Source organism: Tachypleus tridentatus, chromosome 1 (genome assembly GCF_004210375.1).
Source record: "Tachypleus tridentatus isolate NWPU-2018 chromosome 1, ASM421037v1, whole genome shotgun sequence".
Lineage (NCBI taxonomy): Eukaryota > Metazoa > Arthropoda > Merostomata > Xiphosura > Limulidae > Tachypleus > Tachypleus tridentatus.
The window spans coordinates 65,386,382-65,509,912 of NC_134825.1; the positions used below are offsets into that span (position 1 = coordinate 65,386,382).

A 123,531-nucleotide genomic window follows, 5' to 3' on the forward strand; every position below is an offset into this window, starting at 1 on the left:
GCACAAAATTAAACATAGTTAATAGTAATAAGTTCATAGTGTCACAACACTGATAAATGTGTAAATGTTACAATAACAGTTTCCTGCATTAGAAACAGAAATGTTCTTTGACATCAAGAGTTGTAAGTAAAATTCAACAACTCTGATTTTTTGTTTTTGCTCAGGTCTAAAGTAAGAAATTATTTGAAAGAGAATATAACACTAACACAATTATTTTATTGTGTATATATTTTTTATTATTTTTCAATACAGTATAAGATAAGAAAACAAAGGACAAAAGGATACTTGTTTTATATAACAAAGACATTCATTTATATGTTGTTCATATTTAAAAGGAACAATTAGTATTCAACATAGGGTTTATGCACTTTGGTTACCAGAAATGTCCAGGACTAAACCACTTTTCAAGAGTATTTAATCCAAATATCCAAAACACTTTCACATCAAAATTCATGCTACTATGATACAAAGCTAAAAGCTTTCTTATACAGTCACACACTCTCCAGAATATTCAGACAAGCTTTCTAAGAACTTGATGAATAACACTGATAGATTTATCAAGTAAGTGAAGAATATACAAGCTTTTGTTTAACAAGTTATTGACAAGGCAGATAAACTTTTTTTTACCATTTCCAAATTGTTTCTGAGCTTAGCTTACTAATACACTTGTGTTCATCTTTGGCTGTTCTTTTATATCTATTTGATTTTGTCAGTAATATCACTTCAACACTTTTCTCAAATTTCTCAGCCATTCCACGCTGATAGTTGTTCTTGTTTATTTGTTTAGGATACTTGCATAAACTACAAGGGTTATCTCTGCTAGCCTTACATAATTATGAACTGATAAACTACAAGGAAGGCAGCTAGCACCCACAATCACCTCTTTGGCAGTTCTTGTCTCATTGAACAGTGGGACTGACTGGTATCCTCACAATATAGTTGGATGTAAAGGATGAACTCAGAGATTCACAGTCTCGCACACTAACTATTGGGCCATGTTCAACCATCATTAACTGATGGAAGCAAGCCACTGGTGTCTTCTTCAGTTTGTTTCTCCTTTAACTTAATGTTTCATCTAGCAACTTCCTCATTTTGAAAAATTCATCTGCCACAATAATTTTTCTTCTCTAAGTGATAAATATATATATTTCTAGCAAGAAATCCTATGCACAAGTTAGCATACCTTTTATGAGAGCAGCATTTATCATACAACAAGCATGTGATATATGTTCATTCATACAAAACTCTGTGCATCATAAGCCCATCATTTACAAAGAAGCTTTGCTCTATAGAAGCCTAACCATGAAACAGTATCAAGACAAAAGTTGTGACTTCTCAAATTCTTTTTATTCTATTTTATGGCTCATATTTTACAATGATTTAAGTTCAAGTAACTATCTTTCATTAGCACTAAGTATTTATACTACAAATATCTTTTATCCACAGTAAAAGATATTACCATTTCTGAAGATTTTGTGTGAGCCTTCATTGATGGCATCAGTGTATAGCATAATGATAAAATGTGTGCAGCCTTGGCAAGGTCATTTTCCAGTATTGATTCATTAAGCCTATGCACCTCTAAATCAGTGGAGGGAAATAATAAAGCAGTTTCATATTCCATAAGAAATTACTTAAATACTTCATAACAGAAATGTAGAAGAGTCTTAGTAAAGTTGTTGCATTACTGCATTTTTCTTTGTTATTTTTAAATCATTTTGCCTTCAGCAACATACAGTTTATGTCCTTTTGAATCATTTCAACAAACTGTTTCATTTTGGGAAGCATTTCTAAAGCACATTTCAGCAATTGAAATATTTTCTAGTAATCTAAAAGAACAAACTGTTTTGAAAAATCTGTTATCCAGACAAGCTGGGACACCTTACACTAACTAGCACACCTACAGAATTCCACTTACAACCAAGTCAACAGTTTCTGAACCTTTCCTGAAAATTCCATGCATCAGAAGAAGATTGCAAACACCTACAAAGAAAAAAAAAGCAAGTTTTATCAACATAATTACAAGTTCAGTATCTTCAATATTTATATACCAAATTGTACAGAATTTGATAAATGAATATTAGGTAATTAAAGATGTTATTAGGCCTAAATACAATCAACCAGAAAAATAATTTAAAATATATATACATAAACTAAAATAAGTTACACACTTACCACAATACACTTTAGTTTCAACGAGATTATACAATACCCAATTAACACTGCACCCATCCATGGATACTTGTGTCAAGTTCATAAGACTCAGTTTGCCTAGCAGTTCAGAAAAAAATAAAATGCTTCAATACATCTTACGTTGTGGTATACTCAGTAAATGTAGAGTCAAGATGGTGTAATACTACATGGATGTGTGTGTTGTGTCCTCATCAAACATTCAGACAAACATGTAAAACTGTATTCTGAAATTCAGCTTCTCTTTAAACCAAGCATAGTTTCCTTAAGTGTTGATATTGCTGATCGATTTACTCTTTACATATGATGCTAGAGATTCCTATCCCAAAGAAAACAAGCATGGTAACACCCCTGTATCCCATTCCTTTGCACACAATAATCATGCTGTATGGAAATATTCACTTGAACAATTCCTTGACGTTCTTGTAGCTTTTATATGAATTTCTTATCACAGTAAGTTTCATGACACAATCATTCAACCATACATACATAGCCATATGGTGAAAAGCTAATATTGGTTAACACTTAAATTTGTGGGAAGTAGGCCTAGGTTTATTCATATTCACTCACTTCAACAATTCAGTTTGTGTCAGTTTACTAATATTTTTATTAGTGCAAAAGGAATATCCCAATGTTCATTCTACACTTTTTAGCATTCTCATCAATCTTAAATTAAGCATTTTTTTTCCCAGCTAACTCTTCCTAGTCAATATAATTAATTATTTCACTCATCTTTCAGTTTTACTTTCATTTACACCACTGCAAGATTATAATCAACACAGATTTAAATTATATTTCTGCAAAATACAAATCAGTTAATTTCTTTAGGATAAAATAAATACATACAGAAAGAAATAACAAGAAGATTTACTCAGATGTGCCACCATGGCCAGTTTCTATCCTTCAATGATCTATGCAAGTACTTTATAAAGCTCAATGAAAGTCTTATAGTTCAAACTCATGTTGCCATATTTTTCTCATTTTCAACCATTTAAGAAATAGTCAAAGTAAAATTTCAGTGTTTGTTAAAAACGTTTACTCAATGAGATGAAACATTGTAAAACTAAGTTGGCAATATTGCAGGAAATGAAATATTAGGTTTGTTTTGTTTATACTTTTGCACAAAGCTATATATGAGCAATCTGCTAGTCATCCCTAATTTAGCAATAATACACTAGAGGGAAGACAGCTAGTCAACACTACCCACTGCTAACTCTTAGACTACCCTTCTACCAATGAATAGTGGGATTGACCATCACATAATAACATTCACAACAGCTGAAAGAACAAACACATTTGGCAACAAGAATTTGAAGCTGCAAATTGGTACTTTCAGATCCAACTGTGGCAAAGTATGTTGGTCATATTTGTGCTGGTTATGTGTGTGTATATTTGTAGCATAAATAAATGTAGCATGTTCTTCAGAAGGTTTTATAGTTTAAAAGATTTTATTGAATTATATAAGATAATCACGTAAAATGATTTTCTTCCTTTTTCTTTTTTACAAAAGCAAGAGATTCCCCCCAAAACCAACAAGACCTTCCATATTCTATTTACTTGAATAAAATCTCTAATACTATCAGTAGTTGTTTTTTTAAATATATATATTTCATACACTTAAACTGCAGTTAGTACATATTTATAGTTTGTACACAACTTTTATATTTGTGTAATATATATGTGAATCTGGCTTAATAATTATTTTATACTTGTGATTAACCTTATAGAACACTATTACAAATAGTATTCCATTTAGTATTAAACTAGGTGTCTCTAAAGTTTATGTATTTGTCTGCTTTATTATCTACAGTAATAACATAGAAAACAAAATAAATTCTTTTTCTACAAGAGCACTAAAATTAGTTGACTTAGTTTTGTTACTAAAAATTAACTGGTTTATGCTTTATTATTATTTTAAAATAAACATTCTACTACACCCTTTGATCATATTGCAGCTCTCAAAAATGATCTTTCCTTAAATGGAATGAAATAGAATAAAACATTTTTTGTCACTGTACAACATATATTACAAAAAAATATTTATATTATTGGCACTTTTCACTTAGAACAAATAATTATCAAATTCAATCCCAGTATATGAATGCAGACTTAAAACATTTAAGCACAAGCACATTTTCATTGTGATCAAATAAAAAAAAAAGAAAGAGGAATGTCAATTTCATGTGTCACACACATTTGGTATTGATTATATTTTTAAAAATACAAACAGTTGCTCTGTAATACATATACAGTCATAAAATATTACAATACAGGGAAATAATCAGTCACATTACATACATAGGACTATCATCATTCATGGGTTATAATACAATAATTTTTTTGTTTAAATTATTAATGTAGTGAAATACTTTATTGAATGTATACATGCAAAATGAAATCATGAATAATCAAAATTACTGTAAATTAATCAGTAACATCTGGCAAGTTGTCAAGAAAAATTATCTTTTCAAATTCCTCACAAACAGCTTCTGAGGTTAGAAAAGATAGTGTCTAGTGCTCTAGAGTATAAGATGTTAAACTCCTGGTAACATATTAAATACCAGGGTTGTGCTCAGTAAGAAAACTGAGATAAGAAAGTAGTTATTACAATAAGAACTGTAGCCTTGTCAGTATATAAGAAAATTTAGCTACTTTGTTAAAAATTGCTCATTTGCTTCTTGAGAAGAATGTAAAAGATATTTTTACAAATAATAAAGTATAGCAGTAGTTCACAAATACTGTTAAATCATTAATATCTGTAATTCAAGTTGATTACATGTTTACATTATTTAAAAAACTGGCTTGTTAAATATTGAACTCATACATATCTGGTTGAGGTAAAGTTCGATGCAACTCTATCCCTTTCCCAAGACACAGACATTATGATAGATCAGGGAATTCTTTTTAATCTTCTTTGTGCAGCTCCTGAAAAAGTTCTAAGAGATTTTTCAATCCAACCAGAAACCCATCTTCATGATTACCCATTTGCCAAGGATCACGATGCGAGATGTGAACATTTAACGGTAACTGACGTGTTTTAGCAAAATCAATCAACCAGACGTTGGCATTCTTCATGTCATGAACAAAGAGTAAGGAACTTCCAATAAGCTGTTAGTTACAAAAAAAAAAAAAAAGTTTATATACTGCTTAAGTTGTGTAGCTTTAATAACATATATGACAACTAGCTATTCAGAAATTTCTTTTGTATTTCATTTTATTCTACTTTACCAAGTTAAAACTAAGATAACTGGGTGTATTGATTTGATTCACCTATTCTATAGTTTGTTTGATTCCATAGCCACAAAAGAAAAACTAATGGATAAAATAATTTAAAAATTGAAAGAAGCCTTCAACAGGTTATGTAACTTCTGCAAAAATATCTTATTTGTGCATGTGATATTTCCATGAATTTGTAGCTTTTATCATTCACAAAGATTTTATAGTTAGATATTTAGATATTGTCATTTTTAATAAGCAATTAAATTGGCTTATCTTTCTTGTTGATTTCAATTACTGATTTTTATGTATTTCTGTATTCTTGTGAAATATTTCAAGTAAGTTTTATTTATAAATTTGTAATTTTCATATATGTTTTGATTTGAGAAACAAACAGTGCATGCATTTTTTCTGCTTATGATCACTATGCACAATAAAAATAACAGTTTTGACAAAACTATAACCAAGCCACCTTTCTTAACATGTCAATCAGATTTTATTTTGCATATATAAGATATATGAAGGCTTAAAACATTTAAGCACAAGTACACTTTCACTGTGATCAAATAAAAAAAAAGGGATAGCAAACCAATATATTTGTCAAAGGTGACAAAATTTCTGTCTGTCTATATGTGCACGTGTTTGAATATTTCCCTGTAACTAATAAAACACTGAACCAATTGTCAACAAGTGTAACATCTGTCATTAAGGCTCCCTGGTAAGTGGAGACAGGAGGTCATTGTTTGGATCCAACCTTTTTATCACTTCCAGAAAACCTCATGGGTCTTCCCTGGAGATTGAACAGGTATGTCGTCTAGCACTAATCAAACTGATTTTATTTTCTTTCACACTCAAGCAGTTATTTAAGGCAATAACACCTAACAAATAGTGACATTGTCAAAGAAATATAGCCTGATAATTCACCTGATAGTGAAATTACTTTGCAGTTAACTGTATCTCTTGTTCTACAAAACATTTCATATCACATTACAACATCACAACTCAAATATAGAAGTAAAGTTAATGTAAAAAATTATACAAATAAAAATTTTCACTGAATACATTTAAACACTAAAGTATTTACAAAAATAAGTAAAAAGAGAGAGTAGTAGGTTTTTTGTTTTTTTATAATTTCTTTAATTCAATGCGTGGTGAAAGTTTGTCTTTGTGGCAGGATGAACCAAACCAAGCACCACAAAGTTGAAGTTCAAAGAAACTGAAAATTAAATCCAATTCTACATACAAATGTGTGAGGATACCTGAAAGAAATTCTTTATTGTGAACTTAGTTGATATAACAAGAACAGGCATGTTAAAACTACAGATCTTAGCTAGTCACTTATGGCATGAGTTTTATTGCATAATGCAGCCTCTAATCAAGACACATAGTAGTATGTCATGCAGCCAAAACAACCTGTATGATACGCTGTTATTAACAACAGTGATAATTTAGGAACTTTCTACTTTCTATAGCTCAGACTGTCATTCTGATTTAGGACAACAAAACTATATAGTAAAAACAAATGCAGGTACATAAGGTTGGTTAGGCCAAGCAAAGTAGATTAGCAGTTTCTAGCTCACAATTCTAAAAAAATTCATATGGAGGATGATTATTATTCATTGTCAACTTTTAAGCACAAATTTGCTCAATTGTTTGAAATTCTCCAAATTAAAAGGTATTAGGCATCACATAATATTACCTTATAAATAATGATACAGATGTACAAAGTGCATGCGGGTGATGTCAAGAAACTGTTAATCTAGTTTCTATAGCATTATTATGAAAGAAGCCATTAACACTATTTTAGAGATGAAGAATTACCACCATTATTTTAAAGTAAAGGTCTGTTCTAAATGATGTGGTTGCAATCCTAAAGCTAATATAGGTTATTACTATTACTGAGTGTCACTTTCTTATTTGCTGTGGTTTATTGGTGTGTATATTGACAAAAAGTAACAAAATCTAATCAAAAACACCTTAGGTGACAGAAAATAGGTGCTAAAAAAAAGTGTGAGCATGCAACTTAAAGAAATGGAATCGAAATTGGTGCCCAACTGGTGGTTACACTTATAGCATTGACAACATTTTTACCACAAATATTAATTTTGTAACTAAACAGGTCGTATCATTCCCCAGGTTGAATTAAAAATATGTGGCCTGTCTAATATTTGTGGTAAAATTCTCATCAATTCTGTTAGTGTAGCTACCAGTTTAACTATTAATTTTTAATTTATTCCTTTAAGTTGCATGAACAATCTGTTTTTAGCTGCACCTTTTTTTTCACACATAAGACATTTTTTGCAAGATACTCTTTTACAATGGTGTGTAAACAAAAAAATACACCAATTATTATGTTACCAAGAAACATTTTCATTATCAAAGCTGCACAACTTACATCACAATTCTGTATGTTTTATTGCTGCAACATAATATTGAACCTAATTAGTGGACAAGCCTCATAAAAGTTTAAAGAACAAACTATAAAGTATTTAATATATTATTATCAATTTAGCTTTATATTATTCCATACTTCAAAGGTTTAGGTCTCCCATACAGCATGTATTGCATATATAAACCCAGTATAAACACACAGTATACAAAAAATTAACAGTCCTTCAAATAAAATGTGATCTCAAACAACTAAATGCTCTTGTTGGTCTCTCATATGTTTTTATATTATTAATATTTTCCTGGGTTTCCTGTAGCATTTATATTTGCTGGTGAAAATGTTAGTATTAGGGTATACAAATATAAATTTTGGTAAAGTATGAGTTATCTTCAGCATTATTTCATTCAACAGAATGAGCTGCCTTCAGCTTTACAGTGTGCATATAATTTAAAGGAATTTAATGGAAGGTTTGATAAATTTATTTGAACAATAAGGGTTGGCTTTGAATGTTTCATTTTTGTTTTGAAGCTTCATTTAGTAAATGAGATAGCCTAGATAGACAAACAGGTCCCTTGTTCCAAAAGTGTATGTAAAAAACTTTCACACAAGAAAAAACTAATTATAATATGACTAGCTGTGCCTGTTTAACTTGCCTTATAACTAATCATTAGCTAATTTAAAATTTAGCTTTTTAAGCATCATGTTAATGATTACAGCATACACAATTCAAAATACACACACATACAAGAATTCATTCCACAAAATACGAACCTCATGGCTTGCAAAGAATTCAGAAGTTTCCAAAACACTGTTAAAGTCCATTAAACGGTACAAATAAGTCTTCTAAGGAATAGAAAAAAAAAATATATATATATACACACACACACACATATTAAATTTGGTTTAGAAAAAAAAAGGAAAACATACAACCAAATGAAGTAACAACACAAAACTCTAGAATATTTATTTTTTACAATGACATAAATATCTGCTAATTTATAAACTGACCAAAAACAAAACATTATTCTTACATCCAAGTCTTACATTTTGATATCAAAATATAAATTTTTGTTATCCAAGTGCCCATTATCAGTCAGGTTCATCTGTATATTATAAAATAACTAACCACAGCATTAGGATAACCATATGTGAAGGATCTCAAGGCTGCTAGAACTTGATCTTTACTTCTGGTTTTCTTAAAATCCTTGGTGGAAGAGCCATCAGCTCTCTATGGGAAAAAAACAACAACAATGTACTTCTATTACATAGGTTCAAAAGCATCGCATTTCAAAAACAAATACAACATGTTTATTACATTCTCTGTCAAGTTAATAAAGTCTGTAAAACTGACCTACATGTTCTACAATAAACAATTATAATTATAACAAAAATACAACAATGGAAAAACTGCCTCAATTATCATGTATCTCATAAGAAATGCATGACAAATTCTAATCAAAGATCAGTATTTTTCTAAATACTCTTTAGCAAAAGTTTGATCAATTACACAAATTAATTGTGCTTAATAATATCAATACTTAAATAAAAAATAATTCATTTCTAATCAGTCACGTGCAGTTTAAATTGAGATTAAAAATAAACTAATAGCATAATTTATAAAATAATCTACAAATTAACCACTAACAATGTAATTAAAAAAAGTTATGACATCTATAATACATCAAAAAAAGGAAAAACTTTAAAAATAATTCATTTAATTAGAAAAAAAACACCATTACAAAAACCTTTGCAATCCTTGCCTTAATATATAATCAAGAATTAAAACAAGTCTAGTACAAAGTAATTACAATTACGACAGAAAGTGTTCGTACCCTTGCATCATGAGTAGTATTTTCCTCATAACTTAAAAAGTATCAAGATCAGGATAATGAAAGTAGAGTATATTATAGATATTATACTAACACACATCTACATAATTTTTTATGTAAATTAAACGACAAATAAACTGTTTATAAACAAATTACCCAACATAGGAGGGGCATAAAGTATTCGTGCTTCTACTTTAATGGTCAGTTGTGCAGCCTTTAAGGTGAATTACTTGGCGCAATCTCTCCTCATAGCCCTCCATGATCGTTTGACAGTACTCGACTGGTATTTCTTCCATTCTTCTTTACAGAAAGCCTGCAACTCTTGCAAATTTTTCAGATGACGCTAATGAACCCTGGTCTTCAACTCATGCCAAACGTTTTCAATTGGGTTGAGATCAGGTGACTGTGATGGCCACTCCAGAATGCTTATATGGTTCCTCTGCAACCAGGATTGCACATATTCCAGTGATGCCCAAGCCACAAGTTCTGAGCATTATTCTTGATATAAGTGCCTAATATATCAACACTTCTTTTTTCATGATTTCGTTGACGCGTTGAAGGCTGCCTGCACCAAAAGAGCTGAAGGAACCCCACAGCATGATCAAGCCACCTCCATGTTTAACTGTAGGGCTGGTGTTCTTTGGAAGGTTTTGTTCATTGTGGCCCTTCTTACGGAAAATATTGCGAACATCATTGTGGCTGAAAAGCTCGATTTTAGTCTTGTCTGACCAAAGAATACTCTTCCAATAGGTAAATGGTTTATCTACATGCTTTCTTGCATACCTCAATCGTGCTTCTAAATGAACAGGCTTTAAATATGGAGTTCTACGAGGACGGCATGCTTTGAACCCAGAAGAGAGTAACATGTTCGTAACTGTAGAGGTGCTTACTTCCACCTCAGTTTCTCTTACCAGTTTCTGTATGTCATTCAGTGTTAAACGAGGGTTCCTACTAACTTCTCTAAGAACCTTCCTCTTGGTTCTCTCTAGAAGTTTTTTTGGGCGTCCGAAACGAAGGAGGTTAGCAGTTGATCTTGTAAGCTTAAACTTGGCAATTATGCTTGGAACAGTAGATTTCGACACATTAAGTTGTGTGGTACTACCGGAAAGAGGCACATGAGGCTTGTATTTTACAATAATTCAGTTTTTTAAATCACTGGACAGTTGTTTCCTGTTCTCCATGATGACCAAGCAGATAATGACTGAGATGGCACTAAATTTCCAGAAGTACATTTTTTGCTGGCTAAATTCCAATAATTATGAACCCAGTGTCTAGTTATAGAATTGTATAATGTAGTTTATTCGCCAAACTAAACAAATTTTTTACGGGAATATCAGTTTTTTCACATGTTCTGAACTGTACAAACACTTTCTGCTCCTCCTATTTTTGGTTATTTGTTTATAAACAGTTTATTTGTCCTTTAATTTACATAAAAATTTATGTAGATGTGTGTTAGTATAATATTTATAATATATTATACTTCCATTAGTCTAATCATGAAACTTTTTAAGTTATGAGCAAAAAACCACTCAGAACAAAGGGGTATGAACACTTTCTGTTGTAATTGTAGATAGGCTAATATAACCTCCATAATGTTTACTAATAATTACTAATTTTAACAGGTAATTTAATAAAAGAACAAAATATACTGGGAAATATAGTTGCAAGTTAACTGACATGGGCTTTTTATCTTAATTTATTAGAAATATTTATATATTAGAAAATATTAGAAAAATTAATATTATAAAAGTATTAAAAACTTATTTTGTGGATTTTTTAAATTTTTACAAATTTCATGTATAAACAGAAGGGTAATCAGATGATGCTACAAAATATATATTTCACTTTCAATTAAAATTCAGTAATTAAGTTCTTAAAGAAATATATATTGAAGAATAAAATGCACAATCAGCATGCAAGATACTATAAAAAATGTAATTTCATCAAAACTATAGAAAGAACCATGTTATTACACTGCTTTACGTTGATAGTAAACTAACAAACAATGATTCATAAACATAATAAAACCACCTATAGAAACCACACAACATGTTTTAAAGAATACCATTTCTTTTTCTTCAGATATACATGGCTAAGCCTGCAGGGTTTATATACTAATTCTATATGATACACAGAAATGTTGTCACATGAAAGCAGTAAAATTTACAACAATTTTATGACTTAAAAAAAATGTCAAGACTCTTCAAGTGCTGATGTTACTTGGGCCACTCTCATGGTTTAGTGATAAACTGCCTGCTCTAACACTTTGTCATTCCTGAACAATTGCTTTCTTATTTTTGGGTTGGTATAGGTGTATATTATTACCTGATTCAAATTGACGACATGCCAAAATTGATTTCTCAAATTCACCTCTACACATGACTTTGGTGTTCTTTGAGTCTGATTTTCAAAAAAATGAGATTTGTCATATTTTTTCATACCTCATTCAAGTTCACATTATACTATGAATGCACTAAATATATACACAACCATCATAAAAGTTTCAATTGTGAAGTTGTATATTATGTACAAAAACGTTTATTAATTATCAATGTAACACAAAGTATTTCCATGAATTTTTGAGTATTTTCTAACTTACAGTTGAAAAACAGTATAGAAAAGTTTCATATTGTGTTTTTACAGATGAAAGCCTAAGATCTTCTACATGCATATAATAAACCACATGGTTTCTAGGTACATGTAGAATGCATTCATGTTGTTGTTTGTTTGTTTTTTACACAAATGCCATGATATCTTTCTCATGCCATTTTCAATCAATCAAACTATGCAGCATTTATAGTATATCTCCTTTTCAAAATCATTCTGATGATAAAAAGTACATAATCACTATAATATTATAGAAACAATTAACATGTAAGATGAAAGAATATAGAAAAAAAAAGAAAAAGATTAACTGTATAACCTTTGACCATATTTTTAGAAAGTGCTATAGTTACAGTAGTATTTTAAGTAGACCATCATAATATCACAGAAACATGGTCAAAATGATTAGACACCAAACAGTTGAAGTCCAGAAAGAAATCACTATAATGGTAATTTGAGTCAATGTGAAACTTTGGTCTGCACCTCATCAACTTAGCATTGTGGAATGTGAAGGAACAAAATGTGATAAAAAAACAAAATGACCTTAATGCCCTCCACTCTGAAACCAAGAGTTGCAGTTGAACTGATAGATTCTCGCCACACCATGTAACGAGGCTTTGTTATTGCCCTTAAACTCCTTTCTTCTTCTGTTGGTTCAGAAGGATCAATCTGAACCATTTTATCATACATATCCTGAAAAAATAAAAAAAGATAATTAAATAAATTAACATTTCTAACAGAAGTTTTACATAATTATGCAATTTCAGCTTTAAAAGCTTAGGTCTGAATATATGTTTTTAAAAAAATTTATTTATATCCATTAGTTACAGAATGCTATACTTGAATAAATATAACAAATATCTGTAAGAAAAATTATTTACGCAAAAAGACTTTTCAAAACAAACTCAAGTTTAATCAAGTCAGAAGTAAACCAGAAACTGAAAAACAAAACGAGTTAGAAAAGAGTATTAATATCTTTTCAGTTGTAATTAACGTACTTATATTTTTTTTTTTATTTAAGAAAATGTTTTATAGTAATCCTTAAATTACAGTACTGTGCAAAACCATTTGCACAAAGTCAAAAATTACATTTCAGGTTACTTTCAAAAACAATAGAAGGTAAATCACAGGTGAACCATCAACATGTTATTAATCTTCATATCTAGTACAAAAGAAACTCAGTGGAAGTGGTTGAGTTCAGCAAACAGTTAATATTTTGAATTTCCTCCTTTTGCTTTAATAACTACAGACTGTCTTTCAAGCATTGTTGCAAAATAGTTAATCAAACTGTCCTTTTGGAATTTACTCCAAATGTCTCTATAAAGTTTTTCTTGTAAGTAATGTTTGATCTGTCAAATTATTGATTTATCAAATCCCAGATCTGCTCAATTGGGTGTAGATTGGGGCTTTGTAGGAGTTATTCCATCATTTGAATTACTCCAGCAGCTTTTTCCTTAGTCATGTAAATTCTGCATAGGTTGGATGAGTGTTTGGGGTCATTATTTTCTTGGTAGTAGGATCCTTTACCAATAATATGCAAAACCACTGCATCAATATCTGGTGGTATTTGCAATGTTCCATTATTCCATCTATTTTGTAAACATCTCCTGTCACACCCACCAGCAGAAAAACATCCTCAAACCATCACAATGCCTTCCCCATGCTTCACAGTAGGAGCTATACACTGAGGTAAATATCTTTCACTTTTCTTCTACCAGACAACTTATGCTCTGAGCCAAATATTTTAAACTTGGACTCATCTGTCTATAACACCCTTTTCCAACCATCAACTGTTTTTGTATTGTTCTTTTTAGTAAACTTTAATCTTCTGACAATATTTGGAGATTGAAGTAAATAGTTTTAACTGCTACATAACAAAATATATTTCATTCTTGTTGCATCTTCTTAATACTGTAGATCTGGACACTTTTCTGTTATTTGGCACATGGTTGTTTATCTCGTGCTTATGATCAGTGGCACTCTTCCTTCTGTCCCAAAGGCTGCGTAAATGAAGATATTCAACATCAGTATCATTGAGTTTAAGCATTATAATTCTTTTTTCCCTATTTTCAAGCTTACCTGTCTTGGTCTTATGATCTAGAGTGTACTTGACAGTGTTTGGGAAGCATTTCAAACCTGCAGAAATTTGTTGGAGAGTCTAATCAGCATCATGTAAAGCTTGCAAACTCTCTAACCTACTGATAATTTATCTGCATTTTTTGGGCTGTGGCATGACAACAGAACTTAATATACAATGTTAAATACTGTTTTTATCAAGGTTTATTTGTAGAATACTATTAAATTGATTTTTCTAGCATGTACTAGTACCATTTGCTAGCTCCTTCTTAGCTTCCCTCAATATAGTTAAGACACTGTATGGAATACCATGTTAGTTATCTAAACCCTTAAATTTGATCAATATGTTCATTAAAGCTGAACCCTTATGACATTTGGTCCAAGTATATGGAAATTCTAGAGAAACTAAGTATTCTTGCCCTAACTCATGTTGACAGGGATCAGTAAAGCATTACCATAATGTTGAAATTTACATTGTGTAATGGCAAAGAAAAATTAGCATCATAAAATGAAAAGAATTGACTGACTGATTTAGTGTTTTATGGCACAAAGCAGCTAGACTATCTGCGCCAAACGTCTGGTAAAAAGGTAAAAATAAATTAAATGTAGTAAAATACAGAAAAGGAAATGAAGGTAAAACAAAACATCATTGAAAAACAGAAAAAGCATAAAACCAACGTTGACACCTAGTTTACAATGTTAAGAGAGAAAGCAGAGTAAAAGAAGTTGTAAAGTACTTACTCTAGCAAAATGGTAATGATCATAACCCACCAGGAAGACTAACAGGTAAGTTCAAGAACTACCGTCAGTCACCTGAAGTTGGCCTTTCCAGTCCTGGTTCCGGGTTATGTGCCATAGCAGCTATTATCAAAATGTAAAATAATAGAAGTTTTAAAAGACATATAGCAAAATCATAATAATGAGTAGCCAAATGTCCAGCAAAAAGGTAAAAGTAAAGTAAATGTAGTAAAATTTGTAAAAGTAATTGAAGATAAAAGCAAAACGGCAATTAAAACAGAAAATGGCGTAAAAACCAATGTTGACATCCAGTCAACAAAGTTGTAAAGAACTTCTGTAGCAGAATGGTAATGATCATAACCTGTCAGGAAGACTAACAGGCAAGTTCCAGAACCACCGTCAGTCACCTGAAGGTGGTCTTTCCAGTCCTGGTTCCGGGTTATGTGTCATTATGGCCAGTACCAAAGGGTAAAGTAATAAAAGTTTAAAGACATGCAGCAAAATTGGAATAACAACTCGCCAGGATGACTAACGGGTAGTTAAAACAGCAGCATTAGTCACCTGAAGTTGGCCTTTCCAGTTTTGGTGTCGAGTTATTTAATGTTCTGGCCATTTTTCAATGTCAAATTGAACTAGAGAGAATGAAACTGTGAAAAGGGAACCACAATTAAAAAGGTATAATGAATAAATAACCAACACTTAAATGAGATTAAAAAGATTAATGGCCATTAAAAAACTAAAAACTTTATCAAGGTGGACAGTGTCACCATTACCAATAACACTGTCCAATGTTACAGATAAACCCTGGGAAAAAACATGTTTATAATATTGCCATCATTGAGAATCGTAATGATGGCAAGAAAGTAAAATGTGGCTGATAGTGATTTGAGTGTTACATAAACTACACATTGGTGCATAAGTTCCAGATAAAATAAAACGATGAGTTAAAAAACTGTGACCAATGTGTAGTCTAGTTAGAACAACTTCCTCCTTCCAAACCTTAAGAAAGCTAGATGGCCAAAGCCCAATATAGGGTTTTATTTGAAAAAGCTTGTTGTTGCGTTGCTCACTCCAAGTGGACTGCCAGCTGGCACGGAGCCGAGCCTTGAATACAAGACCATAGTCCATGTACAGAATAGGCACAGTGGTGATAGTGCTGGAGCAAATAGATTTAGCTGCCATGTCTGCAAGCTCGTTCCCGCGAATACCAACATGGCCTGGTATCCAGAAAATCTGAATAGAAGTAGCAGTTAATGAGAAATGGGCCAGTCGGTTTTGAATATCAGTGAGAACATGGTGTGAGCCAACATGTAGCAATTCCAGGGCCAGTATAGAACTAAGCGAGTCAGTATAAATAGTGCAGTTGCAGTACTGCTCAGCTTCAATATGATCCAGGGCAAGAGATATGGCATACAGTTCAGCAGTGAACATAGAAGCTGTAGAGGGGATTCTGCGTGCAACCACCAAACCGCAGCAGAGCCCACTGAATTACCTGATTTGGAACCATCTGTATAAATGGGAACGGAATGATTGTTTAAAAGATGTTCATTAAATAAATGACAGTACTTCCAATCTGGAGTATCTGCCTTTTTCAGATGACTGAAAGAAAGGTCACATTTGGGGGCTGTAATAAGCCATGGTGAGATGGGCTGACCTGTGGAATCTGCAATGTTATCCAAGGACAGACCCAAGCCATCCAATTGCACCTGGATGCGAAGGCCAAACGGAGCAATGGCAGATCATCTCTTCTGAAAAAGTACGGCCCATTGAGGAAGGAAAACACATCCCCAGGTCGGATGCTTTGGTAAGAAATGAAGTTTCGAAGAATATAGCAAAGATAGTTGCAAACAGCGAAGGTGCAGAGAAGGTTCATGAGATTCAACGTATAAGCTTTGAACTGGAGAGGTGCGGAAAGCCCCAGTACAGAGTCGAAGTCCTTGGTGATGAATGGGGTCTAGCATCTTTAAGGCTGAGGGTCTGGCAGAGCTATAGACCATTGATCCATGGTAGAGTTTTGATCGAATAAGAGCACGATATACCTTTAACATAGAACATGGATCTGCTACCCAACTGGTAGTAGAGAGGACACGGAGGATGTTCAGTGCTTTTGTGCATTTGACCTGTAGCTGCTTTAAGTGTGGTATAAAGATCAGCTTACGGTCAAAGATAAGCTCCAAGAACTTGGTCTCAGGGACCACTGGCAGTGAAACTTCACAGATATGAAGTTCAGGATCAGGGTGAATACCCTGTTGGTGGCAAAAGTGCATGCAAACAGTTTTAAAGAGAGAGAAATTAAAGCTGTTTGCCATAGTCCACTTCAGAATGCGATTGAGGGCAGTTTGTAGTTGCCGCTCAATATATCTCATGTTCGACGACTGACATGAGATGTGAAAGTCTTCGACATACAGCCCATTCACAATAGTGAGAGGGAGTTGTTCAGTGATGGCATTTATCTTTATACTGAAAAGTGTGACACTCAAAACACAGCCCTGAGGGACTCCAAGTTCCTGTACAAAAGAACGGGAAAGTGTTGAACCCACACAAACTTGGAATCTCCTGTCCATTAAAAATTTTTTAATAAACATGGGTAAATGGCCACGTAACCCATATGTATGGAGGTCTCTCAAAATGCCATACCTCCATGTTGTGTTATAAGCCTTCTCAATGTCAAAGAATATTGACAAGATGTTGGCATTTGAGAAAAGCTTCTCTGATTGATGTTTCAAGTCAAATTAGGTGGTCTGTGGTGGAATGCTGTCGTCGGAACCCACACTGGGTGGGCGAGAGGAGGTTGTGTGATTCGAGGAACCAAACAAGATGAGCATTAACCATCCTTTCTAAGGTCTTACAGAGACAGCTCGTCAAAGCAATTGGGCGGTAGTTTGAAGGAATCTTGGGATCTTTCCCTGGCTTAGAGTAAGGTAAACAAGGAAAAACATTCTCCTGCCAGATTCAGTTAAAGACTATTAGAAGGACATCAAGAGAAGCAGGAGATAGATGGTGCATAGTGTACATCATCAGGTCCAACAGATGTACTGCCAGACCAATGAAGGGCCATTTTCAGTTCCACCAGTGTAAAGAGACAATTATAGTCAAAGAGACAGTCAGTTCAAAAGGAAAGAGGTGAACGCTATGACCGAGTATTGATGGCCAAGAAAGTGGAGGAACAAGCAGAAGTGCTAGATGCCCGGGCAAAAGCTTTCACCCAGAGTATCAGTGATGCTCCTGACATCAGCCACCTCCTGACCATCAGAGAGTAAGATCAAGAGGGGGACAGAATTGTAGTGCCCACTGACCTTTTGAACCCTGTCCCATATGACTTTGGAACTGGTGGTAGAAGATATGCTTGTTGTGAACTTAATCCAAGATTCCTTCTGGCTTTGACATCTTACCCACCTAGCATGTGCACGGGCCCGTTGAAAAGTGACGCGGTTCGAAAGTGTGGGATATCTACGAAAAGTATCTCAGGCCCGTTTTTGAGCCTTCCGTGCCAAGTGGCAAGCAGGATTCCACCACGGATGAGAATATTGTGGAAAACGTGTCGAGGTTTTAGGAATACACTGAACAGCTGCTTGTATAATACAGCCAGTTACGGCTGCCACACAGTCGTCTGTTGATGGCTGATTCACGATGGCAGGATCACATTCTGCAAGAGCAGTGAAAGTGGACCAGTCTGCCTGATCCACTTCCACTGGGGCACGCGGGTAGGGTGGCATCGACCACGGCCAGTCTCTCTCAAAAGTTTAGGAAAATGATCACTGCTTCGTGGATAATTGTCAACCCTCCATGAAAAATGGGAGAATAATGAAGGGGAGCAAACTGAGAGATCAATAGCGGTAAAGGACTGACTAGGTGCATGAAAATAAGTGGAAGAACCATTATTGAAAAGAGAAAGATTGTGATCAGAGAGCATACGCTCTACAGAGCGACCCCTCCCATCAATAACAGCACATCCCCAGAGGGGATGATGTCCATTTAAGTCCCCCAGGAGTAGAAAGGGAGATGGCAACTGTTCAACGAGAGCATCAAGGTCTGATTGATCATGTCTCTCCAGGGAACAGGTAGAGAAAACAAACAGTGATGGTATGACCCAAGGAAACACAGATGGCTATGGCCTCCAAGGGTGTGTTGAGTGACAAAGACAGGGTGGGCACATGCTGATCAACCAATAGTGCCACACCTCCATGTACTCGTCCATCACACAGCCTGTCATTTCTGTACAGAAAAAACTGCCAAATGGTGACTGTATCAGCAGATTTTAGAAATGTTTCTTGTAAGGAAAGACATACAGGATGGTAGGAAGCAATCAGTGTTTTGACATCATCCAGATTAGAACGTAAACCTCGACAGTTCCATTGTATCAAGGCAGCCATTTTTAATGACGGGTTGGCTGAAGAACCCTTCTGTTTACGACCACATCTTTTTTCCTTACTGTCCTCAGTCGGAGGAGGTCTATCAACCTCCATGGATCCTGTCCTGGGTCAATTGGACAGGTCTTTGTTATTGGAAGGGGATTCCAGTGACTGAGGACACAAACGAATGATTGTTTTGCATCTTGGGGTGGGAGAAAAAGATGTATCAGAAGAAATGCCTGTATTTGAAACTGAAGGATGTGAATCTTGAGGTTTGTTGGAATGTATGGGAGGAACAGAGATGGGTGTGGAAGTCGATTCATCAACCTTTTTAACCATGGAGGTCAAAAGGCTTTTCATTTGTTTTGAAAACGATTCTCTTGAAGGCACAGAGAGATCTGTCTGCAGTCCCACTGTAGTTGTGAAACGAAGTGCAGCAGCATATGTCCGAGATGGAGTGGCAGGCAGCAATTTCCGAGCCTCAGGATAACTAATGTTATGAGTCGTTTTCAAATGCTGCACCTCTCTTTCCTCCAACCATTTTGGGCAAGAATGAAAGTAGGAATGGTGAGAACCATTGCAGTTGACGCAATATGGGTCCATGTCACATTCACAGGCATCATGGTCCTTACCACTGCAAAGTGCACATGTCAGGGAACCACGACATGATGTCTTTGAGTGGCCGAACCTTTGACATTGGAAACATTGAAGAGGGTTTGGAATGTATGGCCGTACCCTGCAAATTAGATAACTTGCCTTGATGATGGTAGGTGCACATGATGATGTAAATGTCAAAACGAGGGTATTTGTTAGCAGTGTACTCCATCTTTGCGAGTGGAGATGCACCTCACTGCAGAAACTCCTTGAGTGGAGAGACCAGCGAGAATCTCTGACTCTGGGACATTCTTCAAATCCCTCTCAACAATAACTCCTCGTGATGAATTCAAGGTAGCATGATGGGTAACCTCAATAGGTATATCTCCAATTGCCGCTGAATTCAAGAGGAGTTCACTGTGGTGGGTTGTGGATGTTTCAACTAATATGTCTCCAGATCGAAGCTTCTTTACTGACTTTGGAGAGCCAGCAAGACCCTCTACTCCCTTCTGAATAAAAAAGGGGGACAATTGCCCTAAAGGTTTTTTTGAAAGAGAATGTAATATACGAAAATGAGGTACATGTGTAGGATTTTTTGAAGGAGGATCCATAGGAAAAAAGAAAAATTTCGGTACCCACTGACCCCACCCACCATGGAGCCCTAGGAGGGGATGCACTACAATGTCATGCAAGGACAATGCAGCAACGCCAGGGTTTCGTGAGCACTATACCCAAACACCAGCATCAGGCACTATGTCCACAACACCCATTGAGAACTTCCAACACTGGTACTTGGTTGACTCTAGCCCAAGTGGACCAGCCGATTGACCCAAGGGGGGCCACCCAAAAGCCACCCGTCTACAGGAATTCAAGGCCAAAATGGTGTGTTAGGGTTGGACCCCTCAACCACCAGGATCCTCTCCTCCCCTTCACGGGTCACCATGCACGGCAAACACGTGGGTGGATGTTTAGATGCCAGAGAAGGTAATCAGACAGAACAGAACCTTCCCTGGGAGGTCCCCTCACCACGTACAGGAATCCACACTGAGGTGAAATGAAAAGAAAGAGAGAAAATATTCTATTATCCTGATACTGTTACAAAATAATGTTAATTTCAAAATTAATGTGTTCAGAATTGTGACTGACTGGCATAAAATAAACAAAAACAAAACATTTTTAAACTGTTTTGTGTGTGATAATAATATACATGTTATTGTTTGAGACAGATGCACCTGTAAATGAGTTATTGTGAGGAACTGACTAAACCTATCTTGGTGAAATTTAGCAAAGGAACTTAAGTAAACCTCTAAAGATTAAGTTAATGTAGTTACAAAATCAGACAAACAGGTCATGTTTGGCAGCTACTTTCATTTTTATTGCATAAAGCTAACACCAAAATAAAGTAACGTTCAATGCTGCATGCAGCAATATACAGGTATTTGTTAGCAGCATACAATTAATTTGTCTAAGTGCAAAGAACATAAGTGGCTTAAAGCAGTCAAATACTGATCATCAGCAAATGATCTGAGCTTGATGTATCAAACATACTTGTTGCTCAAAAACATTTAGCATCAAACAAAATATTTAAATTTTGTTGTTTTTTTTATTTACTTACTTTTCTTAATTTTGGCTCCTCCTTTGCTTTAGCAAGTTCCTCCTCTAAATATGTACGAATTCCAATTTTAACATCCATAACACAAGCTCTATCAAATCCAGCCAATAGATCTTGGAGTTCTAAGTAAACTGAACAAAATCCAGAGGTTATTATAAGACTATTTTTCTCAACTAATTCATTCATTTTTACTATAAATATACAAGGACACTTCAGCATGCTAGATCTTAGTAGTTGGAAAAAACAGACAATACATACAATATTTGAAATTTTAAAAAATTCATTTCAGTGTAAGTCTATAATAAAAACAAACAATAATGATTTATGAATAAATTACAATTTTTTAAAATTAAATTTGTATTGAATTGTTGAATTAATTAACTGATAAATTATGTCAAAAGATGCTACTGTTTTTACTACAGTACTCGTTTTCAATCACCATGTTATAGGTTGGAGGGCTCAAACGTTTTTATTCAAGTGAAGGAAGCCTCGGACTGAAAGAGGTTGAGAACCACTGCTCTACAGAATTATTTTTCTTTGAACATTTAACACCTGAATGTCTGACTGCATCAATGAATTTATAAAAATAGCATAACTACATGTAATTTCTAAAAGTTGTGTCATTTTTCAATAAACTACATATAAAATATTATTTTCAAATGATTTCAATTTATATAATTTCTTGCGAGTGTATTAAACACCAATTTACTACTCACTCAAGACTAAACCTCAGGTTTATGAACATCCAAAATAAAGGAGTACAAATTCTGAAAAAAATTTTGATGCTGACTTGAACTCAGTCAGCATAATATTAAAAACAATTTTGATGCTCAACTTAAACAATGAGTATTATTGATTCTTATTCAGTTACATTTTGTACTTTATAAATCTGCACTCAATTAACTACATTAGCTAAATGAGCAGACAGAATTGTAGATAGACAGATGAATATATGTACAGAAAAACAACAATAAAAATAACTTATCTGAGTATCATTAAAACAAACAGTGACAACATTCTTTTCTGTTACATACTTAAAATCACAGCTTATGAAAACTCGCATATAGTAATAATGATGCTATTGTTGCCTAGTTCATATGCAAAAAATAGCACAAGGCCACAAGTGTATTAGTATTCTCTCTATGATCAAGTGCTAAAATTAGTTCAAATTTCCTTAAGTGTTGAGAAAATGTTCACCAGGGATATTGATAGCACACAATGTGTAAAGATAACTTTGGTTTTGAAATACAAAGTTACGGTGGACTGCAACAAAAGTACTGAAGATATTAATTGCTGCTTCTATACTATCAACACGCAAATTTTTTCCAATGAAAATGTTATCATAATGGCTTGTATTCCAATAATTGCACATAATAAAATGTATTTGTTATTAATAAGAAACATAGTAAACTATAAAAGGATGTAAATTAAACAATATGATTTATATTTTTCTATCATTAGTGTACATCAAGTTTATTTTGCTCTACAATATATTTCACACAATTTTCAAAAATAATTTATGATACTGGTACAAGATACATTAATCTTTTGGTGACTGTAGTAAGGTAAACTGAAGGCTAACAGACATTTAAACTGTTTATATGACTAATAAACAGTTTAGGTTAATTCAATGAGATACATTTAAAAACCTCAATAAAACTAATACAGCAAAACATTGTTAAAAACATATCACGTGATTAGTTCTTATTACAATTTGAAAACTAGCTAAAACATGTTAGAATTAATATATTAATAAACAATTAAAGAAATAAAAACAATGATCAAACTGATCATATAGATTATTACAGTTTTGAAAAAATGGAATTAAAAGAATTTCTACTTCACTATAGATATACATGCAATACCATGTAAACAGAATATTGGAAAAATAATAAAAAAACTGTCTCTCATTTTTAATATAATTCTTTGCATACTCTGATTTAGTAAATTTTAAAAAAATCCCCAGTTTAGTTGTTGGTTAAAGTTAAGTATAAATGACTAGAATAAATCTTAGAGAAACATAATAATGCTAAAAAAGAATGTTTAATTTTTCCATTACAAAGAAATAGAAAGAAGTAGGGTAAAACAATTTCATTGGAATAAAACAAAAATAAGACAATCTGTTTCTTATTCAAATTCCTTCAAACATCTGATCTTTATAAAAACTCCAGGTTAATGGCATTTGAAATATTACATCTGTTTTGTTCAAGTTTAAGCACAAAGCTACACAATGGGCTATCTATGGTCCATCCACCTTGTTTCTAGCATTAAGTTCACAGACATTCTGCTGTACCACTAGGGGACAATGTTAAATCTATTAAATTAAAGTTTATTTTCATTAATTCATTTCTATTTTCATCTACAATTAAAATTTTTCCTATTAACATTTTGTTATATATAATTGTAAGACTGTAAAAATGAAAGACATTAAAACAACTTGCTCTCTCCTTCTTCAGTTTCAACTCTTCCTTTGAATTCAGGTACGAAAGGCTTTAGAACATCACTCATCAACTTCTTCAAACAAATCTCTTCTCTTCCACATAATTTCTTTAATATAGTCCCTTGCTCTCCAACTCTAAAATTACCTAATAAAATATATTTTACTGTAATAATATTAAATAAGTATGCATTCTTAAACTCAAATTTACAATATACAGCAAACCAATTTCCTATTATAATCACAACCCACAGTTTGAAATGCAAACTAGCAAATTGCTGGTTGGTAGCACAGGTTTATTAATGAAACTTAGAAGGTATTAGAAAGATTACTACTACACCTTTCAAACAATTTGCAGATTCTTACTGTTGAGTACCAATACTCCCATGATACATGCATTTTAGACATTTATAGTGGAGGATTCTAAGTACAAAATTTTACCATAGCTGCTATTAATAAAACAATATGTTTGCCTCAAAGACTATTCAAAGGAAACAACTGGCACAATAAGTTGACAACCATGACAAAGTTTTCCACTAGCCACTTTTGTGGTTTCTCCTTTAGCATATCCAGGCTAAGTATGATTAAATTAGGAGTGGTGAGACAGTACTAACTAGACTGCTTGGTTGCCAAGGCAAGTAGCATGTGGGCCAGTCAGCAAAAGCTACACAATCTGGCCTCTGTAATGCATGTTTATTAGCAGCATGATTAAAACTTGAGCAACCACAATAAAACAAAAATCACATAAACAACAAATATTTTATTTTCTACGTTCTCCATGAAAACACAAATATTAGGCCTATTATGCCTAATGCTTCCCCAGTGAGATACTTTAAGACTTCCTTAATGTGGGAACTTGTTGCCTAGATATAGCAGATTCTACCCAAATAACAGGCATCATTTTAACTTTCGTGAAATCATTAAAATAAAAAAACTGTTACATGTAATTAAAATGATTTTGGTATTAAAATATATTTTACTTGAAGATACAACACAGAACATTTATACAAATTATAAATCATTAAATACATAAAATACTAAATTATGACAGAGTTAAAATTAATTTTAGAGAACAATAATGCTTTTGTTAGTGCGAGTCTTAAGTTTACAACAGGGAAACAAAAACAAACTAGTAACCATTTCCTTGTACCTTCAAAAGTTAACACTAAGAGCTGACATCAGCTGACTTCTCTGCAAACATAATTTCAAAAGAGCAAAATACACAAGTATTTTTTTCTTGTTCCACCTTCTGAATTAAAAACTAAACTCACAAATCAAAAATATTGTTAACAGTGAAAACAGCTTTACCATATATAAAATTTCTGATTTCCCCCTTTAGCTGTATATAACAAAATGGTTAAAACCAGGAGCACTTGTTTTCTGAACATCTCAAAACATGAAGGATCAAACTCAAACTTTAAACACAGTTTAACAAGCAGCTTGATGAAACTATAGGTGCTTTGGCAAATATTTTTTATATAGTTTGATAACCTATCAGTTGAAACCAAAGGTATCTGTTTCATGACTATCTAATATCATGAACTGAAACTCAACCATTTTCCTATGTACCTTGAAAAACCTGTCACTTGAAACTAAAGGTATTCGCTTTCTGAACATCTGAAAACATGGTTTTGAACTTGACGATTCTATAACATACCTTGATGACCAGCCAACTGAACCCAAGGATACTTTTGTTTTCTGTAAGTCTGTAGAAATGGACACCAATGTACAGCATTTCGAACTTTCTTCCATCCTGACTGTTTATCATCACAAACAACATCTGATCAGTGTGTGTAGAAAAATAATAATACTCAAAATTTCTCTAAATTTCTACTACTTTTCATAACCACAATACTTTTAAAAATGTATTAAAAGACTTCACTAATAAATGGGGTACAACTTTAAAAAGCATGTTGTTAACAAGAAACTTTATGGACTTTCAGTCTTTTAAAGAAAGATCTTGTAATAAAATAAGATTAAATATAATTTTACCACAATTTTTTTGCTTGCTGTTTTCCAGAATTTTAGACAAAAAATGTAACACTTATTTTATATAAAACTTTTACTTTCTTACCCTTAAAAACCCTCACTTCTACACACTCTATACATTAGTTTTGACCTTAAGCTTACACCAAGTGCTATTCAGGATACTATTACCAATAATAGTTGTAGACTGTCACTTATAGTAATAAATGGCAAATGCAATACTACAAAACCATATAGTTTCTGTGTTGTTCTTGTTTAGAATTATGTTTTATGGTACACCATTTTTTTTATCTCTTTTAATTTTAACAAACTATCATTAATGTTTATTGTATTTTTGTAATTTTGCATTCTTTAAATAATGTGTAAACTGTGGATTTACAGATACAATACTCATACTACACTTAGTCCTATTCTTTTTTGGAATAGACATCTCAATGAGAGAACATTTCATTTACATGAAAAACTAAGAAAAGTTTTTGTACAGTTTGGTGGTTTTCAATCATTTTTAACATATGAAAATAGAACATTGGAATAAAAGAGCAATACCTTGAAGTTTACACATAAAGACTTATCAATATAAAACTTCTGAGAGACAGACCAACATCCCCTCCTTTTCTCAAACATGCAATAGAACCTACAAGTTTTATACAAGGGCTTTAGTTTTCACCATACCATTCATTTTCAGAAATTATAATGGAATACTTATTATAAAGCTTAAATCATAATTTGTAATAAATGAATGTGGTGGATACAGATAACATTTTATAGCATACTTCTTACCATCCCTGCAAATGCTTAAAAGATACTTCTGCAGATCTATTGTAAGTAATATAACATATTATTTTTATGGTTTTGCTAAATCCTCAAACAACCGTATCAATTACAGAACACCTGTAATCAACCCAACTGTATTTTGTCCCATCAGTCAACCTATTCACATTCACCAAACTACTACTATTACTGGCACCACCACTGCTCCTCCTCTTTTACTGCTATCCTTTAACAGGGATAACATGATAACCTTTTAAAACTCTACTTCAGGCCTTGGGTCACCTTTATCACCATTCTCTCACCACCACAGCTATGATAATTTACTCACATAAATTATATAATAAATATGATAAACAGAAGACTATATGACAGTACACTTCTGTTCAAAATTTATCAATAACAAAAGTATATTATACTGGTATCCTGAATACATAAGATGACAATTACAAAGGGTTAAAACAAAGTGTATCCAAATACCTCAAGTATTCTATTGGAGCTAAAGAAAACAATTTTTATTAAGTGATTAAATACATACAAGTTAAATTTTTAGTCCAGCTCAATATATAAAAAAGTTTTTTCTCCTCTAGCATTGCCCAATCTCAAGAAATCATGCATGTGCATTCAATAAGACTCAGTAAATGACTTACTATAAATCTCAATTAGATCTGGTCAATTACCTCAATTAACTTATAAAACCTGAGGACCATCAATTAATGTCCCATAAAATTATAAACCAATCTTCACTATTTTTGATTAATTCAAGGGTTATTCAGCTTAATCAATTAATCTCATAATACATGGACATAATCAATAAATCAAACTTGACATTTCAGATTATTACAACTATTCAAGTTTCGTGTGAGAATAATTAATGAGTTAGATGTTACCAATTATCAAGTTCCACTAATCAACATTATCAACCATCTATAGTCTCAACTTCTGAATGTAAATTAAGTGTTAGTTTCTACTAAAAAAAAAAGAAGATAAATTTTAGAAACTTAAGAGAGAAATACAGGATTTCTTGAAAAAAAGAGCATGTTTAAATATTTACTCTTCTTAAGGTGGGTGTATAATGCAGTCTTTAAGAATAAAAAGAATCCTTTTATAAGTATTTTTTGTTTATACCTTTAGCATTTTAAATCTATTAAATATGAAACTGCTATGTAAAAGTGATTTAAATTCATTGTGGTCTATTGACAATAGCAGCTTCACACATACAGTGAAATGTTTACAACAATGAAAAATATACAATGAAATTTTTTTTTTCAATTTCACATCTGTACCTGAATACATAAAATATCACTACCAAATAGGATTATAAAATAAGGTAACTCAAAAGAAAGACCTATAATTTGTGAACTCCTGGAATACATATGTTCATTAACAAGCTAACAAAGTTGTGTAGAACTAATAATGATATAACCAGTCAAAATTTGCATCATTTGGTAAGCCCTGACCAGTTTTGAGATCCATGGGTTGACTAGAATTAAGCTTTTTTTCTTATTTCACCTTGTCATTAAATGTGCATTTCTATACCCTTTTTTTTTTACTTTAAAACCCTAGCTGTGTTTTTGTTTCATGAAAGTATCTTTTTTTCATTTCTATCTCTGTAATGTAGCCTCCAGCAATCATAGAATTCCTGACTTATTATAAAACAGTAAGAGGTACCCCATGATATCTGAAATTGTAAAGATGTTTCTGGAAGATGTGAATAGCAAAATTAATCCAAACAGAGTGTAGCATATATCAACATATCAATTACAAAAAAATATTACATTTTGTTCAGTATTAGAATAATAAACATATTACCATTTTCTTTAGTTATGTGGATTGATAATATTTAAAATAAAAATATTCAATTTTCAGTTCAAAAATTGTGTTTAATACTACACATACACATTTACAATTGTGTATTTCTTTAAAACAATTACACCTGTAACTGATAAAATGGAATTACCCCAATAATAGCCACTTAGGAATATTATAAAGGGCCAATTAGAAATGTTAATTTTTCTTACCTAGAAATGTATTTTCAACATATACTCACCTCAACACACTGTTAAGCTACCTTCTTGCATTTGCCTTAAAAGATTTGCATCCAACTCATCATTAGTGAGCTTCCATCTAATCTCAAGAGATTTCTTGTGAATTGCACTACAGCATAACGATACCACATCAAAAGTCCTCCATAATCAGAATAGTGACACACCTCCATGTGTACAAACTCCCTCTACAGATATGAACATAGAACGTTTCACTCTTTGACAAGGTAAAGAATAACAAGGTATACACATACAAATACACCAGAAATGGGAAGAAAGGGTGGGAATATGTATGAATAAGTAGCTATTGAAAATAGATTTTCAGTTAAGGAAAATGTTAACTTCCAAGACAACACTAGACTTCTGCACGTAGTTAAGCTATAATCCCACAATGAAGTGTGGGGGAAGCTGGTGCAAATATTTGCCTAGATGAGCTCCCTTCAGAAAATGTGTGAAGGAACCCAATGGAGTGTAACACTAAATAGCAAGGGCTCCAAAGAGGTACACTTATGAGAGATTACATATAATATTTTCCAAGATATAACCTTTGCTTGGGAATAAGGAAGAAATAGACAATGGAGCCCCATGTGTCACAAGAATAGGGGGGATAATAACATGGCAACCTGAGTTCTTGCATAAGAGAGGTTGGACAGCCAATATGTGTTGCATGGTTGGAGCATGTTTAGATCATACCCTGTACTCACTTCACCTCTACCATCAGCCTTCATTCAACTAACATCAGTTATAGTGAGAGGGCACTGTAGCCATGCCATAAAAAGTAGTATGGTGTGTGCACACTTTGACTTAAGAGAACAGACATTAGCTGTAGAAGGAAGGTATGGGATAGCTTGGTGAGAAGACATAGAGAAGTGTCTGGATTCCCATTAACCTCTCAGCCAGAAAGATCTTTTGCTGGATGCAATGCAATGGGTGACAACATGGCAAAGGAAGGAGTGGAACAAGGTAAAAAGAACTGAGAAGTAAAACATTCTGTGGCATCAAGAAAGGCAAAATACAAATGAAAAGGTTAAACAATAACCAACAATGATGGAGACAGGCAAAGAAAGAAGAGAGATTCCTGATGATAGGATGGTCAGAAGAAATTAACAACAGATAGATAAATGGTAAAAAAAAAAATACACCATTTATGCTGGCAGATGAACAAAGCAAAAAAGTGACAGGAATGAGAAAGGAAAAAGAATACATGATCTATAGAGAAGAGACCAAATAAATCTCAAACATGAAATAGGAGGGATAAGATCCCTTGATGGAACAGTGAAATGTGAAATTGAAAAAAAAAAAAAAAAATACAGTAACAGGGGAAGAGGAGATTCAGGTTTTCAGGTAGCTTAGAAGAAGGAATTAAACATGACCAGTCAGAGGAGTGCTACCAATAGGGTATGATAATTATATGCACATCAAGGCCATTAACTAAAAGGTGGGTATGTGTAAAGGAAATGTGAGACCAGCCTTGGATGAAAGCAAAAAATGACAAAAATGGGAAACAGGAGATGAAAAGAGAGGAAACTTGGAACAGAGAGAGATAGCAAGGCATCCATGGATAGTCCTCAAGAGAGAAATTAAGGTACTGGCTATGTAAGGGTACCTCAACCCTATGAACAATGACTGTTATGTCATTTTCCATCAACTTGTTTCCATTAGCCATAGTTGATACACAACCTATGTTTAGAAATTGTTTACTCACACAAATAGTAAGAAGCACCTTCACAATTTGAAAAACATTGTAGAAAAAAAAAGAAAATTAAGTTCCTTATACCTCATAAATCACATTAAATTGATAAAGAACTCCAGCTGATATGTTCAGTGCCAAGCAATGAAATGAAGATTCATGAGCAAAATGCGTAGAGGAGGTTATTGAAGGAGGTGTACGACACATCTTCCCGTTAGTGAAGGATGTTTGCTACATAACGATATCATTATCTAGTAGCACACTTCATGAGATTAGGTTCACTATAGGTATTGGAATGCAAATCTAAGGCAACTGCATGGAAGAGATGGCTTACCTGTGAGAAGAAGTTGTCGAATTGTCTCAAAAAATGCAAATTTTGGATCCTTTATAATTTGTAGTTTTGTGTTCGGTTCACCCTTATGACAGGAAAATACCTGACAAAATCTCTGTCAAAGATGAATGAAACATGAGAAGAAAAGTAGGCATGAAAAAAACCCAGTAATTATTATATTGGTGAGACAATACTAAGTACTGTTATCTTCTATTTTAAAAAATCATAAGAACATTTAAAAAGTGATATATTAAAAAATATAACTATATGTAGAACTGATGCTAAAATAAAATAAATCCAGTAACGAGAATGTATCAATTTCCTGTACCTAACAAATGTTTGATTTACGGTGGTTAGGTATGCAGGCATACTAATGCTCCTACTCCTTTATTTAATAGGTATTTTTCAAAGTTTCCCTACACATCGACGATGTAGCCTTAATACAAAATATCAGTCAAGGAAGCCCCCAAGTCCCTCTCAGCACAGTTAGTCACAGAACTAGGTTATTCAGTTTGGGTGTCACACAAGTTTTCTTGTGGAAAAGATTTCTGTAACATGGAGCACACTATATTGAATATGAAATTTAATTTTTTTTTACTAGCAAGAGGAGTACAACAATTTATTTGTAGTGAGAGTTACCATCAATCATGTGGGTTGCACTAACCACCCAGAGAAGAAGGTTTGTTGGTTTGATATAATGCTATGTTTTCTCAGCCTATAACAGATTAGATTGAGATTTAACAAGATTCATGAAATTGATACAAGATATTTTAAGACTATAATGTTAATTTGCTTTAGAAATACAGAGGTCTCTCTCCAATAACACCACCATACAATACATGTGTTTTTCTTTTATAACTTGCACACTGTTAGTCTCTTTCTTTTGCTTTAAACTCAGCCAAGGTTGAGAAATTCACATTTTTACTCTGAAATATATTTGTGTGATTCTCTCATTATTCCTATCAAATTACTTGAAAGAAAATTACTATACCTGAGAATCCAATAATGAATAATCAAAATCACTAAACCAGGTCTACTGACATGCAACACATGAAATATCTGCTTTGTTCCCCACGTAGTAACACAAGCTTCATTTATTTTGTGCAAAATTGCCACATACGAGGGCTGTTCAAAAAATACGCGGACTGATGTCATAAAACAAAATGTACTTTATTTAGAAGTTACAGGTCTGGGACTCCTTCAAAGTACTCTCCTCCCCAATGCACACACTTATCCCAACAATGTTTCCACTTGTTGAAACAGTCCTGGTACGCTTCTTTTGTAATGTCCTTCAGCTCCTTCGTTGCATTTGCCTTAATCTCGGGAATCGTCTCAAATCTTCTTCCTTTCAAGGGTCTTTTGAGTTTGGGGAACAAGAAAAAATCGTAAGGAGCAAGGTCAAGTGAGTAGGGGGGGTGGGGAAGAACAGTGATCGAGTGTTTGGCCAAAAACTCACGAGTTCTGAGGCACAAATTTCGCAGCAATGCGGTGCATCTTCAAGTTTTCGGTCAAAATCTCGTAACAAGATCCAACTGATATCCCACACTCTTCAGCAAGCTCCCTGACAGTCAGACGTCAATTTGCCCACACCAGGGTGTTGATTTTGTCGACGTGTGGGTCATCAGTTGACGTGGAAGGACGTCCAGGACGCTCATCATCTTCAATGGACTGTCAACCATCCTTAAAACGTTCATGTTACTTGAAACATGCCGTATGCTTCATAGCAACATCACCGTAAGCCGTGTTAAGCATAGCAAAAGTTTCAGTCGCAGATTTTCCAAGTTTAACACAAAATTTCACAGCAAGTCGTTGCTCCTTCAGGTCATTCATTCTAAAATCCGCCAAACAAAAAAATCGCCCTTCACTTAAAACCGCGTAGCTAATACACAAATGAAGGTTCCTGCAATCGGGAAATGGCATCGTAATCAGCTGATCTGTGCAAACCTAGCGACACCAAGCGGATTCCCCTGGATCCTACTGGAGCCGCGCAATTCAAACAGTCCGCATATTTTTTGAACAGCCCTCGTATCACAGACATCAAATTTCTGGCAGAAGGGTGGTAACTTCAGATTGGTTGTTTGGCATTTATTGACATAAAACAAAGCTATCTGTGCCAAACAACCAGTGAAAAATATAAAAGTAAAATTAATTATCTGAATTTTGGACATTGCTTTAACTTGTTTGTTTTCTATTTTTACCTTTTATATATGGCTCATAAAAAGTTAAAAAACACAAGAGAGTTAGGCAGTCCCTCCCACCACCAATGACCCTGTCTAATGTCAGGGGTAAACTCACAAAATAAAAGACATGGCTAAAATGGTGCTGTAACAATGGCACAACAGTAAAATGTCAACTATTGTGAGTTAAGTGTCACAAATGCCACATATTGGTGGATCAGTCCCAGATAAACAAAAAAAAACAATGAGTTAAAAACTGTAACCACTGCAAAACCTAACTAGGACTACTTCCTCTTTCTGATCTTTGAAAAAACAAAACAGCCAAAGAACAACAGAAAATTTGTATCTGGAAAAGCTTCATACAATGTTACTCACTCCAAGTTGACTGTCAACTAGCATGAAGCCAATCCTTCAATACAGGGCCACAAGTCCATATATGAGATAGGCATGGCTGAGATGGCACCAGAACAGACTTAGATGCATAGCAGCAAACTCATTCCCAAGAAAACAGGTGAAGTGAGATATTCAAAAAAAATAGATACACATACAAGATAGAAAAAACTGAGTCCACCATCATTGAATATCAATGAGAATATGGTCAGAACTAATGCTAAAACATCCCAAGGCTGGTAGAGAGCTAAGACAGTTGGTGTAAATAGTACAGTCTGTATATTACTTAGTTTCTACATGATCCAGGGCAAGGAAAATAGCATAGAACTCAGAAGTGAACACAGAAACTGTAGATGGGATCCTGTGAGCAACCACTAAATTACAACAAACCATAGCAGATCCCACAGAGTCACCTGACTATGAACTATTCATATAAAGAGGAATGGAAGAATGGTTTGAAAGATGTTTAGCAAAGAGAAGATGGTACTTCCAATTAAGAGTATCCACCTTCCTCAGATGACTCAATGAAAGATCAGAGATGGTGATGGTAATAAGCCATGGAAGGGTGGGATGATCAATGGACACAGCAGTGTCATCCAATTTCACATCCAATTCACCCAACTTTGTCTGGATATCAAATTACTCCTCAAGAAATGGAAAAGAGGACATGAAGGATGTTCAGTGCCCTTGTACACTTGACATGTTGCTGCTTGATGTGAGTATAGAAAGCTTATGATCAAAGAAAAGCCCCAAGAACTTTGTTTCAGGGACCATGGGGAGAGCATCACCAAGACAGAATTCAGGATCAGGATGTACACCCTGCTGGTGACAAAATGTATGCAAATAGTTTAGCAAAAATAAAAGGTAAAATCAATTTGCTGTGATCCACTTTGACAAGTAATTGTGGGCAGTTTGAAGTTGCATCTCAATAAACCACACATTCAATGACTGACACAAAATGTGAAAGTCGCCGGCATATAGCCTCTTTATAACAGTAGGGGGAAGTTGTGTTGTGATAGCATTAATCTTAATACTGAAAAGTGTGACACTTAAGATACAGCCCTTAGGAGCTCCAAGTTCCTGTAGAAAAGAATGGGAAAGTGTGAAACCCACAGGGGGTTTGAATCACTTATCCAGTAAAAAATTTCAGATAAAAATTGATATATGGTCATGCAAACTACAGGACTGTAGGTCCCACAAAATGCCATACCCTCATGTAGTATTGTGTGCTTTCTGAAGGTCAAAAAACACAGGATCAAGATGTTCCCTCTTGAGGAAAGTTTTTCTGATCGACATTGCTAGAGTCAAGCAAATTAATGGGGAAAACATCATACAGATGTTACTTCAACTGAGCCCCTAATGGGAAAAAAATCTTAGATCCTTTGTGCATACTTTTAAAAATACATTAACATCACCTTTGCTCTGCAAACTAAAGAAAACAAACTATGTAGATAATACAATATATGTATGCATCCCTACCTATATCACACTGACATAAAAGTAATACATTTTCTGATATGCAGTATGAACCCACGACTTACACAATACAGCACTATAATCAAACATTGTACAATGTTTGTTTACTAGTCTACACAATGAAAATATTTAGAGTATGTTATACATGTATCTTATACAGTTCTATAACTACCACAGAATATAACAGTACCCATCCATACAGTGAGAGTATATTATGCACATTATTTATTTGCAATACTATATAATCAACCAAGAATGTGAAAAACATGTCTCATGAATATAAAAATCACTAAAAAATTAAATTCAAGTCCTTCTTTCTAGGAGTAACAAGTTTCAAGTGATTCATACACAACAGGTCAGTGAGCCAAAACAAGATACCCCTATAACCTCTTACTTCTTACATTACCAAATAATCTAAGTTGTATCATACAAAAAGATAAATAATAAAGTTATAAGAATGGCAGGCAAAAAATGTGTAGCTCAACCAGACACTGGCTAGAATACATTGCTATCTTGGCCTATTATTATTATTGTATTGCAGTTTTCAGCCCATACCATAAGAAAAGTGACATACACACACACACACACACACACACATATATATACATATATTACAACATAGTACTACTACAGACAGTTTGAAATACACAGTTGCAGATCAAATTATCTAGTCAGTTAAAATTAAAAAAAAAATCTGCAAAGAATATAATTTCTATTATTTCTGATTGTTCTATTGAATAACAAACTAAAAACAGATTGAGTTTTAAAATAGAGTAACAAATTATTACATAACATGCATAGAATGAGTCCCCTGCTGGTGCAGCAGTAAGTCTATGGGCTTACAATGCTAAAATCAGTGGTTCAATTTCCCTTGGTAGACAGTAGATAACTTGATGTGGCTTTGCTAATAATAATATACACATGTACAGAATGAAAAATCACATACAAAACTAATTGGACAATCAACATATTTAATATGAAACCCCTTCTTGTAATTTCTCCATTTTTGTTTAGTTGTATCACTGCTGTTTGAGGTTTTTGCTGTATTCTTCAGTTTTAAACATTTTTGTTACTTTTTTTTTATGTCATAATTACAAGAAAAATGTCAGAAAATGAACATTTACTGAAATTAATTGTGAGGGGTTTTACTAACAAGTATAGGAGAAGAGAAATTACTACAACTAGTTCAAGTTATGGGAAACCAAGACAGCCTGGAAAAATCCTTGGATTACTGCAAAACATTTGCAAAATACTTGAATAAGCCTAACCTAATTTATTCAATCACATTTAATGGTCTGATGAATCCAAAACATTTTTTTCCCCACTAAAGGGGAAAAGAATTTAAAGAAAAGTTCATAATGCCAAATGTTAAACATAGTAGAGGCTGTCTTCTTCAGCTACTAGCAAATTTTGTATTTTAGAAGAATCAATAAATGTTGCAAAATAAAGAAAATTTTCACTCGCATTTACTTATTGAATGGAAGTTTGTATTCCAGTAACATAATGGCCCTAAAAATTCTAAGTCTAAAAAGGAATTCCTGAACAAAAAAGGTTACAGTTGTGAACTGACCAGACTTGAATTCCATCAAATTATGTTTTGACTTGAAGATTGCTGTATCAAAGAGAAAACCAAAGCAAATACAGAACTAAAGGCTGAAATTGTTGAAATAGAGACAAAAATATTGCCATAAATGAAATGGTTTCAAAAAAGAATGAATAAGGGAGGTTTAAATGGTGTAAAAAGCTGAGGATGGTCAAAGTAAGAGAACACAATTACATTATCATACTCGTTCGTTTTTGCATGCTATTTTTCATTTTATGTCATAAAACAGAATAATTAAAATAAATTACTTTATGGATTTCTTCTCATGTTTCTTAAATGCTCAAATACTTTTGTCTGCGACTGTAACTCATTTCAACTGCTATAAAATATCGTTTTTATTGACAATTATATAAGACATGCCAATAATCAAGGACTGGCACATTTAACCAAACTATGTGAACGCTAATGCGTCACACTGTCGCTATACTTCTACATACCTATAAAGACAACTTTTGTTGTGCTAATGGATATACTAACATATAATACATGCGAACAACACAACCACTAAATCCTGTAAGATGTGATAATAAACTCGTTTTTTTATATTATGTTTGACGTCATTGTTGACGTCAGATTTTTACTGTTCACATAACTTGAAGGTCACTTCTTGCGGGAAGGGAAGTTAAGAGAAACGGACCAAGAGCAAAACCCACGACTGGCCTCCTCTAAATTGGCTATGACTGACAAACTGATGCTTTGCAATACACACTTCTATACAAGATGATGTCATAGATAAATTACTGTGCTATGTTATACATAACTGGGTGTGCGCGCGGATACAGGCAGTATTTAAAGAAAAAAAAGTCTGTAACCGTTAAAGTAATAGCTACACATCTATATCTCATTTTCGGAATTATCGCAATGCTAAGTTTATTTCTCCTGTAGTTGCATTATTCGTGTATCGTTTTTTTTAACCTATGGAATCTTCGCAAATTTCCACCAGTAGACGAATTACTGGTAACTACTGACAATGTTTAAATCTCATATCTTTAATTTGATTATACTTCAAATTCAAAGTAAGAAGAATTGTTTACTTGGTCTTTTCTCTGAAGTCAAAGTCTTAGCCTACACGTTTTAAGGTTGTTAAAACCTATACGACATCCGGAAATGATACTACGACTGTGCAATGTCACAATGTGTTTGTGTTTTTCTTATAGCAAAGCCACATCGGGCTATCTGCTCAGCCCACCGAGGGGAATCGAACCCCTGATTTTAGCGTTGTAAATCCGGAGACATACCGCTGTACTAGCGGGGGGCACAATGTCACAATACATTGATAATTTACACGTGGCTGATTGTGTATCAAATCCATTCATTTTTCTGTTCTTTTTATAACTGTACACTTTTCTGCAGAGTTTATAATTCCAACGACGAATTTATAAACACTTATATACAAGTCAAATCCACAAGCTATAGCGTCTATATTAAAGGACCATTAACAGTATTACTTTGAAAATTGTTAATACACGCAAAGCTGCACAATGAGCTACCTGTCCACCAGGGACCCAACTCTATTCGTTAGAAAATATTGAAAGCGTTACAAAAGGCGGCATTACACATTCCTTCATACAGAACATAATGCTGTAGAACATAAAACATGTTTCTCCTTAGAGGAACGAATTCGGTTGCCGTTCACTTGATGAAACTATTTGCAATAATTAAAATGATTAGAATCATATAACCAACGTCTTACTTTAAAATAACCATATCATACATATAGACAGAGAGAAGAGTCTAGTGAGCGAATATATGATTACAATGACGTATTAGTCATTGTACTATTAGATGGTACTTGCCAATACATTCCACCTTTTGATGATAAATATTCCTTTGCATCCGCAGCTTACAAGTGATAATTCGGTTTTAAAAAACATTTGCTTTCAAGGTACAGTGGCGTAAATATAAGTGGAGCAGGCGCTCAGGGGATCAGAACCCCGATTCACCCAACTCATAAGAGATGTATTAGTAATGTATGTAAAATTAATACTATTTTGTTCTCAAGAAGCTAATGAATGATGCTCGTTACTAATTAACATTTTTCATTATTGCGGGAGGCAATTTTTGAGTGGTCAAGCCATTATTATTTATAAGGAAGGGGTATGCTTTCCGAAATTTCTTGAAAATTAAATGCTATAATATTGAATCTTGATTCATTTAAACTACAAATACTATATACACACAATGCAATGTATTGAATTACAAGAAGCAAGTTTTAATACACAAGTTCTAGCTATGCACGAACCAACCCAATACAAAGTGATACACACGAAAGACCCACCTGTGAACTGGGTTAGCGCGGCAATCTTTGAGGCCACCCATCCGTCCTAATATAAACTGAATTTTAAACAGTATAACATATGGTGTGTCTGGAGCAAGGTTGTACAACTAGCAGCCGCGTTTTCAGTGCTTGAGGACTGAAAATCTCCCTTAATAAAATATATCGAAAAAATAAAGATAGTGTAAGGATGGTAAGACCCCCAAAAATTGACAAGTTTATTTGGCTCTCAAATGGATTGCCTTGCAATATGGCATCCAATGGCTTGAAGTTGACAACGGTAAAGGCTAAGAGAAACTCACAGACTGAAATATAAAACATAAGACTTGACCTGAAAATATGAATACAATTTGTTGGTTTTGGATTTCGTGCAAAGCTACCCAAGGGCTATCTGCGATAGCCGTCCCTAATTTAGCAGTGTAGTTTAAAAGGAAAAAAGCTATTTATTACCATCCACCGCCAACTCTCGGGCTGCTCTTTTACCAACGAATAGTGGGACTGGTTGTTGCACTAAAACGCCCCCACTGTGATTCGATCTCGCGACCTTGAGAATACGAGTCGAGTGCACTAAACACCTGGCCTAAATAGAATACTATATTATAAGTTACACAGAAGGTTTATCCCTCTAAACATCGGAGTAGGGTTTGTCCCTGTGCTCACTCATCTTGAAATAATTATTTCGTCATAATAGTGCACGATTGACTACCAATTTATACAATGTGATGGTTCAGTTTTTACGCGATGTTCTTTTCGTCAAAAGGCATGAATAAAAACCATTACTCAGAAGCTTAAAACAAACCTTCAATCTTGATATTTCAATTGAAAACAGCTGTATTTTAATTTTTGGTATTTCAATTTATTGCACTTCGTAATGACCACATCTAAATCAATCTGATGGACACAAACACCTATCGAAAGCTTTTGTTTCCAAGGTTTAACCTTTTTGCGTTTCTTATTTTGAGCTAGTAGACGAAAGGGAATGTTAATATTCAACAGCACCTAACGCCAACTCCTTGGCTTCTTTTGTCTGATCGAATAGTTCAGTTTGACTGTCACTTTTATAGCGTACCCTTGGTTATAAAGGGCATAATTTATTTTTCGGTAACGAGCCGCGAACCGTGAATCCTGGGTGTACAGTCTTGGAAATGTTCGGCTCTACTACGAAAGAAGTCGGCGGATAAATACCGCTTGAGTTTTTAAAGTACAAAGCTGAACAATGGGCTATCTGTACTGTGTGCACCGCAGAGATCCAAATCCAACTTTTACAGTTATAAGCTCTCAAGCATACTGTTAAAACACCGATATACAATTACTTTTATACGCTACTAATATACCAAGTCCGAATATTATGACTGCGAATTAAAACGGAAATTTTTCAGTAACAGTAATTTTAACTTGATTAAACATACTTTAAATACAGAAAATAATAATAACGTATTAAACTTGCAAAGGAAATGGAAAAAATAACGGCTGAAATTTACATTTCAACTGGTCTTATGGTACTTGTTTAATAACATCGTTACAAATGTACATAAAACTCATGGTACTTACTTCTTATTTTGGCCCGGCATGGCTAAGCGTGTTAAGGCATGTGACTCGTAATCCGACGGTCGCGGGTTCTCATCCCCACAAACATGCTCGCCCTTTCAGCCGTGAGGGCGTTATAATGTGACGGTCAATCCCACTATTCGTTGGTAAAAGAGTAGCCCAAGAGTTGGCGGTGGGTGGTGATGGCTAGCTGCCTTCCCTCTAGTCTTACACTGCTAAATTAGGGACGGCTAGCACAGATAGCCTTCGAGTAGCTTTGTGCGAAATTAAAAAAAACAAAACTTTTCATTTTTTGTTCATATATTCGAATAAAGCTAGTAAAGGGTTATCTGCGTTTGCTATTCTATTTTTTAATGATTGGCTACAGTAGCAGTTCTCAAACGTTTCAGGATCGCGTACCACTTTTTTTTTTTGTAATTGCAAACCCATGCCTGGTGTAAATAATAATAATAATAAAACATAGCAACAAAAATTCATATTTTTAACACTTACTTAGTAATGCGTGGGATGCGAATGTTTTCTCTGGCACGATTGAAGAATATATGGTAGCATTTTTGTCAATTTAAAGAGAAGAAAATACTGGTGAACCTATGCAAGTGGAGAGCGGGTCTGTAAATGTACAAATTTTATTATTTTTGTATGTTAACTCTGTCGTGTACCACCACCACCAACAGTTTCACATACCACAGTTTGAGAATCCCTGGGCCATAGGAAACAAACAATCAAACTATAGTTGTTAGACTACAACTGTCTGACTAACTTGGGGGGGGGGGTAGTCACTCTTATAACGCAGGCACGGTGCTAGAAAACAGGAAGTTTTTGTGAGGGGGTAGCATGAGGCGAACATTAGGGCTCGCAGGTTCTTAGTTTGGTATGCCAACCACATTCAGCTAATTCGTAGTCCCTTAGGTTGATATTAACTGTACATAGAAGGGTGTGTTTATGTGAGTATTATCTAACACCTACGAATAAAACCTTAACACAATATTTAGCTATAAATATGAAGATGAAATGTGTGTTCGGTTGCACAATAACTCCTCCGAACTTATTGGACCAATCCCATTCAAAATTTGTATGCAAATACTATGAACATCAGCACTAACAAGACGTTTACAGCAATTATTCATAAATTAATTAATCAGCGTTTGTTGAAAACCTTGGGGCATGATGGTGGGTAAAACAAAATACGCGTCCTAGCTAATTAATGAATGAATATTTGCTGTAAAATTATTATCAATGCTGCTCACTCAATCCTTTCTTGGCTTCACCTTTTGTTGCAGAGAGTATATCATGACTTTTTTTATCAATATACAGCAAACCACAACAAGTAGGAAAATGACACTCAATAACAACCAACATTAGCATTAGCATCGCAACAGACCTTTACTTTACATAATCAACGAGATTCTTTAAAATATATGGTGGTAGTTTTCCTCTCTAAAACAGTGCTAACAGCTTCCATTATAGTAACGCCATGGAATATATATTAACAGTTTCTTGTCATCACCTCCATGCAATAGGTTGAACTATATCAAACATCATTATTTATACTTCTTGCTTAACTTAATATCATGTGACTCTAAATGCTCTAATTAGAATGATTTTTTAAATTCAATAAATTTGTGCCGAAAAGGTAGCAATGAATAACACAGGTCAACAAATTTTTTCGAAATCTCAGTTGCATAAGATTTTTTTACTTATTCTTATTACCCTTTGTGACCTGCTAAATTCAAATATGAAAACGGTTCAGCTCTACATGCTCTAGTTTTAATGCAATTTTAAGTTTTTCATTCTAGCCGTTTGTGGTCAAATTAACACGTTTCCTGCGATGCCTATATTGGCAAACCGGCAACTGCTGCGATGCTCTTGTACATCTGTCAGCTTCAGTGCTGCATGAGCTATGATAACGTGAGGTTGTCGTTACACTTGTCTCTTGCCTGCAACTTAGTTAAAGGTAAGACAATAGTGGGACACCGGTGGGTCCCATCGCAGGAAACGTGTTAATTACTTACACGTTTATGTTATCAACAGAGATATTAAAATTGTTTAGATTTTGTTTCAGATCTGATCATGGCTACAAGGAGACGTCAATGTGAGAACAAGCCGGACGCTTTCTGTTATATTTGTGGATGCTTCACGCTTATTCATCAAAGGCGTAATATAACATCATTTCTGAGGCGTGCTTATAAAGCGTACTTTGGACTTGCTCTTGGTGACCAAGACAAGAAATGGGCCCCACATATTGTGTGTCATAACTGCGAGGAAATGCTGCGTGACTGGACAAAAGGGAAACGTAAGGGTTTACCTTTCGGAATTCCCATGACCTGGCGAGAACCGATGGACCACACAACTGACTGCTATTTTGTCTGGTCAATACAAAGGGCATTGGCAAGAAAAACAGACACAAAATCTCATATCCTAGTATCCCCTCAGCAATCCGACCTACTCTGCACTCTGATGAGCTCCCAATCCCAGTTTTAAAGGATTTCTTCCATCTGAAGATGTGGGTAGTGACCAAGAGCAAGAGACTGCTGATGAAACTCAAGAAATACTTTCAGAATCTGGCGATCCTTCTTATGAGACCCCACAGTCATTAACTCCTCAACAGTTTAGCCAGCCAGAGTTGAATGACCTTGTGCGTGATTTGGGTCTCTCCAAAAATGCAGCTGAAGTGTTAGCTTCCAGGATGCAAGAAAAGAATCAGCTGAGCCATACAACTAAAGTGTCATACTTCCAAAATCGGGAGCAGGCTTTTGTGCCATATTTTACAGAGGAGAATATGTTTGTTTATTGTCATAATATCTCAGGTCTTCTCCAGGAATTAGGGATGCCAGTATACCATCCAAATGACTGGCGATTATTTCTAGATTGTTCTAAGCAAAGTTTGAAGTGCGTTCTACTTCATAATGACAATGTCTATGCAGCTGTTCCAATTGGACACTCTGTGTATTTACGAGAGGAATATAATGTCATTAAGACTGTGACTGACCTACTAAAATACCACGAGCACAACTGGACAATTTGTGTGGACCTCAAAATGGTTACTTTCCTCCTTGGTCAACAAAGAGGATTTACAAAGTACCCCTGCTATCTTTGCATGTGGGACAGCCGAGCTCGAGAAAAGCACTGGAACCAGAAGGAGTGGCCCATACGTGAGACTCTGAAGGCAGGTATGCCAAATATTGTCAACGATCCAATTGTCTGTCATTTGAGGAAAAGATCATATTTCCTCCTCTCCATATCATGCTGGGCTTGATGAAACAGTTTGTGTAAAATATTTTCTCAACCCAAACGAGCCGTTTTGCATATAAAGTTTATGAAGGCGTTGAATACTGACGGTGAATGCTTCCAACACATATTTTCTGTGCTCCCTGGTTTGTCCTTCGAGAAGATCAAGACAGGTGTTTTGATGGACCACAGATTCGTGCACTTGTGCGTGATCAAGAATTTGCCAGAAAGATGAACGACAAGGAAAGGACTGCATGGCTTTCATTTGTGGCGGTGATGGCAAACTTTCTCGGTAATAAAAAAAGCTGACAACTATGAAACCCTTGTAACGAATATGTTGTCAGCTTTTCGCGACCTTGGATGTAACATGAGTGTCAAACTCCATTACCTGTACAGTCATCTTGATAGATTCCTGAGAACCCAGGAGCTATAAGTGACGAGCAAGGCGAGCGGTTCCATCAGGACCTCAAGACCATGGAAGAGCGTTACCAAGGGAGATGGGACAAACATATGATGGCAGATTACTGCTGGAGCATTAAACGAGAATGCCCTGAGACAGTCCACAAACGCAAGAGCTACAAGCGGAAATTCATGCCTGAGTAGACTGCAATTGAGCTTTTCCCTCCTCATAGTAGCAAATGTCTTATCTACTAATCAGTTTTATATAAATAAATTGAATTAATATAAATAACTTGAATACATTTATACTATCTTGCATTTTCTTTTTTTATTGCCCAGCTATATTAAAGAGTTTTTAACATATTTTATCACATATTTTTCATGATAGACTACGACGTCAATGTGATGATGACGAAATTTTGAGATTTTCAAATACCTTGATTGCAAAAAAAAGTAGAGCACTGAGGAAAAAACTAACGTCAGATCTGAAATCAGGGCAAGAAATTATGTAATACCAATTGTTTGATATAAATGCAACAAAAATTTTGTTGACCAGTGTAATCACTAATAACCGTTCAACCGTATGATTCTTTTGAAAACTTGAGCTAGAAATTATTAATCTAATTTGCTTGGTCTAACCAATGCTTATGTGTGCACATCCTTTCACTTTGTAGTTTTACTTTTCTGAATCAGTCGTCTTTAATCCGCATAACAAAAACTAAAGACGATAAACTTTTACTCTTAGGTGAAGCTATAGCAAAAAATGTTAGACCGATAGCTCACACGACTTTTTGCATAGGCATGCGCAGAAATTTTCATAAAATCTGAAAAATATTTGTTGAATAAATTTGCACACGTAGCTTATAAATACATCAAACGAAACTACTCATTGTAGGTAGAAAAGATATATCAGTTTACCAAATTTGAAGTAAATGCATAAGAGTTAAGTATGTTTTTCTATTAAATAAAATGTCCCTACTTCAGGTGCAAAGAAAAAAATTGAAGAAAACCAAAAGTGGAGGTGTTATGGATTGCTTTGAAATTTGGTATGTGAAGTAAGAGTCCAGTAGAGTACATCCACAGTTTAGATTACTGCAGTCCGAAATACAGAAGGTAGAAACTGCTAAATTAGAACTCCTGTTAATAACACACACAGTGTGTCCTGCAACAGTTTCTTTTGACTGCACGACACACTAGCACGTATCTTGATTCTTTTATATGTTTTTGAAAATTATTTGAAATGCTAGCGGCCTATAGTTCAAGTAAAATCATCGAGCGAAAAAAAAAACACCCAAACAGTTTGTGCTATATTTATGGAAAATATATTACAGTTTCAGGAATGTTTGTTTTGAATTTCGCACAAAGCTACACGAGGGTCATCTTTGCTAGCCGTCCCTAATTTAACAATGTACGACTAGAGGAAAAGCAGCAAGACATCACAACCCACCGTCAACTCTTGGGCTACTCTTTTACCAACGAATAGTGGGATTAACTATTCCATTATATAGCCCTCACGGCTGAAATGGCGAGCATGTTTGGTGTGGCGAGATTCGAACCCCAACCTGGCTGTGTTGGGCCTGTTTCACGAAGGAGACACATTACATAGATGGTAAAGGTACTTTAGTACCACTACTATGTAAAATTAGTGGCCACCAAAAACATTAAGCTCCACAAGTGTGTTGTACAGTTCTCACATTTGGCTTGACACAGTGGTTTAATAAGAGATGAAGTATACCGTTTACAGGTCCTATGATACAGCATAAGCCTAAAGATCATATAACCGACTGTTATTTTTGCATGACTAACGTTTCTTGATATTCAGACAAAACTAAACCATACACAAGTTTCCAAATACTGTATCTGCAATTAATCTAGAATCTCATGAGATGGTCTTCCAATACAATATCTACCAGCAAATTGGGAAACAGAAGATTTATCCTTCAAAGAAGAAAATGAATCATCATCTAGTTATTATATTCCTGTAGCACCTCATCATCTTCATCTGATCACACAAGAATAGCCAAATGATCTGATTTGTGGCTTATCTCTATCAAAGCAAGTTGAGGAATTTCTTGGTTCTCGTCTGCATCAATGAAATTTATTAAATCCAGTAACAAGAGTTTCAGTTTACTGAAGTCGACATGAAAGTGTTGCTTCTCACTACATGCAATATACTTTCTACTGTTTGTGCAAATGTTGATGCACTAACGGAAGAACTGGGTTCTAAACACTGTCAATATACAAGAATATTTTAAATAAATCTATCACAATTCGAAAACTACATGAGACCGGTAAGTTAACATGATTTTAGAATCAGTATCGTCAAATTACCCAGGAACAGTTGCATTTTATCTAGTAGCAGAGAGGAAATATTTTGTTGTCTGGTGTATAGTCACCACACGAACTCATTCTTTCAGTAAAACGACCAGTCCTACTATTCGTTGCTAAAGAGTAGCCTAACAGTTGGTAGTGGATGATGTTGATTAGCTGCCTTCTCTCTACTCTATTAATTCAAAATTAGGGACAGCTAACGCACACTCATTTTGAAGCTTTGCGCTAAATTCAACAGACAAAGAAACCAAATATTTTGTGAAACACAACGTTCACGCCTTTGACAATGAGAAAAGCTTTACCTAATACTGTAACGATATAGATTGCTTCTTACTGTTAGAAAGGAACGTTTGACGTCCAATATGGCAGCGTAGAATGAAATGGTATTTTTTCTGACGTCACAAGCAAAATATTCTATAATTATTTGATAATCTGTTAAACACCTGTAACACCATAAAATACAGAAAAAAAAAGACGTCCTGCCTATAAATTCAACGCACCTCACAGAGAAAAATGATTTTATTCCTTACAAGCAAGTTGCAAAACGAAATATCTAAAACTTTTGTTTTGTAAATCACGTGGGTTTTTTTTTATTTCACGATCCAGTTTTTAATAACCACTGACTAATAATAATGGCTTTTGGAAGCCTCTTAAATTATAGTTTATTTCCCTACATGCTTGTAGATATGATCTTTTGTTAACGAAATATCCTAACACGGTTTATTTCTATTCTCGGATACATTGATGGTTTAATTTTCGTATAAAGTATGGTTCTAAATCTGGAATAGCAACTGATTCATATTTTGTTCCTGTTATAGGAATGTCATGATTGTGTAACCCGTAACCTATTAAAATAAGAGCAACAATAATGGAAAGTTATTTAGATATTAAAATGTCAAACCTCCAAGGTAATATAAACCAAAACTTTGAAGGAAGAATAGCAGATATTATTTATATATTTACGTTACTTGTACGGAAATATAAATCTTATAATTCAATGAAATTATCTTAACAAATAATGTGGCCAATTTATTTTACCCAGCATCGTTTCTTATACTTATTCCTATTCTAAATTCACTCACTTCCAATGAGTTTACAGATAAAGATTTATTTTCCTTTGGACAAGAAATTTATAAAATTAATTCTACTGATCAATTAAATAATTTACTTGCTAGTTTCGACATTGAAGTTTAATTCACAAACATTCCACTCGAGGAAGCAATACAAAGAACTAAGAACTGTGCATAGAACTTGATTTGTTACACTGTATGTCTAAGTTTATTACAAAGAATCGGGAAAAAGGTTTGCCGCTTTTCTAGTTACCTAATATTTGTCCACTTTCCTTTCTCAACTAATCTGAAGGTCGTGGGTTCAAATCCCTGTCACACCAAACACGCCCTTTCAGCCGTGGGGGCGTTATAATGTGATGGTCAATCCCACTCTTCGTTGGCAAAAGAGTAGCCCAAGAGTTGGCGGTAGGTGGTGGTGACTAGTTGCCTTCCCTCTGGTCTTACACTACTAAATTAGGGACGGCTAGCGCAGATAGCCGTAGTGTAGCTTTGCGCGAAATTAAAAACAAACCTTTACCAACATCAAATTTAATGACATAAAACAGACGTAAACTACTGAAACTAATCTCATATAGTTAATCCATTGAACCTGCTCCAGGTACATGTTTCGTGACGTCAGATGAAGACCGCACAAACTATAATAATACAATGAGAATTATAGATAAAGGGGGAAGAGTAGAGGATAAGAGCGTTAAATGCTCCAGAAATACAGAGTACAATAACAAAATGAACGGATAAGTAGTTTTGAGTGCGGAGGTAATGACGTGGTACAGAGGCTGGCTTTCTTTATCCCCAATAACGAAATAGTGGCAAAACAAATGCATAAAGAAGTAACATAAGAGCTGATCTCCAATTTCTCCGCCACTTGAAATGTTCATGTGCGATTGCTACACTTACTAGTGTGCTTTCACAACCACAGTAACGAGAAAACACATAAAACCCCCTTTAAATCTCATCACAGATTAGAAAAAACGCATACAAAGATGTGTATTCAATACGCTCTTATTAACTTTACATAAACAACTTTTACATTTCAGTCGTAGTATGGTATACTACATAATGTAAGCAAATGGTCTGACGGAAACCTTATTAAACACTAAATAAACACCTTTTCCACTGCAGCCTGAATAAGGTGAATTTGATAAGCGAAATGTCTGACAACAATTTTATACAGTCCTTGCAAAAGTATAAACTGAAGCAAATAACACATTTTCATCTTATAATAGTGCACGGGTTTAATTATGCTTTTAATTTGTTATATAATTTCAGTCAATACTGATACAAACTAAATTTCTGAAATTTATATATTATTGTGTGTGCGCTAAAATTCTTGAAATATAGAATAATTTGTTGTCATAGTTACCAGTCTTGTTTGAAAGGCAGTGTCCTATCCACTCTTTCGGGGGATTCAGGATCGAATCCATTGATTGTTTTGGAATTAAGCACAAAGCTACGTAAAGGACTATATATGCTCTGCCTACCACGGGTATCAAAACCTGGTTTCTAGCGGTGTGAATCCGAAGACATGCCGCTGTACCATTGAGGGTCATTCTTCTCTAGACTTTCATGAGGACGACGGTATATAAATAACCGAAACATACGATATAAACTAATTAGCAATTAGTGTCTAGTAAAAATCAAATAATGAATAATTTGGTATATAATCGAATAGGCGCGATACCAGGACATCATGTGACATCTAATCGCTGCAACCTTATCGTTAACACAGAGAATGTTCGAAGTTCAATTATTAAAACTCAGTTACAAAGACAAACCTTGTGCATAAGCTAAACAAATCTAGAAAGTAACGCCATTACATTAATTACGCACATGAAGATTATAATGATTCATTTTTAATACTTTCACAAGGAACTTAAATGTAAATTCTTTATTGACATTTGACATTTTAGATGGTTTTATTTGGTTTGACACAGGAGCTAACCATACTTGAAACCAAGTAAGAATTAAAACTGTTCATCTGTCCCGAAAGTATGGCATATTCTTAAGGTATATCTAATTGGAAATGAATGGATTTCACAAGCATGTCCATTATTCAACCCAAATGTTTACAAACGGTATTCTTATCTTACATTTAAAAGAACAGTCCAACTTTTCCTGCTATTCTTGTTTTATTTAACACACAAAGAGATCTTGAGAGACAATTAAACCCATAGATATACAAATGTCTCAAAACTGTTTTGGCGCTATAACACCATTAGTGGTCATTTCTTAATAGAATAAAAAATGGTTAATCCTAACTTCAAAATCCAAAGTATAAATCCAAGGACAATTTCAAGAACCAAACTTAAAAGCACATACACTTATGTTTTATTTAATATTCAACGTGATACAGTAGAAGTATTATCATTTCTTTCTCTCTTTTTTTTCCTATCCTAATGTATTTGTAACGATTTTGAGATTTCAGTACAAATGGAAATAAAAACAACATTTACATTTTTCGTAATATCAACTATCAATATTTCTTACTTTGGAGTTACTGGCTACCGAAGATTCACTGACGTCACTTTGACAAGCATCATCGTCCCATGACACGGAAGAAAGACTAGACATAAACGAACACGAGCTGGAAGTAGACAACCGTCGACTCAAAGGTATATGTCCAGCTATGTCGTCTAGCGTGACCTGAAGACAATCCTGAGAAGGTTTCACGAACTCACCCACTTGAATATTTTGGTCAGTGAAATTACTATGGTCACTTATTATGACCGAGGGCATTGCAAGCACTGGACAAGAAACAGACTGAATAATTGTCAACGATCGTTTTCTGGGTATTGTCTCTTGAATCTTTTCCTCGTCCTCCGAAGTACTCTGGGTTTCAAAAGATGGAGTCAAACACGTTACATCTACGTTGCTCTGTACAATGGCTGAGTCAGCGCTACACGACCTGTGAGTACGCGATGTCATACCTGGGGAGAAGTTCTTAGAGGAAGAATAAAGTTGCATGCATTGCCTTAACTGTTCTGAAGCTCCATTTTCATCAAGTGGATAAGTGATGTTTCTAAGAACATCAGGAGACACCTCACTGTCCAAACTGGCATGCCCACTGTCAACACTACATCTCTGGTGGTAATGTTCAGCTATTTCAAAAGATCTGCTAAACACTGTGGTAACATCTTCAAGATCTGAGCCTCTTTTCTTTCCCGTAGCATGTTTCAGTGTTTCGCAAGCTTCTGGTAAAAAGCAACCACTATCTTCCCAGTCTTGGTCAGTTGATGTTTTCAGCAACTGATTCTGTGGTATAGATTCCCCATGTAAGTATTCGGTAGACGAGGAACGACCCCACGATGACAAACGACAAGGCAGTGAGTGATGGTTTAAGTTTTGAATTTGCAATCTCGACTCCGTATTTTCTTCCATTGATGAAGGTCTATCTGAATAAACGATAAATAATAAATGATCATTTCAATTTTGCAGTAACAGACTATTGTTGCTCTGTCCACCGCGGGGAATCGAAACCTGGATCTCAGCGTTGCAAGTCCATACACTTACCGCTGACCCACTGGGAGACTTCACATTATCATGTTTATAGGCGGATTTGTTTGCTGAAGCTTTACCATGATAAGCTTATAGTACTAGAGGCCATTCCACCATGTTTCTTTAACATCACAAACTGATTAATATTAACATGTGAACGTTCACACAAGTGTTTCGCCACCTGCTAGCGGTAAGTCTACGCTAAAATCAGGAGTTCGATTCCCCTTGGTGGGCTCAGCAGATAGCCCGTTGTAACTGTGCTATAAGAAAGAATAAAAACACACACACTAGGATTTCACACATTTAAATGCAAGCATAATCTATTCAATTTTTCTTCATCATACATCATTGAAAGTACTTTATTGAATAAATAATTATTTTATCTTAGCTTAAACAAATGTTTTGATTTCTATTCACCTCACACACGAAATGTATGATTTTTAGGCAAAATTAAAGACTGACTTTCAGCCAGTCATTATCAACTGTCAGATTCAATATAAAAATCTGGGTGAATAATCTTATTACACTTAGAAGAGTAAATATCAATACACACACAAAGCTACTAATAGTCACACCTTCATCATTATCGTATCAAGAGAAGTTGATAAAGTGTCCTATACCACAAACAATTTACCCTTAGAGATTTTTGTAAGAGAAAAACCTCGTTTCTCTCAACTCTTAAGATCGTTAGTACGAAAATGAAAGTATTGTATCGTAATTGGTGCTATATACGGCAGATATGATACATTCTATTTTCTACCCTTTTTAACTTAAAGAGCTGTAATGTTAATTAAGACAATATAAGACGTACCTATGTAGTTCTCAAACAGCTCGTGTACCACTATTCGGTTTGATGTACAAATACAGGCCCGCTTCTAAACAAATTAATAAACCTAATAGCAAATATTTACATTTATAAACCCATACCCATTCATGAGAAGGGTGTCTTTTGTGTGTATTTGTTGTTTTTATTATTATTTTTGTTCTTTTTTGGTACACGTAATGAACGCGTAGTATAATTTTTATCAATTTCAAGAAAACACAACACTAATGAGTTTTGTTTGTGTTTTGAATTTCGCGCAAAGTCACACGAGGGCTATCTGCGCTAGCTGTTCATAATTTAGCAGCGTAAAACTAGATGGAAGGCAGCTAGTCATCACCACCCACCGCCAACTCTTGGGCTACTCTTTTACCGACAAATATTGAGATTGACCGTCACATATTAACCCCCCCCCAACGGCTGAAAGGGTGAGTATGTTTGGTGTGACGGGGATTCGAACCTGCAACCCTCAGAGTAGGAGTGGAGCGCCTTAACCTTAACCATCTGGCCATGCCGGGCCACACCAGTAAAAGTCTATGGAGTCTAAGGGCTATTCTAAATGTATGCATCTACGCGTGAAACTCAAAATATATTTTTTACGTTAATTTTTCGGGTGCCACTGACATTAGGTGGACGTGCCACCATTAGTACTAGTATATATCATTGTACAGCATCTAACATCGTATTAATATATTTTATCAGTCAGATTGTTCGGTGTGCGATTTCAAAATATTATAACGATTTTGTGTTATCACCGCAATTTAATTCTTTAACGGTTTCTGAAGGATTGTAAAAACCAAACTAATTTGAAAAATCATAAAAGAAATCTCTCCGCGCATGCGTATCACTACGCTGTATTTTCAAACACAAATATAACGAAACTTTCACAAAATTTAAATTTTAAATTCCATACATTTCCTACGCTACGAGCAAGTAACCAGGAAAGAAACGACCCGGCACGGCTAAGCAGTTGGGCGCTCGACTCGTGATTTGAGGGTCGCGGTTTCGTATCCCCTTCACACCAAACGTGCTCGCCCTTTCAGCCGTGGGTGCGTTATAATATGACGGTCAATTCAACTACTCGCTGGTAAAACAGTAGACCAAGTGTTGGCGATGGGTAGTGATGACTAGCTGCCTTCCTTCTAGTCTTGCACTGCTAAATTAGGGACGGTTAGCGCAAATAGCTCTCGTGTGGCTTTGCGCGAAATTCAAAAACAAACAAACCATAAATAACGCATTTTCTGATGGATATACATTTTTTCATTAGATATTTCAATACAGATGGGACAAACCAAAATTAATGTTAAAGTAATAATTAGATATATTTGCGCCATTCTTTATCTGCGTCTTATATTGACGCCAGAGCTGCTAAGCTCTCTCTCTCTATGGCTATTTGGGTATTAATGTTTGTCTACTCAGGAAGGTCAGGTTTCTTTAACCTCTTCCTCATTCCTTCAGATTTATTATTATTATTTGTGGTTTTTTTGTTTTTTTTTCAACTGTCAAGCGTATTTACATATGTTACACGAGGGCCTGAGTAACCCGCACTTACTCAGGCCCCTTTCAGGGCAATGTCCATGCACGATCTATACATACACCCGGTGCAAGTAAATCATTTCTCTTATAGTTCCATAAATTATTTGCACTTTCATTAGTTAGATATTAACTAGAAAACGTTCACATAAAAAAAAACCCTTTCAATGTTTTGTAATTAATCTCTAAACTGATGTTAAGTTTAATTAATAGGTGGCCTTTTATTATTATTATTTATTTATTTTTATTTAGAAAATATATATTTACTGTGAACAGGTGCTCAGGTCTATCATCATCATATAAGCAACACCTGTCAAGTTCGCTCACAAGTTCATTTTTTCTCCAATTTTTGTCAAAATAATTTATTGTGCTATGTAGGAGTCTATCTGCTATTGTTTTGATATGTGCGTACTTGTGCATAAATTCGGAAGATGTTGTTCTAGGTACTTTATAAGTTGTTGTGAGCTGCTTAGCTATTTATTACCGTCCCTAATTTTGAACTACTTGGCTAGAGGTGAGTCACCCAATCAGAGCACTCTACCATCTACCACCCACGTTTATGAACTGTTAAACACTCATAATTCACCAACACCTTAAAATGCGGGAAATGTTTTGTGGTATAGCACGGAGTCGAACCCGTTTTGATAGCTACAAAATTCAGGTCTATACCACTATAGAATCAAACTGCGCCCAACCGACATTTTAATAATAATGTTTGTAAAGAACAAATTTTTTTCTAGCGCCACGATGAAATAATTTATAAAGAATCGTAAAAAAAGGCACTTGCGAATAGCTAACTATTCTTCAAAAGTTTATTTGTTTGTTTAATCTCACGCAAAACTACTCGAAGACAACCAGTACTAGCTGTCTTTTATTTTAATGTGACAAACCAAGAGGAAGGTAATTAATCAACAACATCCCTCACCAGCTGTTGGGCTACTCTTTGCTAACGAACAGTGCGATTGAGCGTGATATTATAATGTCACCATGATTGGAATGGCGAACATGTTGAGCGACAGGTTTCGATCTCGAGACAAGCAGTCTGCGAGTCAAGCGCCTTAATTACCACGCCCACAGAAATAGTCTACTCTTCGGAATCACTCGAGTTTCTGAGTCGTTTGATATTTACTTTTGTAGAGAATAAGGAAACTGCACATATTACCTGATACAAATTCAAAGTTGTCAAAATAATCTAACAATCATCACTTACATTATTATTAGTGTAACATCATACAAAATACATCTTATTTTCAACTAAAATCTCATAACCTATAAACATGCTCTTAGATTCCTCTATACTACCGTTACTATACCAACAGTAACTTACGTTGATCCAGTTCTTTCTATACAGACTTTACGGTGGCGCATGGACGTAACTATGTTTTCACTCTGTAAAAATTAAACAATATATTATAATTGGTGTTTTGGCACGCATTTTAAAGTGGATGCCTGTATTACAAATGTAATAATAATAAAAAAAGTGAGTTATAAAAATGTTACATGTGATGATCCCACGTTAATATATCATTATGGGCGTAACTTCCGGAGTTGTTTCAAACTACACACTTGTAAAGTAAACAACAGGATCTACGATTTACGTAGCAGATACACGAGTCTTAAAACTATCCGCCGAGGTCGTTTCGATCGATACACATGAACACTATAAATAGTTTAATGGCACGCATCTTACATTTTAACTTAATGGTATGTTGTAATGTCTATTAAAAATTAAGGCAGGTTTTGAATCACTAACACATACGAGTATATTAAGTAATTAACAGACTAAAATTCCAAATGTATAGGATTCTCTGTTCTTTACAATCTGAGATCTATCAATGATACGGATCTCTCTATTCTTTACAATCTGAGGCCTAACAATGTGTAGAATTCTCACTGTCCTTTATAATCTGAGGCCTAACAGTGCTAAATAGTTACAGGGTTAAGAAAGAAACACTCGTTATTATAGTATTCCATATGAGACAAGTTGACTAGTTGTTTTCTACTAGTGTTCTCACCAAACGGATTTAAAATAATGGGAGGACAGATTATTCCGATCCACTATCTCAAGCAGTGGAAGAGGGAAAACAACCTATTAAACACACATCTACAGGGTGTCTCGTAAGTCCATACCCATCCATATATCTTATGTATCCAGTGTATCTGTGTGCTGTCCCTCATTCTCGCTGCATAATATTATGCGACGTACTTGTCACAATACGCTCTTCAAGTGTAAATGGGCTTATATCGGCCATATTTCTCTGAAAAAAAAAAAAGAAACAAATTTATAATACACGTGTGACTGAAAATAACATAAGGATAGGTAGGGACTTACGGGCCACCCTGTGGATTAACTTCAAAAAATTCTCTGATTATAATTACCGTACTTTAGACTAGCAATGAGAATTATGAGGAAAAAACTAACCTAAGTAAACAAGCTTCTCTTTATAAAGAACTGTTAAAATTTATATTTCATTTAATATTTCTTTCATTTTCTTAATGTTTAGAAATTGACAAAAATAACAAAAAATAACTTACATTTGAGGATTAGTGAAATGAAGCATTTCTTCTGCATATGTCATACCACGAATAGTACACATATCTGCAAGTAATAAGGAGCTTTAAAAACTCGCATTATACGATAATACTGTCCATGTTCTAGAACAGTATTTTTCGCTGTTTTCTATTCATATACACAGAAATATCGATCTGTTCACAACCGCTAGTTTATTGCACATAAAATTTACTAGCTAGCGCCCTACAGCGGCATTCTTCAAGCAAACAACGTAATAATATCAGGGGTGGGGTCAAGTCATGGTGGGTAGACTGGTCACCTACTTACCGCCTGTGCCTTCACCTGAATGTATTTCGTAAATTTTCGTTACCGAAACAGTTGTGCTATATATTAAAAACTGACCTTATTTTATCATGTAAGGTAGAACAGATTAATGGTGTTAGTATAATGATAGCTCCCAAAAGAGCTGTTAGAATGGTGCTTGTTATATCAATACATGTCGACGATAGGTACAGTGGCTTTATGAGAAGGATGGAATTTCTTTAGCTGGGGAATCAGAATTATACTATGTAAAATTAAAACAATTCAAGACAACTGTATTGACTGATGTTTATGTGAGAATTTTGTGAGAAGCTGCAACTGGCGGTTTCGTCGCTGAAATATCAGGGGGAACGAGCCCCTCACATACTCCTTTATATCACGTCTTTGAATAGGTATTAAAAGAAACTTTTATAGTTCAACGATTCTGTGGCACGTTTAAACTTAAAAGAGAGGCATCAATGGAAGTCATTTGGTCACAGTTAATTACCAGTATGAAAAACAGCAGTATAAAAAACGTTTTTTATTAAAGAGTTTAAAATGTAGAAGTTTAAAAAAATTGCAAACAACTTGAGAGCTTATTCTTTTATTGCAATTAATCTACAAGGGCAAAATTTAAAAGTTCAGATGTATGGTCTTGTTTGTAAGATTCTCTAACTCCAAATGGCAGTGGTGGAATAATAGTTACAACTCTTTCTACCAAGTAAATGTGATCATTTTATCTTTTCCACAATCCAGTTTGATGTGTTATGTGGTATATGAAAAACCATAAACAGCTGAATAAATGTTTATGAAAAATATGTTTTTGGTACCCAACTTACAAATCTAAAAACTTTGTAGGGATTGTACTTCTAATTTGCTCCTTTAGCCTATTAAAAAAACCAAAACAGCCAAGAAAACTGAAAAGTTATTGAATTATAACTCCCATTTTCCAGTCCCTCATGATAAACTGATTTCTATGCTGTTACTTAAATGTATTTGCATGTACAATAAAGCTGAAAGCATAACTGTTACTAGTAATATATTATTACAACAAATAATATTGTATAGTTGTAACCTAAATCTCAAGCATATGAAATAACTCCTCTGCCCTTCCCCCACAAAAGGTTATACCCCTACAACATACAGTTTTGCTAATACACACTAATATTGAAGGATCAATTTAAAAGTAGGTTTTATTTTTACAGAAACTATGAATATTAAAAGTCAATAAAAAGTTTACATTAATTTAGACATTCATTTCTGTGCAATGAAGTTTGTTTCTAAAATCTTTATAAAAGACAAGATCCTTCAATAGTGTTTAATATATTCAATACAACAAGTACAACTAACTTTTCATCTTAAGTATTTCTTGAATATGTAAAACGTGTTTTTTTTTTCATTTATACATGAACTTATATGTAAGCTATACTCATCTTGAAGCATCAATCTTCAGGAAAATATAGTTAAAAATAGCATAAGGTGACAAGTACTTTTAAACAGCTGTAATGGTTTATAAATATCAGTACAGAATTTAAAATAAGCACAGCAAATCATTTCATATCTAACATACTGGCAACACAGACACAAAAAGGAAAAGACATATAAAGTGTAAACCAAAAGGAAATGCTACCATGAAAATATGACATATTACCAAATTTAATGACAGAATCTTAATACCAGTAATTGTAGGAAAAAAAATATTGTCAAGGCTTATTGTACTGATGAATATCCTGCATGTAATACTATATTTACAGGAAGTTTCAAAAATAGATATTAAAAAAGTAAATAGATAAAAACAAAATATGCACTCAAATAAGAACAAGGCATTCCTATCCACACTCCCATATGTCCTGCTAAGTAGTTACATGTTATATCATTGCTGTATTCGTTGTACCTTCATAGTATGTGCTCACACTGGATCTAGAACATTGCTGCAAGTGTAGATGTGAAAGTCTTTTCACTGAAAAGCACTGCAATATAACTTATAACTACCTCTTATTTTGTTTCAATATTCAAAGCGAGATTCATACTGTCACTGAAATGACAATTACAAAGAATGGCCTGAGCCTCATCATCAGGGTTTGGGTGTTATCCAGTGTCACAAATAAGTGTATAAAAACTATGCTACAGAATTAAAACTTATGTTAATTATTTAAATAGGAGAATATATACATTCTGATATCAAACAATGTTGTACACAATGTTCCCACACTGTAGAGTGAAAGAAATTGTGTTCAGTGTCTTAATACCCACAATTATAACAGTATTTTTGCTCCAAAGCATCTTGGTTACAAAATATTTTAGTACACATAAACTTATACCCAAAATTATTCACAATGCCAACTAACAGCTATTTAAAAATAAAGCTATAGGGTTGTTGATGCAATTATCTAGTTAAGTTTCCTTGAAGTTGCAAATGTGTTAATCCTACAGAAAATGAATATATATATATATATAAATCATGAATATCAATAATGTAAATTTTCTTATGATTTTTTTCACACCTTAATTTTTTTTAATTTATAGTTTTAATCTAAATTTTATCAATTTCAATCACAAGAAGTAAAATATATCTTAAGTCAAGGTCATTTAACTCTTTTCACTATGTTTATTTTGCCTGTACATTCCCAAGACTACTTGTTTCATATTTCAAGTACTTTCATTTTGTTTCTTACAGATTAATAAATGTTTTAAGGTTCATGTATATCCACGTTAAAGTGTATATAAAACATTGTCGATTAAATAATTATGAATATTCAATTTTCAGAAAACAGGTCATAGGATATGAACAATATTACACTGACAATGTACAAAATTCTGGTGATTTATTTACTTCTGAACGTCACGTTAACAAAAATTAAACTTTTAAGGATTTGTGTAGATCCTAACTACTTTGTAGCGTATTTGATCATTTTCGTAAAAGAATTCATTAAAAATTTAGTAAAACATAAGATTTATTTGAAACTTAAGTTTACTATGTTATTAACGCCATAAAATAAAACCTTATTTATTATGAATGTTTTCATTAACAAAATAACAAAGGTTCAAAATGTGTATTATTAATTAAACTAAACCTACTGGCTGCTCTAGTAGTATTATTAGAACATTATACCCAAGTCTTCTTTTATCAATAACCTGTTTCTAAACATAACACATTAAGACTTGTAAAATACGTAATAGTACGTTAAGAAAGTTTTCTGTGTAGTTAATATTACACGAAAATTGAAAACTGCATTACAAACATGTGGGAAACAATTTCACAAAGTCAACATGATAGTAATGATACTTACTCAATTATATAAGCTACTGCTTGTAGTAACCTACTGGCCCATTGCCTAAGATAATATTCGGAAAAGGTTTAGGTCACAATATCACCAGAACTCATTTTAAAGGACTTAGTGAGAAAATAAAGCATGTCGTTGGTAATTTTGATACAGCAAAATACTTTAACTATGTCTGTAATATAATACAAAACTTTAGAAAAAAAATCTTTTCCTAACAATACATTCGTTCACCGCATTTTCCACTATACACCCATTGCATGTCACTGACACAGATGATATTGTCATCAACACTACTACTTTATTTATGTACATGTAGTATAGTTTATAGTGCTGCCATCTTGTAACAATTGGATAAACAACTGTTTGCCATTTGTAACCTCTCTACAAATAATATATATATATATTTGTTTTACTTAATAACTGAATAAATTGTCACTGAAAGTAGCATTTTAAACTTTGTAAATTCATCTATGTAGAATTTTAATTTCATAGAAAAATGGTATTTTTACAACAATCTTTCAAATGAACAGCGCAGAATATTTTGTAGTTAAATCATTTATAAATTTCTGATTGTTAACACTTTTCAAATTTTCCGTTGGCATAACAATAACACTGAATATCTAAGACTCTATTTATATAACTGTAAAATTCAATTTCTGTAATCATAGCACAGTGTATGTTAGGGTTTTTAAATATTTTAGACAATTATTATTTCTTTTTAGATATCGATACACATCATAAGTCATTAATCAGAGATTGATGATATATTTTAATGCAAATCATATAAAGTGTTTTTCACTCCATGTTCTACTTAATTTATTTATTCTCGATTCATACTCAAAAGTGTATAAAAATAGCAAGTCAGCGTCCTCTAGTTTTCTTACGTTAAGTAAATCCACACACATTAGTTATGATGAATGCAACAAAATAGCAATTCAGAAAAAATAATTCTGCGCGTATGTAAATAAATATCTCTCACCTTTCACGTTTAAGTTTTCATACGAAAGAGAAAAAAAAACAGGCGTAAGGTGGGGAGGTGTTTATTACATTGTAATAAAATGCCATTTTTACTTGCCTTTGATTTTCAAACTTGGGTAAAGAAAAAGGAACGTGAAAAAATAGCAGTTTATGGTATTTTTTATCAGAAATCTTAGGCCTATTGATTTCTAAAGCGTCCCTTGCTTTTGGCTTTAAAACTGTAGATTTTATGTACTTTGTTGATTTGCTCGTTGTTTTCAAGAAGAGCTCATGGCATAATTTAGGTAGTTATTATGGATATATTTATCAAGTACGATACCCTACCTTCAAGTACCCAGGTGCCTTAGTGGTAAGTCTTACAATATTAAAATTCGAGTTTGGGTGCATGTAGTGAGAAATGGGAAAAATAGCTCAATGTGTGCCTTTACAAACAAAAAACCCTGCATTTAAAACTTAATTATTATTTCTACTCACGCAGTAGTTTCTGTTATTTCAAAATAACTTCTTTACTACTTCTGTTTAAAGCCTTGGTAATTTCAGTGCTTTTATAGCTATTATAAATTACAGAAAATGGAAAATTAAATAGTGTATTGATTTCGATTCTTATAACCAATGACCATCAAAGTTGTTTCGTTGTAACCTAGATGGCAGTGTTTTGTAATGGATTGTTGTTTTGTCAGCTTATACATTGACAATTTTGTATGTTATATAATAGGTAATTATTATTAAAACAAAAATCCTGAAAGTGTTAATTAGAAAAGGTTATAGAGTGAAAATAGATATAAATATTTTAATATCTGCATATTGTAAAAGTTCATTTTAATATTTTACTACTTTAAAACTTATTGAATATATTTATGCATTGTCATATCAGTAGACAAATCAAAGAACTCAAATTGTGTCCTCTTTCGATAATATAACGTATTTCACGATAATTCCTAATTTTACTGAAGTACGTTTATGGATACACAGGCCGACGTATATTCTAAAAGTTGCTAAGGGTTGAACTAGAAAGTGATATTTTACGCATTCGGTATGTTGGGTAAATTGAAGTTAAAAGGACAAGACCTGTAGTAAAACATTTATATAAATAAATTACCTGTTACAGAAAAGTAGGCTATATATATATATACACACTAGAGGACTCTTCATGTTATAGGGATCAGTATAGTAGTAAGAGAGAAAGGCGACAAACCCAGGCGTTGACAGGCGAATCGATTTCTCAAAAGAGCAGGCGAGTAACAAACATTGTAACTGATATGTTACCTAATCTAGAAGTTTCATGTGAGCAGAAAAACAGTTGTTTATTTGTAATTATGTGCTGTTTATTTATTTTTTTAATATGATGGACACGACCTTAGGATCATTACAAATTACACTTGGTGACGAAAAATTAGCTGTATTTGTGGACTATAAGTATATATCATATAATGTACGCGAAACATATCGTATAACTTATAAACATAGGCGGTTTTAATTCTGTATAGATAGCTAATGTTTTGAATAATAGTTAACCACAACAAATCGTTGCTTGAGAAATTCCGAAACATTTTCAAGGTCAAGATTCGTACAGTGAGGGATATATGGATAAAGAAAAATAACTATTGTATATTCGTACAAAATCTCAAACTAATGTTTAATATACCTGGTTTTCTTTCGAAGGTGAATGTACGTTTATCTGTCCAAAATGGTTATCTTTTTACTAGACAAATATTGACATTGCAAATATATGTTGATTATGGATTACATGATGAATATTATATTCAACACGGATGTTTGGCAGGAAGCTTTTTTTATGATGGGAAAACATCATTTTAAATGTTAATTTCTTCACACGTTTATTTTTAGCATGTAGTATATACGTTTATGAATCTCTAAAAGTGACCTAATATGTCGGAAGAATTAAAAGTATTTAACATAAAATAAAATATTTTTAAAATATATATTAAGTGTAATGTACTAGCTTTTCAATGAAGTAGGTATAATGTTTTATAAAAACCTTAACATCAGCATTGATTTAATAAATGAGTTTATTTAAACGACACAAACTTGCTCACTTTTGTTTCAATGTCAGCTCAGATTTGTTTATAAATAAACAATAATAATTATTTTTCTTCAGTTTAAAACAGTTCGAATAAAATATATATTTAAATATTTGATTACCAAAGAGTTTATTATGAACACTGGAATTTAATGCATATGCATGGCATGTCTCAAATCTAATAACAGCTGAACTTATAAATTCATATCTGTCTTTGCTTATGATTTATCGGTCTTAGCTTACTGAATTCATGTAACAATAATAGTTGCCTACTAAAGACGCCAAGGTCATAAAATATACTTAACAATTAATGCATAAATCCGTTTGTATAAAGTTGAAAAATATTAGTTGAAGCTAAAAGTTTATACATTTTTTATAAATAATATTAGGTGTTTATTGTTTATTTTTATACCTATAAAGTGGTGCATCATTGTAGGTATGTTAAGCATTATTTATTCCTAGCATATGTTGAATATTAAATAATCTCTATTTTAGTACGTAAGTTCTTAGTGCCACAGCGTTACGTCTGTTAACTTAAAACACTAGCTATCAGTTTCGACAGCTATAGTAAGTACAGTACAAATAATCCCTTGTACAGCGTTTTGTTTAATTACGAAAAAAAAATATATTATACACATTTATTATGTTTAATTTTTTAATTTACTCTAAACCAGTTACAGATATTTACTAAACGACATTTTACATATATTATGAGAAGAAATATTTCTTCTTAATTTAACTATAAAATATAATTTACTTAAATCAGGGATTTAACACTCATACGAAAAAAATACTTACATCCACTAAAGTGATTTTGGGGCCTATCAGGCCCCATATATTTTTCCAATAGAAACACAGTGATTTAGCAACATTCATTACAAACAACTTTAGAATGGCTCTGACAAACATTTTTTTTACAATTTGAGCAAACAATTTTCGACTGTATCTTTTGATCTGCCGCACAAATGGCATCGTCCTCTTTTTGCCCTCTTTGCAGGCGGTTCACATGAGGTTATTTTGTCATTATCTTTGCAGTAAATTTCTTTGATTTCAAGCACCAATTGCCGTATAAATTCTCTTCTGGCTCTTGATTTATGTTGACGAAGAAATTCTGGATGTTTTGTCGAGTATAGAACGAAAGCATTGTACGCAGCAAGATCTAGAATGTTATAGAATATGCAGACTGACCAGCGCTTTGATCGCCTCTTTGTTGTATAATATCTCACCAGTTGATCGAGAGTGTCGACATCTGCCTTTGTTGCATTGTAAAGATTGACGATTTTGGGCTTTCCATTCTCTTCTACTTCACCAGACTGATGCTGAGAACTCAGTAGTAGCACATATTTTCCTGGTTTGTCTGAGTGCCTGAGAAGAGTGATGTCGTCATGGTAGAAAAACTTTGGTGATAACTCTCTAGATTTTGCATTTATTTCAGGAGGCAGGAAGGTTCTTGATTTCCGTATGGTTCCAACAAGTCCTGTTCTTTTTGTTCGTAGGTACTTGGCAAGTGTCATTGTTGTGAAGAAATTATCTGTCGTTATTGTCCTTCCTTTTCCAAGAAATGGCTGACTCAGTTCTCTGACTATTCTTTCTCATTGATTTGTTTCTGTCGTATTTCCAACCTTTCCAGTATAACTTTGAGCGTTGAGGAGGTAACTTGTCTTTGCATCTGTTAGGCACCAAATCTTTATTCCGTATTTGTCTGGCTTTGTCGGAATGTATGTTCTGAAGCCAACTCTTCCTTTGAAGTTACATAGTTGTTCATCCACTGTCAGGTATTCGCTTGGGTTGTAACTGTTTTTGCAATTTTCAATGAAAAAATTCCAGACTCCAGAGATGGCGGCATCTTTGATTTCTTTATTTCTTTGAGAGTGGATGTCAAATCTGATTTTTGAGCACATTTTTTTGAATTTGTCTTGTGTAATCAGTTTTTGCAAAAATGGCAAACCGAATTCGGTTGAAAACATTTCGTCTATCGATGCATTTTTGGATTTGCTTATTTCAGGGAAAAGATCAGCTGCGATCCAATTCCAGAGGTCTTCTTCAAAAATTGGTTCTTTCATGACGGTGTTTGTTGAGTGAATGATCTGTTCCATCATATTATCAGAAATGAAAATTTTGAATGTTTCGAATGGTGTAGAGACTCTTGGAGCAGCTTGCCTTGTAATGCCTGGGTTCCCATTGAATATATTGAGAGCTGCGGTTCTCCTGTTGATCCTATAAGGTGTTGTTGAATAACTAAAATTCTTATCTTTGGACAAAAGTTCGTTCACTGGCATCGTAGTAAGATCTTCTTTATTACTTTCTTTACTTTCAGAAGGGTACGGCGCGATTTGTTCATCATTTTCGGCTTCAGAAGGATCATCATCACAACTTTCAGAGTAGTCTTCGACATTATCATGTTCACTTTCATCATCGGATGGTTTTGTCAGTAAATGTACAGCTTCATCAAGAGATATCATTTTTGACACGGTTTGAATATTTCAGCTCCTATATATATAGGATTTGTGGATTCTTGTAGAATATTCTAGAAGCTTCAAGAATATTCTAGATTATTCTAAATACTTCTGTAAAGTTTCTAGAATGTTCTAGAACAGGCGTGAGCAAACTAGGCAATAATCAGGACCGTTTAAAATTATTGTTGGAGTAGAGTTATTATCCTAAATATCCATCTTTTGAAAAGAAGTTATAAAATTAATATATTTTTACTATAATTTGCTTTTTTCGGTTGCCCAGGCCTGTTCTAGAATTATTCAGGTAATAAATAAAGTCATTTTTATGTTTTTTGATCTGGGGCCTAATAGGCCCCAAAATACTTTTAGTGGATGTTTAAAAAAATTTTTTAAATATTATTTCGCAAATGTCTGAAAAGTCAAAATATTATTGCTCCTTAAAATATAAAGGGATAGGGTCAGTTAATAACAATTTCATTTAAATACAAAATTATTAGCCTAATATTAATAACCTTTCAAGTTGCTCTGGGGCCTATTAGGCCCCAATTTTCGTAGGAGTGTTAATGTATGCGTTTTTTAGTTAGCCAATTTATATTTTAAGGCTTAGCGGCGATGGTTACCATGTTTTAACGGTACATAAAATGAACCGAAATTTCAAGTCCTGATTTTCTTTTTGATTTATTTATGTTGGTAATGGTTTATTAGAGACGGCACTAAAATAAAACTATGAGACAAAAAAAAATCCGAGGAGAAGAAGCATAGAAACACCAGCAAGAAGAAACTTAGGCTTAGCATGACCAGGTGGTTAAGGCACTCGACTCGTAATCCGTGGGTCACGGGTTAGAATCCCTATCACACAACACATGCTCTCCCTTTCAGCCGTGGGTGCGCTATAATGTTACGGTTAATCCCACTATTCGTTGGTATAAGAGCAGCCCAAGTTCCCTCTGGTCTTACACTGTTAGATTAGGAACGGCTAACGCAGATAGCCCCAGTGTAGCTTTACGCGAAATTCAAAGCAAAACAAACTAATTCTTCCAAACGGAGAAATAGTTAAGAGAAAATGGCTTCTATATAGCAAAACTAAAAAAGTCCTCTTCTGTTTCTTTTGCACAGTTTTTATTAAACGGACTCTACTAATCCCAGCAATAGCCATTCCTACAAAGATATTCTGCAACTGGAGAAAAAGAAACCCCACAGTCTATCAACATGAACATTTCCACAGAATGTCCAAAATCGTACATGACCTGGATAAACTTTGAAATGTTATTACAAAGAGTTTCACGATTAATAAAGAACTTGAAATTAAGGAAGACTAGAAGAAAAGAAAAAAAATGCTGGTACGTTCTGAAAATTGTAATCGACGTTACTCTCTTTTGTACACATTATAATGTTGCTTTAGAAAGTTTCTCTTTTGTAATCTGTTCTTCGAATTCAGTAGTATTTCTTAATATAGTTAACCTGACCAATAAGTACAATAAACAAATTGTTGTTCCATTGAGAATATAAAGAAAGGTCTCACAACTTTATCATATTTTTCACCCGCTATTCAAAATGAGATGATGTATTTACTGGGTAGTATAAAAAGAACAAAAATTATTTTTTCAGTGAAAAAAAAATCCATCCATTGAAGAAAGTTTTATTGACTTTATCGAAACAAAAAATAAAATGAGTTTAGGGTTAGTTACTGACATTGCAGAAAATTCCCTAAAACACTGTTTAGATTTTAACAACTGCAGAGAGCAATACTATGACAATGGACTATATAATAGCGTTCAAACACGTTTGTTAAACAGAAATCAGTAAATATGTTCCATGTTGTACATATTTCCTAAACCTTCCAACGCTAGATACTTGGTTTTGATACCCATGGCAAGCAGAGGACAGATAACTCATTGTGCAGCTTTGTGCTTAACTGCAAACAAATAGATTTTACGTTTTGGAATGGCCATTCTATTTCACAATATACCCACTAAAATATAGCAAATACTTAAATTATGGAGATTTTTTTCTGAAATAGGAACTGTAAAGTTTGAAACAGTTTTATTGATGCAGAACTTTTACAAAGCAGCACATATAGTGGTGCTACAAATGCTTCACAGGTGAGGTATTGTAACAACTCACCTAAATATTAAAATAGCTATGAGAATTTCGTTACTATCCCTGTAGTCGTTGTGTCCTGCGAACACGTCAAATATTAAAATTAGTTAAAACTACTTACATTCGTCCACGAGCCAAGAAAGGTTGTCAAATTTAGCGATTTTGTCAAGCGAACATAAAGTTGTCAGCTCCTTGAATTATGATGACATTATAGGCAAACTTGCAACATCAAAATCCTGAAAATTATGTATTTAAATGTTGTGAGGATGTGGATGTGTTTCTTTTTCTTGTTTGGCACAGTAAAAAACAAACAAACAAAACTCTTGTTATTATTTTTAGAGTTTGAAGGGAAGGAAGCGGTGTATTTCGGTCTTGCTCCAGGTGACATTTCTTTGCTACGGAATTGACTGTGATTATTAGAAAAATTTATGACAATAATTAGAAATTTACGTTTGAGAACAATACTTATTATTAGAAATATTAGCTATTATTGTTTTTGTTTTCAGAAACCACTCATTACGAGACGCATAACTATACAACAATGTAATCCTCAGATGGGAAAAATAATTACACTCCTGTTCTGTTTCGCTTCACAGTTTAATTAGTAATTCTATATCACTTTAACATGCTCACGTGTAAGAGTTTAATATTGTTTTAAGCTATATTTCTAATATTGTAATTTTTGTGTTTATTAGAAGGCACATGATATTAAGATAGGCCTAGAATTCCTTAAATGTCATAAGTTGAGTCAAGTTTTTCTCGTACATTCGAAGCTAGAATATAAAACGGGATAGCTGTTTCAAAAATTGAGCGAGTAGAAAGACAAATGAGAATATAATTGAGAGAGTATAGAATTTTTTGAAGTTAGTAGAATGAATCAGCTATTGTGTTATTTATCGCAGTTTCTCGAGGTAAATAAGTTGATCTGATGCCATGTTAGTCCAAGATTTCTTAGAGAGAATTAAACACCATTTGTAACAAAGACCTACAACAAATTACGACAGTGTACAAGATTTCAAGCTTGCTGAAACGTTAAAGTAGGAAATAAGTCGATTTGTTACAGATTAGATAGACTTAACTTTTACTTATTTTCACTACTTGAGTTGAAAGAGCCTCCCAATGTTATCTTTATATATATATATATATATTTATTTAAAACAAATTCCCTATATTTAAAACAACAACAACAAAACCTAAATCCAATCTCCGATTAAAATTCATCAATGTTCTTTTTAGATTTGAGAAGCACAGTCTTGATCCTTTGAATAAATTCTACAATTTCCTCACTTCTGGAGATTATACTGTTAAATTCGTTCTGAAGTAGACAAAATCATGTTTCCTGATGTTACCTTTAAGATCGATCATAACATTATATAGCATGCCTTATTTCAGAAATTGGCCCCCCTCTCCAGTGGCACAGAGGTATGTTTGCAGATTCCTACTGCTATAAACCGGATTTTATTACGGGTGGTGGGCAGAGTGCAGATAACCCATTGTGCAACTTTGTGTTTAATTCCAATTTAAATCCAAAACAAGCTAACAGTATTTCGTAAATCTTTAAAAAACAGTATTTCTTCACTTCAATTCATACTCCCCTCAATATTTTGAAATGAAGTGTGTAATTATGAGAAAAATGAATTATTTGAACTTACAACATTAAAACAAATAAAACCACCTCATGCAATGAGTTCAAGTCCCTTTTCTAATTAACCAGTAAATATAGTATTATGCGAAAGTGTAAGAACAAAGTAAAAAATTACAGTTCAGGCTACTTTCAAAGAACAATGGAAGGTAAACCACAGGCGAAACATCAACATTTTATTAAACTTCATACATAGTACAACAGAAACTCAGTGGAAGTGGTTAAGTTCAGCAAACAGTTAATATTTTGTGTGTCCGTTTCTAGCTTTAATAACTACAGACAGTCTTTCAGGCTTTGTTACAATATATTTAATCAAATTGTCTTTGGAAATTTACTCCAAATGTCGCTAACACACTCCCATAAAATTCCCCTGGACGTATCTTTTGATTTGTCAAGATTTTGGTAAATGAAGTCCGAGATATGGGCAACTGGGTTGAGATTTGAGATTTGTGGAGGCCATTGCATCATCTGAATGACTCCGGCATCTCCTTTCGTAGTCAATATCTGCATAGGTTGGATAAGTGTTTGAGATCATTATATTGTTGGTAAAGGATATTGGCTCAACAGAAAAACACCGCCAAACTATCACACTGCCTAAATGAAAATGAACTAAATGAAAAATAATTTACGTAGATATGGTCGAGCTACTCGGTTGAACTGTGCATTGTAAAATAGATTTTCTCATCTTAGAAGTGACCTTTTTCATGTTATGTTATTTGTTATGTCTGAATATGCTTATTCACTGTTTCAAAAACATTATAGTTGTTATGACGACTATCTAGAAATGGAGCAGTGCCAAAGTGTGACTGATATGTTACTGAACTGAAACAACTTTTTATTTTATGCCTCTTTAGTGGATTTCAACGACAAAGAATGACAGCTGCAAAGTTTTATGAGTTTTGTTTGTATGATTTGACTTAAAGTAAATAATCTATAGGAAATGGTAAGTTTTGATATTTTAAGTATTAGTAACTAATTGTTTAAACATATTTTGTGATGACCCCTAAGATAGTGACAACCTTTTCTTTTTAAACATTGATAACTTGTTGAGACAATGATGTATCATCTTTTGCTCACAGCATAAGTAACCACGTGATCGTCTTTGACAAAAGTTAGTGTTAAAAGTTTCAACGTTTCATGATCTTTTAACAGAAATAGTAGGTTAATCATTTATTTTTAGTTGTAGCAAAGTTTATTACTATTAATATAATTAAATCTAGTCATATAATTCATGTATTTTAATCTTAACAAAACAGTTGCGAAGTTTGTAAGATATACATGTGAAACTGTTTTATTATCAGTAAGCCAACATGATGTTCTCCAAGATATTTTAGACAACAATTATTTTCTATGTATAATTATTACGATATTGACTGTCAATATAATAAATCCTGATGGAAATGTTTTAGCAAACAAAACCTTTGTCCTCTCTTTGATTTAAAGTAAGCTTATTGCTGCTGTTAGATAAATTAGAATTGGTCATTGTTAATGATTTGAAATATTCGTCTAATATATAACAATCATGTTTCAAAACATGAGATAATTAAAATAATAATGAAATCTCACATATGTAAGTATAATCGATTTTTCATTTTGTTCTAAGCCGACTGATACTGTCTGGTCATTTGCTGTATGTAGGACACAGTTTGCAATAATTATACACTAACCAATAAAATACTTAGAGAATGTATAGTTAACATTTTGTATGACTATGTAATGAACGTATCGAGATAGTGACAATGTTTCATCAATGACAATTACATTTTAGAAACGTATAGTTTAATTAAATACAAAAATTATATTTAACTGATATGCAGCACTATATATTTATAGTTTTGTAAAGTGACCATTTATTTTGAATATATTGTAAATACACAGATTACGACAATGTGTTATAGTTATTTGTTATTTCAATAAAAGTTTTGCGTAAATGTCGTACATTTAAAAAGTTTTACTTTTCCCTTAAGTGAATTGAGACACTGATGGTTTTCTGGTACAGTATATAATAAACTATGGTGAGTGATAAATTAATCATTTAAACGTTATGCAAAAATCTTATAAATTTTAGTATTAAGGTATAATGTATATATATATATATAGTTCATTATTCAATATATTGTGTATTATAATTTATAGCTTAAGTGAATATATTTAGCGATCGTAAAAGTGAACATAATGTAGAGTTTATTACAATATTATAAATTATTATAGTAAATAATGTTTTCTATGTACATAACAAACACTGAACTGTTATAAAAACATTAATCAGTTAGTTTATAGTTTATGTTCATTTTGGTCTGTGATCACCCTTTACTTATATTTCTTCGAACTCTGCTCTACTTACTTTGTAAACGACATTCTTGGTCAACTCAGAATTGACCTTTGACTAAGTCACCCTTAATAAATTGTGTGTTGATGATGTCAATATCTCCAAGGAGTTGTAGCAGAAAGCTTTACACTAGACCACATGTTGTCACAATAATTGTCGATACGTGTATTCTAATTTAACATCGGAACAACACCTAGGAATGTGTATATGTGTTTGGTGATAGATAATATGAAAGTTGTGATATTTTAAATATTAGTAATCAGTAATTAATTGGTTTGTTTTTTAATTTCGCGCAAAGTTATACGAGGGCTATCTGCGCTAGCCGTCCTTAATTTTGCAGTGTCGGACTAGAGGGAAGGCAGCTAGTCATCACCACCCACCGCCAACCCTTGGGTTACTCTTTTACCAACGAATAGTGGGATTGACCGTCACATTATCATGCATCCACGGCTGAAAAGGCAAGCATGTTTGGTGTGACGGGGATTCGAACACGCAACCCTCGGATTACGTGTCGAGTGCCTTAACCACCTGGCCATGCCAGGCCAGTAACCAGTGAGTCGTTCATATATTATACTTAGCTACGGTGCGATTATTGGCTGTGTATGATTTGTGAAACATTAAATGTCCTACAGAACATTGTCTGAAGATAGTTATGAACCGTTTAGATATGTATTCCATACTTTCACAAGTTTAGTGTTCGTTTGTAGGTTTTAAAGACTACTTAATTACAAATTAGTTAATGAATTAGAGTTAAGTATTATTTTAGAAATTATTTAAATAATTAATGAGTAATTGTCGACATGATAAGATACGTATCGTATGAGTCATGGTCGCCTGAATAAATGTTCTTTACTTTGTGGTACTATTACATCCATTATGTGTATCATCCATTATGACCGCCTGTATAGTATCGAATTGTAATCACAAATCTCCATAAGTTAACTGCGTCCTCTGATGACACTTTTGTAACTATGACGTCTTCATCTTTGATGTTTCTTCCCCTCCCTTTCCTCTGAGGCAGCCAATGAGCTTTTCCCGTCATTTGATACATGGTAGTGTATCTCATGTTTGAGATCAATGGCAGTCTTCCTTCTTCTCAAAGGCTTCATAAACAAAGACACCTAACATCAATATTATTGAGCTCAGGTGTTTTGCCTCTTCCTTTCCTATTTTCAAATTTATTATCTTGGTCTTACGATCTGGGGTGTACTTGACACTGTTTGGAGAGCATTTCAGATTGGGTGACAATTACGAGTCGAACGCCTTAACCCAACTGGCCATGCCGTGCCTCCTATTAATTAGTAATATAATTCAACAATTAATAACTAATCTGCATATAGATAGTACAGTACTCTTGTATCTCAGGGCGGCTAGTGTGGGTAATGACACTTTTACTAATAAAGCAGAGAACAACACTTTGACCTTCTTAGGTCATCCTCAGGATAACAAAGAGAAAGTTCGCAACTGATCGTTGCCTGGCAAATGTCTCAGGGATGAGAGTGTAAACGGGTACGGGATTGTAGGGGCGTTGCAGTTGGTTGTTAGGTCATTATTTAGTACAGCTATAAAGGTGTTCCTTTATATTCGTTTAATTTTGGTTTTAGTTGCTTAGTATCTGGGTGTTTTCTATAGTTATGTTGTGTTTATTTGATTTGCAGTGTTCAAAAACATTTGAAGGTGGTTTTTTTTTTGTTCTTTGAATCTGGTTTCCATTTTTATGCTTGTTTCTCCGATATAGAAGTCGTGGCAGTTGTTGCATTGTATTTTATAAATAATGTTGGTGTTGTGCTTGTTTATTTTGAATTTCGCGCAAAGCTACTCGAAGGCTATCTGCGCTAGCCGTCCCTAATTTAGCAGTGTAAGACTAGAGGGAAGGCAGCTAGTCATCACCACCCACCACCAACTCTTGGGCTACTCTTTTACCAACGAATAGTGGGATTGACCGTCACATTATAACGTCCCCACTGCTGAAAGGGCGAGCATGTTTGGTGCGACCGGGATTCGAACCCGCGACCCTCGGATTACGAGTCGAACGCCTTAACATGCTTGGCCATGCCAGGCCCATGTTGTGTTTGTCAGTATAGTTTTTGTATAATATGGACTTTAATTTTGTACCTGTTTTTGAATAAATTTTGTGTTTACTAGAATGTTTTGTTTTGTTATAACCAGCCGTCCTGAGATACATTTTTACTTCAAGTGGGTTTCTTCAAGTTCAGCATGACTGAATCTGGTTTTTACAGTTTTTGTTGCGCTGAATTTATGGCGCACATATGAGTGAAACTGCTGAAGCTCGGCAGAGAGATTAGTGTCCAAGTCCTCTGGGTAAGCGTCATTTAGCTTTTTGGAACACTGAGAGTACCTTTCAATTTCAGCAGATGAAATGACATCATTTGACACATTACTTAGGAAATAAAATCTGTTTGTTATTTCTTTGTACACCTCTCCTCTTTTTCTCATCTGGGTTTCTAGTTTGTCAACAATTGTGTAGAAGGTGGTGATAGGAAATTTATCTCTTGCATTCAGATCTACTTCTTGTGCATCTACGTCATTGAGTATCTTTTTCTGACACGTTTGAAAGTTTGAGCTGCATCGTAATCAACATCTCAACATTTGGTAGTATTTCTTTTGCAACTGCTTCAAATCTTTCAATGTCATTCCTTAAAGTGGGAAGTTGGTCAGCTAATGACCCGTGCAGATCTGCACGAGTTTTTAAATTCACGTCCACATTTTGCCGAACTTGACTTTCTTTATGAAACTTTTGCAAAATCTCATCCCACGTGATCAACATAAAAACAAATTCTGGCTCTTGCATCTTATTTGCAATATTGTTTGCTTCTTTTCTAGTGTGTCCCTTTTGTGACTGGTCTTCAACTAGACATTCTAAAGCTTCCAAAATCTCAGAGAAAGACTTCAAAATTGCTGTTGTTGCTATATCATGTGCCTATCATCTGGTATCAAAGAGGGGTTTTAACACACTTTTATTTCAAAGACCAGCTTGAAGAATTTTTCACCGGCTGGTTGAAGCTGAAAAAAAATGTATAGAGGAAATGTATTGAAGAGAAAAATTAACTGCCACTTGACAGCAGTCAACAGCACTTCAGTCTACCAGATTTAGTTAATTGGCTGCACAGAGCACATATATGGCAAACATTTTATTTTAAAATCTTTTGCTGCATTCCCTTATAATCCCCAGATATGTTAGCAGCATTGTCCTGAGACTGACCACTACATTTTGAAAAATTAAGTTTGCAAACTTCATACTGGTTTGCCATTTCCTCACCAGTTTAGCTTTTCAGTTCCAGGAAGGTTAAAAGGTGTTCAATAGGCTGCCAGTATTTTAAGTATCGAAGTACAATACTTAACTGATCTATATGGCGTCGAGTCAACTGACAAGCTAAAATAACCAGAAGAATTTACTTCATCAATAATGAACGCGTGGACCTTCTGAGTCATTGGCTCAATGAATTCTTCACAGATGGTTTTAGATAAGTAAGAATGATTTTTTTCCAAAATTTCCATATTTCAAAATGTGCCCTGCTATAAAATGGATCAAACTGACTTATGAGCTCAAGCAGCCCTAAAAAATTCCCATTCTGCAGTGAACCAAATTTTTCATCTGTTCGTCGAAAAGCCAGGTCAGGTTCAGCTAACGTACGAAAAACAGTTATTACACGCTTCAAGACATGTTCCCAGTAATTCGACTCTTCTTTAATTTGTTTTGCCAACTCTTGTCTCAAGCCTAAACCTTATCTGCGAATTAAGTATGTTTGCATAGAGTCTCGGTGAGTATTGCTTCTTTTATGATGATCAATTACAATAGTATTTCGACAGTCACTGAACCGTTCTCTTTCAACAAAACGCGAGGAAAATTTAGGGGCAAAAAGTTTACAAACAAAGCAGTAAACTGACCCTGTTGATGGTGAATACAATAACTACTCTTTCTTGTATTGCTTAACATTGACTTTTACCCCCCAAAAAAGTTTTTGCGAACAGTATCTCGTTGGTTTGCCACTGTAGAAAGTCCAGCAAGATTTGCCAAGTGGCCCATTGTGGTGTTGACAGTCAGTGATTCCACAAGCTATCCTATAAGCCACATCATCACCAGCGAAATCGAGCCACAACCCTAGGTCTTTTGCTTTAGTTTCTTTATCTTTTGTAAAATGAAACATTTTACCACAGTCTAGTAGATTTTAATTCTCAGCAATTATTTCAACTTCAGACCGTCTTGTATAATAATTTGCGGAGATGGGTTTTGATTTGGAAGATCATGTTGTGTAAGTTGAGTGAAAAAATTAGTCAGCTTTTCAGTCCTAGCCACTAAATCCAAAGCCTTTCGTTGCTTCTTTTTTGCCAGTTTACTCTTTTGTGCACCACTTAGTTTAACACGTTTCATCTTGCAGTCTGAAAAATACAGAAACAAAAATAAAAAAACACAAACGAATATGGATCATATATAGTTATAATGATTAGAAAAACTGAAATTCATAAAGAAAAAGGTTGGTAAGACAGTAAAACATACTAAACTCTAGATCTACATTTAGACAAAGATTGTCAGAAAGTTATCCTAGGACCTAGGTCCATCAGCACATAAACATGAATTCATAAATACCTTTATTGATTTGCTGCATTCTGATTGGTTGAAAACCACTCGAGACTAACTTCAATCCATTTTAGGAGAATTAGTTTTCAGTCATTGCGAAAGTTTCATTAAGGTTCTTAAGAAGCAATGTCAATGGTAATATGCAAATCCATTGTAAGCCAAAAAGTATTCCAAAACAATTTGTGAACAACAACATATACTGTAGTAGCCTATGGTTTGTTTGTTTTGATTTGAATTTCCCGCAAAGCTACACAAGGGCTATCTGCGCTTGCCGTCCCTAATTTAGCAGTGTAAGAATGGGCTACTCTTTTACCAACTAATAGTGGGATTGACTGTCAGAGTATAACGACCCCACGGGTGAAAGGAGGAGCATATTTGGTGTGACGGGGATTGGAACCCACGACTCTCGTATTACGAGTCTAGTGTCATAACCACCTGGCTATGCCGGGCCGTAGTAGCCTATATACACAGTGATCATTCTGTACTGGTGCACATACATAACATAAAATCAATTGTAAACTGTACTACACATTTAACTACTAAATACTTGGTTAGGCCTAGGTTAGAGTACCTTAATCCTAATGAAATATCTGAAGGATGAGTTGTAACATTAACTTTGAACTCAGTTTTGACATGGGGACTTTATATGAGCCAACAAACATCAACAAAATAGGCATATTTCTGAAACATTATCTGCAAGGCAAATTCAAAATGACAGCCTTAAATTGGGAATAGTCCACTTTATTATTTCAGGCTACAGTAGCGTCTCCACTGTACTTATACTAAACTAGTTACAGTATTTAGGCCTAACAATATTGTTACGCAGTTCTCAGATAACAACACTAACGTAAGACCTAATGCTAATACATTGCAACTGAGGCCTCTAGCGTTAAGCCTGGTACTCAGTACTAACCTTGAACAAGTTAATGTGAGCAAGATTAGTACTGAGTACCGGACTGTGATAACGCATACTGATTTAGAGGCAAAATAGTTGAATTACACCTAAAGTTTGTCGTCGTTGCTCATTGTTCATTTGTCTCATAACAAATAACGTTAATGTTGTTATCTGAGTACGACAGAATAAAGGAAGAAAAGGAATATAATTATGATATCCATTTTTTGTGGTTTAAAAATGGCATATTTTACCAAATTTTGTTGGCTATTTATCACCTTAGTAAAACGCATCTTAAGATCTGTTTATATTATTACATAATCACAAGGGAGTACATACATGTCCAAATACTCTTATAGATTACATGTAATTTAAGAACGGTGGCATTGCTACAGTGACATTCCTTTTCAAATTTTTTCTTGGTATGATAAATTTCAAAGGATGCACTCGCACACAAAGGAGGTTTTTTACAGCAAGTTGTTTGAAGCCAAAAAATTACGGCTCAGAAAAGCTTCAGTGAGAAACTTATAAAAATATTACAAAACACACATGAATAATGCAATACTAACGCAAATAAAACTAAAACAAACGAGTCAATAAACCAAATATAACGTACGAAAACAAATCCGAAAAAAACATAAAACTAGCCAGGTCTCTGTACACATCTGTCACCATTTCGTTTGACTTCAGTTTCTGTGGTATTATACTATTATTTTTCTGTAGATGTGACTAAATAAAGCAGTAAAAGGTAAAACAAAACAGTTCCACTGCCTATAATTTCTTGTAAATAGCCACAACTGAAGGAATGATTGAAAAATCTTTCATCTTCAAAGTCAGACATTATAACATACGATAATCTTTTACCCAAAGTTTTATCAACATTTTGTACTGCTCTTTACGCAAATCTTTCGCAAATCAATGACTTCTTACTTCAGATGCATAGTTTAGAAGTATCTCGAAACTTTAATCACTCACTGAGCCAAAGAAAACTTTTTTTTTAACAATGCAGAGTAAAGTCGAACACGGCAAATACGGACAATTACGAAAAAAATCGACTAAAGTTGAATGTGACAGTGAAAGAGTTAAGAGCATGAGAACTAGGGGGAAAATTCTGTGGTGCCTCCTTCCCTTGGTGCCCTAAGCACCTGCTTATTTTGCATAATGGTTAATCCAGGACTGATTACAATAATTGAAACGTGTTGAAAATACATATAGGTCATTAAAATAAAATAACTTTTTATTGTGTGGTGAAGTTTGTATGTATAGGAATGTCCACGCATGCATTGCAATATAGTGTTGTTATTGTGGGGAAGATGTTGACATCATGTGACATTTTCTACCTTCAGAAATATTTTTGTAGCAGAAGCAATAGAACACTTTTGTCAAAATATCATATCATCAGAGCGTCTGGATTTTAGTAAATTTAGTGTTGAGTATCAATTATCAAAGGGAGGGGAGGGCTATGAACCAGTGTTATGCAGTATTTATTGGGTATCTTACTCTATGTCATACATAATTTGTTAGCGTCAAATACAAACCAGAAAAAATGTTTATGTGCTATTTGTGAATGGTCCACAAGATATATTAGCTTCAAAAATATTATATGATTTACATCATATTGTGCAAGTAGCAGAGACCTTAAAATGTCTGCAGTCAAATTAGTATCTTTATTGCAACAACATTTATTTAAATACAAAACTTGTGGAATAGTACAAACGAAATGTGATCGCAGACACCGAAATGTGTGAGTTCTACTTTATAAAACCTCAACTAATGTTAAGCCTAAGATCGATAGAAATAAAGTAATACCATACCGTGTACATTTTTTTTTTTTTTTACATTAGCTTAGTCGACACCAATCTATACTGTACTTAATAGTATCTATAAAGAAATATATATGCAAAAACGGCTCGTTTGCGTTGAGAAAATATTTTACGTAGAAGAGCGAACAACGTTTCGACCTTCTTCGGTCATCGTCAGGTTCACAAAGAAAGAAAAGGTAACCAACAAAAGTAAATATATCTCACGAATCAGCAAATCACGAAACCATATACTGCTGCATACCATATATTCCCGACATCTGTAGACAAATAACCAACATTTGGCAAACACTAGTAACAAAATATGACATTCCAGTTAATACCAAATTTATTCAAAAACAGGCACAAAACTGAGGTCTATACTATGTAAAAACTACACTGACAAACACCACACCAACATTATTTATAAAATACAATGTGATAACTGCCACGACTTCTATATTGGAGAAACAAGTAGAAAAATGGAAACCAGATTCAAAGAACATAAAAAGTCACCTTCACACGTTTTCGAACAATGCAAGTCAAATAAACACAACATAACCATAAAAAACACTCAAATACTAAATAAAGAAACAAACATAAACAAACGCAAAATTAAAGAAGCCTTACTTATACAACAACTTAAACCCAAAATAAACCAATATAAAGGGACGCCTTTATATCTATATTAAATATAATAATAATAATAAAAATTATATATTCAAAATCTAACTCCGCCCTCTACATTCTGACACTCAGTTACACAACCCCTTCCAAACATGTGGTCAGCTTCCGGTTAGTTACCTCTTTCTTTCTTTGTGAACCTGGCGATGACCGAAGAAGGTCGAAACGTTGTTCGCTCTTCTACGTAAAATATTTTCTCAACCCAAACGAGCCGTTTTTGCATATATATTTCTCTACAAGTGGGTTTTCTCGACATTACTGAGTATCTATAAACAAATTTGTAGTGTTATTTTAGACCTAACGTTAAACCTTTTTCAAAACTTCAAGCTTTTAATGTTATTGTACTAAATGGTTAATAAAGAATATTTACATTTATCTGTCTTGTTATTCCTTCATTTATAGGGAAGTTGTAATGACTTGTTCGATGAGCTTTAAAGCTTTGGCGAAGGTAAACACTTGGATTGTTTCTCTGGCTAAAATTCTTATTGCACATCCTTATAAGGTGTACCGACAGCACAATCATACATAGTATGACAAAATTTTGGTGTCTGTGATTAGAATTCTTTTGTATTATTCTAGAAATCCCACATTTAAAGGAAGAGAGTTGCAATGAAGACACTAAACGCAAATGTCTCACGTATCTCTACTAGTCTATCATAATAACAGTTTTCGTCTCATGATAATTCGAATGCTCGCACACGTCGTTTTCATAGCAGACACATGAAAAAGCGTATTATTATATAGACACTACTTTAATAGACCATTTGATAAGTTTGAAAAATATAATATCTGAATAATGAAGCAATCTTCTTGTTGGAATTGTTTGTAATTGACGAAGAAAATGAGCACTAGGTCTATATATATGACTTTTTGCTTATTACTAAAAGATGAATGGATGTCTTGTACTGTCAAATAAACAGACATGCTACAGTATTGTATAAAGGTAATAAACAAACTTCTTTCCAAACATTAAAACAATAATTCAGATGAAATACATGTGCTAAACTATTAGCCTAATCATGACATAACATAAATCATTATCCCACATAAGTCAAGTCTGTTGTGTTTAATCCAGTGAGAAGATAGTACATAAGCAAATATATTTCTGCTTTCTATTTGTTCCAGAAGATGTCACTATTGCACCTCGAAGGAATCGAAATGTTATTCTGGAAATTCATATCATTTGTAAGAAAGAGAAGTTTTACATTTATTTGCTGTTTTCAAGGATCGTTGTAACAGGGCATCCTGTAGATCCGTATAAAAATGATGTACCTAGAAATTTGTTTTCTGCTCGGGTTTGGGGCTTCAGCTATCGACTATATTAACTTGAGTAAATATTTCACCTCTGGGACATCATTTTGGTAGACGTACATTTTTAAAATAATGATATATTATTTTTTCCAATAACTTTCCCAACCTGTTAGACACATGATTATGATTTTAGTATCTTTGATTACAACGAAAGGGGTTTCAAAGCGTTTTGTACATCATTAATAGATAACGTGAGATGAAATATCTTTAAAATGTTCTAACTATAGCTCCTCACACTATTGTTTCGTCGTGAACGTTCTAATAAATGATGTTTTACAACTCTTTCAAAACTAGGAATTTTTGACACGTTGATATGTTAATTAATATTTGTTTGTTAATTTTCTTTATATGATTGTCATAAACAATATGTTATTTCCATGATTTTGTACTAAACAATTCTTTCCAGACACTTTTTTTTTCACATTAACATGCAATCTTAGGATAATCACAAAGGTTTATATTGTATAACTGTCTTAGTTTACAAGTATATAAGAATTATACTAATGTCATTAAGATTAAACATAGATCTTTATATGATCAGTTTAGGCTTAACAAAACTCATTAGGCATAACTATAATTGTGGGAATGTAATTCATGTATCAAATAAGTTTCTCTACTAAATTATAAAACAGATTACAGACTAGAATATACTCATTATTTTGTTACTTCATTTGTCCCATTTTTTTGAGACTCGTGTTCCGAAGACAATCTGAATGTTCGTGTGGTGATGTGTTGTTGTGAGTCTGAAGTTCGACAACGGTCCAGATACAGATAACATTTCGATCTAAGACCCCCAATGAACATCCCGATAATCCACCTTTAATTCTAAAAGATGCGTTTCAATCACACAATAGAATTTATTTCAATTATTTATTTACCTACACTGAATAATGCATGGTTTGATTAGAGATAAAGAATTTTCAAATGTACACATACAACTAGATCAGCCACTCTTGCCAATATTCTGCAATGAAGGTATGTTTCAGTATTCATGCAGAGTTTGATGATCTATATCTAATGATGAGTATGTTTTCTTGGTCTTCTTGGTTGTGCTGCTACATCACTGGAATGGACGATGTATTAATATCAGAAGCTGATGAAACGAAGAAGCGGGAAACTTTCTGGATGAGATACAAATCTTCTGCTTACCAAGAAGTAACAATAAGAATAGTTGGAATTAGAAAATAATTAGAAACAAAATAAGAGAACAAAATCTAACAGTTATTAGTCAAACTAAAAGATAAAACTAAAAGCCTAAAAAAAAATTGAAATTTCATCAAAGAATGTACAAAGCCTGAAGTGTGGTACTGGAACATATTCTTACATAATGCTGGTTTTATGAAAGATCTTTTGGCGTCAGACTGCGAGGAAAACTGGGTACTTTATATAGAAGCATTTGGGTAATTAAAAAGAAAAACCTGAAAGACAGAGATGGACAAATAAGAAATATGTATGCGAATGATAGCTTGTTTACCACAATGTCATTGGAATCAGTAATGTCTTTTAATAACTAACCAATATGAAGGTGATGGATTATCTTGGATCACCGGTAAAAAAAGAGAAGAGATTGGTGTTAAGTTGACACGACTTCTTCAACTCATACTGAAGAAGAGTAATACTTTTGAAGTTTTGAGTATATATGTCTTCAGAACTTTGTGACCAAACAACATATTGATGAAAACATCCCACTGCAGTTGCTGAACACTTTGGACCATGGTTCAACTGGCTGCAAGAAATTCCTGAAGGAAGAATTTTTCTTGAAATTCTTAGTCATTATCAAAGACGAGCCTTCCAAGATTCAGAGACACTGGGTTCAGAGCCATTTAGAATGGGCAGTCAAATGCACTTAGCCTGACACCAGACTCAAAGACTTTAAGTGAAACTATAATGTTGAAAACTGCTTATTTTGAAAACTTTGGACAGGTAACACTACAAGACAAAAGAGCTTCCATCATTTTTGACAGCTAGTTGAACTGTATATAATATTTGAAAAGACAAAAGAGAGCATGAACTACTGGAATTCTTGGCTAGTGACCATACATACTGACATGCCTGTATATTGGCTAGTGTCCATACATGGTGAGACGCCTGTACCTCAACAATCGAGAAGTTTTAGTCATCAACATCTAATAAGGCCAAAGTACAACAACTTGTTTGCTGACTAGTAAGTACTGACTCAGCTTTCACTCATACTGTATTCATTGGAGAATTGGTTACTGTCAGAGATGGAATAGTTTCAGTTGTGTTCCATGAAAATGGAAATCGGCAACAAGTTTTAGAGCTGCTAAACACACTGGAAGAAGTTGACCAGCGTATCGTTAAAACCATGTGGTATAGAATGATTCATAGGAAGTAGACATTTTGTTCAACGATATGGAAGTTGTTACTTTGCTACTGCGGTATGTGGACGCCTTGAAAGCTGAAGGTTTGAAAAATGCGTGGAGTCATTTTGGTGTTGGTGGAAAACGAAGCTTTATTCCACTGCACCTATTCTCAATTAAATCAGTTACATAGGTATGCAGTGTTATTGTGAAAGCCAATACTTCTACAGGGGATGGTGTAATGTACAAAATAAGAACCAGAAAAGCAGTTTTGAGTGCTAATCTTGAAAAACTTATTTTTAGACTTTGCAAAAACAAATGTACTGAATGAGAATAGCATATGTAATGGACTTTCTAAGCAATTTAAAGGTCAACGAATTCCAAAAGGGCAAAATGTTTAAAAAAAATCGCCGTTAATAGTCCCAAAACATCAAAAAAGGCCAAAATCATCAAAACATAGTTTAAATTTCTTAAAATAGGGAAACAAAATCATAAAACAGCATAAAATCGCTAAAACAAACAATGAAAATGACAAACATCAATATATGGTTTTGTTGCTCTGCCTTTCAGGTGTCTGAAATTTCCCTCTTCGTTAGTGGTGTGGGATTTCTGCAATAGCTCGGAGACATAAGGTTTCTGCGCTAGCAGGAGTAGTGAGAGTTTTCTGCCACTTTATCGTTCAATATTGTTAGAATAAAAGTTGTATATTTTGTTTGTAATGTATTTTAAAAGTATAAACCATCAGGTTCTGGAATACTTCTAAGATATACGTTATTATTAATTTGTGTAAAAACATTCTTCTTCCCCTTTATGCTGGTCGTAGTAAAACTGGTCACAGTTTTGCTCCAGCTGACAAGATTTCCTTTCACAGTGACATTCCGAAAGGTCAGAAAACGTGATAATTATCAGTTACACTATGTAACAAAAGTTTTACTTTTTCTTGTTCCTGGGCAGAAAGTGTTATTTCCCAATTGCTTATGCCTAAAGTAAATGGAACAGACCTATTTTTCTCTTTAAACTTTGCTTTTGTGACTTGGGAGGTATAAAGAAAACATGATGGAAGACTATATTTGGAGGCTGATACGTGAAAGTGATTTACATTACAGTCGCAAATCTCGAAAAACTACTCACTTCTAAACATTTTTGTTAATTTTTGTATAACTTTAGTATAAATACATGTAAATCTTGACTCTTATGTTGTTTTATTTAGACCTTATATAAATGAAAATGTGCAAATTTGCCCGTTTTTACATAGAAAATAGGTTAATTTTTAAATCTCATTATTCAGGTCCCAAAAAAGCCAAGTTTGAAGGGAATAATGGCCATTTTCTGTATTTTTACAACATAAGCAATTAAGAAATAACATAATATCCAGGAACAAAAACTTGTGTTACACAGTGTTATGAATTGATTATATTAATACACTTCCCCCTCTCTCCACTTCTGATGGAATTTAGATCGTAACACTTCTACGACCCTCTTTCACTGTGACGACCATAAACTATGGTTGTCGTCGCAACAGCGTATCTTATCTGCAACTAAATATTTTCTAAATAAGATATATAGCTATAAAATATCTACCTTACTTTTTCCCAGAAATACCATAATTTATGCTGTCTCCTTTTTGCATGATTCTTGCGACTCCTTATAGTCAGCTTCATTGATGGCTACTTTGTGTGCAGTATCTATAAAATTCGTAATCGCATAATGTTGGCTATAATTTCACACTTATTATCAGCCATCACCGTGACTACCGATCTTATGCTAAAATACAGTTTTAAAACTTAAAGATTTCTGTTTTCAGAGACAATCTATACGTTTGTGTAAAATAGCCAAATTTGATCATGCATTGGTACAAAAAAACTGTGATGTTTAATAAAATTAATAGAACGAGTCATATTTTTAATTGCACAATAACGTGTTTTCAGAATTTAAAAATTTAAGTCAATAAGCTTTAAAAACTCTCCTTGTTTTGGTGGAAATAATTACATCATCTTCAGCAAAACCTTTGTACGTGTATAATTAGCATGTTTATACAGTTTATAGTCTTTTACTTATATTTTTAAACTTAGGAGAGAAATTGCTGTGCAAGTAAGAAATGTTGATGTTTCGTTCTTTTAACTGTATTCAATTTTTATTACCCAAGAACTGTCTATTTTTGGAAACGACGCTACTAAGATCACAATCAATAAGGCAGAGACCATATAAATAAATATATTATATATAACATCAATACAATTGCAACAATAAGTTAATAACTGCTATGGTACGTGTGTCATGCCTGCCATATAAAGATTAAATTATATCCATGATCTACATGCAACGTATTATATGTATGCATATAATAGATGATAAGATCCCATATCAACCACAAGTTACATCAACATGGTTGGGCGAAAACGATTGTACATCCACTTTTATTTATTAGGTAGTAAAAATAAACTTAAAACTATGTACACAATGCGCTATAATGCGTATAGTAATATTGCCCAGTTTTTATTAGAATACTCACAGCAATTTTTCCTGTAGGCTGGCGAAACAATATTAAATAACATATAACACATGGGTAATGTTAAGGATAGACTCGTTATCTTATATCAAGATTGGACTTATCTTTAAAAAATGTTGCTTTGTATTTTTGAACTACTCGTTTTCAAGACCATTTGAAAGTTTATCTAAACTACTAGATATGAACTTAAATTAATCTGCGAATCTTAATTTTTAGGTTACCTATGATTTTACCAAACAAAATATATGCTTTTTTATGATCACAGCCAATTTCTTTAATAAACAGACGACTACCATAACGACCCATATTATTAATAAACAATGACATGAATGAAGAATTTCTACATAACAGATTACAGATTGCTCTATACTTTCCAGTTAAATGATCGTCGTTGTAAACTTTCTTTTGAACACAACTATTGATTTATCTCCTTATTTCTTATAACTGAATTTGATTATGGTTACCTTATCAAATATACGACATATATTATCATTATTTTTAAATTACTTTTTTATTTATCAAGTACATCATGCGTTTTCTTATTAGCGCTACGCGCCTTTTTTATTGCTTCAACTTCCCACTTCTCCTTTAAGATTTTTTTCTAAATTTCTGTTTAAGCATTTGGTCCTATGTCAACTAAAGGGTCTTTATAATGTCTATGAACGTATCTGATATAATGACAAGATCCATATAAGTCCATGTTTTTAATATAAACATGAGGGATTTATCTGGATCACAAGTATCAATCTTTCTTGTTAAGCATTCAGAATAAACATGTATAACAAAATAAACTGTTAATGAATTATTTTTATCCCTAAAATTTGTAACCGAATCCTTTAAGGACTTTTCACTCTTTACAGCTTCCTTTATCTTATAATTTCTTTCGTGTTTCTTCAATCTGACTTGTGAATAAAAAACTGCAGATATCTATCACAATTGATACATTTTTTTATTTATGCTTTACCATTTTATTTCTAACTAACATAGTTAAATATTTGATAATATGATAATGTGTATTGATTTTATAAAATGCTAATATGATACTCTTGTTTATTTTTAGTTATATTTACAAGATGAATAATACATTTTTCATTATAACTGTAAACAGTTACTGATATATTCAGCTTCTTTTTTAAGTTTTGAAATATATATCATTTATATCAACTGGGAAATTAATTCCTTTATGTGATTCATTATCATCTTTCTGTTTGGCTAACCTTTATTTTTTATTTATTAATTCTTATTTAGGCAATTCAATATATGATGAATCTTTTAATATATTATATTTATTAACTCGAAGTTCTAAACTGACTATGCTTTCTATGACTTATCCAGAACCTCTTTCTTCAATGTCAATTATTTCTAATAAAAGTTGTTAACGGTTTCTTTATAATATTTTTCCAAATTAGTCAACTTCAGTATTATTTAATTTTTCGTTTTTATTGAAAATGCTTCTGTTTTTGACCTCTTTGATACACACAATGCAATTCAACAATACATTTTAAATATTCTTTTGCATTTTACTCGTCAATATTAGAAAAAAACGACATTTTCTGTATCCAACGGAAATTCTTGAGCATCGATATAATTATCAAATATTAATAAGTTTACAAACGCCCACCGTAGGCTGTTAATATTTCTTGAATAGCTTCATTTTTATGAAATGCTTTTTACTTTCAACATGAGTGTCCTCATAAAATGGTTTGTAATATTTTCCAAATACATCACATTTTATTTGTTTCTCTAACTTTCTTTGGTTTAACAATTACATTTGTAATTGCTTTTGCTTAAACTTATTAAGCAAACTTATTAAGTTTGTTATTAAACTTATAATTTCTAATTTTTTAATCTTGTCTTCAAGAAACTTTTTAAACTATCTTATCTAAGTTTAGAATAACAAATATATTCTTTTTGTCAAGCGAACTCTTTCAACAATATTAAGGTTTTCAGACTAATGTGTTCATTACATTTACCGGAATCAAATTTATTAATTTTTAAATTAGAATTATTAAAAGACTACTCAGAGATGAGCATCATTTTGAGGATTCTCTATGATCCTAATAATATTTAGTTAGTCATCACTACCAACCACCAGCTCTTGGGCTATTCTTTTACCAACGAAAAGTAGGACTGGTCGTCATGTTACAACGACCCAAGGCTGAAAGATCGAGTTGTTTGGTGTGGCAGGTATTTGAAGCGGCGACCGGCAGATTACAAGTCGAACGCTGTAACCATCTGGCCATGAAAGAATAAAAACTATCCCCAAAACATGAAACAAACAATTTCAAAACATATTTAAGAGAATAATAATTAATGATGAAAACATAAATAGTAAAAATTTACAAATTTATAAAAAAAGAGTTCTTAAATAATATTTGTTATATGAACTCAAGAATTTATTAGGATATTCATTTTACAAATAGTTTATCATTTGTCCTTCTAATTTAGTTTTCCAATCTTATAAATTTACTTCATTTTTTAAATATTTGCCCCCCTGGCACAGTGGGATGTCTGCACACTCTTTGTAACCGGGTTTCTATACCCGTGGTGGACAGAGCACAGATAGCCCATTCTGTAACTTTGTGCCTAATTCCATACAATCGCTTAACATATTTTACTAATTCTGGTTCACAGAAACTTTCTTCAATGTTTCATCATTTAGATATTTAATTTTGTAAGTTATAGGTTCTGTTTTCAAAACTTCAAATATAACAAATATTTTATCATACCTTTATATTTTTAAGTTTAAATTTAACAACAACTTTATATCTAGCAGTTAGAAATAGTTTTTGCGTTGGATTATTATTATTTTTACATTCATTTTATTTTTGTCTTGTTCCATCTTAATTAATTTACGATATTCATTATTATAATAGTTTATATTTTTCTCTGAAACTTCAATCAATTTTCTTGCATTATAAAAAATAAACTTTTTCCACATTAGGTTAGAAGTTTCTATTAATTTTTCAACAGCCTGAATTTTAACATAGCTTTCATTTGTATATACTGAACATTCTGATTAACAAATAATATCTGAGTTTTTCTTTCTACTAAGAATCTTCTTTATCAGTTTGAATTGTTTTGTGGTTTTCTCTTTTTAAAAATTTCTTTGAAAGTCTTTATTATTTCTTTTTCTGTGTTTACTTTAGATAAAACAGCTCAAGCATCATACTATAATGAAATTCTTGCTTATATGATATTGGGAAAACCTTTTTATTACACGATGTGCAACTCCCAACTTCGTGAAATATTTATCCTGTGTACATATGGATTTGGAATAGGGGTCACGATTTTCTCGGTTCGCCTCCGTTTTCCGTCACATTGTGAAGATTCCGGCCCAAATGTTCAACTCTCTAGACTGAATATAGGATAAAAGATATTTAACAATAAAAAAAGTTTATTTTCATTTATATTTTAAGGCCAAGTAGATAATGTATGTGTTAAAATGCCAAAAGAATATTTATTAACTAACATTTATTCATCACTGAAAGCTTTTCAAACATTAACTGTAAAACGTTAGTAATAGTAGAGAGTAATATTAATAGAGCAGATGACCCCTTGACGTTTTTATATATGATAACACACACAACTGAATATCGTTAAACTTCCGAAATAAACTACTTTGCTGCTATACAACAGAAGTTATCAAAACATAAAGAATGAGAAATAAACCTTTCTAAAAAATCAACAGGAATATTGAGCTTCAACTTAAACATCATAGATGGCACAAGAACCAAATGATAATTTTGTTGCAAAGCGTTCTCGACAGAGTGACGAAAGGAATAAACCTTTGATAATTAGTGATTGAAATAGAATTTATAACTCTTCGATATACGAATACTTTCTTCTCTAAATATTGATTAATTATTTATCATTAAATACTCTATTATATAATAGTGCGTTTCGTAATGAAATAAAATGGCAGCCATAAAAATCGCCCAGTTAAAACCACCTTTAAAACTTCGAAATATTAGTAATGACTGTTTCATAATATTGACTGAGCAAAACTATATTTTACTCTACTTATAAAACAATAACAAATTCTGATTTCATTGTTATACGTGTTTATGAAGTGAATAAAAATTTCACTATTTCAATAAATTTTCGTTTAAGCGTGTGTGTGTTTTCTTATAACAAAGCCACATCGGGCTATCTGCTTATACGACCTCTGTGGACTCTCTCTATATATATATAGAAAACGAATAATGTGCTTTTCTGGCATATAATTAGATGTTAGTGTAGGTTGGTAGAGATTTTGGTATTGCTAGCATACAAAAATATAGCTTATAAAACGGAAACAATGAAATACATGTTTTTAAAATTTTATAAAGACAAGTACAGATCTATTTATATGTAACCTAGCTATCGATATTAATATAAAAATGTTAATGCTATACAAAATATTGAAACGAGAAAGTCAAAATTTACAAAAACTGTGTTACTTAAAATTGCTTTGACTCAGGCTAACATAATTAACGTAATTTGCCAAAGTACAAACAAAAGTTTCTAAATTGCTTAAACCATGTTGTGACTCATGATCCTCATTGAAAGGATTAAAATTTGTTTGATATTTTTGGCAGCCCAGCAAGTCTTAATGTTTATCTATCACCTGCTGTTCTGTGATTGTAACTTTCAATATTCTGTGTAACATTAAGACTCCTATGGATTTCTATAGCTAGCTAGGATGCATAAGTATCGATCCATACTCGTCTTTACAAAATTTAACAGTTTTTTATTATATTTGTAACAAATTAAAATTTCATTTTGTATCCCATTTAAAGATAATCTAGATCTAATAATAAAGGGTAATATTCTTTATTCACATTTTGTTTATAAATATTCGTATAAATTTATTAGTAGTCTTAGACTGATTAATTTCACTAATGATCTATTTGTGTGTTGGTAATTAAGTACAAAGCTACTTAGAGGGTGACGGTGCTGTACCCACTATATGTATCAAAACCCAGTTTTTTAGTATTGCTAATTCACCCACATAACGCTAAGCCACTAGAATAGAGGTGATCTTTAATGATCTATTTTATTTTTCTATTTTGAGTTTTGAAAAAAATAAAATAGTTCTGGTTTATTCTGATGTTAATATGAATTGAACAGTAAGATTGCAATAGAAAAATTCGATACATTTTTCTTTTTTCCGCAGACAAAAGTAAACTGTCTAATCTTGTTTCCTTCAAGTTATGTGAGTTTATTCATATCTATCACATCTTCTAAGTTAATAGAAAATAATGTATCTTTCTTAAATTTTTCATATAATTTTGTAATTTCCTCTTTCTTATTTTTATTAGTGGTAGATTGTAAGTTATTGGCTGTTTGTTGTTGTTGTTTTTGAATTAAGCACAAAGTTACACAATGGGCTATCTGTGCCCTGCCCACCACGGGTATCGAAACACGGATTTTAGCGTGTAAGTCCGCAGACATACCGCTGAGCCATTGGGGGGCAAGTTATTGGCATTTATATTCCTCTAAAAGATGTTCAATCAACAATAAAATAATTGAACGTTTGTGTGTAATTAAGCACAGAGCTACATAATGGGCTGTCTGCACTCTGCCCACCTCACGTATCGAAACCCGGCTTCTAGCGTTGCAAGTCTGCAGACATACCGCTGTGCCACTGGTATTAGAAGATGCAATTCATAACATTTAAATACCAGAATTCCAATCTCAGTTGGAATTAACAGCTACTGAAAAATCAAAAGCATAAAAAGCTGACTCAGAAGAAGAATTAGATGTTTCAATTTTAGAGCAGCAAGAATTGATATTACCATTCGAATTAATTCATAAGCTCGATTTTTATTGAAGAAATGATTAAACAAAGTTTTCGGTTTTAGAAAATAAAGCAAATACTAAAAAAAATATTCAGTTAGTTTCCAGAAAGAAGAGAATCGTTTGAAAGAGAGGTTTGGTTTTGTTTGATTTGTTTTGAATTCCACACAAAGCCGTCCCTAATTTAGCAGTGTAAGCCTAAAAGGAATGCAGCTAATCGTCACAACCCACCGTGAACTGTTGGACTACTCTTTCACCAATGAATAGTGGGATTGACTGTCACATTATAACACCCCTACAGCTGAAAGAGCGAGCATATTTGGTGTGATGGAAATTCGAACCCGTTACCCTCAGATTACAAATCGAGTGCCTTAACCACCTGGCCATGCCGAGTCCCAGAAGATATGGAAAACTTTGAAACATCTTGTCAGGATTGTGTCATCAAGTAGGAGAAACAATTATTTTGATAATTACAACCAATGACGTTCCTCCCAAAACTTTGTCCAATATCTACTTTAATAAGAAGTCATATTCTGTGAAACTTCTGGCGATTCCTTTAGTCAGTCACCTTTCTCAGCTGTGAGTATTTTACTTACAGACCTCAAGATTTTGGTTGAGATGGAGAGGATGACGTACTTGGTTCCCTCTGAGCTCGTGACACTGGATGGCTGCCAAAATTTGTAACACAGCAAGATGTCAATGTAGAAAAGCAGGAACTGAATATTACTCTGTTCTGTAAACATGAAAACAAGTGCCAAAATTGCCCATAAAATGTATGTTTTTTATTTCAAATGCTTGGACGTATGAAGACGTCAATGAGGAACTTATTATGTAACTTTTGCATTTCTAAGTACGTGTATATTACAATGGTTTTAATATAATACCATAGTTATGCATACAAAGTACACGTATCAGATTTTGAGGATTTCTTGTATTTAATTACTTAAAACATTTCCAGTTTGTTGAATTAGACACTATTAGGTTTAATTTTTTGACTGTTTCATGTTGATAGTCCCCTTTTAGTTATGCAGATTACATTATTCTCTGAATTTATTTCGTTAATTTTTGTAAATGTAATATGACAAACAAAGTACTTAACGCTTTATCATTCAATAAAGCTCCAATGAAACTTTTTACTGCTCAAATCACATCTGTGTCATAACAATAATCATGTGGCAGTTTTTAGTTTCCTTTAACATCACTCAATCATATAATCTAATGAAATACTTTGAAAAACTATAATTGTATTCTTTGATCTTGAAACTTATGTGAAGTGTGGATAATAGAGATTCATCACCTCATGCTTAATAGTTGGTGAGATATAACCGAAAATAGAAAATCACTATTTCGACTTTTCCATCTCGTATCGTTTTCATATATTTCTCAAAATTCTCTGAAATTATCTTCACTGTGATTCTTGAGACTGAAAACTTTAAGTCGCACATGATCCATGTTTTAACTTGGATATGATATAGAAATATGCTTGATTCGACTGGCTAATCATAAAAAAATAAACTCATAAACAGCAGACTCTATTAATCAAACATACAAAATATTTGAAATGTTTTTTTTATTCCGAACACTAGAGGGGTACTATGCCAGCTTACGAAAACTATGTATGTTTCACATACAAACAGATTATCCTTAAAGGTCTTTTAAAGCATACAGATGATGAGCACTTCATTGAAATCAACCTTTCATATCGTGACCTGTAACTAGTAGTATATGTATCAAGACACACGGTAGTGTCTCGTGAGGCCAAAAGAATCTGTAGGACACACTGTGTGTCACTAACAAGACTGTTAATTTAGCAGTTTTACATTTCTGTTGCTCGGACTGTGTTAATCCAAACTAACACATATTATCATTGGATGTGCCCTACTGAATCTTCACTCCGTATACCAATTTTCAAATCAACCCATTAAGAAGTACACGAGATATGAATCTCCAAATCTGATTGTATTTTTTCTAATTTTTTTTCTTATTTGCGTTGAAAGTACGAAAAATATATTTGATAGAAAAAGATACTTTTTTCAATTTTAATATACTGATATATCTTTACAACCTACAATGAAATGTCAAACGTAGTCTAAATATGAGCCACATGTGCAAAATTATTCAATAAAAATCGTTTAATTTTGACCAAAATGTTTGCGCACGCTTAAGCAAAAGGTCACGTGAGCTGTCGGTCTGAAGGATTTACTACAGCTTCATCTAAGGGAAAAGTGGACCGTTTTTAGTTTTTTATCATTTGGATTAAAGACGAATGATTTATAGCAGTAAAACTATAGGGTGAAAAGACGTGTAGACCCATAAGCATTGGTTAGGCCAAGTAAACTAGATTATCATTTTCTAACTCACGTTTTCAAAAGAATCATGCGGGTGGACAGTTGTTATTGGTCATTCATTGCCAACTTTCAGCAGAATAAAAGAGCGTTTAGTGTCACATGATATTAGCATAAGTAATCACGTTTGGTACAGCTGTATTGTAAGCATGTGGTTGATGAAAAGACACTGTTAATCTATATTCCATGGCGTTGCTGTGTTAAAGAGGCAAAACTATCACCATATATTTTAAATAATATGGTAGGTCTGTAAAGTATAGATCTGTTCCGAATAAGAGAGTCGCGACCCCGTATTTGATATTAGTTGGTATCAAATATCACTTTTTCTTGCTCGCTGTGGTTTGTTGGTTGACCAAAAATTCATGATATCTACTCAAAATCACCTTAGGTATGAAAACAGAGGTGCGGTAAAAAAAAAAAAAGACTAGGTGTGCGATTTAAAGAAGTATATCAAAATTGGCGACAAAACTGGTAGCTACACTTATAGCTTTTTTAAGCAGTTTACAGCAGTTAATCATTCCTTAGATCACGTGTCATGTTTTACCTACTATCATGCTTTCTTTGTCTGTACTCACTGTTATACCTGGATTTTGTTGCTCACCATACCATCCAAGTTTAGAAGGGTTATACTATGATGTCATGTTTTCATGTCCTTTAACTATAATTTCTGGATTAATGTACCGAATATTTTGGAATTGTGTATCTCTAGAAGGGATAAATTGAATTATAATCTTGAACAGATTCACTGATGATCATCACTTTCTTCTCTAGGGAAAGAATTCTAATATAGAATGTAAAAGATAAGAGCCTTGCGTCTGACGTTCTCTAAACGGCTTTGTTGATCTGATAAGATTTGGTTCTGAAAACATCCACTCTGAGACGGAGAAAGTCAGATTTTAGTTTCGCATGGTTTTTCCTGTTTATGAAGATCGTTCTTCAACTGGTCGAAGAGCTGAGGAGCACTGGAAAGGTAATCATTTTCATTTGTTGAGAGGAGGTCAGTTTGTATTGAAAGACCAAGTTTCTTCAGTGTGGTATATGATCCTAAGCTGTATGGTTGACGTTGGACGATTTGTCAAAAGTTAATTCGATCACTAAGATAAAAATCGAAAGACTGAAGACGACTCATAGGGCTTTTCAGTTGATTCTGAAAGAATTTATTGGAGACTCAAGAAATGCTTGATACCTGCTTGATACCGTGTTTAGATGTTTGGATACCATGCTTTCTTTGATTATCACGACCTTTGAACGATTGGTTCTTTACGATATCCTTTCTGACAAGTTTATGGTGATCTTCTTGAACGTCAATTGTATTATCTTTTCTTTTCATCGTCACTGTTGATAAGAGTTCTACATTTTTCTGGTTTGTAGTAATGTATTCTAAGTAAGGATTCGATTTGCTGTATTGGGTTTTTCCAGAACCATCGAATGCTTTGCATTTTTCTCGGACGTGAATGGACGCAGAACTTTGAGAAGTCAAATAATATTAAAATGAGCCGTCAGGTTCAGGTTCTGTATACTGAACAGAAAGTACAGGTACAGGAAGACTGCTGATGCAGACGAAAGGAAACGGTATCAATAGAAACTGTATATATATAAGCTAAGTTAAATTACACATAATAAAACATCCCTTATAGTAAATTTAATAAATTATCTTTGACAAGTTTTTCTACGCAATATCACAGATTTTTATATAACATTATATCGCCATTTATGGCTTGATAATTTAATAAAAGTACTCAACTAAACTCACTCAACGAAACGATCATTTTTTTAATTACTTTCATAGTTTTACCTCCGGCCCGGCATGGCCAAGCGTGTTAAGGCGTGCGACTCGTCATCTGAGGGTCGCGGGCTTGCATCCCCGTCGCGCCAAACATGCTCGCCCTTTCAGCCGTGGGGGCGTTATAATGTGACGATCAATCCCACTATTCGTTGGTAAAGAGTAGCCCAAGAGTTGGCGATGGGTGGTGATGACAAGCTGTCTTCCCTCTAGTCTTACACTGCTAAATTAGGGACGGCGAGCACAGATAGCCCTCGAGTAGCTTTGTGCGAAATTCAAAAACAAACAAACAAGTTTTATCTCCTAATGGACCTAAATCTATTGTTGCTAATTATCATAAACGTGGTTTGTGTACAGAACAAAACAACTGTTACATTACTTATTCGTCAAATACATTTTCATTCTTTTTCTTTTGATGGACATAATAAACAATTTAGGATAATCCTTCAGGATGGGTACATTCTGTAATAAACATATGTCGAAATAGCCATCGTTAAGTGTTTAATATTATCAATAATAGCTTCAGCTACTCACTAGTTTCAACAATAGAACATTTCTAAACAAACCAGATTTTTGTAGCTGGTTTGCAAGTTGAACATTTATCCTCTTTTTGTAAGATGTCAGTTGTTTTTGACAGACACTTAACGTAACAATGTTGTTTCATCACTAGAACCACCTGCAGACACACAAAGTCAAGTATAGAAAAGAAAATCTGGACGTGGGACATTAAACTCCTGGGATGGAGATAGAGGTTCAGTGAAGAGAGAGTTAACCTGAGGGCTGAAGAAATCTGGGAATTGGAATAATCATCCCTATATTTCTGGAGTTGACAGTTAAGAAACGTCCGTACGAGACTACCAGTGGGGCTCAGCTAATTCTATTATTCTATTCTTTACACATGACGGTTTTATACTTATAGCTTTGAACAAGTCTGGCAATCGTATTTCAATTCACTTAGGTTATTAGGTTCGTTTTTATGAAAATAATTTAACTGAAGTCCACTCCTACTTACTCAAAGTGGAAATGTCATGTTTGTTGTCCTATGTGAAACCTGCAAGTCTTTTGTACAATATTTGTAATATTAGTAATGAAAAACACTGAAGGAACTTTTTGTTTTCTAAACTTAGGCTTATGATTTGTGAAGTTTTCAAGCCTCTTTTAGACATTGTATAGCGAAATAACACATAAGTGGATACAAAAGTGTGGTTGTAAGAAACGAATCGATAATTAGATATAATTTACAGCCAACTTATACTTGGCAATTATTTGTTGCGAAACTGGGGGAAAAAAAAGGAATAAATAAACGCAACGGACAATGTCTTTATATTTTTTCATTAACACTTTTGGTTTGTTTTGAATTTTGCGCAAAGCTACTCGAGGGCTATCTATGCTAGCCGTCCTAATTTAGCAGTGTAAGACTAGAGGGAAGGCAACTAGTCATCACCACCCACCGCCAACTCTTTGGCTATTATGTTACCAAAGAATAATGGGATTGACCTTTACATTATAACGCCCCACGGCTTAAAGGGCGAGCATGTTTGGTGTGACCAGGATTCGAACTCGTGACCCTCGGATTACGAGTCGAGTGTCTTTACCACCTGGCCATGCCGGACTGCTTACTGCTGTCAAAAACTTTCTCCTTACTTTGTGGCTGTGAGTGTGTTATAAGAGTGACTGTTAAATTTGACTATTCGGTCAAACAAGAGAATCCAAAACTTAGTGGTGGGTGCTCTTGATTAGTTGTTTTCCTTGTAGTCTTTCAGTTTAAGTTAAGAAAGACTTGAACAAAAACTCTTTGTATAGTTTTTCACGAAAATTCTGAGATAAATGATCCATTTTCTGTTAATTTTAACAGCATACAATATGTTAAGTTTTAGCGCACATTTTTAAATACTTCTTGATTATTTCAGTTAATTGTTTAATATTTAAAATAAAATTATTTCCAACGTGAAATTCGCATAACAAAAGCTAACGTTTTCAAATATTTAAAAACAACATACAAAGTACTAAATATAAAATAGGCACAGAAAAAAAATTAACGTAAACTCAAGGTTATTTAATACATTAGCATCAGTATTATGAATGTGTCATTAGAATGGAGCGTAGCCTACTGCACACAGTTTAACGACTGTGCAAGTTGTAATATCTTATAAAGTGTGATTTTATTTGTGATTATGCAAATGAAGTTTTGTATAAGTTTAAGTTCATCTTGCGAGACATTTTACTTCGTTCAGAGTATTTCTGTTGAAGATACTGTAAGTTTTTAAACAACATTTGTGGTCTTTCTAAAAAATAATGAGCTCAAAAAGTAGGTTTGAAAATGACCGTTTGACCTCGTGATCTCATTTTATGAAAGAACCTCAATACTGAAGTGATACACGCAGCTAATTAAAACAGAGCTATGTATTTGCAGATTGACTACGCTAAAATTTCATGACTATTTTTAATAATTAGCAATAGCTCTTTTTTAACTTTGCGCGATTATTTTTGTCAGTTATGTCAGAATAATTTGCAAAAGCTTTTGCGAATAGACAAAAACAAACAAACAAGCAAAGATTTTAGTGATAAACACTCTGTATTATAACAACTATTGGAGTGAAATATACAACTTATATACTACTTTACGTTTCCTACAGCGTAGCTAGAGGAAAAGACAAAGTAAGATTGTTTGAATATTAGAGAAATAAACGAATTAGTTTTATTCATTTAAGTATTTAAGATTTCTTGAAGATATGACTAGTTAAAGTGGTTAGATACTTTACGTACAATTTTACTGAACATTTGATATTTTAAATAGCAAAATATATAAATACTACAACAGTCTTCGTGTTTGTTTTTCATTGTTTTTGTAGTAAATGCTCATAGCGACTGCTTTCAAGGTTTAGTATCTATAAAGTTACCGTTTGTCTATTTGGAATGATGTACCAAGCTACACAATTGGTTGTCTGTGCGCTGCCCACCACGAGTATCAAAACCTGCTTTCTGGGAGTGTGAGTCCGCAGACATAACGCTGTGCCACTTGGGATTTATAAGGTAATTGTTTAACAATAATTTAGAGACCATAGTTATTTGGAAAAAATAAATTTGATACTGTGCGATTTCAGTTTTCTATACAATACTATCTATCAGTAAAAATCCTCAGCATTTATTAGTCACGAAACTTTATCTGCGAGATAGTTTCCATTTTGTTTACTCGGTTGTTGTATTAAGCCTTTTTATGTTTATATTTCCGTATTATTTGTTTGAAGTTAAGTGCAAAGTTACACACGAAACTATCTGAGCTCTATCTACCATAGGTATCGAAAACCGGTTTCTAGCGTTGTAAATCCGCAGATATACCGCCGTGCTACTTATAGTTGCACGAAGTCGAAAGATAAAATATATCTCCAACCTCATTAAAATTTTTCTCTTAGAGTGAAATGATAAATAATAAATAAAACGGACTAAGTCGATTATGACCTCGATAAATTAATAATACTATGGTAGAGATGTACAAATATTGTTAATTAATGAAAAAATAAAATGATAAAATCGTAATTACTTTTCGATCATAGAAATATACCTGCATATTCTAAAAATCTGAATAATGGATCGGAAGGTCCAAAGTGTCATTATATGCCACTAAACATGATTCTTATTTTCATTTGTGGTGGGTGGTGTTATGGATGTGACAGTCAGTCCAGCTAATCATTTAAGTGTAGCCATATATGCGGTAGGTACTGTTGACTAGTTGTCTTTTCTTAGATCAGCAATTATAAATTTAGTATGGCTGTATCTGAATCTTTGAGATCTCTGACATGACCATTTAGCTCATTTTTTCGTTCAGGTTTAAAATACAAAGTGTTCTCTGTTTCAACGCTCCAATAGACTAATATGCATATTTAGGGCTGTAGCGCAGCGCCCTCTGATACGATTGTGACTTTACAGAGTTTTTCATTCAAGCCTTATCGTATGTTCTTCTATCAGACGCTCATGGAAGTCAAATTTAAACAATACATGTAAAGTCGTTTTTATTTAAAATATTTCTTTCACTCGTATTTTCTGCTTCTTGCTTCTTAATTGTATGTCTGTTGTTGAAAACAAAGCTTTGCTGTGGGTTATCCGTGCCTTGGCCCCTTATGGATCGAACACCGAATTTTATCGCTCAGGCACCAAGGTTAATGAAAACTACCAGTTATAAACTGATAATAACATATTCACGGAAATGTAACTATATATGGGGTTATATGTAACTTGACTTAGTGCTCTAACAGCCCCTGTATAGCCTGATTGTTAGGACTCGCAATTTGAAGATTGCGGGATCAAAACTTCATTCCACCAAACATGCTCGTCCTTTCAGCCGTGGGAGCGTTATAATGTAACGATCATTCCAACTATACGTTGATAAAGGAATAACCAAAGTTTTGACGGTGAGTGATGATGACTAGCCGTCTTCTCTCGAATATTTCACTGCTAAATTAGGGACGGCTAGCGTAGATAGTCCTTGTGTATCTTTGCGCGAAATTCAAAAACAGACAGATGGTGCTCTAACATTAGGAGGTTTCCAAGTTCAAAGTATGCCCTATATATCAATTAGAAGTAAATCATTAACTAGTGGGAGAAATTTAAAAAAACAAAACAGATAACATTTGAAATCAAACGTTTCAGCACCTTGACTCTGAACACGACTAAATTTAAAAGAAATAATAATCTGTATATTTTTATAATTAGTAAAATATTACTTTCCTTATTCACAACGTTTGTCAGGCCAAAACTTCTCCAACATGTAAAAATAGGCTTCAACAAATATTTATTTTGTAAGGATTATCTTTCTATAAGTTTATTGTGTGTTTATGTCGAAGACAAAGCTACTACACACAACAATCTGTATTGATATTGCTAACACAAAGGGTACATAAATTATGTTAGAAAGTGAAGATAACAAAAATTGTGGTCGAGTTTGTTTGGAATTTCGCGCAAAGCTACACCAGAGCTATCTGCGCCAGCCACCCCTAATTTAGTAGTGTAAGACCAGAAAAAAGGCATCACCACCCATCGCCAACTTTTCGACTACTCTTTTACCAACGTATAGTGGGATTAACCGTCATATTATAACGCCCCCACAACTGAAAGGGCGAGCATATTTGGTGCGACCGGGATTCAAACCCGCGATCCTCGGATTACGAGTCGAACGCCTTAACACGCTTGACCATGCCGGGCCTTTGTAGTCAACCCTGAATTTACACAATGAATAGTTTATCTGTTGTGTGTTCACCACTGGTATCAAAACCAGATATTTATGGCTAAGAAAACAAAACAGGGGGTATAAACGGAAAAGTTTTTTTTTCGTATTTGTAATTCGAGCATTTAACAATAACATTGAATATTACTCCGACAGATGGCGAAATAAATTAAATTCATGCCTACTCCAGAAACAATGAGCCAAGGCCGAGATATAGAATTATTAGTCATTTTCTGACAGCACCTTTTTTTTGTTTTTTCTGGTTCTGTAGTTTCTTCCCACGGTCTCTTCAAAACTAAACATTTATCTTTGTTATGTTTTAACCCTTAGTGTTATAGTGGCAACTGACGTCAAGCAGAAAATGTCGACGTATTAATTTACAACGAAGGGTGGAATTAATGGAGTAATTTCTTCCTTTTAACCTTTACCATTAATAGTAAAAATACAACACGCAATTCCATAATTGGTAAATGAGATTACAACAGAGCTTCGTGACTGTAAAACACGTAGATACAGGTAGAGTGAATCGCGATAAATTATATAACTTAATTTAGTAAAGAGTTTTAACAGACTTGGACTTAAAACACAGAGCCCGGCATGGCCAGAGGGTTAAGGCACTCGACCGGTAATCAGAGGGTTGCGGGTTCGAATCCCCGTCACACCAAACATGTTCGCCCTTTCAGCTGTGAGAGCGTTATAATGTGACGGTTAATCCCAAAATTCGTTGATAAAAGAGTAACTCAAGAGTTGAAGGTAGGTGGTGATAACTAGGTGCCTTACCTCTAGTCTTATATTGCTAAGTTAAGAAGGGCTAGCGCAGATAGCCCTCGTGTAGGTTTGCGTGAAATTTAAAACAAGCTAAACAAACTAGAAAACAGAAAAAAAGGATTAATCGAACTGTAATATAATGGATAAAGTTCTCACTTTTAACAACGAGAGAATATTCTGTCTCATGTAACACACAACTACATGAAGAGCTTTAGAATAAAGAGAATAGTCATCTTACTTTGTCTTTTGCTAAAGTGGATATTTTTGGGTTATTTGTCATTTTCTGGTGGCTTTAATCACCATAACTTATTCAATGTGAATCATTTTGTTTTATAAAACAAACAGTTGTAAAAGGTGTGTAGACTCATTAGTGGTTACTTCTTATTTCTACTAGTAACAAGAAATTATATATTATTTACAATACTCCTTCCTGCATTACATTATTCGTTCATTGCACCCCTAAGATGGATGAACATATGTGTATGGTGGTGGGATCCAGGAATAAGTAATGCAGATTTTCTTCCCTCTCATATGCCCTCTACTTTCTGAACTTTTCCATCCAACTCTAGAATTTTAGAATAATTATTTTTGTTACAATTTTATACATTTTCACTTGATTTCTATCGGTACTGTAACTTCTATGTGTAAAAATCACCGACTTATTCAATTCTTTTCTACACACATTACTTTTTAAAGCAAGGACTTGATTTGGTTTGTTTTGAATTTTGCGCAAAGCTACACGAGGGTTATCTACGCTTAACGTCCCTAATTTATCAGTGTAAGACTTAAGAGTAGGCAACTAGTCATCATTACCCACCGCCAACTCTTGGGTTACTTTTTTACTAACGAATAGTAGAATTGGCCTTCACTTTATAGCGACTGAAAGGACGAGCATGTTTGGTGTGACGGGGATTCGAACACGCGACCCTCAAATTGCGAGTCAAGTGCTTTATCCACTTGGCCATGCCGGGCCATTGAAGTAAGGAATGTCAACACCAGAATACTTCGGTAATAGTATGCATTAGATTATCTATTTCCATACAAGACACATAATGATTAGTACTTTAGGCTGTAACTAATCTTCAGTGGATCGCTTGCTGTTCTAGGTATGCAAAGGTAAATCCTTTGGTTTGCAGACTTACCGTAGGTACACGGTTGTTTACCAGTTACAGCTGATGGAGAAAAAGAAAATTGATGTTTTTACGACCAGGTTTCTAGAGCTCAAGAACAACTAGCCGAACTCTAGAGGTAATTTCGTATCTGATTAGTGATGGGGTTTTCGTCTCTGTTCGTTTGGCCGAGTTCTACCGTCATCTTGACGTACTATCATACAGTATGTTTAGGCAACTAACTACTTTCAACTGTATTTTTATGTATTATAACTTATTTCGGACGAGTATCTAGTTTGCATGGCCAAGCGCGTAAGGCGTGCGACTCGTAATCCGAGGGTCGCGGGTTCGCGCCCGCGTCGCGCCAAACATGCTCGCCCTCCCGGCCGTGGGGGCGTTATAATGTGACGATCAATCCCACTATTCGTTGGTAAAAAAGTAGCCCAAGAGTTGGCGGTGGGTGGTGATGACTAGCTGCCTTCCCTCTAGTCTTACACTGCTAAATTAGGGACGGCTATCATAGATAGCCCTCGAGTAGCTTTGTGCGAAATTCAAAAATTTGAATTTCAATCTAGATGTTAATAAAATTTCAACACGTATTAAATTTGTGTTATTTGCTAACAAGATTAATTGAAAGTTTCCTTTTTCTAACACAAATATATATTAGTATACGAGCATAAAAACAATACAATTTATAATAACGGTTATTACTAATAGTTATTAGAAAGGATGATTTGTATGCAAAGTTTTACAAACTTTTTAACAATACTGAGTATCATATCCGGTCTAGAACTCAACGTTCACGGAGAGCAAAGTAATTCTTCATTGATACACGTGTACTTTTTTTTTTTTTTTTTTACAACTGGCTAAGCTTGAAGCGCCTGCAAGTTTCACTAGCGACAACATCTAATGTCCTCATAGAAATACTAACGTCTGAAGCTAAAACATCAAAGTTGAACGGTTTGTAACGTTTGAAATCTGTAAACGATCCTAGTTCAATTCTATAGTTTTTCGATTAACAGACGTGAATCAGAACTATAACTTTTAAGGCCTATAGCACATTAACTGCAGCCTCCACTGTCTCTCGTATAGATGCTTTTATATGAATCAGGCAAATTCCTCAAAGTTTCAACTATGTTCTAGGGCGTTTTTGTGAAACAAATATTGTTGATTCTTACTCTCACGAATCTTCTACAAATTTAGAGAACAGGAGGAACTTGCGCGATAAACTGTTTCAACAGCCAAAAATATATGTTACATGCAAAAAAGAAAACTATTCTGAAACAAGCGTAAGTATTAAATAAACGTATAACGGTAAACCCGTTGCAGGATACAAAGATTTACTTTGATCCAGTGATAAATCTAAAAAAGAAATCTTAACTCAGTAAAGAAACACAAACTTTTATTTTCCTCGCAGTTTGTACGGAGAAGTTTGTAATAATCAACAATATATTTTTTACTAGCACTAGCATATTCTTTGGTTAACTGAAATTTCTATAACCTCGCCTTATCGTTTATAAACTGACGCGCCAAGATAGAGTATATATTGTTGGTTTGCTACAGTTAGTATAATATAAACCTAAGAAGATATAACTATGTTTAACGCTTATTAAAAGAGAAACTACAACAAATATTCAAATAAAGTCTCTTCTCCTTGTTCAAGCAAAGTCTAGAGACTTTTCTACTTAAGTAAAGTATTGTATTGCAAGCATTCAATCGAGTCTTTTAGCACTGCATTTATAAATAAGGAATATTCCTTATATATATTTGAACTTGTGTTGATTTTGTTTTCTTTGCTGCACATGTTTATTTTCTTCTTTGCAATTATTCATTTTAAAATTCCACCATTGTAGTATTTAATACTTAGCTGTAAGTCAAGTGCACTTAGAAATATGAAACTTCTTTAATCTGAGTTAAGATTATTTGTTAAGGTCGCTTACAACGTTTGTTAGAATGTTTAATAAATGCTGCTATATTAAAACCTATTATTGCCTAATTACTGTGCATAATTAGACGGTATTATGCTTTAACTTCAGTCTAGGAATCTTGATTATTTTAATTTATTTTGTTCTAGTTTTATCCAGAATTTAGATTATATTATACTTTGAGTATTACTTTTACTTTATAATGTAAAATTTCAAATTGATATCCTCTGGAATGTAATACGAGAATAACCCCAGACAAAGTAACTCAGAATTGAGGGATACGGCACAGGAACCTTCGTTTGCTCCAAAACACAAAATTGATTTTTGTCCAACCGAATGAAGAAATCTGTTCTTCCACTGTTGCAGTTTCAGACTCAGTCGAAACTTGTCTATAAAAACAATCACAATATGCAGCGAGTGTTGACTAAAATACAATAACTCAAACACATTTTATTGTACAACAAAAAGTTATTGTATCATATTACAGTTATGGCCAGTTTGTTTTTTGCTGTTCATTCGGTGGCTTAGCAGTAAGCTGCAAGATTTATAACGCTAAGATTCTAAGTTCAATTTTTGTTTGTTTTGTTTTTGAATTTCGTGCAAAGCTACACGAGGGCTATCTGTGCTAGCCATCCTTAATTTAGCAGTGTAAGACTAGAGGGAAGGCAATTAGTCATCGCCACCCACCGTAAACTTTTGGGCTACTTTTTTACCAACGAATATTGAGATTGACCGTCAAATTATAACGTTCCCACAGCTGAAAGGGCGAGCATGTTTGGTGTGACGGGGATTCAAACCCGCGCCCCTCAGATTACAAGTCGAACGCCTTAACCACCTGGCCATTTTACGAGGGATACTGAGCAGATAGTCCCATGTGTAGCTCTGTGCTGAAAGAAGCATTTATTTATCCACTGCTGTTCATTTTATTCTTCTGGAAACACATTTTTAGAGGATCTTGTTATATGCGGGAAGTTGGAGCTTACCGATTGGTTACAGACTTGCCTGTGAATATTACAACGTTTCTTACATTTATCTTATTGTAATTTCGAGCTAGTTTGCTTTATATGTACTTTTCTTTGTCTGATAAAATCCTCCGTTAACTGGCAAATATCATCCGCTAAAGATCATTCATTAAAAACAAACATACATTTAGGCTTAGTTCATAAAATTAGAAATTATTTAATTTTTTTAACTTTCTGAAACCGCGGCTGAACTAATTTGAAATGTGAATAAATAATTTCACTTAACGTTCATCTTATAAATTTTTAAAAACAGGCTAAATGCTCGCAAATAATAACAAGAAATAACTTGTGGTCCAGTTTTCTTGTTTTCGCCCTTCTTGTTCTTTTTTATTTTTTTAATAACGAATAGGAAATTGTTCGACCTTATTTGGCGACGCCGCAAATGGCTTCGTTTTCAAGTAGTGTGCATTGTACATTAACTTGTATTTATCGGTTCAAACCTTCTAGTCCAGCGTTCAAGGTAATGTCACCAGTAGGAGAACTGGAATAGACATCACGATTACGTGTCGGCGTCACTGCAATTATCAGGCTTTACTTCGCGCTTCTGCTTCCGTGGTTCAGTAGCATGAAAGAATGGTTATTTTTTCTACGGACTCGGCATGGCCCATAGTTGTTAGTTTTGCTGCTGTAAGTCACCCGTCTTTAATTCGATTGACAAAATATGGAAACGGTTCACTTGTACTCTTAGGTCAAGCTGTAGTAGAGCTTTCAGACCAAAAGTGGACGTCGCTATCTGTGTAGGCATGCGCAAACATTTTGGTTAAAACTGAGTGATTTTATTAAATTATTTTGTACACGTGGCTTATATTTAGACCAAATTTAATAACTAATTGTAGGTTGTAAATATCTATCAGTGTACCAAATATGAAAACAAAAATCAATAAAAATTAAATACATTTATCTATCAAATAAAGTTTCCATACTTTTGTTGCAAAGAAAAAAACAAGAGGGAATTCTCAATAGCCATGGCACTTGAAATTCCTTTAGGCAAGATTAGAGTAAATTAATCTATTTAATCTATTTTAAATTTTAAATAATTTTATACTGTTGCTTCAGTATTAAAACGAAACGCGGAAAATGGTGTAAGAAAATGTATGAATTGCGAAATCAGGTTAAGCAATAAACGAAGCATAGCTCCCTTACAAAGAACGCCAGGTGTAACTACGCTTTATCAGTTAGAACTATCGGTGTATTAGTCCCCTTGTCAAAATCTTATACAGGAAATAAACATGTTAGTAGTCACAGACTATTTGATTAGATTTCCTGAGGTAATATGTTTTTCTGATCAGAAAACAGAAACCACTGCTAAAGCATTTACGAATAACATAGCTAGGCATGGTATACCACAATATTTACTGAGGGATAGAGGTAGTAACTTCATATCTAAGTTAATGAAAGAAATTTGTGTAAAGAAAATTGAGAGAAGGATCAGAGAACATGAACGAGCAGATTGCTTTACTACTGTTTGCATATAGGAGTGCCTAAAATGAATGTATCCAGAAAAGTCTATTCTTTTTATTACATGGTAGCGATGTTATGTTAGCAATGTAAGAAATATTAACTCTTGAGAGAATGAGTTATACAACAGATGATGATTACAAGACAGAATTATTACAATGAATGCAGTTAGTATTTGAGTTAGCTAACAAACATTTAACTAAAGCTGCAGAGCATAGAGAGAAATAAACAAATAAAAAGGCACAAACTAGTGATGTAAGGTTAGAGGACACAGTATTGTTATACACCTCAATTCTTATGAAAGTAAACACTAAAAAACTGACAAAGTTATGGAAAGGTTCGTTTAGAGTTCTCAAACAAACAAGTCCAGTTCATTTTGAGATCTATGTAAAAGGTAAACAGCTAGTGCATGTGAATAGATTAAAGGAAATAAAAGTTTGTAGACTTTATCAGTCTGAACGCGTAGTAGCTGAAAAACAACGCGATCAAGCTAAGAACACACATGAAAAACTGGAAACTTAAGTGAGTTTGACTTATGTCTTGATTATGAAGAAGAAATACTGTATACAGAAATAGAAACTCCAGAGACAAAAGAAAATGAAAATGTTGTTTTAAGTGATGAAATAACAAGTAGAGATAGTAAGGGTAGTATCCCAGTAATTGTGGATAATGCCTCAAGTACCCCAGTGACACCACAAACTGATGTAGCGACCCATGAACATAATCTTAGTTCACACGGTCCGATATCAACTCAGCCTGGAGTGACCCGTAAGGAGTAAGCGAGTGATAGTCGATCCTCAAGTTGTACATAAACCGTAAAAATGACGTAAATGCAATTGATACTGTTTCTCGTCATGACTGTAATCGATGCTTTCAACAACATGATAAGCTACTTACGAAGTTGTAACTAGTGTGGATAGAATAAGTTATGTACAGGTATATTCAATGTATGTTATACTTATATATTACATTAAAGATTATAGTTATTTGTATTATTAGTAGATGTATCTATATCTTTACAGGATTCTTATGTTACTAATGGTAGAAATCGGGACTAGACAAAATGTTAGTATTGTTCCAGTGGAAAAGAAGTCAGATATGTTTTTGCCAAGGAAGGTAATTTTGCATTATTCAAAGATAAATGGATAACTGTCGAATACATGCCGTTCCAACAATACTTTCGAGTATTAATGCGATTACAAAAAGAGTTAGTAATGTTTTGAAAGTCATTTGACATAAATACTCACGTTATTCCAAGATATACACCAAAGAGGAAAAGAAGTCACGGATCAGCCTCCTGTATGTGTGAACCTGGAAGACTACAACTGTCTTCCTTACAGACAGTTGGGTTTTCCAGATACAATTCTTTGTGTTTACCATCGGCACCCACATGAATATTGTGCCAACTGGAAGTATGTGCTTTTAATAACTGAATCATCTTCAGTGGGTGATGGATTTTCCGACACTTCCAAACAGAGTTCTAAGGAAAGTTGTGTATGAAGCTGTAAACAATAACTAACAACATACAATTATTGTATGTGTATAATCATTAGATAATCGCCGTATTTTGATATATGTGTATTTTGAATATATATATAACTGTGTTATATATATATATCTAAAACTTATAACCTGATTTTGTTTTTTTAATATTTGGATATTGTTATTGTAACCAGTTTGACTACTAAGTTATTTTAATGTAGTAATTATTATATTAATTGTAACAGTTGTACAAGTAAGAAGGCAACAAGCGACTCACTCACCATCACAGAAACCGATTTATTGAGAGTTTTAGTTCTTGTTTTGGAAAAGCCCAAATGAAGTGTGAGAACCACTTACAGATGGTTATGCATACTACTTGGTAACTAGTAAGAATACAAAGAATATACCGTATAAAATTCATGTCTGAAGGTGAAATTGCAGTTCTGTGAGTCAACTTGAATTTCCATGCCAAACTCCAGTTGAACTCTAGAATTCCAAAATGATGAAGGTTTCCAATATCTAATGGAACACCTCCTTAACCTTGTTGCAAGTAAGACTGCTATTTTTCTTATTCAGTCCATGTACTTTAGAAGAAAAAAGTGAAGTAATTATTGATGATTATAAATGACTATAGTTTGTTTTGGGTGCTATATATGCAAGTGAAAAATGTTTTACTTGAAAGTTTGAATAATAAATAACTAATTATTGAAAGTGTGTATCAACGTAAGGATGAAATAAACTTGATATGTTTTGTTGAATATCAATCTCAGAATCAGTTTATTTATTCTAGCTATAGATTTGTTCGAGTTAGTGATCTATGGGTTCCAATCAACTTTGCATTCCTCACTTAAACAAATTATGTATAATTGACAGTAAAGTGGAAGCTCCAACGACTAGCCTGTTACATTACAAGACCTTGGGCGTGGTCAAATACATCAAACGAAAGAGTTTGACCTCCTGAGTCCAAAACTATAAGTAGATTTCAGATTGGTTGAGAGGCGATAGAGCTATGAGCTAAAGGTTTGAAATTGAAACATGCAAAGCCATTATATGTGCCGCGGCATATATCTTGTGTATTTCTGAATAGATGGCATTGAAATTTGGTAAGTAAATTAAGAGTCAAGTAGAGCATGTTCACGATAAATATATGTTAATTTAGATTATCACAGCTAGAGATACATAAAGTGGAATATTGCTAAACTATCACTCCTGTTAATAATACAGAGAGTATTCTGTAAGTTGTTTTCCCCTCACCATACACTACCATGTGTCTTGACTCTCGGTAACAGTATAAAGTCAAACCTTGAGTTTATAGATTGAGTAAATAATGTCTACAGTGTCTACAGCCTTGTTTCCTTTATTTTTTTTACGATCTATATTTGCGGGTTTTAAATCCCCAATTTTTTATTTATCTTGCAAATTAGCAGAACAAATAATGGTAAAGTAAAATTTGTAATGGTTTTCAAAAATAACAGGTTAGTAAATATATTGTTACTATATTTTCGTATCTGAATGTTTATTGGTCAAGAAAATAGTAACGAAAACGATTTTGTGTGCAAACTTATTCAGTTATTTTTTTAGATATTTCAACCAATCGTCTTTATTAGTATTTCTTCACTTGTTTGTAAAATTGGGTAGTTTTTAAAACTCTCACCAGGTATCGCATGACGTTTCTTTGATATTAGTGTATATCTCCACTTTAAGAGGCAGAAAAATGAAATACGTTCCATATAAATATTTGTATTACTTTCTTAACAGTTGCTACCTAATTAAATTAATTGACATCACAGTTTTAGCAACACCTAGGAATTCAGTTATATAAAAAAATAAACAAAAACTATTATTCCAGGTAATCTACGTTAATATTTTTACCTAATCAGTAAAATATGTTAATACTTTTCAAACTTACTAAGCCTAGCATGCTTTGCTCTACTTAAGAATATCTTAATCTGTAGCAACTAACTACTAACGCAAATTACATGAAACCTAAAGTGTGTATGTATGTGTTGGTAAGATTAGTTTTGTTATAAATAACATAGAAATATATTTGATAACCCCATTTAGTGTCTGTCTTTAATATCTAGTTTTAAATTTTTGAAATACGTTTAGATTTAAAATTTGTTTTAAGGGATAGTTAACGTTTAAGTAAAATAATAAATTAAAAAGGCTCCAGCAGTTTCCACGAAGTTTTCTATTCAGCCAAGAACAACCCGAATTTTTATTCTTAAATTAATATATTTTTTCTACCAAATGTCTTACTTATTCTTTGGCGTTGCATTAGGACACTAGTTTATGTTCATATGTGATTACGTTATTATTATAAGATACACTTAAAGTCGTTTGAAATGCCCTATTTCTACTTAACACTACGGGTACCCCACTTCAAGTACAAAAGTATTCTAGAGATGGCTGGTATAGAAATTAAAACTTTAATTAAAATAAAGTACAGAACAACGTTTCGACTTTCTTAGGTCATCTTTTATTTTAATTAAAGTTGTATAGTGGCTGAGTGGTCGATGCGAAAACATCCAAAGTAATCTCTGCTACGAATAGATTTATAAAAGCAAATAGGCATAAGAAGAGACACTTATAATTGTGCACATAGAAATATAAAATATATTCTAAAGACGGCTGGTATGGGTATTCTTTTATAAATCTGATCGTAGCAGAGATTAATTTGGATGTTTTCGCACCAACCACTCAGCCACTATAGAACGATTGGACGAAACTTGTCCTGTGCTTAATACATTTAGAATATTAATTAGAACTAAATATTATGAAAAGCAGTCTCGAATAACTGGATGTGTTTTTAGTATTTTAGCTGCTGGGAAATTGTCCGGAATCAAGTAGGTCCGTTAAGATATACTGATGAGAGATAATAAAAATGGAAAATGCTGTTTCCTGCCACATGCTCTCAGTATGTCTGAAAGCTTATAATGTTAGAAACTCTTTCAATATAGCATAGACTACATTTGATTTCTGTGGACTTGCCAGAAAGGTATTTATTGTAAAAGTCTATGGTTTTAGAGTTGTCATGATGTGGTTAAAAGTGCGAGAGGAAACAGATGGATTTGAAAGAACTAAACCTATAAGTTGAATATTTAGAGTCTTTTCGTCGATGGACTGGTGGAAATTAAATATTGTTAATGTTCGTAGTATTAGTTATGGGCAAGAGGCAAACTACTAGGAAGTGATCCTTTTATATCTTAACGGTGAACTCACTACCCCCAGAACGTCTTAGTTAGTAGGAACTTCAGTGTTGCCAACGTGTATAATCCACTGATTTTTGTTGTTCTTATTCCTTGGACCATTAACATCGTTTACGTTTTTCATATTAGAAGTTTTACTGACGTGTCTTCTCGTACTTGACACTTCGATGTTGTCGGTATTTGACATCAGAATTTCCTTTTTGTTAACGATCCCAGATGAAACTTCGATGCCATTTTCATTCCAATATGATCCACCTTTTTTATCGGTAGTTTTAGGTATATTTACCCTGTTTTTAATATTTACAGTAGTAATTTGGTTGCTGCTTTTAGGTGATATAAAATCATCGGTGTTATGTTCAGTGCCTTCCGTTCTTTTGCTATTGTCCACATTAATTTCCAGAATCGTCCGCGAATATCCGTTGCTCCTAGCAGCTGAGCCTTCACTTCTGCGTAAACTAGGTCGTTCAAAAGAATGCAGAAAGGTTATTGATGGAAGAAACTTGTACCAATTGGAAGATTGAGCGGTTTTCAGAAATGAAGATCTTGGTTTTTGAAATTGGTCAATGTTAGGTACAGTTGGTGGAGATATATGTCGCCTTTCGAAAGAAGATTGAGGATATTTTGTGGTTTTGTGTTCAGAATTGATAAAATCATTTTCAGTTGAGTGAATGTATGCCTGGAGAACGTTTGAAGATTCAGAAAACCTTATTGGTGAAGGAACTGGACTTGCCATAATTTTAGTGGTTTGTGAAGAATGCTGGCCACTAGAAGAACCAGAGAAGTGCAAAGAGTTTTCAGGCAAATGACTCTGCGGCCAACCATCTGGATATACATCACCCCAAGCGTGATAGCCGAAAGTTCCAGCTTCGTAATGGATAATGCGGAGTTTCCCATGCGGATCCGTGTAGCCATAGCGACCTCGAACGATTCCACTTTCATCTCGATGTTCTTTGCGAAAAGAGTGGGCTCCAAAAAGGCCCGTGTCATAACCGAAGTTATAAGTTCCTCTGTCTGTCTGGGAATGATACTGGATAGGATAGTGTACATAGTCTACTGCTAGTACAGTAGTAACAACAATCAGTTCGATAAACGTGGAAAATAAAGGTCCCTAAAACAAACAAGAGAAAAAATATTATTCATCCATGGCATAGTATTTAGAAACAAAAATTTTGTTTTGACAATTATTCATCAAGTACACATGTTTCATTGTGCTATTATAAAATACAAGTACACATGTTTCATTACAAAATAGAACGAAAATATATTCAATTACTCTACATTGATTTATTTCGTATATCATGGGTCGAGCGTGATCTGTTTGATAGTGAACCCAAAGGTTTTGAGTTTGAGTCGTAGTGCTACTCTTTCACACTTTCAACTCATGGAACGTTATTATAGCGATGGCTAATCCCTCTATTTACTTAGATAATTATATTCTGACTATTGTTTAGCTGAAATAAGGCTTGAAATGCATGTAAACGAAGTTACTTCTTTGACTTTTTTGTTCAAAGTCTTGTTCATTACGGTCATGTTTGAAACTACAAAATTTATTTTCTGTCAATAGTGTAAGATGATCGTATGGTGTATTATGTTTGTTTGTTTTTTTGAATTTTGCACAAAGCTACTCGAGGGCTATCTGTGCTAGCCTTCCCTAATTTAGCAGTGTAAGACTAGAGGGAAGGCAGCTAGTCATCACCACCCACCGCCAACTCTTGGGCTACTCTTTTACCAACGAATAGTGGGATTGACCGTCACATTATAATGCCCCCACGACTGAAAGGGCAAGCATGTTTGGCGCGACGGCGATGCGAACCCGCGACCCTCAGATTACGAGTCGCACGCTTTAACACGCTTGGCCATGCCGGGCCTTGTGGTGTATTATACTTTGACATCAAGCAAAACAATATCAGCAGCCTCGCTAAATGTAGTTAAATAAGTTTTTATTTTAAATCTAAAAATATTATTGGAACATACTATTCATTATTGGCCCGGCATGGCCAAGCGTGTTAAGGCGTTCGACTCGTAGTGCGAGGTTTGCGAGTTCGAATCCCAATCGCACCAAACATGCTCGCCTTTTCAGCCGTGGGGACGTTATAATGTGACGGTCAGTCCCACTATTCGTTGGTAAAAGAGTAGTCCAAGAGTTGGTGGTTGGTGGTGATGACTAGCTGCCTTCCCTCTAGTCTTATACTACTAAATTAGGGACGGCTAGCGCAGTTAGCCCTCGAGTAGCTTAGCGCGAAATTGAAAACAAACAAACAAACAAACTATTCATTATGCACATTTTTGACAAAAATACTAAATAGATTTTGATTTTATAACTGGTGTTTATCTTCCTTCTTTACCTTTTTTAATCTGATATACCTATATAATTTTAAAGGAATTTGTAGGAATATGATTGTACCTCTTATCACCACATAAAACACAATAAGTATTCTACGTAATATCTAATTCCTCCCACAGGTGAAAGCACGTGGCGTACTTCGTGCTTTAACAGAAATTAATAAACATATTTATTTCATCTCTCGAACCGTTCGTGGAACAAACCAGCTGTTCATTCTGACAAGTTATCCTTGAGAAACTCGAAGAACTCTACGGAGAATTGATGTTTTTAAGACCATAATTAAACATGATTTGTTTATTCAAAGACCGTAGCAAACATCTGCCATGCCTGAGCAGTTTAGTATAATTACGTTTATTTAATCATTAAACATCTTTGTTCACGAGACGTGTAGTTACAATTATTACTTCATTACGATGATGTAAGGTATTAACAGGTAACTGATAAAAATAAACTGTTTTGGTTTCTTTCTGTTGTGGCTGCGGTCATTATAACTTCATAAATGTTTAACCTATTTGCACTCTATATAGGAAAGCATATTCCTTACTTCTAACCATAACAAAAAATAACAACAAATTCTCATTTTTATTTATCTATATAGCCTCACTCCTGGTGGCACAGTGGTAAGTTTAGGGTCTGAAACGCTTAAAATCAGATATCGATACTTGAGACCGACAGAGCATAGACAGCTTTTAGTATAGCTGTGTGCGTAACAACAAAACAAACAAATATTAACTTATATTTACAGTTACATAAAAAGAAGTCAGCCAGTCATTTCGAGTCACCATGAAAAAGTATGTAGAATATTTGCGGATGACTTTATAAAGGTTTTATGGATGAGGTACTTTGTCACTTTGAAGGAATATAACCTTAAAATACACCTAAATTGTTATGCAGTGAGCATTTTAGTCACGTATATCAAAAAAGGAAGATAAAACTCGTTTAACGTTGACTTGAATAAATGTATCATCGTCTCACATTGCAAAAGGGGGGAAAAATTGCAAATTTCATTTAAACATTTGACCTACAACTTGACATCAGTGTTAAATGATTTATGTCTCCAGTAATAGGAATTCGAATTCGGGATTTAAGAAGAAATCACTTGTGAACAATAGTGTGGAACACATACAATGATATATACTGTAAGAATGTTCTCCAAGAAAGTTCGAATTCCTTTATCCATTTACGTATTTCTTGTTGAATAGGAGGTTCTTCATTAAAGCCCTTCACATATCCTTTTTTTTTTCTTAGTATATGATACCTCACTAAATATCTTTATATAAAATACATGATCAGTAGGAGGGTTTTTACCAGATGTATATATAAACACATATAATTATTCTTAAGTATAAAGATTCTCACTAGATGTCTTTATATATTATAATTGTAATAATTCAGAAAAAAAAGTTTCATTAAATGCATTTATAATTATAGTTATCAATTGCTATGGATTGTTTATTTTTATTTTTGTTTAACTATTATCAATTCAAGATTTATATCTTTGGACCTTTATTTAAAGTGTATTCACTGCAGCTTTTCATCTTTGTTTTTAATAGAAGGTTTTCAATATATTTTCAAGTCATTCAAATAAATAAAGGAATCGTTCTCTAAAGCTTCAGTATAATTTTTCACATAATGCATAATTAACCCTTCATTTATCGACATGTGTTAATAATTAGGGTGCTAAATAAAGCACTGACTTACAATACTAGGAAAACAGAGAAAGATTTTTCTATTCTAGAACCGTTTTTTATGTCACTTTTTAACACATTTAGTCGTTCTTCAGGTTAGGTGCCGGTAATTTTAATAGAATGAAAATATTATAATAAAAAGCCAGTTATGAATGACCTTAATCTTTGATGATCTAGGTCCCTAGATAATCTTAATATTTTTAGACCGTAATTGTTAAATAACACCAATGTCATATTACCAAATTAATAGTACTTTCCTAAGATTCTTTGCAGTTCCATTTTGTTACTACTTTTTAGCTTTAGACATGAAGGACATTTGAGGCGATGACTATTGTAACAAGGATCTGTTTGGCTCCAGTGATTATGTGATACTCAACCCTCGCATATTAAATAATTCAATGATATTAAGTTGACAGAAATTGTTCACAAAACTTAGAACCACGTATGGAACAAGAAGCCTGTTTGTTTGTTTTTTTTGAGACATTATTTTAAAATATGATGATTTTTGTTGTTTATTTGCAATTAAACACAAATATATAGAATGGGCTATCTGTGATCTGCCCACAATGGGTATCAAAACCCAGTTTCTGGCGTTGTAACTTCACAGACATTCCGTTGTGACACTGGAGAGGGTGGGCATTATGTCTTTAGCTGGTTTTACCAATTAGTTTTGAGATATGCGTATATTAAATCCTGAATAACTTAATACGGATCTCATTATCCAAGTGGCTCACTACTATCGAGTCTGATTAAAACCTGTACGTGACAATATAAACTTTTACTCTATGAACTAGTAAGTGTTGGACTTTCGTGTACCTTTCTTAATTATAATATAGACATATCCTATGAAATTAAATGTAAAATGGCAGTACAAGAATGTGTAGATATCTTTACATTTATGCTTATATAAAAGTATTTAATTTGATATGTGTAACTGAATAAACAACAGAAGAAACCAGGAACTTACCTGATCTACCATGACGGGGATCCGTGTTATATTAGTGAGAGCAGGTGACAAAGAATTTCTTCTGCACGTTAAGACTAAACGTACCAAACTGTGATTGGACTTCTTTGTTCGGATGTTATGCAGCCAGGGGCGAGTGTTAGCAGTCAAATATAGTCCGTGTGGGTGTCTTATGATTTTTCGTTTCATGCTCATATAACTTCGTAATCCAATCTTTCCAGTTCCTAGATAACCCCGACAAACCCCTTCCCACAGGAACTAACTAACACTAAACGAATCAATTATTATTACTACTAGTCTTATCTTGCTTGTTGTTTCACTTCACGACATTCATTCTTATGAAATAATGGCAATATTCATTTAAAACACATTATGCCTGTACTCTGCTGCTTTTAAGAATTAGGAGATTTACCGTTTGCTTTGTAATAATTATTTGATGCTTACTAGCTTAAATTCGACTTGATTTCGAGCTATGACGATTCTTTATGCACAAACTTTATAACGTGTACGGATTCGAATTCCCATCGCACCAAACACGCTCGCTCTTTCAGTCGTGGGGACTGTTATCCACCACGTAAACAATTCAAAAAACAAACAAACAAAACATGTCGTAATCGTAATAGTGTCTCAAGTAGACAGTTACATTCTTACATTGCAAAATTGGACAGACTGTACAACTGAAAGTGCAAGTCTGTAGATTATTGTGTATCAGTTATTATTTGTAACTGGCATTTCTCTCTCTTCAATACATATAGCGTCGTACACTTAATGAAACGTGTAAGTTTTAACAATTCTAAGAATGAGGATTCTTAACTCTTTGTAAGTGATACAATGTTTTCTACTCAAACCGTAGTAAAAGCACATAACTTTAAAAGCACTTTAACTTCAAATAACTTTAAAAGCAATGAGTTTAGAAAAGATGAAAAGAAACAGCAAGGTTGTCGTGTTTAGTCTGTTCGATAGTAGTTTCATTAACAAAGTGGTAAGTAACATACAGTCAGATTAAAATGTGTATGTGGATACGAAGCAAAAAGAGGGGACAAATTCCGACAAATGTACCATATATTTCATTTTAATATTCTAGAAATTAAATTAATGTATTTTAACATGTCGTAAGAGCGTTGTAAATGCTCTCAGCGATACACGATTGGTATGTTAACTGAATATTCTCTTTCCAGCCTTTTATTAGCCTAATATCTGATTTAAAAAGATTCTAAGTGATATATTTCGCGATGTGTTTGGTTCAACATACAGCACCATCGTGTTTTCGTTTCATAACAACGTTAGATATCACAGTTAATGAACTTACTGAAGTATCACTAAAAATTCCAGAGTAAAACAAAGTTCATAAACAAACTATATGCAATATATATGCAAAAACGACTCGTTTGGGTTGAGAAAATATTTTACATAGAAGAACGAACAACGTTTCAACCTTCTTCGGTCATCGTCAGGTTCACGACGCCTTTGGTTCAGGAGATTAGTCTAAATGCAGGGGTATCGAGGCACACTAACCCACAGGGCTCGTACCCTGGATGTGCTTCACAGTTTCGCTAATTTATTTCAACATTTACGTAAACAATGTTACATTGCATTGCAATTATGTTTTAATTATTTTAACTAGTAGCTGTTCCTTGAGGCACAAGCCTTGAATCTGTTTGGTTGCTGGTGGCGCTCCTGTCTTTATAACTTATAAATGTGAAGAATTGAGTTTATTTTATTTTGCTCGTTTTGAATTTCGCATAAAGCTACACGAGAGCGCTCTGCGCTAGCTGTTGATAATTTAGAAGTAAAAGACTAGAGAGAAGACAGCAAGTCAATATTACTTACTGCCAACTCTTATGTTATCTTCTTGCCAAAGAACAGTAGAATTGACTGTAACTTTATAACTCCACCACGGATAAAAGGAGGAGCATGTTCAATGACGGGAATTCCAATTTGCAATCCATCAAGCGATGCCCGGTTCTAACTGTCTATTCCATGATTCTTAAGTTGTTTTTGTGCATATATTTCCTTTACATCTGTGCAATTTTCATAATATTCTTAGAAAAATAACGCAAATTTTCAAGAAAAAATTTTATTCCATGAAAAAAAAAAACACTAGGAGGATATAAACCTGAGGTTGGTGGTTAGAAAAGCTTTTCTTTTAAAAGCTCCGAACATTGTGAAGAATAATTACTCAGTATTTATAAGTTGGACACGTGTTAGAAGGTTATTTTGTGTAGTAAGCATTCTCGCTTACACTTTACTTTTGTTATCCAACCGATCAACTCTCTTGACTTCATAAGTATTTGTGACCGAGGTGTAAAAATCTGTTTTAAAACAATCTTAATAGCTTGATTTCTATTAAACCAAAATATCAGAAAAGGTAATCATAAGCTTCACTTGTCAAGATAACAAATTATTATAGTTTATTGTACACCATGTGTGAAAGTAGCATATTTAAAACATTAACCAAGTGAGAAGTAACAAATATATTTAGAAATTTAATGAGAGAAGACGAGTCATAGGTAAAACTTATATGTTATGCTGCACTAAGGACTTGTACGTTTCAAAGCTGAATAAATGTATTTTAAAGCATGTTTGATTTGATTAAACAACTAACAATTCCAGAAAAAATTACCCACACCTTTTGTTTTCACCATAACTTCCATTGAAAAACTCAAAGTAAGTGCCTTTTACATTAACCAGCACGCTAATCGTTAAGCCAAGTTGCGTCCAACTAAGCAATTAAGAAATATATGCCTACCGTTTAAATCAGTTCGTAGTGTCAAATAAATAGAACAAACGATTTTTTCCAAGAAAAAGTTTAAACCTAAAAGGGCAATGTATTATCGAAATAAACTGTTTTTAAAAAGTACGTATTAGCGTTATATAAGTTTGGTTAGTTGTCTTACTTTTTAGGGTTAAACACAACCAAGACAAATGAATAATCAAGATACAAAAAAGCCAGAAGCTCTCGACAACGTTCAAAGGAGATCACCCGCCCTTCAAATGGAAATTTCGCGTTCAAATGTCAGAACACTTTTGATATGTTATAATTTTGTTTGAAAATATATGATCATGTTTTGAATAAGTTCGTTCAGTATTTGGAAACACATAATACCGTGTTTTAAATTAATACTTGTTAATATTAGAACATAACAATGGATCTCAAAATGCTCAGTGGTTACAGCATTCGACCCTGGTGCAGAAATTTCGCGCTCACCTTTTCAATTTTTGTACGTTGATGTTGTTGTGTTTAATATGATAATATTTAGAGGAAGCTCTTTCAACATCTTTATACATTAAATCCTGAATTTGAGATATTGGTTAGTATTCAAATTAAAAGATGGCATGTTTTCATCATAAAGCCACCTCAGCTTCTCATTTAAAATGAACACTTTTTACACCGTCTATGAAATAAATTCTAAATTAAAATTCTGAATAAAATTAAAAATAGTTCAGAAAAAATGCTAGAAAGAAAAAGTCGCTTAGCAAAAGAAAGAAAATGTAGATGAATAAATAACGTCAATATATCTTAGAGGAAACAAAGCAAAGACAAAATGATGCTAAAAGACATATGAATTCTTTCTGTTCCCTCCATGTCTTCCTGGTGCGTTGAACAGATACAGTACTGTACAAAAGTATTAGAACAGAGTCAAAATTTAGATTTCAAGCTACTTTTAAAGAACAATGGAAGGTAAATCACAGGTGGAACATCAACATTTTATTAATATTCATATTTAGTACAACAGAAACTCAGTGGAAGTATTTGAGCTCAGCAAATAGTTAATATTTCGTGTGTCTTCCTCATACTTCAGTAACTGCAGACAGTCTTTCAGGCATTGTTGCAACATATTTGATCAAACTGTTTTTGAAATTTTGCCCCAAATGTTTCTAATACACTCCCATAATTTTTGGAAGTAACCTTTGATTTGTCAAGTTTTTGATCTATTAAATCCAAGATCTGCTGAAGTGGGTTGAGAACTGTATGGGGGAACCATTGCATCATTTGAATAACTCCAGGAGTTTTTCTTAGCTAAGCGATTTTTGCCTGGGTTGGATTGATGTTTGTGGTCATTATATTCTTGGCAGTAGAATTCTTTGCCAGTATAATATGGAAACTACTGGGTATACTGTGACGGATCAGTATCTGATGGTACTTGCAATGGTCCATTATTCCACCTATTTTGCAAATGTCTCTTGTCGCCTCAGCATAAAAACACCGCCAAACCATCATACTACCTCTCCCATAAATTGAGGTAAGTATCTTTCACCTTTCTTTCGCCTGACGTACAACCTACGCTTTGAAGCAAATATTTCAGACTTGAACGTATCCGTCCATAACACCCTTTTTCAATCATCATCAGGCCAATTTTGTACTTTTTCAGCAAATTTCAGTCTTTTTACAACATTTAGAGACCGAACTAAATGTTTTTAAACTGCTGCACGTCGAAATATTCTATTTTCATTGAGTCTTCTTCTTACTGTAAATCTGGACTCTTTTCTAACATTTTATGCATGATTGTTTATCTCGTGCTTGTGATGAGTGGCAGTCTTCCTTCTCTCTTGAAGGCTGCATAAACGAGGATACTTAACATCAGTATCATTGAGTTTGGGTGTTCTGCCTCTTCCATTCCTGTACATCAACTACTTCGGCCGGCATGGCCAGGTGGTTAAGTCATTCGACTCGTAATCTGAGGGTCGCGGGTTCGAATCCCCATCACACCAAACATGCTTGCCCTTTAAGCCGTAGGGGCGTTATAATGTGACGGTCAATCCTACTATTCGTTAGTAAAAGAGTAGCTCAAGAGTTGGCGGTAGGTGGTGATGGCTAGTTGTCTTCCTTCTAGTCTTACAATGCTAAATTAGGGACGGCCTTGAGTAGCTTTGCGCGAAATTCAAAACAAAACAAACAAGCATCTCCTTTGGCCACAGTTAGCGTTAAACAAACTGTGTACTGGACAGCATTCCCTCCAAATACTAAGTCAAATGCCGCGTCCTAAATTATTCCACCCGCGAACATCTTCATTGACGGCCTTAATGACCCTGACAGTTGATAGGCCTAAATCCCAAATAATCAACTGGTAGCACTACAAAGTGGCTTAATAATTTAATAGAGCTGATGGTGTAAACATACCTCCTTTTCCTGATACTGATTGGTACACATAAAAAAAATTCACTCTGCAGATTGTTTGATAAAATAAAGGAAACATTGGTCCTGCGACAAATCCTAAAATAACTCTGGTCTCATAAACGTTTCTTTGTTTATTTAAAATCAAAAACAAGGCTACATAATGGGCTATCTGTGCTCTGTCCATAACGGGTATTGAAACCCGGTTTCTAGCAGTATGAGTCCACAGACGTACTTTCACTGCTAGATTGGGGATGACTAGCACAGAAAGCTCTCGTGTAGCTTTACACAAAATTCAGTAAAAAAACAAACAAAAATTAGCTAAATACTTTGAAGTAGTTGCTCTACTTGTGAATTGGCTATATACACAACTCGTTCAGTGTATTGCTATTATGATACGAATCATTTATAATATCTCTCTAATTGTAAGAAATGTTTCTTAAACATATTTTCTTTAGGTGTTAATTATATGAAAGTATGGCACTTTACGATCGCACTGACAACTAGCTTGGCCATTGTATTATAAGTATTTCGTATTTCACACAAAAAACAGTTGTTTTTAGATTTTTCATCAATACTTATTGCTGATTCGGCGTCTACATTTGTATTTTGTATTAAGGACCTCTAAAACCTCAGGATTCCCTGCATTTGCTCCATTTACTATACATAATGCCGTTCCGAAAATTAGAAAACAGCCCTATCGGTAACTCTTGAACTACTCTTTTTCAACAAACAACGCGATTAACCATTATATTATAACGCCCACATGGTTGAAAGTAAGACCATATTCGATAACAGGTTTCGATCCCACATCCAGCAAATTACGAACCAATCACCCTCACCACTGGGGCATGCCAAGTCAGATGTATTATTAGCACATAAAAACCCGTCTAATGTCTTATATCAGTGGATTCCAAAAGTTGAGAAATCCCACACCACACATATGTAACTTAACACTTGACGTAAATCCTAAATTCTGAGCTTTCAATGGATAATCCTTCTGCCGTTGTCAACTATCCAGAACGAAGTACTTTACTCTTACAACGTTAAAATCAGGGGTTCGATTCCCCTCGGTGGGCCCAGCAGTTAGCCCAATGTGACTTTGCTATATGAAAACACAAACGCACACAAACTTTACTCTTAATAGTAAAAATAACAAAAAAATATGAGAAATGTTGTTGATCTTACGGCTGAAGATATCATTAATAGGGATGGTTATCAACTGATCTTAGGTTTTATTTTTCCTGCGTGTTGAGTCGAAACGCTAAGTAGTTCTAGTTATTGCACGATACATGAGAAACTTCTTTAGTTTAAAAATTAATTTTGAGTTCTAACCAAAATGGCTAAATTGATTAATATCTTAATACTTTCTCCCTGTTGCACAGCAGTATGACTGCGGACTTATAGGTAGAAATCGGGTTTCGATACCCGTGGTGAGCAGAGCACAGGTAGCTGATTACGTAGTTTTTTGCTTAACTTCAAACAAACCGATCTTAATATTTTCACTGTGCGCTTCATCGTGTCGCCATCTGTTGAATATTATAGATATATTACTAACACAAGACCAGCAACTTCCTTGAATTGGAGTAATCGAGTTTCTTGGAAACTATACCAGAATTTTCTAATATATAATTTAAAAAAAAAACTGCTAAATAGTTACAAGTAAAAGTATTTTTATAAATTCAAACTTGGCTGTAAAATTCTTAATTAATTGTGAATTGCTAATAAATGTTTCTATCACAAAAATGTTACTGAATCATTGACCAAAGCCTGAGACTTTTAATACCTCATAGCAAGTTGGTAGTGTGGCCTTTTAAATGTTTTTTTTTTTTAAGTTGGACGAATTTATAACATATTAATGACACACACTTTAAAAATGCCTCTTAACCAGTTACCCTAGGGTAAACACGTTCAGTTGGGCAAGCAATGTTTAATTAGAAAAGTACCAGAAATTCAAATTAAATATTTACACTTAAGAATGAGAATTATGTTTGTAAGGCCATTTGCCCAATATGCAATAAATAATATCTATGTTGCATGATCTTGCAATTAGATTTTTTTTTAATGTTAGATTATTTTGTTTGTTGTTAAACGCAAAACTATACTATGGGCTATCTGTACTGTGCCAATCACAGATATTAAAACCCGGTTCTTAGCGTTACCAGCTTTCATACTTACTGCTGATTCACCAGAGGACAAGAATTTGAAAAACTAATTCACTAAAATTACAACATGCTTATCATGAATTAAAACTTCTGATGGAAGCATTCTTGAGTATGCGCATGTCTGTATTATGTATGATCCTTTGTAAAGCGCCCTCTCAGAGACACAGCGGCAATCTGAAAGCTTTTAACACTAAAAA

At 33.6% G+C, this 123,531-nt stretch overlaps 2 protein-coding genes and 2 long non-coding RNA genes across 15 annotated transcripts; 2 read left to right on the top strand and 2 right to left on the bottom strand.

The window, feature by feature from the left end:
- Positions 1-213: 213 nt before the first annotated feature.
- Positions 214-59,589, bottom strand: LOC143250677 (inositol-trisphosphate 3-kinase A-like). Of its 12 annotated transcripts, none has more exons than XR_013028309.1 (13): positions 59,302-59,589; positions 55,735-55,798; positions 54,527-54,588; positions 49,839-50,743; positions 25,692-25,791; positions 24,039-24,182; positions 21,601-21,728; positions 12,769-12,918; positions 8,919-9,020; positions 8,564-8,635; positions 5,012-5,295; positions 2,173-2,268; positions 214-1,980 (listed from the first exon to the last, which is right to left on the bottom strand). XR_013028309.1 is itself a non-coding variant. In XM_076501625.1 (11 exons), exons 4-11 carry the CDS (start codon positions 50,727-50,729, stop codon positions 1,960-1,962), a joined length of 1,608 nt encoding a protein of 535 aa, XP_076357740.1. In that variant the 5' UTR covers positions 50,730-50,743; positions 54,527-54,588; positions 55,735-55,798; positions 59,302-59,589; the 3' UTR covers positions 214-1,959. The 12 variants fall into 12 exon arrangements, 6 of the variants coding, with proteins under 6 accessions (XP_076357740.1, XP_076357749.1, XP_076357720.1 ...); XR_013028302.1 differs by having other exon boundaries at positions 1,847-1,980; positions 49,839-50,739; positions 59,302-59,575; XR_013028308.1 differs by having other exon boundaries at positions 214-2,268.
- Positions 59,590-61,414: 1,825 nt separating this feature from the next.
- Positions 61,415-69,904, top strand: LOC143250716 (uncharacterized). The gene is made up of 3 exons (XR_013028314.1): positions 61,415-61,507; positions 65,884-66,107; positions 69,272-69,904. It is a non-coding gene; the product is annotated as an uncharacterized LOC143250716 (long non-coding RNA).
- Positions 69,905-97,418: 27,514 nt separating this feature from the next.
- On the top strand, positions 97,419-108,605 carry LOC143250726 (uncharacterized). The gene is made up of 3 exons (XR_013028315.1): positions 97,419-97,521; positions 97,716-97,896; positions 108,094-108,605. It is a non-coding gene; the product is annotated as an uncharacterized LOC143250726 (long non-coding RNA).
- Positions 108,606-109,363: 758 nt separating this feature from the next.
- Positions 109,364-116,525, bottom strand: LOC143250720 (uncharacterized). The gene is made up of 2 exons (XM_076501657.1): positions 116,057-116,525; positions 109,364-112,165 (listed from the first exon to the last, which is right to left on the bottom strand). Exons 1-2 carry the CDS (start codon positions 116,246-116,248, stop codon positions 111,086-111,088), a joined length of 1,272 nt encoding a protein of 423 aa, XP_076357772.1. The 5' UTR covers positions 116,249-116,525; the 3' UTR covers positions 109,364-111,085.
- Between the last annotated feature and the right edge of the window lie 7,006 nt (positions 116,526-123,531).

Coding starts and splice junctions, on each gene's coding strand:
- LOC143250677 (XM_076501574.1), bottom strand. CDS start 54,567: ATGCGCCACCGTAAAGTCTGTATAGAAAGAACTGGATCAAC. Junction 9,021..12,768: donor TCAGAGTGGAGGGCATTAAG/GTCATTTTGTTT, acceptor TTTTTCCCATAG/AGAGCTGATGGCTCTTCCAC. Junction 5,296..8,563: donor AATTCTTTGCAAGCCATGAG/GTTCGTATTTTG, acceptor TGTAACTAACAG/CTTATTGGAAGTTCCTTACT.
- LOC143250720 (XM_076501657.1), bottom strand. CDS start 116,248: ATGAGCATGAAACGAAAAATCATAAGACACCCACACGGACTATATTTG. Junction 112,166..116,056: donor TCCCCGTCATGGTAGATCAG/GTAAGTTCCTGG, acceptor TGTTTGTTTTAG/GGACCTTTATTTTCCACGTT.